Source organism: Somniosus microcephalus, unplaced genomic scaffold (genome assembly GCF_052327205.1).
Source record: "Somniosus microcephalus isolate GS21.2 unplaced genomic scaffold, FLI_Smic_1.0 unresolved_chr1, whole genome shotgun sequence".
Taxonomy (NCBI): Eukaryota; Metazoa; Chordata; class Chondrichthyes; order Squaliformes; family Somniosidae; genus Somniosus; species Somniosus microcephalus.
The window spans coordinates 31,969,387-32,112,636 of NW_028225179.1; the positions used below are offsets into that span (position 1 = coordinate 31,969,387).

The 143,250-nt window shown below is 51.5% G+C and overlaps 3 protein-coding genes and 1 long non-coding RNA gene across 5 annotated transcripts in view; 2 read left to right on the top strand and 2 right to left on the bottom strand.

Moving 5' to 3' along the window:
- LOC147094568 (uncharacterized) overlaps window positions 1–2,756 on the top strand; it is an 8,234-nt gene extending 5,478 nt beyond the window's left edge. The window contains exon 2 of the mRNA XM_085974397.1: window positions 296–2,756. Coding sequence (XP_085830523.1) covers window positions 719–2,242 — 1,524 coding nt within the window. The 5' untranslated portion in view covers window positions 296–718 and the 3' untranslated portion in view covers window positions 2,243–2,756. The remainder of the gene's footprint in view (window positions 1–295) is intronic.
- Window positions 2,757–35,258: 32,502 nt separating this feature from the next.
- On the bottom strand, window positions 35,259–61,548 carry LOC147094569 (sulfotransferase 1C2-like). Of its 2 annotated transcripts, none has more exons than XM_085974398.1 (8): window positions 61,471–61,548; window positions 60,581–60,765; window positions 56,421–56,546; window positions 55,401–55,498; window positions 53,607–53,733; window positions 43,688–43,782; window positions 43,089–43,269; window positions 35,259–35,434 (listed from the first exon to the last, which is right to left on the bottom strand). In XM_085974398.1, exons 2-8 carry the CDS (start codon window positions 60,747–60,749, stop codon window positions 35,322–35,324), a joined length of 909 nt encoding a protein of 302 aa, XP_085830524.1. In that variant the 5' UTR covers window positions 60,750–60,765; window positions 61,471–61,548; the 3' UTR covers window positions 35,259–35,321. The 2 variants fall into 2 exon arrangements, with proteins under 2 accessions (XP_085830524.1, XP_085830525.1); XM_085974399.1 differs by having other exon boundaries at window positions 61,483–61,501.
- LOC147094570 (uncharacterized) lies at window positions 50,064–116,797 on the top strand. Its single transcript, XR_015074748.1, has 2 exons — window positions 50,064–50,163; window positions 116,002–116,797. It is a non-coding gene; the product is annotated as an uncharacterized LOC147094570 (long non-coding RNA).
- On the bottom strand, window positions 91,820–93,267 carry LOC147094571 (interferon-inducible GTPase 5-like). Its single transcript, XM_085974396.1, has one exon. It carries the CDS (start codon window positions 93,265–93,267, stop codon window positions 92,095–92,097), a length of 1,173 nt encoding a protein of 390 aa, XP_085830522.1. The 3' UTR covers window positions 91,820–92,094.
- Window positions 116,798–143,250: the final 26,453 nt, after the last annotated feature.

Consider the following 143,250-nt stretch of genomic DNA (forward strand, 5'->3'; position numbering starts at 1 on the left):
GGTATCTCCCTGAGAGAGGGGGGACTGAGAGACACCAGTCAGTGTACAGGTATCTCCGTGAGAGAGGGGGGACTGAGAGACACCAGTCAGTGTACAGGTATCTCCCTGAGAGAGGGGGGACTGAGAGACACCAGTCAGTGTACAGGTATCTCCCTGAGAGAGAGGGACTGAGAGACACCAGTCAGTGTAGAGGTATCTCCGTGAGAGAGGGGGGACTGAGACAGCAGTCAGTGTCGAGGTATCTCTGATGATGTGGTGTTGAGCCTGATCTTGTGTCTGTGTCTCATCTCCACAGCCTCAGGATGATTACTCTGTGTTGTTTGAGGACACGTCCTACGCCGATGGCTACTCACCCCCGCTCAACGTGGCGCAGCGTTACGTGGTCGCCTGCAAGGAAACCAAGAAGAAATGAGAGGTGGCGGTGCATCGGAAGGTGGGCGGGGAGGGTGGAGGGCGCCTTGACCTGCCCAACCTCCCTCTGGTGCCTTGCCCTGCCAGTGATCTGCTCCCTCCCTGCCCCCACCCCCTTCCAACGGCCTGCTGTCTCATCCCTTCCCAACACGGTTCCTTCCCCCGTCGAGGCGGGCTTCCCATTGTTCCTCTGCCGCCAGCTGCCTCCCACAGTCGATCGACCGCCAGCGGGAGAGGGCACCAGCCCGCCTTGAAAGAGGCTTTGGGACCTCCTGAGGTGGTGAAAGGGGCTTTGGGACGTCCTGAGATGGTGAAAGTGGCTTTGGGACATCCTGAGGTGGTGAAAGGGGCTTTGGGACGTCCTGAGATGGTGAAAGGGGCTTTGGGACGTCCTGAGATGGTGAAAGGGGCTTTGGGACCTCCTGAGATGGTGAAAGGGGCTTTGGGACATCCTGAGGTGGTGAAAGGAGCTTTGCGACATCCTGAGGTGGTGAAAGGGGCTTTGGGACGTCCTGAGGTGGTGAAAGGGGCTTTGGGACATCCTGAGATGGTGAAAGGGGCTTTGGGACATCCTGAGGTGGTGAAAGGGGCTTTGGGACATCCTGAGGTGGTGAAAGGGGCTTTGGGACGTCCTGAGGTGGTGAAAGGGGCTTTGGGACGTCCTGAGATGGTGAAAGGGGCTTTGGGACGTCCTGAGATGGTGAAAGGGGCTTTGGGACGTCCTGAGGTGGTGAAAGGGGCTTTGGGACGTCCTGAGATGGTGAAAGGGGCTTTGGGACGTCCTGAGATGGTGAGAGGGGCTTTGGGACGTCCTGAGATGGTGAAAGGGGCTTTGGGACGTCCTGAGATGGTGAAAGGGGCTTTGGGATCTCCTGAGATGGTGAAAGGGGCTTTGGGACGTCCTGAGATGGTGAAAGGGGCTTTGGGACATCCTGAGGTGGTGAAAGGGTCTTTGGGACATCCTGAGATGGTGAAAGGGGCTTTGGGACGTCCTGAGGTGGTGAGAGGGGCTTTGGGACATCCTGAGGTGGTGAAAGGGGCTTTGGGACGTCCTGAGGTGGTGAAAGGGGCTTTGGGACGTCCTGAGATGGTGAAAGGGGCTTTGGGACGTCCTGAGATGGTGAAAGGGGCTTTGGGACGTCCTGAGATGGTGAAAGGGGCTTTGGGACGTCCTGAGATGGTGAGAGGGGCTTTGGGACGTCCTGAGATGGTGAAAGGGGCTTTGGGACGTCCTGAGATGGTGAAAGGGGCTTTGGGATCTCCTGAGATGGTGAAAGGGGCTTTGGGACGTCCTGAGATGGTGAAAGGGGCTTTGGGACATCCTGAGGTGGTGAAAGGGTCTTTGGGACATCCTGAGATGGTGAAAGGGGCTTTGGGACGTCCTGAGGTGGTGAGAGGGGCTTTGGGACATCCTGAGGTGGTGAAAGGGGCTTTGGGACGTCCTGAGGTGGTGAAAGGGGCTTTGGGACGTCCTGAGATGGTGAAAGGGGCTTTGGGACGTCCTGAGATGGTGAAAGGGGCTTTGGGACGTCCTGAGATGGTGAAAGGGGCTTTGGGACATCCTGAGGTGGTGAAAGGGGCTTTGGGATCTCCTGAGATGGTGAGGACAGCTGCCAGCTCCACGGTACACGACACGGTTTGTTGGAGAACCCAATCCCCTTTAACCAGCAAAGTTGATTTGTTTTATTTGGGCTCGTCCGATAATGATATTCCCCCTCCCCCTCTTCTCCCTCCACTCTGCTCCCCAATGATCTGTTTTGAGATACACAAGACTCACGTTGTAGAGCCTCTCACACCCTCGGGACACCCCAGACACCTTCACAGCCAGTAAATCACCTGTGAAGCCAGACGCTCTTGTTCCGCTGGCAAACCCAGCCAGCCATGTTGCGCACAGCAAGAACCCACAGCCAGCCGTGCGGTGAGCGATCCAGTTATCCTGTTGGCCAAGGGATGAAGGTCTGGCCCCAGGACACCGGGGAGAATATCCCCTGTTGCTCTTCCAATAGTGGTCGTGGGATCTTTTACGTCCATTGAGAGGGCAGACGTGGGCCCTCGGTTTAATGTCTCATCCCGAAAGACAGTGTAGACGTACTGATCCCCCTGGTGCTGTACTGAGGGAGCGCCACACTGTCGGAGAGCCAGTACTGAGGGAGGGCCGCACTGTCGGAGGGGCAGTACTGAGGGAGTGCTGCACTGTCGGAGAGACAGTACTGAGGGAGCGCCGCACTGTCGGAGGGGCAGTACTGAGGGAGGGCCGCACTGTCGGAGGGGCAGTACTGAGGGAGTGCTGCACTGTCGGAGAGACAGTACTGAGGGAGCGCCGCACTGTCGGAGGGGCAGTACTGAGGGAGCGCCACACTGTCGGAGGGGCAGTATTGAGGGAGCGCCGCACTGTCGGAGGGGCAGTACTGAGGGAGCGCCGCACTGTCGGAGGGGCAGTATTGAGGGAGCGCCGCACTGTCGGAGAGACAATACTGAGGGAGCGCCGCACTGTCGGAGGGGCAGTACTGAGGGAGCGCCGCACTGTCGGAGGGGCAGTACTGAGGGAGCGCCGCACTGTCGGAGGGGCAGTACTGAGGGAGCGCTGCACTGTCGGAGGGGCAGTACTGAGGGAGTGTCGGAGGGGCGGTACTGAGGGAGCGCCGCACTGTCGGAGGGGCAGTACTGAGGGAGCGCCGCACTGTCGGAGGGTCAGTACTGAGGGAGCGTCGCACTGTCGGAGGGGCAGTACTGAGGGAGCGCCGCCCTGCCGGAGAGCCAGTACTGAGGGAGCACCGCCCTGTCGGAGGGACAGTACTGAGGGAGTGCCGCACTGTCGGAGGGGCAGTACTGAGGGGATCGCCGCCCTGCCGGAGAGCCAGTACTGAGGGAGGGCCGCACTGTCGGAGAGACAGTACTGAGGGAGCGCCGCACTGTCGGAGGGGCAGTACTGAGGGGATCGCCGCCCTGCCGGAGAGCCAGTACTGAGGGAGGGCCGCACTGTCGGAGAGACAGTACTGAGGGAGCGCCGCACTGTCGGAGGGGCAGTACTGAGGGAGCGGCGCACTGTCGGAGGGGCAGTACTGAGGGAGCGCCGCACTGTCGGAGGGGCAGTACTGAGGGAGTGCCGCACTGTCGGAGGGACAGTACTGAGGGAGCGCTGCACTGTCGGAGGGGCAGTACTGAGGGGATCGCCGCCCTGCCGGAGAGCCAGTACTGAGGGAGGGCCGCACTGTCGGAGAGACAGTACTGAGGGAGCGCCGCACTGTCGGAGGGGCAGTACTGAGGGAGCGACGCACTGTCGGAGGGGCAGTACTGAGGGAGCGCCGCACTGTCGGAGGGGCAGTACTGAGGGAGCGCCGCACTGTCGGAGGGGCAGTACTGAGGGAGCGACGCACTGTCGGAGGGGCAGTACTGAGGGAGCGCCGCACTGTCGGAGGGGCAGTACTGAGGGAGTGCCGCACTGTCGGAGGGGCAGTACTGAGGGAGTGCCGCACTGTCGGAGGGACAGTACTGAGAAAGCGCTGCAATGTCGGAGGGGCAGCCTTTCGGATGAGACGTTAAACCGAGGCCCTCATCTGCCCTCTCAGCTGGATCCCACGGCCACTATTGGAAGAACAGCGGGGGGGGGGGGGGGGAGTTCTCCCCGGTGCCATGGAGCCAATATTTATCCCTGAACCCACATCACAAAAAAAAACCCGATCTGGTCATTTATCTCATTGCTGTTTGTGGGAGCTTGCTGTGCGCAAATTGGCTGCCGTGTTTCCTACATTACAACAGTGTCCACACTTCAAGAAGTGCTTGATTTGCTGTGAAGGCTTTGGGACGTCCTGAGTATGTGAAAGGTGCAGTCGAAATGCATGTCCTTTTACACTGATCTCGTTGAAGGAAGCGAGTGCAGGGAGTGGTGTGAATCCCCACGGATGGGTTCAGCTGGTCTCGGTGGGCAGTGGGCCCAGCGGTCAGAGAGAGCACAGACTTGACAGCAATGAGCGATTGAAATGAGGCAGAACCAGAAAGGCCACCAAAAGCTGACCGGGATTCTAACAATTGTTTTTTTTTATATATCAAATCTTTTAAAATGTACTATCCTGTCTGTTTAATATTGAATAAACCAAAAAGATTAAAGAACGAACAGTGTCTTCTCTTTGTCCCAGTGCGAGGGAGCTGGACTAAAATCACGACAGATACAGTCATGGGACGGTGCAGAGAGAGCTTTACTCTGTATCTAACCCGTGCTGTACCTGCCCTGGGAGTGTTTGATGGGAGAGTGTAGAGTGAGCTTTACTCTGTATCTAACCCGTGCTGTACCTGCCCTGGGAGTGTTTGATGGGACAGTGTAGAGGGAGCTTTACTCTGTATCTAACCCGTGGTGTACCTGCCCTGGGAGTGTTTGATGGGAGAGTGTAGAGGGAGCTTTACTCTGTATCTAACCCGTGCTGTACCTGCCCTGGGAGTGTTTGATGGGACAGTGTCGAGGGAGCTTTACTCTGTATCTAACCCATGCTGTACCTGCCCTGGGAGTGTTTGATGGGACAGTGTCGAGGGAGCTTTACTCTGTATCTAACCCGTGGTGTACCTGCCCTGGGAGTGTTTGATGGGAGAGTGTAGAGTGAGCTTTACTCTGTATCTAACCCGTGCTGTACCTGCCCTGGGAGTGTTTGATGGGACAGTGTCGAGGGAGCTTTACTCTGTATCTAACCCCATGCTGTACCTGCCCTGGGAGTGTTTGATGGGACAGTGTAGAGAGAGCTTTACTCTGTATCTGACCCGTGCTGTACCTGCCCTGGGAGTGTTTGATGGGACAGTGTAGAGGGAGCTTTACTCTGTATCTAACCCGTGCTGTACCTGCCCTGGGAGTGTTTGATGGGACTGTGTAGAGGGAGCTTTACTCTGTATCTAACCCGTGCTGTACCTGCCCTGGGATTGTTTGATGGGGACAGTGTAGAGGGAACTTTACTCTGTATCTAACCCGTGCTGTACCTGCCCTGGGAGTGTTTGATGGGACAGTGTAGAGGGAGCTTTACTCTGTATCTAACCCCATGCTGTACCTGCCCTGGGAGTGTTTGATGGGACAGTGTAGAGGGAGCTTTACTCTGTATCTGACCCGTGCTGTACCTGCCCTGGGAGTGTTTGATGGGACAGTGTAGAGGGAGCTTTACTCTGTATCTAACCCGTGCTGTACCTGCCCTGGGAGTGTTTGATGAGGACAGTGTAGAGGGAGCTTTACTCTGTATCTAACCCTGTGCTGTACCTGCCCTGGGAGTGTTTGATGGGACTGTGTAGAGGGAGCTTTACTCTGTATCTAACCCGTGCTGTACCTGCCCTGGGAGTGTTTGATTGGACAGTGTAGAGGGAGCTTTACTCTGTATCTAACCCGTGCTGTACCTGCCCTGGGAGTGTTTGATGGGACAGTGCAGAGGGAGCTTTACAATGTATCTAACCCATGCTGTACCTGCCCTGGGAGTGTTTGATGGGACAGTGTAGAGGGAGCTTTACTCTGTATCTAACCCCGTGCTGTGTGTGCCCTGGGAGTGGTTGATGGGACAGTGTAGAGGGAGCTTTACTCTGTATCTAACCCATGCTGTACCAGCCCTGGGAGTGTTTGATGGGACAGTGCAGAGGGAGATTTACTCTGTATCTAACCCTGTGCTGTACCTGCCCTGGGAGTGTTTGATGAGGACAGTGTAGAGGGAGCTTTACTCTGTATCTAACCCGTGCTGTACCTGCCCTGGGAGTGTTTGATGGGACAGTGTAGAGGGAGCTTTACTCTGTATCTAACCCATGCTGTACCAGCCCTGGGAGTGTTTGATGGGACAGTGTAGAGGGAGCTTTACTCTGTATCTAACGCGTGCTGTACCTGCCCTGGGAGTGTTTGATGGGGACAGTGTAGAGGGAGCTTTACTCTGTATCTAACCCCGTGCTGTACCTGCCCTGGGAGTGTTTGATGGGACAGTGTAGAGGGAGCTTTACTCTGTATCTAACCCGTGCTGTACCTGCCCTGGGAGTGTTTGATGGGACAGTGTAGAGGGAGCTTTACCCTGTATCTAACCCGTGCTGTACCTGCCCTGGGAGTGTTTGATGGGACAGTGTAGAGGGAGCTTCACTCTATCTAACTCCAATTTGCACACAAGAATCTTGTGTGCGAATTGGCTGCCGTGTTTACCTACAAAACGACGGTGACTGCACGTCAAAAATAACTCTTGAAGTTGTGAAGTGCTTTGTGACACCGAAGTCTGAAAAGGTGCTATATAAGTGTGAGTTTTTTTTTGTATCCCAGCCTGAGACTGTTGGGAAGCTGCTGTTAGTCTTGGGTAGTGGGGATTGGACTGTACCTCCCCAAAAAGCTTGAGCGAGAGGGAGAGAAGGTTCAGGCTCTGACGCGCTGGCCTTTAATGCACAGTCACTCCTCAAATACCTCATCCCTGACACTTTTATTTTTATAGTTCATTGTGAACAAGAACAACCAGTTTGTGAATGGGTGTTTCCACTCACTGAGAACAGTCTTTGATGTGCTAATGTTAGCACCAGCTTGACGGGAGCTCTGGGCAATGTTCCCTCAAATTTTTTAGTTTTAATGTCTTTTGGACGAGACCTTAAACCGAGGCCCCGTCTGCCCACTCAGGGCAGGGGGGGGTCACCCCGGTGTCCTGGCCAATATTTATCCCTCAACCAACATTACTAAAAATCAGATTATCTGATCATTTATCTCTTGCTGTTCGTGGGGCGCTGCAAAAGTACCTCTAACAGGAAGGCAGATTATTATCTGAACGGCAATAGACTGGGAGAAGGGGAAGTGCAACAAGACCTGGGTGTCCTTGTGCACCAGTCGCTGAAGGTAAGCATGCAGGTGCAGCAGGCGGTTAAGAAGGCAAATGGTATGTTGGCCTTGATAGCGAGAGGGATTGAGTACAGGAACAAGGATGTCTTGCTGCAGTTGTACAGGGCCTTGGTGAGACCACACCTTGAGTATTGTGTGCAGTTTTGGTCACCTTATCTGAGGAAGGATGTTCTTGCCATGGAGGGAGTGCAGCGAAGATTCACCAGGCTGATACCTGGGATGGCAGGAATGATGTATGAAGAGAGATTGGGTCGATTGGGCTTGTACTCGCTGGAGTTTAGAAGAATGAGCGGGGATCTCATTGAAACTTATAAAATTCTGTCAGGACTGGACAGACTAGATGCAGGAAGGATGTTCCCGATGGTCGGGGAGTCCAGAACCAGGGGTCACAGTCTAAGGGTAAGATGTAAGCCATTTAGGACAGAGATGAGGAGGAATTTCTTCACCCAGAGAGTGGTGAACCTGTGGAATTCTCTACCACAGAAGGCAGTTGAGGCCAATTCATTAAATATATTCAAGAAGGAGTTGGATATATTTCTTAAGGCTAATGGGATCAAGGGATATGGGGAGAAGGCAGGGACAGGGTACTGAATTTGGATGATCAGCCATGATCTCATTGAATGGCGGAGCAGGCTCGAGGGGGCGAATGGCCTACTCCTGCTCCTATCTTCTATGTCTATGTTTCTAGGACCTGCGGGAAGGAGGGAGGAGGACGGAACAGTATGTTTGTGTGTGTGTGCTAGGCCGATGTAGCAGAGCCTGGTCTCCAATGGTCTTGGATCCCCTTGCCATTGGACCAAGACCTTGCTCTGTCAAGCCCGTGTGGTAGCTGGTGTGCAACGACCACCCCACGTTAAAAGAATTCACGCACAGGCATCTTCCACCCTTTAAAATGAAGTTCGGGACCTGGAACATCAGGACCCTCATGGACAACCCCACCCACCCGCCCCTTCAACCACCGTCTGCCCCACCTGTTGCCGAGACTGCAGGTCCCGCACTGGACTCATCAGTCACCTGAGAACTCATTTTTAGTGGGGAAGCAAGTCATCCTCGGTTCCGAAGGACTGCCTGAGAAGAAGTATCTAACCCCTGCTGTACCTGCCCTGGGAGTGTTTGATGGGACAGTGTAGAGGGAGTTTTACTCTGTATCTAACCCGTGCTGTACCTGCCCTGGGAGTGTTTGATGGGACAGTGTAGAGGGAGCTTTACTCTGTATCTAACCCGTGCTGTACCTGCCCTGGGAGTGTTTGATGGGACAGTGTAGAGGGAGCTTTACTCTGTATCTAACCCGTGCTGTGCCTGCCCTGGGAGTGTTTGATGGGACAGTGTAGAGGGAGCTTTACTCTGTATCTAACCCGTGCTGTACCTGCCCTGGGAGTGTTTGATGGGACAGTGTAGAGGGAGATTTACTCTGTATCTAACCCGTGCTGTACCTGCCCTGGGAGTGTTTGATGGGACAGTGTAGAGGGAGCTTTACTCTGTATCTAACCCGTGCTGTTCCTGCCCTGGGAGTGGTTGATGGGACAGTGTAGAGGGAGCTTTACTCTGTATCTAACCCGTGTTGTACCTGCCCTGGGAGTGTTTGATGGGACAGTGTAGAGGGAGCTTTACTCTGCATCTAACCCGTGCTGTTCCTGCCCTGGGAGTGTTTGATGGGACAGTGTAGAGGGAGCTTTACTCTGTATCTAACCCGTGCTGTTCCTGCCCTGGGAGTGGTTGATGGGACAGTGTAGAGGGAGCTTTACTCTGTATCTAACCCGTGCTGTTCCTGCCCTGGGAGTGGTTGATGGGACAGTGTAGAGGGAGCTTTACTCTGTATCTAACCCGTGCTGTACCTGCCCTGGGAGTGTTTGATGGGACAGTGTAGAGGGAGCTTTACTCTGTATCTAATCCGTGCTGTACCTGCCCTGGGAGTGTTGGGGCATTGTTGAGGGAGCTTTACTCTGTATCTAACCCGTGCTGTACCTGCCCTGGGAGTGTTTGATGGGACAGTGTAGAGGGAGCTTTACTCTGTATCTAACCCGTGCTGTACCTGCCCTGGGAGTGTTTGATGGGGACAGTGTAGAGGGAGCTTTACTCTGTATCTAACCCGTGCTGTACCTGCCCTGGGAATGTTTGATGGGACAGTGTAGAGGGAGCTTTACTCTGTATCTAACCCGTGCTGTTCCTGCCCTGGGAGTGGTTGATGGGACAGTGTAGAGGGAGCTTTACTCTGTATCTAACCCGTGCTGTGCCTGCCCTGGGAGTGTTTGATGGGACAGTGTAGAGGGAGCTTTACTCTGTATCTAACCCGTGCTGTACCTGCCCTGGGAGTGTTTGATGGGACAGTGTAGAGGGAGATTTACTCTGTATCTAACCCGTGCTGTACCTGCCCTGGGAGTGTTTGATGGGACAGTGTAGAGGGAGCTTTACTCTGTATCTAACCCGTGCTGTTCCTGCCCTGGGAGTGGTTGATGGGACAGTGTAGAGGGAGCTTTACTCTGTATCTAACCCGTGTTGTACCTGCCCTGGGAGTGTTTGATGGGACAGTGTAGAGGGAGCTTTACTCTGTATCTAACCCGTGCTGTTCCTGCCCTGGGAGTGTTTGATGGGACAGTGTAGAGGGAGCTTTACTCTGTATCTAACCCGTGCTGTTCCTGCCCTGGGAGTGGTTGATGGGACAGTGTAGAGGGAGCTTTACTCTGTATCTAACCCGTGCTGTTCCTGCCCTGGGAGTGGTTGATGGGACAGTGTAGAGGGAGCTTTACTCTGTATCTAACCCGTGCTGTACCTGCCCTGGGAGTGTTTGATGGGACAGTGTAGAGGGAGCTTTACTCTGTATCTAATCCGTGCTGTACCTGCCCTGGGAGTGTTGGGGCATTGTTGAGGGAGCTTTACTCTGTATCTAACCCGTGCTGTACCTGCCCTGGGAGTGTTTGATGGGACAGTGTAGAGGGAGCTTTACTCTGTATCTAACCCGTGCTGTACCTGCCCTGGGAGTGTTTGATGGGGACAGTGTAGAGGGAGCTTTACTCTGTATCTAACCCCGTGCTATACCTGCCCTGGGAGTGTTTGATGGGACAGTGCAGAGGGAGCTTTACTCTGTATCTAACCCGTGCTGTACCTGCCCTGGGAGTGTTTGATGGGACAGTGTAGAGGGAGCTTTGCTCTGTATCTAACCCGTGCTGTACCTGCCCTGGGAGTGTTTGATGGGACAGTGTAGAGGGAGCTTTACTCTGTATGTAACCTGTGCTGTACCTGCCCTGGGAGTGTTTAATGGGACAGTGTAGAGGGAGCTTTACTCTGTATCTAACCCGTACTGTACCTGCCCCGGGAGTGTCTGATGGGACAGTGTAGAGGGAGCTTTATTCTGCATCTAACCCGTGCTGTACCTGCCCTGGGAGTGTTTGATGGGACAGTGTAGAGGGAGCTTTACTCTCTATCTAACCCGTGCTGTACCTGCCCTGAGAGTGCTTGATGGGACAGTGTAATGGGAGTTTTACTCTGTATCTAACCCGTGCTGTATCTGCCCTGGAAGCGTTTGATGGGACAGTGTAGAGGGAGCTTTACTCTGTATCTAACCCGTGCTGTACATGCCCTGGGAGTGTTTGTTGGGACAGTGTAGAGGGGGATTTACTCTGTATCTAACCCGTGCTGTACCTGCCCTGGGAGTGTTTGATGGGACAGTGTAGAGGGAGCTTTACTCTGTATCTAACCCGTGCTGTACCTGCCCTGGGAGTGTTTGATGGGACAGTGTAGTGGGAGCTTTACTCTGTATCTAACTCGTGCTGTATCTGCCCTGGAAGTGTTTGATGGGCCAGTGTAGAGGGAGCTTTACTCTGTATCTAACTCGTGCTGTACCTGCCCTGGGAGTGTTTGATGGGACAGTGTAGAGGGAGCTTTACTCTGTATCTAACTCGTGCTGTACCTGCCATGGGAGTGTTTGATGGGACAGTGTAGAGGGAGCTTTACTCTGTATCTAACCCATGCTGTACCTGCCCTGGGAGTGTTTGATGGGATGGTGTAGAGGGAGCTTTACTCTGTATCTAACCCCATGCTGTATCTGCCCCGGGAATGTTTGATGGGACAGTGTAGAGGGAGCATTACTCTGTATCTAACCCGTGCTGTACCTGCCCTGGGAGTGTTTGATGGGACAGTGTAGAGGGAGCTTTACTCTGTATCTAACCGGTGCTGTACCTGCCCTGGGAGTGTTTGATGGGACAGTGTAGAGGGAGTTTTACTCTGTATCTAACCCGTGCTGTACCTGCCCTGGGAGTGTTTGATGGGTCAGTGTAGAGGGAGCTTTACTCTGTATCTAACCCATGCTGTACCTGCCCTGGGAGTGTTTGATGGGACAGTGTAGAGGGAGCTTTACTCTGTATCTAACCTGTGCTGTACCTGCCCTGGGAGTGTTTGATGGGACAGTGTAGAGGGAGCTTTACTCTGTATCTAACCTGTGCTGTACCTGCCCTGGGAGTGTTTGATGGGACAGTGTAGAGGGAGCTTTACTCTGTATCTAACCTGTGCTGTACCTGCCCTGGGAGTGTTTGATGGGACAGTGTAGAGGGAGCTTTACTCTGTAACTAACCCGTGCTGTACCTGCCCTGGGAATGATTGATGGGACAGTGTAGAGGGAGCTTTACTCTGTATCTAACCCGTGCTGTACCTGCCCTGGGAATGATTGATGGGACAGTGTAGAGGGAGCTTTACTCTGTAACTAACCCGTGGTGTACCTGCCCTGGGAATGATTGATGGGACAGTGTAGAGGGAGCTTTACTCTTAACTAACCCGTGCTGTACCTGCCCTGGGAATGATTGATGGGACAGTGTAGAGGGAGCTTTACTCTGTAACTAACCCGTGCTGTACCTGCCCTGGGAATGATTGATGGGACAGTGTAGAGGGAGCTTTACTCTGTATCTAACCCATGCTGTACCTGCCCTGGGAATGATTGATGGGACAGTGTAGAGGGAGCTTTACTCTGTAACTAACCCGTGCTGTACCTGCCCTGGGAATGATTGATGGGACAGTGTAGAGGGAGCTTTACTCTGTAACTAACCCGTGGTGTACCTGCCCTGGGAATGATTGATGGGACACTGTAGAGGCAGCTTTACCACGCCTCTGATGTCCTTCATCCCTGGAATCATTCTCGTAAATCTTTTCTGCCCCCTCTGTAAGGCCTTCACATCCTTCCTAAAGTGCGGGGCCCAGAATTGGATACAAAACTCCAGTTGAGGCCGAACCAGTGTTTTATAACAGTTCATCATAATTTCCTTGCTTTTGTACTCCCTGCCTCTATTGATGAAGTCCAGGATCCCGTATGCTTTTTTAACCACTTTCTCAACCTGCCCTGCCACCTTCAACGATTTGTGCACATAGACCCCCAGGTCTCTCTGTTCATGCACCCCCTTTAGGATTGTACCCTTTAGTTTATATTGTCTCTCCTCATTCTTCCTACCAAAATATATCACTTCGCAATTTTCTGCCTTAAACTTCATCTGCCGCATGCCCGCCCATTCCACCAGCCTGTCTGTGACCTCCAGCTCACAACAGCAGAGAGCGTGAGACTCCGTAGCGAAGTGTATGGAACAGTCTTTATTGACGCACAGTACGCAGAGCAGGGGGAGTGTCTCCCCGGTGTCCTGGGGCCAATATTTATCCCTCAATCAACATCACTAAAACAGATGATCCGGTCATTATCACATTGCTGTTTGTGGGAGCTTGCTGTGCGCAAATTGGCTGCCGCGTTTCCTACATTACAACAGTGACCACACTTCACAAAGTACTTCATTGGCTGTAAAGAGCTTTGGGACATCCTGAGGTGGTGAAAGGCGCTATAGAAATGCGAATCTTTTCTCTTGAGATATGGGCCTCCACCTTGCCTTGGTAATCGCTCCAGGTGTTGATGGCGGAGGACTCGGTGATGAGGGGGGCAATGGAAGTCCAGAGGGAGATGGCGGGAGAGTGGTAATCATCGGTTTCACGTACCCCACCCACCCCCCCCTCCCCCGCCAGTCCCACGTAGACAGGGGGGGCCCAGAATGGTCAGCTGGCCCTCAGACTGCAAAGGTCGGTCGTGGGTTGAGAGGTCAGTTCCGACGGTCATCTTGGAGCGGGCATAGCCAAGATCCAGCTAGTTCCTCATGAAGTCTCGGTTCAATGCCACCGGGATGAAGCGGGGCATCTTATAGTTGCCCTAGTGCCCATGAGGGTACTAGAGGGATAGCCGCACTGTCGGAGGGGGCAGTACTGAGGGAGCGCCGCACTGTCGGAGGGGCAGTACTGAGGGAGCGCCGCACTGTGGGAGGGGCAGTACTGAGGGAGCGCCGCACTGTCGGAGGGGCAGTACTGAGGGAGCGCCGCACTGTCGGAGGGGGCAGTACTGAGGGAGCGCCGCACTGTCGGAGGGACAGTACTGAGGGAGCGCCGCACTGTCGGAGGGACAGTACTGAGGGAGCGCCGCACTGTCGGAGGGGCAGTACTGAGGGAGTGCTGCACTGTCGGAGGGGCAGTACTGAGGGAGCGCCGCACTGTGGGAGGGGCAGTACTGAGGGAGCGCCGCACTGTGGGAGGGGCAGTACTGAGGGAGCGCCGCACTGTCGGAGGGGCAGTACTGAGGGAGCGCCGCACTGTCGGAGGGGCAGTACTGAGGGAGAGCCGCACTGTCGGAGGGGCAGTACTGAGGGAGAGCCGCACTGTCGGAGGGACAGTACTGAGGGAGAGCCGCACTGTCGGAGGGGCAGTACTGAGGGAGAGCCGCACTGTCGGAGGGTCAGTACTGAGGGAGAGCCGCACTGTCGGAGGGACAGTACTGAGGGAGAGCCGCACTGTCGGAGGGTCAGTACTGAGGGATAGCCGCACTGTCGGAGGGGCAGTACTGAGGGATAGCCGCACTGTCGGAGGGGCAGTACTGAGGGAGAGCCGCACTGTCGGAGGGTCAGTACTGAGGGAGCGCCGCACTGTCGGAGGGGCAGTACTGAGGGAGCGCCGCACTGTCGGAGGGGCAGTACTGAGGGAGAGCCGCACTGTCGGAGGGTCAGTACTGAGGGAGCGCCGCACTGTCGGAGGGGCAGTACTGAGGGAGCGCCGCACTGTCGGAGGGGCAGTACTGAGGGGGCGCCGCACTGTCGGAGGGGCAGTACTGAGGGAGCGCCGCACTGTCGGAGGGTCAGTACTGAGGGAGCGCCGCACTGTCGGAGGGGCAGTACTGAGGGAGCGCCGCACTGTCGGAGGGACAGTACTGAGGGAGCGCCGCACTGTCGGAGGGGCAGTACTGAGGGAGCGCTGCACTGTCGGAGGGTCAGTACTGAGGGAGCGCCGCACTGTCGGAGGGGCAGTACTGAGGGAGCGCCTCACTGTCGGAGGGGCAGTACTGAGGGAGCGCTGCACTGTCGGAGGGGCAGTACTGAGGGAGCGCCGCACTGTCGGAGGGGCAGTACTGAGGGAGCGCTGCACTGTCGGAGGGGCAGTACTGAGGGAGCGCCGCACTGTCGGAGGGGCAGTACTGAGGGAGCGCCGCACTGTCGGAGGGGCAGTACTGAGGGAGCGCCGCACTGTCGGAGGGGCAGTACTGAGGGAGCGCCGCACTGTCGGAGCGGCAGTACTGAGGGAGCGCCGCACTGTCGGAGGGTCAGTACTGAGGGAGCGCCGCACTGTCGGAGGGTCAGTACTGAGGGAGAGCCGCACTGTCGGAGGGGCAGTACTGAGGGAGCGCCGCACTGTCGGAGGGTCAGTACTGAGGGAGCGCCGCACTGTCGGAGGGTCAGTACTGAGGGAGCGCCGCACTGTCGGAGGGTCAGTACTGAGGGAGCGCCGCACTGTCGGAGGGGCAGTACTGAGGGAGCGCCGCACTGTCGGAGGGGCAGTACTGAGGGAGCGCCACACTGTCGGAGGGTCAGTACTGAGGGAGCGCCGCACTGTCGGAGGGGCAGTACTGAGGGAGAGCCGCACTGTCGGAGGGTCAGTACTGAGGGAGCGCCGCACTGTCGGAGGGGCAGTACTGAGGGAGTGCCGCACTGTCGGAGGGGCAGTACTGAGGGAGAGCCGCACTGTCGGAGGGTCAGTACTGAGGGAGCGCCGCACTGTCGGAGGGACAGTACTGAGGGAGTGGCGCACTGTCCGATGTGCAGTACTGAGGGAGCGCCGCTCTGTCGGTGGGGCAGTAGTGAGGGAGTGCCGCACTGTCGGAGGGGCAGTACTGATGGAGCGCTGCAGTGTCAGAGGGGCAGTACTGATGGCGCGCCGCACTGTTGGAGGGGCAGTACTGAGGGAGCGCCGCACTGTCGGAGGGGCAGTATTGAGGGAGCGCCGCACTGTCGGAGGGTCAGTACTGAGGGAGCGCCGCACTGTCAGAGGGGCAGTACTGAGGGAGCGCTGCATTGTCGGAAAGGCAGAACTGAGGGAGCGCTGCATTGTCGGAGGGGCAGTACTGAGGGAGTTCCGCACTATCGAAGGGGCAGTACTGAGGGAATGCCGCACTGTCGGAGGGGCAGTACTGAGGGAGCGCCGCGCTGTCGGAGGGGCAGTACTGAGGGAGCGCTGCATTGTCGGAAAGGCAGAACTGAGGGAGCGCTGCATTGTCGGAGGGGCAGTACTGAGGGAGTTCCGCACTATCGAAGGGGCAGTACTGAGGGAATGCCGCACTGTCGGAGGGGCAGTACTGAGGGAGCGCCGCGCTGTCGGAGGGGCAGTACTGAGGGAGCGCCGCACTGTCGGAGGGGCAGTACTGAGGGAGTGCTGCAATGTCGGAGAGGCAGTGCTGACAGAATGCCGCACTGTCGGAGGGGCAGTACTGATGGAGTGCTTCACTGTCGGAGGGGTAGTACTGAGGGGGTGCTTCACTGTCGGAGGGGTAGTACTGAGGAGGTACTGCACTGTCGGAGGGGCAGTACTGTGGGAGTGGCGCACTGTCCGATGTGCAGTACTGAGGGAGCGCCGCTCTGTCGGTGGGGCAGTAGTGAGGGAGTGCCGCACTGTCGGAGGGGCAGTACTGATGGAGCGCTGCAGTGTCAGAGGGGACGTACTGATGGCGCGCCGCACTGTTGGAGGGGCAGTACTGAGGGTGCGCCGCACTGTCGGGGGTGCAGTACTGAGAGAGTGCCGCACTGTCGGAGGGGCAGTACTGAGGGAGCGCCGCACTGTCGGAGGGGCAGTACTGAGGGAGTTCCGCACTATCGAAGGGGCAGTACTGAGGGAGCGCCGCACTGTCGGAGGGTCAGTACTGAGGGAGCGCCGCACTGTCGGAGGGGCAGTACTGAGGGAGCGCCGCACTGTCGGAGGGGCAGTACTGAGGGAGTGCCGCACTGTCGGAGGGGCAGTACTGAGGGAGCGCCGCGCTGTCGGAGGGGCAGTACTGAGGGAGCGCCGCACTGAGGGAGCACCGCACTGTCGGAGCGGCAGTACTGAGGGAGCGCCGCACTGTCGGAGGGGCAGTACTGAGGGAGCGCCGCACTGTCGGAGGGGCAGTACTGAGGGTGCGACGCACTGTCGGAGGGGCAGTACTGAGGGAGCGCCGCACTTCGGAGGGGCAGTACTGAGGGAATGCCGCACTGTCGGAGGGGCAGTACTGAGGGAGCGCCGCGCTGTCGGAGGGGCAGTACTGAGGGAGCGCCGCACTGTCGGAGGGGCAGTACTGAGGGAGTGCCGCACTGTCGGAGGGGCAGTACTGAGGGAGCGCCGCACTGTCGGAGGGGCAGTACTGAGGGAGCACAGTACTGAGGGAGCGCTGCACTGTCGGAGGGGCAGTACTGAGGGAACACAGTACTGAGGCAGCGTCGCACGGTCAGAGGGACAGAACTGAGGGAGCGCTGCACTGTCGGGAGGGGCAGTACTCAGGGAGCGCTGCACTGTCGGAGGGGCAGTACTGAGGGAACGCTGCACTGTCGGAGGGAGAGTACAGAGGGAGCGCCGCACTGTCGGGAGCGGCAGTACTCAGGGAGCGCTGCACTGTCGGAGGGGCAGTACTGAGGGAGCGCTGCACTGTCGGGAGGGGCAGTACTCAGGGAGCGCTGCACTGTCGGAGGGGCAGTACTGAGGGAACGCTGCACTGTCGGAGGGAGAGTACAGAGGGAGCGCCGCACTGTCGGGAGCGGCAGTACTCAGGGAGCGCTGCACTGTCGGAGGGGCAGTACTGAGGGAACGCTGCACTGTCGGAGGGGCAGTACTGAGGGAGCGCTGCACTGTCGGAGGGGCAGTACTGAGGGAGCGCCGCACTGTCGGATCTGATGATCCTCCCTGTGCTGAGACGATCTTCCTGAAGGCGAGGCTGGCGGGCTGGAGGATGTCGAGCTGAGTCTTGTCGGAATCGTCTTTGGCATTCTCCAGCACCGCTCTCGCCATCAGCATCGACACTTGGCCGGTCACCACCGTGTTGCCCCTGGGGAGACAGCGACTGCCGGTATAACTCCTGTCCCCAGCGCGGCAACGTTCAGTCTCGTGGGTCAGGTTGCCTCGCCCGCCGGTGGCATCTCTTTAAATATGCAAATCAGTGACCTAAGGGGTGCAGGAAGTCCCGGACCAGAACGGAAGGTCAACAGGATGTGAGGCCCCAAGACAGGAAGTGAATCCACCAGACAGGAAGTGGAGCTCCATGACCAGAAGTGAGCCTCCTAGGCAGGAAGTAAGGCCCGCAGACAGCAAGTGGGGCCCCCAGCCAGGAAGTGACAGCCAAAAACAGGAAGTGACGGCCCCAGACAGGAAGTGATGCATGGCCTTCTCCTGTTCCTGTGTAACATACTCGAGGGGCTGAATGGCCTCCTCCTGTTCCTGTGTAACAGGCTTGAGGGGCTGAATGGCCTCCTCCTGTTCCTGTGTAACAGGCTCAAGTGGCTGAATGGCCTCCTCCTGTTCCTGTGAAACAGGCTCGAGGGGCTGAATGGACTCCTCCTGTTCCTGTGTAACAGGCTCGAAGGGCTCAATGGGCCTCCTCCTGTTCCTCTGTAACAGGCTCGAGAGGCTGAACGGCCTCCTCCTGTTCCTGTGGAAGAGGCTCGAGGGGCTGGATGGCCTCCTGCTGTGTAACAGACTCGAGGGGCTGAATGGCCTCCTCTTGTTCCTGTGTAACAGGCTCGAGGGGCTGAATGGACTCCTTCTGTTCCTGTGTAACAAGTTTGAGGGGCTAAATGGCCTCCTGCTGTGTAACAGGCTCGAGGGGCTGAATGGGCCTCCTCCTGTTCCTGTGTAACAGGCTCGAGGGGCTGAATGGGCTCCTCCTGTTCCAGTGTAACAGGCTCGAGGGGCTGATTGGGCCTCCTCCTGTTCCTGTGTAACAGGCTCGAGGGGCTGAACGGTCTCCTCCTGTTCCTGTGTAACAGGCACGAGGGGCTGAATGGCCTCCTCCTGTTCCTGTGTAACAGGCTCGAGAGGCTGAATGGCCTCCTCCTGTTCCTGTGTAACAGGCTTGAGGGGCTGGATGGCCTCCTGCTGTGTAACAGAGTCGAGGGGCTGAACGGCCTCCTCCTGTTCCTGTGGAAGAGGCTCGAGGGGCTGGATGGGCTCCTCCTGTTCCTGTGTAACAGGCTCGAGGGGCTGATTGGGCCTCCTCCTGTTCCTCTGTAACAGGCTCGAGGGGCTGAACGGCCTCCTCCTGTTCCTGTGTAACAGGCTCGAGGGGCTGAATGGCCACCTCCTGTTCCTGTGTAACAGGCTCGAGGGGCTGAACGGCCTCCTCCTGTTCCGGTGTAACAGGCTCGAGGGGCTGAATGGCCTCCTCCTGTTCCTGTGGAAGACGCTCGAGGGGCTGGATGGCCTGCTGTGTAACAGACTCGAGGGGCTGAATGGCCTCCTCCTGTTCCTGTGTAACAGGCTCGAGGGGCTGAATGGCCTCCTCCTGTTCCTGTGTAACAGGCTCGAGGGGCTGAATGGCCTCCTCCTGTTCCTGTGTAACAGGCTCGAGGGGCTGAATGGCCTGCTCCTCTTCCTGTGTACCAGGCTCGAGAGGCTGAATGGCCTCCTCCTGTTCCTGTGTAACAGGCTTGAGGGGTTGCATGGCCTCCTGCTGTGTAACAGACTCGAGGGGCTGAATGGCCTCCTCCTGTTCCTGTGGAAGAGGCTCGAGGGGCTGGATGGCCTCCTGCTGTGTAACAGACTCGAGGGGCTGAATGGCCTCCTGTTCCTGTGTAACAGGCTTGAGGGGCTGAATGGCCTCCTCCTGTTCCTGTGTAACAGACTCGAGGGGCTGAATGGCCTCCTCCTGTTCCTGTGTAACAGGCTTGAGGGGCTGAATGGCCTCCTCCTGTTCCTGTGTAACAGGCTCAAGTGGCTGATTGGGCCTTCTCCTGTTCCTGTGTAACAGGCTCGAGATGCTGAATGGCCTCCTCCTGTTCCTGTGTAACAGGCTTGAGGGGCTGGATGGCCTCCTGCTGTGTAACAGACTCGAGGGGCTGAATGGCCTCCTCCTGTTCCTGTGTAACAGGCTTGAGGGGCTGAATGGTCTCCTCCTGTTCCTGTGTAACAGGATCGAGGGGCTGAATGGACTCCTCCTGTTCCTGTGTAACAGGTCTGAGGCGCTCGATGGCCTCCTGCTGTGTAACAGACTCGAGGGGCTGAATGGCCTCCTCCTGTTCCTGTGTAACAGGCTCGAGGGGCTGATTGGCCTCCTCCTGTTCCTGTGGAAGAGGCTCGAGGGGCTGGATGGCCTCCTCCTTTTCCTGTGTAACAGGCTTGAGGGGCTGAATGGTCTCCTCCTGTTCCTGTGTAACAGGCTCGAGGGGCTGAATGGTCTCCTCCTGTTCCTGTGTAACAGGCTCGAGGGGCTGAATGGACTCCTCCTGTTCCTGTGTAACAGGTCTGAGGGTCTGTGTGGCCTCCTGCTGTGTAACAGACTCGAGGGGCTGAATGGCCTCCTCCTGTTCCTGTGTAACAGGCTCGAGGGGCTGAATGGGCTCCTCCTGTTCCTGTGTAACAGGCTCGAGGGGCTGATTGGGCCTCCTCCTGTTCCTGTGTAACAGGCTCGAGGGGCTGAACGGCCTCCTCCTGTTCCTGTGTAACAGGCTCGAGGGGCTGAATGGCCACCTCCTGTTCCTGTGTAACAGGCTCGAGGGGCTGAACGGCCTCCTCCTGTTCCGGTGTAACAGGCTTGAGGGGCTGAATGAGCTCCTCCTGTTCCTGTGTAACAGGCTCGAGGGGCTGAATGGGCTCCTCCTGTTCCTGTGTAACAGGCTCGAGGGGCTGATTGGGTGTCCTCCTGCTCCTGTGTAACAGGCTCGAGGAGCTGAACGGCCTCCTCCTGTTCCTGTGTAACAGGCTCGAGAGGCTGAATGGCCTCCTCCTGTTCCTGTGTAACAGGCTTGAGGGGTTGCATGGCCTCCTGCTGTGTAACAGAGTCGAGGGGCTGAACGACCTCCTCCTGTTCCTGTGGAAGAGGCTCGAGGGGCTGGATGGCCTCCTGCTGTGTAACAGACTCGAGGGGCTGAATGGCCTCCTCCTGTTCCTGTGTAACAGGCTTGAGGGGCTGAATGGTCTCCTCCTGTTCCTGTGTAACAGGCTCGAGGGGCTGAATGGCTTCCTGCTTGGTAACAGACTCGAGGGGCTGAATGGGCTGCTCCTGTTCCTGTGTAACAGGCTCGAGATGCTGAATGGCCTCCTCCTGTTCCTGTGTAACAGGCTTGAGGGGCTGGATGGCCTCCTGCTGTGTAACAGACTCGAGGGGCTGAATGGCCTCCTCCTGTTCCTGTGTAACAGGCTTGAGGGGCTGAATGGTCTCCTCCTGTTCCTGTGTAACAGGGTCGAGGGGCTGAATGGCCTCCTCCTGTTCCTGTGTAACAGGCTCGAGGGGCTGAATGGCCTCCTCCTGTTCCTGTGTAACAGACTCGAGGGGCTGAATGTCCTCCCCCTGTTCCTGTGTAACAGGCTCGAGGGGCTGAATGGGCCTCCTCCTGTTCCTGTGTAACAGGCTCGAGGGGCTGAATGGGCCTCCTCCTGTTCCTGTGTAACAGGCCCGAGGGACTGAATGGACTCCTCCTGTTCCCGTGTAATAGGCTCGAGGGGCTGAATGGGCTGCTCCTGTTCCTGTGTAACTGGCTCGAGTGGGCTGAATGGCCTCCCCCTGTTCCTGTGTAACAGCCTCGAGGGGCTGAATGGCCTCCTCCTGTTCTTGTGTAACAGGCTCGAGGGATTGAATGGGCTCCTCCTCTTCTGGTGTAACAGGCTCGAGGAGCTGAATGGGCCTCCTCCTGATCCTGTGTAACAGGCTCGAGGGGCTGAATGGGCCTCCTCCTGTTCCTGTGTAACAGGCTCGAGGGGCTGAATGGCCTCCTCCTGTTCCTGTGTAACAGGCTCGAGGGGCTGAATGGGCCTCCTCCTGATCCTGTGTAACAGGCTCGAGGGGCTGAATGGGCCTCCTCCTGTTCCTGTGTAACAGGCTCGAGGGGCTGAATGGCCTCCTCCTGTTCCTGTGTAACAGGCTCGAGGGGCTAAATGGCCTCCTCCTGTTCCTGTGACAAAATTTGAGTTCCAGCCAGCCACAACTGTCCAGGGTAAGCTTGACTGAATCCAAGAGTGACCAAAGTGACCAAGCTTTGAGGGCTAGAGACCGCTAGGCTGAAAACATTTGCAAAACAAGTGACGTGTCAGTACTTTTCATTCAACCGCTAAGATCGTGAACATTCTCTGAGAACCACAAGTCAACAACCCTGAGGATGTGAAAAACAGCGACTCTCTCCAAAATAACAACAGATCATGATGGGAAAAACTCAGCAGGCCAGGCAACAGCCGTGGAGAGAGAAACAGAGTTAACGTTTCAGGTCGAAACCCTTCGTCAGGACTGAGAGTAAAGGCAGGAAATGAAACAGATTAAAAGGCCAGTTTGGGGGTTGGGAAATGGGGGATTAAAAGAACAAAAGAGAAGTGAAGAGACATGAAGAGATAATCAGGACGAGACGAGATGGTGATCGGACTAGTAAAGAGACAAAAGATGGCTCGAGATGAGGTGTGAAATGCGCTGGCAGAACGAGGGACAGCTGCCATGTGGGAGAGAGAAAAAGGGGGAAGGACACAAAACAAAGGTGTGGATAAAAAATATATAAAAATGTAATAGGGGCCGAGGTTATGATCTGAAATTGTTGAATCGATATTGAGTCCTGAAGACTGTAAAGTGCCTAATCGGAAGATGAGGTGCTGTTCCGCGCGCTTACGCTGGGTTTCCGACGACTCTCTCCAACCCTTGGATGTCTGGCCCTGGTTCACTAAGCCTCAAAACATATAGGAAGAGAGAATATAAGAACATAAGAAATAGGAGCAGGAGTCGGCCATTCGGCCCCTCGAGCCTGCTCCGCCATTCAATGAGATCGTGGCTGATCTGCTCTTGGCCTCAACTCCACTTCCCTGCCCGCTCCCCATAACCCTTGACTCCCCTGTCTGTCTCCGCCTTGAATATATTCACTGACTCCGCCTCCACAGCTCTCTGGGATAGAGAATTCCGAAGATTCACGATCCTCCGAGAGAAGAAATTCCTCCTCATCTCCGTCTTAAATGGGCGGCCCCTTATCCTGAAACCATGCCCCCTAGTTCTAGATTCCCCCACGAGGGGAAATATCCTCTCCGCATCCCCCCTGTCGAGCCCCCTCAGAATCTTATATCTTTCAATAAGATCCCCTCTCATTCTTCTAAACGCCAATGAGTATAGGCTCAGCCTGCTCAACCATTCTTCATAAGACAACCCCTTCTTAGAGAGTGAGAGAGGGGGAAACATGAATACTGTGGGCCGGTTGCCAACTTTTGGGGTATAAGGGAGCACGGTGGCATAGTGGTTAGCACTGTTGCCTCACAGCGCCAGGGACCCGGGTTCGAATCCGGCCTCGGGTGACTGTCTGTGTGGAGTTTGCACATTCTCCCCGTGTTTGCGTGGGTTTCCTCCGGGTGCTCCGGTTTCCTCCCACAGTCCAAAGATGTGTGGGTTAGGTTGATTGGCTATGATAAATTGACCCTTAGTGTTAGGGGGATTAAATACGTGGGGTTACGGGGATAGGGTGGGATATGTGTTGGTGTAGGGGTTACGGGGATCGGGTGGGATATGTGTCGGTGCAGGCTCGATGGGCCGAAATGGCCTTTATCTGCACTGTGGGGTTTCTGTGATTCTGTGAAGTGTGATTGGACACTGACATTCGGGGTGAGGGTCGATGGTGACCTGGTCAGTTGAAAGTTCAAGTCAGTCATACAGCTCGTCATCATTGAGTTGACCTCTCATGTGGTGATAGTACGTGTGTGGTGTTGCTTACAATCACCACAGCTTAAAGTGAATCATTATAGGTGCTTGCTTGTAATAAGTAAAGAGTTTCTATTCTGGTAATACTTGTAACCTCTTGTTTATTTTTAAGTAAAAGGAGTTTCAGACATTCATTGGGTTTTGTGTTGGCTGTTCCTCGGGGTCTGAACTCTATAAACTGTCAGACAATCAGAATGTCTTGCAGACCCACGGTGCAGGATATCAGGGGAAGGGCCGAGGCTCGAGGGGCTGAATGGCCTCCTCCCTTTCCTGTGTAACAGACTCGAGGGGCTGAATGGCCTCCTGATGTGTAACATGCTCGATGGGGCTTAATGGGCTCCTCCTGTTCCTGTGCAACAGGCTCGTGGAGCTGAATGGGCCTCCTCCTGTTCCTGTGTAACAGGCTCGAGGGGCTGAATGGCCTCCTCCTGTTCCTATCTTCTATGATTCTATGTTTCATGTTCCTGTGTAACAGGCTCGTGGGGCTGAATGTCCTCCTGCTGTTCCTGTGTAACAGGCTCGAGGGGCTGAATGGGCCTCCTGCTGTTCCTGTGTAACAGGCTCGAGGGGCTGAATGGCCTCCTCCTGTTCCTGTGTAACAGGCTCGAGAGGCTGAATCGCCTCCTCCTGTTCCTGTGTAACAGGCTCGATGGGCTGAATGGGCCTCCTCCTGTTCCTGTGTAACAGGCTCAAGGGGCTGAATGTCCTTCTCCTGTTCCTGTGTAACAGGCTCGAGGGGCTGAATCGCCTCCTCCTGTTCCTGTGTAACAGGCTCAAGGGGCTGAATGGGCCTCCTCCTGTTCCTGTGTAACAGGCTTCGAGGGGCTGAAAGGCCTCCTCCTGTTCCTGTGTAACAGGCTCGAGGGGCTGAATGGCCTCCTCCTGTTCCTGTGTAACAGGTTCGAGGGGCTGAACGGCCTCCTCCTGTTCCTGTGACAAAGTTCGAGTTCCAGCCACCCACAACTGTCCAGGTTGACTGAATCTAAGAGTGACCAAGCTTTGAGGGCTAGAGACCGCAAGGCTGAAAACATTTGCAAAATAAGTGATGTGTCGGTACTTTTCCTTCAACCGATAAGATCGTGAAAATACTGTGAGAACCACGAGTCAACAACCCTGTGGATGTGAAAAACAGCGACTCTCTCCAAAATAACAACAGATAAAGCTGGAAAAACTCAGCAGGCCAGGCAACATCCGTGGAGAGAGAAATAGAGTCAACGTTTCAGGTCAAAGTACAGGAGTGCAGGAACAAGGATGTCTTGCTGCAGTTGTACGGGGCCTTGGTGAGACCACACCTTGAGTATTGTGTGGTTTTGGTCATCTTATCTGAGGAAGGACGTTCATGCCATGGAGGGAGTGCAGCGAAGATTCACCAGGCTGATACCTGGGATGGCAAGAATGACGTATGAGGAGAGATTGGGTCGATTAGGCTTGTACTCGCTGGAGTTTAGAAGAATGAGAGGGGATCTCATTGAAACTTATAAAATTCTAACAGGACTAGACAGACTAGATGCAGGAAGGATGTTCCCGATGGTCGGGGAGTCCAGAACCAGGGGTCACAGTCTAAGGATAAGGGGTAAGCCATTTAGGACAGAGATGAGGAGGAATTTCTTCACCCAAAGAGTGAACCTGTGGAATTCTCTATCACACAAGGCAGTGGAGGCCAATTTATTAAATATATTCAAGAAGGAGTTAGAAAAATGTGGTAAACCACTGTTTGTATTCCACTGTGTACATGCCTGGACATGCCTCGGCTGACTCCTCCCACAAGTCCTAGTATAAAGGTGACTGCTCCCCAGCCCCTTTGTATTTCTGGACCGGTTGACCACTCGAGGCAGACCTTCATTCTTTTGTTAATAAAAGCCTTTAGTTACTCTCTTAACTCTCAGTCTTTTATGAGTAATTGATAGTGCATCAATATATTTCCTGAGGTTAAAGGGATCAAGGGATATGAATATGGATGATCAGCCATGATCTCATTGAATGGCGGAGCGGGCTCGAGGGGCCGAATGGCCTACTCCTGCTCCTATCTTCTGTGTTTCTATGAAACCCTTCGTCAGGACTGAGAGTAAAGGCAGGAAATGAAACAGATTAAAAGGCCAGTTTGGGGGCTGGGAAATGGGGGATTAAAAGAACAAAAGAGAAGTGAAGAGACATGAAGAGATAATCAGGACGAGACGAGATGGTGATCGGACTAGTAAAGAGACAAAAAGACGGCTCGAGATGAGGTGTGAAATGCGCTGGCAGAACGAGGGACAGCTGCCATGTGGGAGAGAGAAAAAGGGGGAAGGACACAAAACAAAGGTGTGGATAAAAAATATATAAAAATATAATAGGGGCCGAGGTTATGATCTGAAATTGTTGAATTCGATATTGAGTCCTGAAGACTGTAAAGTGCTTAATCGGAAGATGAGGTGCTGTTCCTCGAGTTTACGCTGGGTTTCCGACGACTCTCTCCAATCCTTCGATGTCTGGCCCTGGTTCACTAATCCTCAAAACATATAGGAAGAGAGAATATAAGAACATAAGAAATAGGAGCAGGAGTCGGCCATTCGGCCCCTCGAGCCTGCTCCGCCATTCAATGAGATCATGGCTGATCTGCTCTTGGCCTCAACTCCACTTCCCTGCCCGCTCCCCGTAACCCTCGACTCCCCTGTCTGTCTCCGCCTTGAATATATTCACTGACTCCGCCTCCACAGCTCTCTCGGGTAGAGAATTCCAAAGATTCACGACCCTCTGAGAGAAGAAATTCCTCCTCATCTCCGTCTTAAATGGGCGACCTCTTATCCTGAAACCATGCCCCCTAGTTCTAGATTCCCCCACGAGGGGAAACATCCTCTCAGCTTCTACCCTGTCGAGCCCCCTCAGTATCTTATATGTTTCAATAAGATCCCCTCTCATTCTTCTAAACTCCAATGAGTATAGGCCCAACCTGGCATGTCAGATGCAATATAACGTGGATAAATGCGAGGTTATCCACTTTGGTGTCAAAAACAGGAAGGCAGATTATTATCTGAATGGCAATAGATTGGGAGAAGGGGAAGTGCAACGAGACCTGGGTGTCCTTGTGCACCAGTCGCTGAAGGTGAGCATGCAGGTGCAGCAGGCGGTTAAGAAGGCAAATGGTATGTTGGCCTTCATAGTGAGAGGATTCGAGTACAGGAACAAGGATGTCTTGCTGCAGTTGTACAGGGCCTTGGTGAGACCACATCTTGAGTATTGTGTGCAGTTTTGGTCGCCTTATCTGAGGAAGGATGTTCTTGCCATGGAGGGAGTGCAGCGAAGATTCACCAGGCTGATACCTGGGATGGCAGGAATGATATATGAGGAGAGATTGGGCCGATTGGGCTTATACTCGCTGGAGTTTAGAAGAATGAGATGGGATCTCATTGAAACTTATAGAATTCTGACAGGACTGGACAGACTAGATGCAGGAAGGATGTTCCCGATGGTCGGGGAGTCCAGAACCAGGTGTCACAGTCTAAGGATAAGGGGTAAGCCATTTAGGACAGAGATGAGGAGGAATTTCTTCACCCAGAGAGTGGTGAACCTGTGGAATTCTCTACCACAGAAGGCAGTGGAGGCCAATTCATTAAATATATTCAAGAGGAGTTGGATATATTTCTTAAGGCTAATGGGATCAAGGGATATGGGGAGAAAGCAGGGACAGAGTACTGAATTTGGATGATCAGCCATGATCTCATTGAATGGCGGAGCAGGCTCGAGGGGCCGAATGGCCTACTCCTGCTCCTATCTTCTGTGTTTCTATGTTTCTAACCTGCTCAACCTTTCTCCATAAGACAACCCCTTCTCAGAGATGGTGTGGAGATGCCGGTGTTGGACTGGGGTGGACAAATGTAAGAAGTCACACAAGACCAGGTTATAGTCCAACAGAGAGAGAGGGAAAAACATGAATACTGTGGGCCGGTTGCCAAGTTTTGGGGTATAAGTGTGATTGGACACTGACATTCGGGGCGAGGGTCGATGGTGACCTGGTCAGTTGAAAGTTCAAGTCAGTCATACATCTCGTCATCGTTGAGTTAACCTCTCGTGATGATAGTACGTGTGTGGTGTTGCTTATAATCACCACAGCTGAAAGTGAATCATTATAGATGCTTGCTTCTAATAAGTAAAGAGTTTCTATTCTGGTAACACTTGTAAACTCTTGTTTATTTTTAAGTAAAAGGAGTTTCAGAGATTCGTTGGGTTTTGTGTTGTCTGTTCCATTGGGTCTGAACTCTATAAACTGTCAGACATTCAGAAGGTCTTACACACCCACAGTGCAGGACATCAGGGGAAGGGCCGAGGCCCCACACTGACTGGTGTCTCAGACCCTCTCTCTCAGGGAGATATCTGTACACTGACTGGTGTCTCAGACCCTCTCTCTCAGGGAGATATCTGTACACTGACTGGTGTCTCTCAGTCCCTCTCTCTCAGGGAGATATCTGTACACTGACTGGTGTCTCTCAGTCCCTCTCTCTCGGAGATATCTGTACACTCACTGGTGTCTCTCAGTCCCTCTCTCTCGGAGATATCTGTACACTCACTGGTGTCTCTCAGACCCTCTCTCTCAGGGAGATATCTGTACACTGACTGGTGTCTCAGACCCTCTCTCTCAGGGAGATATCTGTACACTGACTGGTGTCTCTCAGTCCCTCTGTCTCAGGGAGATATCTGTACACTGACTGGTGTCTCTCAATCCCTCTCTCAGGGAGATATCTGTACACTGACTGGTGTCTCTCAGTCCCTCTCTCTCGGAGATATCTGTACACTGACTGGTGTCTCTCAGTCCATCTCTCTCAGGGAGATATCTGTACACTGACTGGTGTCTCTCAGTCCCTCTCTCTCAGGGAGATATCTGTACACTCACTGGTGTCTCTCAGTCCCTCTCTCTCAGGGAGATATCTGTACACTGACTGGTGTCTCTCAGTCCCTCTCTCTCAGGGAGATATCTGTACACTGACTGTCTCTCAGTCCCTCTCTCTCAGGGAGATATCTGTACACTCACTGGTGTCTCTCAGTCCCTCTCTCTCAGGGAGATATCTGTTCACTGACTGGTGTCTCTCAGTCCCTCTCTCTCAGGGAGATATCTGTACACTGACTGGTGTCTCTCAGTCCCTCTCAGGGAGATATCTGTACACTGACTGGTGTCTCTCAGTCCCCCTCTCTCAGGGAGATATCTGTACACTGACTGGTGTCTCTCAGTCCCTCTCTCTCAGGGAGATATCTGTACACTCACTGGTGTCTCTCAGTCCCTCTCTCTCAGGGAGATATCTGTACACTGACTGGTGTCTCTCAGTCCCTCTCTCTCAGGGAGATATCTGTACACTGACTGGTGTCTCTCAGTCCCTCTCTCAGGGAGATATCTGTACACTGACTGGTGTCTCTCAGTCCCTCTCTCTCAGGGAGATATCTGTACACTGACTGGTGTCCCTCAGTCCCTCTCTCAGGGAGATATCTGTACACTGACTGGTGTCTCTCAGTCCCTCTCTCTCAGGGAGATATCTGTACACTGACTGGTGTCTCTCAGTCCCCCTCTCAGGGAGATATCTGTACACTGACTGGTGTCTCTCAGTCCCTCTCTCTCAGGGAGATATCTGTACACTGATTGGTGTCTCTCAGTCCCTCTCTCTCAGGGAGATATCTGTACACTGACTGGTGTCTCTCAGTCCCTCTCTCTCAGGGAGATATCTGTACACTGACTGGTGTCTCTCAGTCCCCTCTCTCTCAGGGAGATATCTGTACACTGACTGGTGTCTCTCAGTCCCTCTCTCTCAGGGAGATATCTGTACACTGACTGGTGTCTCTCAGTCCCTCTCTCAGGGAGATATCTGTACACTGACTGGTGTCTCTCAGTCCCTCTCTCTCAGGGAGATATCTGTACAGTGACTGGTGTCTCTCAGTCCCTCTCTCTCAGGGAGATATCTGTACACTGACTGGTGTCTCTCAGTCCCTCTCTCTCAGGGAGATATCTGTACAGTGACTGGTGTCTCTCAGTCCCTCTCTCTCAGGGAGATATCTGTACACTGACTGGTGTCTCTCAGTCCCTCTCTGTCAGGGAGATATCTGTACACTGACTGGTGTCTCTCAGTCCCTCTCTCTCAGGGAGATATCTGTACACTGACTGGTGTCTCTCAGTCCCACTCTCTCAGGGAGATATCTGTACACTGACTGGTGTCTCAGTCCCTCTCTCTCAGGGAGATATCTGTACACTGACTGGTGTCTCTCAGTCCCTCTCTCTCAGGGCGATATCTGTACACTGACTGGTATCTCTCAGTCCCTCTCTCTCAGGGAGATATCTGTACACTGACTGGTCCCTGTTGTGTCGGTACCTTTCTACCTAGACACAATTTAGGACTCAGAACTCAGAGATTCAAACATGAAGTGCTTTATTGGAAGTAAAGGAAGTTCTGGCAAGTTCCGAACAAAGAGGGCTAAACTTAACCGAGAGAACACCCAACCATTTATCTCCTGTGACAGCGCCACCACAGGTGGGAGGAGAACCCACAATAGAACACACAATACATAACATTTCCTCCCCTCTTAAATGGAAGGTCCACATTATTCCTCAACAGGTAAGTTACTTTCAATGCACTCAACTAACCTAGGGTAGAGGTAGACTGCCTCAAACCCTGACTTTACCCTGGGGTTTATTCTGCCCCAGTCTTGTGGGTAAGTCACTAAGCCTACAGATCCAAGCGTCTTGGAGGCCGCCGCTCTCTGACAGGATACCGGCGGTCATCGCTGGCTTCCACAGCAGTAGGCATTGACACAGGCCTGGATGGAGAAGGTGCCTGTGTCAGTTGAAAGTCAGGAGTTTGCACAGGTGGAACAGTCTCTTTGACTTCCTGTGTTGGAGAAGAGCACTGTGGCAAAGGATGCTGGTTTGCGGTATCATCCGGAAACAGTTCAGGCCAACCAGCCGTTGGAGCCTCTGTGGCTGTCTCTGCTCCTAGCAACAGTTGATCTGTGTGTCTTCTCCAGACGACGTCCTCAGCAGTCTCAACCGTGTAAGACACAGGGCCCGTCTGCGCGATCACCGTAGCAGGAACCCATTTCGGTCCAGTGTTGTAGTTTGGAGCTAGGACGTGCTCTCCCGGATGAAACCGTCTCTCCTTGGCTCTTTTCTCTCTCATTTCAACTTGAGCTTGTTGTTGACGATGGACAACCTGTTCTGCCCTTGGAGGTTTGAGTAAGTCAAAACTTGTCCGCAACTGCCTCTTCATCATGAGCGAAGCGGGGGAAGTTTTGGTTGTGGCATGCGGCTCGTTCCTGTAGGACAACAGGAAGCTGTTCAGACGTTGGTGGATTGAGCCCTGACCTTGCGATGCCTTCAAGGCGTGCTTCAAAGTTTGCACAAACCTTTCTGCCTGGCCGTTAGTAGAGGGATGATAGGGCGCAGACCTGATGTGTTGGACACCATTCACATGCAGGAAGGTTGCAAACTCCTGTGATACAAATTGTGGACCGTTGTCACTTACGAGTTGTTCCGGTGAGCCATAACGGCTGAACATCTCACCAAGTTTCTCAATTGTTTTCTCTGCCGTGGTAGACCTCATCACAGCGACCTCCGGCCACTTGCTACGAGCGTCCACAACCACCATAAACATCTTCCCTTCGAAAGGACCGGCGAAGTCCACATGTACTCGCTGCCACACTTCTGCAGGCCAATCCCAGGGGTGTAGGGTTGCCAGCTGTGGAACATTCCGGACCCTTTGACATGGGGAACATGTTTTGGCTTTCTCCTCAATATTCTCATCGAGACCTGGCCACCAGAAGTAGCTTCTTGCCATTTCCTTCATCCGAACCATCCCACTGTGGCCTGTATGAAGTTGTTGCAGTATAGGTTCCCTCAGAGGTGGCGGAATGATGACACGGCGTCCCCAAAGAAGACAACCTGCCTGGACGGAGAGCTCATTTCTTTTTGAAACGTAAGGTTTCAAACTAGGAGAATCTCCTATCGCTCTCCCTCGAATGGCATCGTCCATTACCTCAGACAGGACTGGATCGTTGCGGGTGTACCTTCGCACCTGAACTGCAGTGACAGGTGCTCCCTCCACTTGTCTAAAGTAGAAGATGTCTATCTGACGAGGCTCTGGGGGAGTAACAGGCAAGGGTAGCCTCGAGAGACCGTCTGCGTTGCCGTGCAAGTCTGATTTGCGATATTTGATGTCGTATGTGTGTCCTGGCAACAGTAAAGCCCACCTTTGCATCCTGCTTGCAGCGAGAGACGGAATTCCGGTGTGGGGCCCGAAGATTGACGTCAATAGACGGTGGTCTGTCAGGAGTGTGAACCTTCTCCCAAACAGGTACTGATGAAATTTTCGAATTCCAAAAACGATTCCCAAGGCCTCGCGCTCGATCTGCGCATAGTTACTCCCGGCCTTGTTCAAGGTGCGTGATGCGAAGGCGATAGGTTTCTCTTCACCCGAAGGCATGATGTGGGATATGACTGCTCCCACACCATATGGTGATGCATCACATGCTAGCTGCACGGGTAGCTTTGGGTCGAAGTGTGTCAGGACCTCCGATTTCAGCAATGCTTTCTTTGCTTGGGCGAAAGCTTCGTTGCACAGTTCAGTCCATTTCCATGTTTTGCCTTGACATAGTAACTGATGTAACGGCTTCAGCAATGTTGCTAAGTCTGGAATAAACTTCCCATAGTAGTTAAGTAGCCCCAGAAATGAACGTAACTGGCTCACATTCTGGGGTGCTGGGGCCTCCACGATCGCCTTGACCTTTGGCGGCGCCTTATGCAGGCCAGTAGCGTCAATCACATGCCCCAGGTACTCAACTGAAGACTGAAAGAATTCACATTTGTCTTTACGAACTCTGAGTCCGTACTCTTTCAGTCGTTGTAGTGTCGCATCCAAGTTCAGAAGATGATCCTCCTCATTTGTCCCAGTGACAAGGATGTCGTCCAGGTAGCACTGGACTCCTGGCAGTCCACTCAAAATCTGATCCATTGCCCTTTGGAATAGAGCAGGGGCCGACGTAATTCCAAACGGAAGGCGGCAGTACCTGTATAGCCCCTTGTGTGTCACAATTGTCAGCAGCTCCTTTGATTTGTCATCGACATGCATTTGTAGATAAGCCTGGCATAAGTCTATTTTGCTGAACTTTTGCCCTCCGGCCAGGCCCGTAAAAAGATCATCAATGAGGGGAAGAGGGTACTGTTCCACAGACAGCACCGGGTTAATAGTCACTTTAAAATCCCCGCAGATTCGAACAGATCCATCCGTTTTCAGGACAGGAACAATGGGTGTGGCCCATTTGCTCACGCTCACAGGCTCCAGGACTCCATTCTCGACTAAGGCCTCCAAGTTAGCCTCAACTTTTGGCCTAATTGCATAGGGTACAGGTCGGGCTTTGTGAAACTTCAGCTTGCTGTCAGGTTTAATGTCCAGTCTCACGCTGATCTTTTTCATGCTCCCGAGTTCCCCATTGAAGAGTTCTGCATGTTTGTTTAACACTGCAGTCAGACCTGACTCCCCTTTTGACATCATGCGGACTGCAGGCCAGTCCAGCGTGATTTTTCTCTAGCCACGCACGTCCCAGTAGCGATGGGTAATTTCCCTTTACCACATATAGTGGCAGTTTTGCAGTCTGTCCGTTCAATTTAACTGTCACCTCAATGACGCATCTCATGGCCACAGGTTCGCCGGTATACGTCTTTAGCACGATGTTTTTTGGCTGAAGGGTAAGATGCTTTAGCATTTTGTTGTAGACAGTGTCTGAAACAAGGGACACAGCCGCGCCTGTGTTCACCTCCATCCGCACTGATTGTCCCTCCACCAGTGGTGACACCCAGTAGCCATTTAAATCACCTGCAACCGTCAGTATGTGCACCTCTTCCTCCTCAGAGGTGTCGCTCCCCTCTGTTTTGCTTGTTCCATCATACTGCACTGAATGAACACTCTTTTTCCTCTCTTGTCCAAATACAGACATTTTGCTTCCATGCTTCCCAGCTCTGTCTGTTCTTTTTTTTTACCTCTACAGGCGCGTTCAATGTGACCCTTTTTGCCACAATTTCGGCATTCCAGCTCCGTACACCAGCAGTCATTAGCGTGATGGCCCGTTTTCCCACAACGGTAACATGTGCCGTTTCGCACACCTTTAGGCTCAGACGACACCTTGTGAACTCTCCCTGTTGAACTCAACTGGTGAGCCTCCTTTTCCGCCATCTCCATGGAGACACTAACTTCAATGGCCTTTTCAAGAGTAAGGTTGTCCTCAGTAAGAAGGCGCTTCTGTGTGGCTGCATTTTGCAGACCACACACAAGTCTGTCTCTAATGGTGTCATTCAGCACCTCCTTGAACTGGCAGTGTTCCGACAACCTTTTTAAAGCAGCAATAAACATCGTCACTGATTCCCCCTCCTCTTGATTCCGTTTGTGAAATCTAAATCTCTCAGCAATAACCAGAGGTTTTGGTGAAAAATGTGCTCCAAGAATTTCTACTAGTTGCTTATATGTTTTAGTTCCTGGCTTATCTGGCTGCACGAGGCCGTGAAGTAAATTGAAAGTCTTCGGCCCGATAACACTCAAAAAGGTAGGCACGACCTTTTCATTTGCCACTGCATTCGCCAATACAAAATAGTCAAAACGTTCCGTATGTGCGCTCCATTGCTCCACATTTTCATCAAAATCACCGATGTTTCCTAATAGAGTAGCGATCTCACGTTTCAAATTAAATTTTCTGTTTACTCACTGCACCCGTAATGTACGCAGATTCATCCGCTCCTCGTTGCCACTTGTTATAGAGTTATACAGCACAGAAAGAGGCCCTTCGGCCCATCGTGTCGGTACCTTTCTACCTAGACACAATTTAGGACTCAGAACTCAGAGATTCAAACATGAAGTGCTTTATTGGAAGGAAAGGAAGTTCTGGCAAGTTCTGAACAAAGAGAGCTAAACTTAACCGAGAGAATACCCAACCATTTATCTCCTGTGACAGCGCCACCACAGGTGGGAGGAGAACACACAATACATAACAGTGTCTCTCAGTCCCTCGCTCTCAGGGAGATATCTGTACACTGACTGGTGTCTCTCAGTCCCTCTCTCTCAGGGAGATATCTGTACATTGACTGGTGTCTCTCAGTCCCTCTCTCTCAGGGAGATATCTGTACACTGACTGGTGTCTCTCAGTCCCTCTCTCTCAGGGAGATATCTGTACACTGACTGGTGTCTCTCAGTCCCTTGCTCTCAGGGAGATATCTGTACACTGACTGGTGTCTCTCAGTCCCTCTCTCTCAGGGAGATATCTGTACACTGACTGGTGTCTCTCAGTCCCTCTCTCTCAGGGAGATATCTGTACATTGACTGGTGTCTCTCAGTCCCTCTCTCTCAGGGAGATATCTGTACACTGACTGATGTCTCTCAGTCCCTCTCTCAGGGAGATATCTGTACACTGACTGGTGTCTGTCAGTCCCTCTCTCTCAGGGAGATATCTGTACACTGAGTGGTGTCTCTCAGTCCCTCTCTCTCAGGGAGATATCTGTACACTGACTGGTGTCTCTCAGTCCCCCTCTCTCAGGGAGATATCTGTACACTGACTGGTGTCTCTCAGTCCCTCTCTCTCAGGGAGATATCTGTACACTGACTGGTGTCTCTCAGTCCCTCTCTCTCAGGGAGATATCTGTACACTGACTGGTGTCTCTCAGTCCCTCTCTCTCAGGGAGATATCTGTACACTGACTGGTGTCTCTCAGTCCCTCTCTCTCAGGGAGATATCTGTACACTGACTGGTGTCTCTCAGTCCCTCTCTCTCAGGGAGATATCTGTACACTGACTGGTGTCTCTCAGTCTCTTGTAACGGTGGAACAGAGTTGATTGTAAATAACCTGAGTCCATGGTTTTGTTTAATTATTAATGAAGTTTAATTTTGATTTTTCAATTTTTTTCGTTGCTCAGAGGCTTCACATAACATCCCGAAACTTCAGCGAGCTGTGTCCCATCTGCTTCTCGTATTCTTCATCGAAAGCTTCATTCTGTGCCACGGTTAAATGGTTCTTCCAGTCTCCTACCTCACCTGAGAAACAGAGAGTGTGAGAGTGAGGGTGAGAGAGAGAGTGAGAGAGAGAGACAGAGAGAGAGAGAGAGACAGAGAGAGAGAGAGAGAGAGACAGAGAGAGAGAGGGACAGAGAGAGAGAGGGACAGAGAGAGAGAGAGAGAGAGGGACAGAGAGAGAGAGGGACAGAGAGAGAGAGAGAGAGAGAGAGTGAGAGAGAGACAGAGAGAGAGAGAGAGAGAGACAGAGAGAGAGAGACAGAGACAGAGAGAGAGAGACAGAGAGAGAGAGACACCGTAAGTACAGATCGGGGGTAAGTGCAATGACTGTGGGGATGAGCGGATCCCTTTCCCCCTCCCCTCCCTCGGGGGATTGTTCCCCTCGAACTCTGACCCTGACCGGAATGGTCAGTCTCCCAGGGACAGTGGGGGGCGTAACAAACTCCATGGGTCGCGACACTGTCTAGCAGGCGGGCGGGCGGACGAACGGGGGGTTCCCTTGAGCAGGATCACTTTCATCCAAGAGTGTGTGAGAAGCTCATGGATTTCTGTGTCTCTAAGATTCAGTCCGTCCGTTCAGTTGCCTCTGCCACCTCCCTTCCTTCCTCTAGCTCACTGGGCCAAACTTCCTGTAAGGTTCCCCCTTGCCCTAACCCTGAACTCACATCTTTCTCCCTTCACGACCTCTCCGCGGTCATCTTGTCCATGAGACCCACTTCCTGCTCCCTCCACCCTCTTCCCATCAAACTGGCTCCCATGTTATCTGACATTGTTAATGGTTCTCCCTCTTCAGGTACTGTCCCCCTTTCCCTCAAATCTGCCGTCATAGAGCCATAGTCATAGAGTCATAGAGTTTTACAGCGCAGAAAGAGGCCCTTCGGCCCATCGTGTCTGCGCCGCCCATCCATCAATCCCTGTCCAGTCTAATCCCATTTTCCAGCATTTGGTCCATAGCCTTGTATGCAATGGCATTTCAAGTGCCCATCCAAATGCTTCTTGAATGTTGTGAGGGTTCCTGCCTCTACCACCCTTTCAGGCAGTGAGTTCCAGCTTCCAACCACCCTCTGGGTGAAAAAGTTCCTCCTCAAATCCCCTCTAAATCTCCTGCCCCTTACCCTGAATCTATGCCCCCTTGTTATTGACCCCCCTACTAAGGGGAAAAGTTCCTCTTTATCTACCCTATCTATGCCCCTCATCATTTTGTACACCTCAACCAGGTCCCCCCTCAGCCTCCTTTGCTCCAAGGAAAACAACCCCAGCCTGTTTAGTCTTTCTTCATAGCTGAGGCGCTCCATCCCAGGTAACATCCTGGTGAATCTTCTCTGCACCCTCTCCAAAGCAATCACATCCTTCCTATAGTGAGGCGACCAGAACTGCACACAGTATTCCAGCTGTGGCCTCACCAGCGTTTTGTACAGCTCCATCATAACCTCCCTGCTCTTATATTCTATGCCTCTGCTAATGAAGGCAAGTATCCCATATGCCTTTTTAACCACCTTATCTACCTGTTCCGCTGCCTTCAGGGATCTATGTACATGTACACCAAGGTCCCTCTGACCCTCTGTACTTCCTAGGGTCCTACCACTCATTGTGTATTCCCTTGCCTTATTTGTCCGTCCAAAATGCATCACCTCGCACTTTTCTGGGTTAAATTTCATTTGCCACTTTTCCGCCCATCTGACCAACCCGTTAATATCGTCCTGTAGCCTGAGGCTTTCCTCCTCGCAATTTACCACCCCACCAATTTTCGTGTCATCCGCGAACTTACTGATCATACCCTTTACATTCTCATCCAAATCATTAATGTAGATCACAAACAGCAAGGGACCCAGCACCGATCCCTGAGGTACCCCACTGGACACAGGCTTCCAGTCACAAAAGCAACCTTCGACCATCACCCTCTGCCTCCTGCCACTCAGCCAGTTTAGGATCCAACGCGCCAAGGCCCCCTGGATCCCATGGGCTCTTACCTTCTTGACCAGTCTCCTATGCGGGACTTTGTCAAAAGCTTTACTGAAGTCCATGTAAACCACATCCACAGCATTTCCCTCATCCACACACCTAGTCACCCCCTCGAAAAATTCAATCAGATTGGTCAGACATGATTTACCCTTGACAAAGCCATGTTGGCTATCCCCGATTAATCCTTGCCTCTCCAAGTGGAGACTAATTTTGTCCCTCAGAATTTTTTCCAATAATTTCCCTACCACAGATGTTAGGCTCACTGGCCTGTAATTCCCTGGTTTATCCCTGCTACCCTTCTTGAATAATGGTACTACGTTAGCTGTTCTCCAGTCCTCTGGTACATCCCCTGTGGCCAGAGAGGTTCTGAAAATTTGTGTCAGAGCCCCTGCAATCTCCTCCTTTGCCTCACACAACAGCCTGGGATACATCTCGTCCGGGCCTGGGGATTTATCCACTTTTTGGCCTGCTAAAACCGCTAGTACCTCCTCCCTCTCGATGCTAATATGTTCAAGTATGTCACAGTCCCCTTGCCCGACTTCTATGTCTACATCGTCTTTCTCCATAGTGAACACAGAGGCAAAAAATTCATTTAAAACCCCACCTACTTCATCTGGCTCTACACACAGCTTGCCACTTTGGTCCCTAATGGGCCCTACCCTTTCCCTGGTTATCCTCTTGCCCTTAATATACTTATAAAACATCTTAGGATTTTCCTTTATTTTGCTCGCCAGTGTTATTTCATGGCCCCTCCTCGCCCTCCTAATTTCCTTTTTAAGTATGCCCCTGCACCTTTTATACTCCTCTAGGGCTTCCTCCGTCTTTTGTCTTTTGTAACTGCCAAAAGCCCCCCTTTTTTTCCTAATGCATTTTTGTATATCCCTTGTCATCCAAGGTTCCCTTTGCTTGTTGGTCCCACCCTTGACCTTTACAGGAACATGTTGGCGTTGTACTCTCTCCATTTCCCTTCTGAAAGCCTCCCACTGTTTTGATGTGGATTTTCCTATAAGTAGCTGCTCCCAGTCCACTTTGGCCAGATCCTGCCTTATCTTATTAAAATCGGCCTTCCCCCAATTTAGAACCCTTATTTCCGGGCTGTCTTTGTCTTTTTCCATGACCACCTTAAATCTCACCGAATTATGGTCACTATCGCCAAAATGCTCTCCTACAGATACTTCCACCACCTGCCCGGCTACATTCCCTAGAATTAGGTCCAGTACCGCCCCCTCTCTTGTAGGACTTTCTACATGTTGGCTCAAAAAGCTCTCCTGGATGCACTTTAAGAATTCTGCACCCTCTAAGCCTTTCACACTCTGACTATCCCAATTTATATTGGGGAAGTTGAAATCACCCCTCTCCTCAAAAAAACAACCCTTGACACCTCCGTCCTTGGAAACTACCTCCCCATCTCCAACCTCCCTTTCCTCTCCAAAGTCCTTGAATGTGTTGGCGCCTCCCAAATCCGTGCCCATCTTTCCCGCAATTCCATGTTTCCGCCTCGTCACAGTACCGAAACATCTCTCATCAAAGTCACAAATGACATCCTTTGTGACTGTGACAAAGGTAAACTATCCCTCCTCGTCCTTCTTGACTTGGCTGCGGCCTTTGACACGGTTGACCACTCCATCCTCCTCCATCGCCTCTCCACCGTCGTCCAGCTGGGTGGGACTGCACGCGCCTGGTTCCATTCTTATCTATCTCATCGCAGCCAGAGAATCACCTGCAACGGCTTCTCTTCCCGCTCCCGCATCGTTACCTCTGGTGTCCCCCAAGGATCTATCCTTGGCCCCCCTCCTATTTCTCATCTACACGCTGCCTCTTGGCGACATCATCTGAAAACACAGCGTCAGTCTCCACATGTACGCTGACGACACCCAGCTCTACCTCACTACCTCTTCTCTCGACCCCTCCACGGTCTCTAAATTGTCAGACTGCTTGTCCGACATCCAGTTCTGGATGAGCAGAAATTTTCTCCAATTTAAATATTGGGAAGACCGAAGCCATTGTTTCCGGCCCCCACCACAAACTCCGTTCCCTAGCCACCGACTCCATCCCTCTCCCTAACATCTGTCTGAGGCTGAACCACACTGTTCGCAACCTTGGTGTCATATTGGACCCTGAAATGAGCTTCCGACCACATATCCGCAGCATAACAAAGACCGCCTATTTCCACCTCCGTAACATCGCCCGCCTCCGCCCTTGCCTCAGCTCATCCGCTGCTGAAACCCTCATCCATGCCTTTGTTACCTCTAGACTTGACTATTCCAACGCACTCCTGCCTGGTCTCCCACTTTCTACCCTACGTAAACTTGAGGTCATCCAAAACTCAGCTGCCCGTGTCCTAACTCGCACCAAGTCCCGTTCGCCCATCACCCCTGTGCTCGCTGACCTACATTGGCTCCCGATTAAGCAGCATTTGGATTTCAAAATTCTCATCCTTGATTTCAAATCCCTCCACGGCCCTCGCCCCCCCCTCCCTATCTCTGTAACCTCCTCCAGCCCTACAACCCCCCCCCCCCCCCCGAGATCTCTGCGCTCCTCCAATTCTGGCCTCTTGAGCATCTCCTGATTTCCGTCGCTCCACCATTGGCGGCCGTGGCTTCAGCCGCCTGGGCCCTGAGTTCTGGAATTCCCTCCCTAAACCTCTCCGCCTCTCTCTCCTCCTTTACGATACTGCTTAAAACCGACCTCTTTGACCAAGCTTTTGATCACCTGTCCCGAATATCTCCTTCTACGGCTCTGTGTCAAAAATGTTTTTATTGATGTCGCTCCTGTGAAGCATAGAAACATAGAAACTAGGAGCAGGAGTCGGCCATTCGGCCCCTCGAGCCTGCTCCGCCATTCAATGAGATCATGGCTGACCATCCAAACTCAGTACCCTGTCCCTGCCTTCTCCCCATATCCCTTGATCCCTTTAGCCTTAAGAAATATATCGAACTCCGTCTTGAATATATTTAATGAATTGGCCTCAACTGCCTTCTGTGGTAGAGAATTCCACAGGTTCACCACTCTCTGGGTGAAGAAATTCCTCCTCATCTCTGTCCTAAATGGCTTACCCCTTATCCTTAGACTGTGACCCCTGGTTCTGGACTGCCCGACCATCGGGAACATCCTTCCTGCATCTAGTCTGTCCAGTCCTGTCAGAATTTTATAAGTTTCAATGAGATCCCCTCTCATTCTTCTAAACTCCAGCGAATATAAGCCCAATCGACCCAATCTCTCTTCATACATCATTCCTGCCATCCCAGGATTCAGTCTGGTGAATCTTCGCTGCACTCCTTCCATGGCAAGAACACCCTTCCTCAGATAAGGTGACCAAAACTGCACACAATACACAAGGTGTGGTCTCACCAAGGCCCTGTACAACTGCAGCAAGACATCCTTGCTCCTGCACTCGAATCCTCTCGCTATGAAGGCCAACATACCATTTGCCTTCTTAACCGCCTGCTGCACCTGCATGCTTACCTTCAGCGACTGGTGCACAAGGACACCCGGGTCTCGTTGCACTTCCCCTTCTCCCAATCCATTGCCGTTCAGATAATAATCTGCCTTCCTGTTTTTGCCACCAAAGTGGATAACCTCACGTTTATCCACATTATACTGCATCTGCCATGCTTATGCCCAATCACCCAACCTGTCCAAATCATACTGGAGTTTCTCGGCATCCTCCTCACAGCACACACGCCCACCCAGCTTTGTGTCGCCTTGGGACATTTTACTACGATAAATGCGCTATATAAATGCAAGTTATTGTTGTTGTTGAAGGGCCCAGTGTGTTCTAGAATGATACAGCACTGAAGGAGGCCATTCGGCCCATCATGCCCGTGCCGTCTCTTTGGTCGAGCTCTCCAATTATTCCCACTTCCCTCAGCTCTTTCCCCATATCCCTGTCAATAATTCCCCTTCAAGTATTTCTCCAATTCCTCTTTTGAAAGTTACTATTGAATCTGCTTCCACCGCCCTTTCAGGCAGCGCATTCCAGATCACAACAACTCGCTGCGTAAAACACTCTCCTCATCTCCCCCTCTGGTTCTTTTGCCAATTACCTTAAATCTGTGTCCTCTGGTTACCGACCCTCCTGCCACTGGAAACAGTTTCTCCTTATTTACTCTATCGAAACCTTGCAAGATTTTGAACACCTCGATTAAATCTCCCCTTAACCTTCTCTGCTCCAAGGAGAACAACCCCAGCTTCTCCAGTCTCTCCACATCACTGAAGTCCCTCATCCCTGGTACCATTCTGGTCAATCTCTCCCTTAACCTTCTCTGCTCTAAGGAGAACAACCCCAGCTTCTCCAGTCTCTCCACATTACTGAAGTCCCTCATCCCTGGTACCATTCTGGTCAATCTCCCCTTAACCTTCTCTGCTCTAAGGAGAACAATCCCAGCTTCTCCAGTCTCTCCACATCACTGAAGTCCCTCATCCCTTGGTACCATTCTGGTCAATCTCTCCCTTAACCTTCTCTGCTCTAAGGAGAACAACCCCAGCGTCTCCAGTCTCTCCACATCACTGAAGTCCCTCATCCCCTGGTACCATTCTGGTCAATCTCCCCTTAACCTTCTCTGCTCTAAGGAGAACAACCCCAGCTTCTCCAGTCTCCACATCACTGAAGTCCCTCATCCCTTGGTACCATTCTGGTCAATCTCCTCTGCACCCTCTCCAAGGCCCTGACATCCTCCCTAAAGTGCGGTGCCCAGAATTGGACACAATACTCCAGTTGTGGCCCAACCAGAGATTTGGAAAGATTTAGCAATAACTCCCTTGCTTTTTGTAATCTATGCCGAGGATCCCATATGCTTTTTAACTGCTTTCTCAACCTGCCCTGCCACCTTCAAAGATTTGTGTACGTACAGGCCTCTCTGTTGCTGCACCCACATTAAAAATTGTACCGTTTAGTTTACATTGCCTCTCCACATTCTTCCTACCAAAATGTATCACTTCACACTTCTCTGCATTAAACTGCATCTGCCGTGTGTCTGCCCATTTCACCAGTCTGTCTGTGTGTCCTCCTGAAGCCTGTTACTGTCCTCCTCACTGTTTACAATATTTCAGAGTTTCGTATCACCTGAACTTATGCCCTGAGTTCCCAAGACCAAGTCATTAGTCTAGATCAGAAAGAGCTGGATGGTCGAAGTCCAGTTGCTCAACTCCCGCACGCTATCCGTCAGGATTCTCCAGATCGAGGCCCGGAGCAGGAACCCTGGCTGATGTGGAGCTCCTCCGCCCCCCCCCCACCCAGGGGCACTGAGGGAAAATGAGGCTCGCTGCCCCCCCCGCGGCTCACTCCGCACAGGCCGGGAATGGAGCCTGGGCCTCTCCTGCTCTGTGTGTGTGTTAGTGTGGTGGTGGGGGGGCTCAGGACTTCCCTCCAGGCCACTTGTTATGTATTTTCGCTTTTCAATTTATGAATCTATGGCCCCCAAACCGGACACGTGTGCAGTTGAGGGGTCGGGTAACACGGGCTAGTCCCGGGCTACTGGGAAACCCCTGGTACCCTGGGCCCCAGGAGAGCTCAGAGACCAGGTCCCAGAAGGGTGAAAGCTCAGTGTCTTACCCACTGCCCCACCCAGTTTGCCCCCCCCCACTCCCGCCTCACAGAGAGAGGAGCCCTTCGTCCCCTCTGTCTGGGGCTGGACTTGACCCCCAGGTCTCAGCAGGTGAAAGTTCAGCCCCTGACCCCTCCGCCCTCTCGCTGTTGACCCTTCGAACCTACCCTTCCTCATGAAGCTGGAGATGCTGTGAACGAAGATGGCCTTTGGGAGGGTGGAGTAGTTGGTCATCGGGTTGCCCTTCATTACACTGAAGGAGGAAAGTTCAACCACCTTCTCGATGATGTCCTCTTCCAGAACCTTGTCCATGAACTTCACCACCTTCAGAATCTCCCGCCTGGGGTTCTAGGGTGAGAATATCAACATTAGATTCGCCTTGGACCATCTCTCTCTCACTGTCTCTCTCTCTCTGTCTCTCTCTCTCTCTCTCTCTGTCTCTCTCTCTCTTTCTGTCTCTCTCTCTCTTTCTGTCTCTCTCTCCTGCTCTCCCTCTCCCTCTCTCTTTTTCTGTCCCTCTCTGTGTCTCTGTCTATCTCTCTCTCTCTGCCTCTCTGTCTATCTGTCCCCCTCTCTCTCTGTCTCTGTCCCTCTCTGTCTCTCTGTCTCTCTGTCTCTCTCTCTCTCTCTGTCTTTCTCTCTCTCTCTCTCTCTCGCTGTCTCTCTGTCCCTCTGTCTCTCTCTCTCTCTCTATCCTGAATTCACTCTGTGTCCTACCCCCCGACACACGTCCGCCTTAGCGTTCTGTGCCACACTCCTCCATTACCTCCTTCATGTCTTCATAGAAGAGGTAGAGAATCCGACGTTCATCCTTCGCTTCCCACCATCCCTTCACGTGATCGTACCAGGAACCCCAGGCCACTGAAACCGAGAAAGTTCATACAGAGTAAGATCCCAGCGTGCTTCTCCGTGCTTCCAGACTCCAGGATCGCTGGGACTGGATCAGACGCTAAACTGGAGCAAAGTAGAGGAAGCTTTACTCTGTATCTAACCCGTGCTGTACCTGCCCTGGGAGTGTTTGATGGGACAGTGTAGAGAGAGCATTACTTTGTATCTAACCCGTGCTGTACCTGCCCTGGGAGTGTTTGATGGGACAGTGTAGAGGGAGATTTACTCTGTATCTAACCCGTGCTGTACCTGCCCTGGGAGTGTTTGATGAGATAGTGTAGAGGGAGCTTTACTTTGTATCTAACCCGTGCTGTACCTGCCCTGGGAGTGTTTGATAGGACAGTGTAGAGGGAGCTTTACTCTGTATCTAAACCGCGCTACACCTGCCCTGGGAGTGTTTGATGGGACAGTGTAGAGGGAGCTTTACTCTGTATCTAACCCGTGCTGTACCTGCCTTGGGAGTGTTTGATGGGTCAGTGTAGAGCGAGCTTTACTCTGTATCTAACCCGTGCTGTACCTGCCCTGGGAGTGTTTGATGGGACAGCGTAGAGGGAGCTTTACTCTGTATCTAAACCGCGCTGTACCTGCCCTGGGAGTGTTTGATGGGTCAGTGTAGGGGGAGCTTTACTCTGCATCTAACCCGTGCTACACCTGCCCTGGGAGTGTTTGATGGGACAGTGTAGAGGGAGCTTTACTCTGTATCTAACCCGTGCTGTACCTGCCCTGGGAGTGTTTGATGGGACAGTGTAGAGGGAGCTTTACTCTGTATCTAACCCGTGCTGTACCTGCCCTGGGAGTGTTTGATGGGTCAGTGTAGAGGGAGCTTTACTCTGTATCTAACCCGTGCTGTACCTGCCCTGGGAGTGTTTGATGGGTCAGTGTAGAGGGAGCTTTACTCTGTGTAAGAGCCATAAAAGCTTAAGAAAATACTTTAAAATAGTGGCTAAATGGCATAATACAGTTAATTTACCTGAACGACTTATTGTATTAAGAAACCCCCTATTTTCTTGCTCCAGTAGTATAGTCCGACACCCCCTTCATTCTTGCCACAATGGAACAGTCCCTAAGCCACACATGGGTGCAGCCATTTTACAGTTTTAAACGGCACGTGGTGAAAGAGGCAGAAGCTGTGAGGTTTGGAGCAGTACAGTTTTTGACCGTGTTCGTTTATACGTGTTTGCTTTGTAATTCTGTTTGTTAAGTGTTATAGTAAACCGTTTAAAAGACAAAGCTACGTTTGGGAACGTTTTATTTCGACACGCGTCTACTCATTGTTAAAGGCCCCACAGCCCAGTGGCCTGCCTGTTTGGAAACTAAGAAGCGCCACTACATTAGTCAAAAACTAGCTCCCTAAGAAGGAAGGGACGGAATCGTCGGCGAACGTATACATGAATGGTCACGGAGCCAGACGACAATTTAAGAAAGCGAAGGTACAGTGACTGTTACTTGCTTTGTTCATTCTGTTGAGAAGCTAAATAAGAGCTGAGGGTAAAATGGCCGAGGCCTTACGGAGCCAGGAGCTTCCCCCAGCCAGAAGGATTGCTGGCCAAAAGAGGGAAATAAAGCTCACCCCAAAGGCAAGGGAAGAGAAGTTCCATAGAAGCATAGGTGCAAGGAAGGCTAAATTAGTTCAGATAACTGGAAAAATGAAGATAATTGATCGTCTCATGGAAGATAATGCTAATATTAAGAAAGCTGAAGACATGATGTATTACGATTTCTCCAAGCTGCATGAAGAATTTAATATACTCAATGAAGATGTATTAGCACTTCTGCCTGAAGAAGAGGGAAACGCTGATCAGCACAACTGGTTTGATCTTAAATCAACCAGCATTAAGGACTATATCAAGGCCACGGAGCAGTGGATGTTAAAAATTCGTCAAGATGCTGATACAGCAGAGAAAGATAAGGTTGACGATGAAGTCGGACCAGACGATAGCATTTCAGAGACTTCCGCCAGACCGAGCAAAAATCGAAAAGAAGGTAGCTCTGTTTCTGGACGCAGGTCAGTCGCTTCTACCACAAGCTCGGCGCGACGCATGAGAGCGGAGGCTGAACGGGCGGCGCTGATGGCGCGCGCAGCATCTTTAGATGAGAAGCAAGCTCTTGAACGGGAAGAGGCCCAACTGCGGGTCCAAGAGGCCCAACTGCGGGTCCAAGAGGCCCAACTGCGGGCCCAAGAACAGGCCCAAGTGCAGGCCCAGCGGGCCCAGGTGCAGGCAAAGAAAGAACGGCTGGAGATGAAAACAGCTATCGAGGTCTCAGACGCCAGGTTGAGTGCGTACGAAGATTATGAAGGCTCACGGGACGGCGGGAGGCACTGCCAGTCAACGTTGCCACATAGAGTTGGATCCAGGGCACCTTCAAGAGTTACAACAGAGCCCGAAAGCAATTCCCCGGCATTACAGCGTGGAAGAGTGGCCTCTCCACTAACAGGAGCACGTGATGCTACCCCAGATGTCAGACGGTCTAGACTAGACCCTGCTGATGACCACCAGAGGCCTGAAGACACAGGGAGAAGCCTATACCGAGTGATGCAGCGTCAGAACGAAATTACAGAGATGCTTGTAAAACAACAGAATCTGTTTCGACTCCCTCAAAGAGACATACCAGTGTTCCAAGGCGACCCACTCAAGTATAAGCCCTTCATCAGATCCTTTGAACAAGCCATTGACTCCAAGACAGAGAGCAGCAGTGATAAGTTGCACTACCTGGGACAGTACACCAGTGGTAAACCACAAGACCTGGTCAGAAGCTGTGAACACATGAGACCGGACCGGGGATACATAGAAGCCAGGAAGTTGCTGCAGGAGCACTATGGTAACGAGCTGAAGATAGCCACTGCATATATCGAAAAGGCTACCAAGTGGCCACAGATCAGATCGGAAGACGGAGAGGCATTGAACGCATATGTTCTCTTCCTCATAGGATGTCGCAACACCATGGAGGATGTTGAATTCATGGAAGAGATGGACAATCCTACGACTATGAGAATCGTCATCTCTAAGCTTCCTTACAGGATGAGAGAACAATGGAGAAGAACAGCCTTTGAGATAATGGAGAGACGGAAAAGTAGAGCCAGGTTTGCAGACTTAGTGAATTTCATAGACAAACAGGCTAAAATTGCTAGGGACCCATTGTTTGGAAACATCCAGGATGTCAGCCCGACCACCGATGGAAGAGTGAAAGCCAAGCCTGCTGAATCAAAGACTCTCAGGAAAGGTGGTTCCAGGGGAAGCAGCTTTGCAACTATCGTCACTCAGGCCGAGGAAGAAAGGCCCCAGAACTCATCTCCCAAAAAGAGCAGCACAGTGACGCCTGCTAATGCCTTTCAGAAGCCATGCTTATTCTGCCAGAAGAATCATACATTGGATTTCTGCAGCGACATCAAAGCACAGCCACATAAGGACAGAATCGAATTCCTGAAGTACAACGGCCTATGTTTTGGATGTCTCTCTCAGGGGCACCTGAGTAGAAACTGTAAGCAAAGAACAACATGCAGAGAGTGCACTCGGAAACATCCCAGTCTGCTGCATATCCATAAAGAAGAACAAGTCTCTAAGAAGAGTGAAGAAAACAATACCGACGAGAAGGTTGTTTCAAGTGCTCTGGTGTCGCTAGAACCAGAGACTTGTGGACTCACTGGGGCCGGTGACAGTGACTGTATTCTTGCCATCGTACCAGTAAGGATCAAGTCTAAGAGGAGTGAGAAGGTTGTGGAGACTTACGCCTTCATGGATCCAGGTAGCTCAGCAACGTTCTGCACAGAATCACTCATGCGACAGCTGAACGTTAGAGGCAGAAGAACAGAAATCCTATTACGCACCATGGGTCATGAGAAGTCAATGCAAAGTTATATCCTGTCAGACCTAGAAGTGTGTGGACTTGAAGAGAAGGACTTCATAGACCTGCCTAATGTTTTCACACACAGGGAGATTCCTGTTAGAATGGGGAACCTAGCCCTGCAGAAGGATGTGGATAGATGGCCTTACCTAGAAAAGGTGCGTCTCCCATACATTGAAGTAGAAATTGGCCTATTAATTGGAACCAATGCCTACAAAACTATGGAGCCATGGCAGGTGATAAACAGCAAGGATGACGGACCCTACGCCGTCAGGACAGCCCTTGGATGGGTAATCAATGGACCGGTAAGGAGAGATGATGGCCACAAGTCAAACAAGGAGGAACGACAAAACGTCACAGTTAATCGCATCTCTATCGCAAGCATTGAAGAACTGTTGATACAGCAGTTCAACGCAGACTTCTCAGAACGCAGCTGTGAGGAAAAGACAGAGATGTCACAAGAAGACCATCAGTTCATGGGTTTGATGACAAGGTCTACACAGTTCATTGATGGCCACTATCACATTGGTTTGCCACTGAGAAGACAGACCGCGAAGATGCCGAACAATCGCTGCATAGCAGAGCAACGCGCCATCAGTCTAAAGAGAAAGCTGAACAAGAACCCCGACTTTCACGAAGACTACAAAGGCTTCATGAGAAACATCATAGCGAAAGGCTATGCTGTAAAAGTGCCCGAAGAACAGTTGAACAGAGACGATGGAAGGGTCTGGTACATTCCTCATCACGGGGTGTATCACCCAAAGAAGAAAAAGATCCGTGTAGTGTTTGACTGCGCTGCCTCATTCAGAGGAACTTCATTGAATGACCAGCTGCTTCAAGGTCCTGATCTTACTAATACCCTCATTGGCGTCTTGACTAGGTTTAGACAAGAGCTCGTTGCCATGATGGCAGACATAGAATCAATGTTCTACCAAGTCAGAATCCCTGAGGAAGATGCTGATCTTCTGCGTTTCCTTTGGTGGCCAGATGGCGACGTTAGTCAAGCGATGGTGGAATGTAGAATGGCCGTACACCTGTTTGGAGCCACATCATCTCCCAGCTGTGCAAGCTACGCTCTCAGAAAAACTGCAGAAGATGGCAAGGGCAAAGCACCATCCGAGGCTGTGGAGACAATCTTCAGAAACTTTTATGTCGATGACTGTCTGAAGTCCGTGTCAACAGAAGACGATGCCATCGCACTGTCAAGAGACCTTAGAACTCTGTGTTCGAATGGAGGATTCCATCTGACTAAGTGGATAAGCAACAGCAGAGCAGTTCTAGCTTCTATCCCAGAAAAGGAAAGAGCCACTGAAGTCAAAGATCTGGACCTGAGCCACGATGTCCTTCCTATCGAGAGAGCTCTTGGTGTACAATGGTGCATCGAGTCAGACACGTTCAACTTCAGGATAATGGTGAACGAAAGACCATCCACAAGACGAGGGATCCTCTCCGTGGTCAGTTCCATCTACGACCCTCTCGGATTCCTGGCACCACTCATTCTGCCGGTGAAGCTGATGCTACGAGAGCTGTGTAGAGACAAGAGAGGATGGGATGAAGATATCCCAGAAGGTCAAGCTCAGAGATGGCACAGATGGCTGACAGATTTGCAACAACTTTCTAGTTTCAACGTCAGTAGATGCATCAAGCCCGCGAGTTTTGGAGTTACAAAGACGGCTCAACTACATCATTTCTCGGACGCCAGTGAGGACGGCTATGGCACGGCTACCTACCTCTTGCTGACAAATCAACAGGGCCAGAAACATTGTGCCTTCCTCATGGGAAAATCCAGGGTGGCTCCGCTGAAGCAGGTCGCCATCCCGAGACTGGAATTGACGGCAGCGGTTGTTGCAGTTAAAGTTGACCAGGTGATGCGTAAAGAGTTAGACCTCTTCTGGACCAGATGGACAAGAGAATACTTACCTCTGCTACAGGAGCGTCAAAAATGGTCCAAAATAAAGAGGAACTTCATCGTCGGAGACATTGTCTTAATTGTGGATGATTCAGCCCCTAGAAATTCTTGGTTGATGGGAAAAATAACTAAGACCATGCCAGACTCCAGAGGCGTCGTTCGTCGCGTCTGTTTGCAAACCAAGACCAGTACCCTGGAGAGACCGATCACAAAGCTCTGCCTGCTACAAGAAGCAGCGTGAAAAGCTCCTGAACGAAAGAAAAAAGTGGACACTTGTATTGTAAATATGTTGAACTCATTAGTTTATGACTCTTAATGTTTGAGTAATTGATATGCTTCATGTGCCTAGTCAATTAGGGGCCGGAATGTAAGAGCCATAAAAGCTTAAGAAAATACTTTAAAATAGTGGCTAAATGGCATAATACAGTTAATTTACCTGACCGACTTATTGTATTAAGAAACCCCCTATTTTCTTGCTCCAGTAGTATAGTCCGAGACACCCCCTTCATTCTTGCCACAATGGAACAGTCCCTAAGCCACACATTGGGTGCAGCCATTTTACAGTTTAAACTGCACGTGGTGAAAGAGGCAGAAGCTGTGAGGTTTGGAGCAGTACAGTTTTTGACCGTGTTCGTTTATACGTGTTTGCTTTGTAATTCTGTTTGTTAAGTGTTATAGTAAACCGTTTAAAAGACAAAGCTACGTTTGGGAACGTTTTATTTCGACACGCGTCTACTCGTTGTTAAAAGCCCCACAGCCCAGTGGCCTGCCTGTTTGGAAACTAAGAAGCGCCACTACACTCTGTATCTAACCCCATGCTGTACCTGCCCTGGGAGTGTTTGATGGGACAGTGTAGAGGGAGCTTTACTCTGTGTCTAACCCGTGCTGTACCTGTACCTGCCCTGGGAGTGTTTGATGGGACAGCGTAGAGGGAGCTTTACTCTGTGTCTAACCCGTGCTGTACCTGCCCTGGGAGTATTTGATGGGACAGCGTAGAGGGAGCTTTACTCTGTATCTAACCCATGCTGTACCTGCCCTGGGAGTGTTTGATGGGACAGTGTAGAGGGATCTTTACTCTGTATCTAACCCGTGCTGTACCTGCCCTGGGAGTGTTTGACGGGACAGTGTAGAGGGAGCTTTACTCTGTATCTAACCCATGCTGTACCTGCCCTGGGAGTGTTTGATGGGACAGTGTAGAGGGATCTTTACTCTGTATCTAACCCGTGCTGTACCTGCCCTGGGAGTGTTTGATGGGGACAGTGTAGAGGGAGCTTTACTCTGTATCTAACCCGTGCTGTACCTGCCCTGGGAGTGTTTGCTGGGACAGTGTAGAGGGAGCTTTACTCTGTATCTAAATGGTGCTGTACCTGCTCTGGGAGTGTTTGCTGGGACAGTGTAGAGGGAGCTTTACTTTGTATCTAACCTGTGATGTACCTGCCCTGGGAGTGTTTGATGAGACAGTGCAGAGGGAGCTTTACTCTGTATCTAACCCGTGCTGTACCTGCCCTGGGAGTGTTTGATGGGACAGTGTAGAGGGATCTTTACTCTGTATCTAACCCGTGCTGTACCTGCCCTGGGAGTGTTTGATGGGACATTGTAGAGGGAGCTTTACTCTGTATCTAACCCGTGCTGTACCTGCCCTGGGAGTGTTTGATGGGACAGTGTAGAGGGATCTTTACTCTGTATCTAACCCGTGCTGTACCTGCCCTGGGAGTGTTTGATGGGACAGTGCAGAGGGAGCTTTACTCTGTATCTAACCCGTGCTGTACCTGTACCTGCCCTGGGAGTGCTGATGGGACAGCGTAGAGGGAGCTTTACTCTGTGTCTAACACGTGCTGTACCTGCCCTGGGAGTATTTGATGGGACAGCGTAGAGGGAGCTTTACTCTGTATCTAACCCATGCTGTACCTGCCCTGGGAGTGTTTGATGGGACAGTGTAGAGGGATCTTTACTCTGTATCTAACCCGTGCTGTACCTGCCCTGGGAGTGTTTGACGGGACAGTGTAGAGGGAGCTTTACTCTGTATCTAACCCATGCTGTACCTGCCCTGGGAGTGTTTGATGGGACAGTGTAGAGGGATCTTTACTCTGTATCTAACCCGTGCTGTACCTGCCCTGGGAGTGTTTGATGGGACAGTGTAGAGGGAGCTTTACTCTGTGTCTAACCCGTGCTGTACCTGCCCTGGGAGTATTTGATGGGACAGCGTAGAGGGAGCTTTACTCTGTATCTAACCCATGCTGTACCTGCCCTGGGAGTGTTTGATGGGACAGTGTAGAGGGATCTTTACTCTGTATCTAACCCGTGCTGTACCTGCCCTGGGAGTGTTTGACGGGACAGTGTAGAGGGAGCTTTACTCTGTATCTAACCCATGCTGTACCTGCCCTGGGAGTGTTTGATGGGACAGTGTAGAGGGATCTTTACTCTGTATCTAACCCGTGCTGTACCTGCCCTGGGATTGTTTGATGGGGACAGTGTAGAGGGAGCTTTACTCTGTATCTAACCCGTGCTGTACCTGCCCTGGGAGTGTTTGCTGGGACAGTGTAGAGGGAGCTTTACTCTGTATCTAAATGGTGCTGTACCTGCTCTGGGAGTGTTTGCTGGGACAGTGTAGAGGGAGCTTTACTTTGTATCTAACCTGTGATGTACCTGCCCTGGGAGTGTTTGATGAGACAGTGCAGAGGGAGCTTTAGTCTGTATCTAACCCGTGCTGTACCTGCCCTGGGAGTGTTTGATGGGACAGTGTAGAGGGATCTTTACTCTGTATCTAACCCGTGCTGTACCTGCCCTGGGAGTGTTTGATGGGACAGTGCAGAGGGAGCTTTACTCTGTATCTAACCCGTGCTGTACCTGTACCTGCCCTGGGAGTGCTGATGGGACAGCGTAGAGGGAGCTTTACTCTGTGTCTAACACGTGCTGTACCTGCCCTGGGAGTATTTGATGGGACAGCGTAGAGGGAGCTTTACTCTGTATCTAACCCATGCTGTACCTGCCCTGGGAGTGTTTGATGGGACAGTGTAGAGGGATCTTTACTCTGTATCTAACCCGTGCTGTACCTGCCCTGGGAGTGTTTGACGGGACAGTGTAGAGGGAGCTTTACTCTGTATCTAACCCATGCTGTACCTGCCCTGGGAGTGTTTGATGGGACAGTGTAGAGGGATCTTTACTCTGTATCTAACCCGTGCTGTACCTGCCCTGGGAGTGTTTGATGGGGACAGTGTAGAGGGAGCTTTACTCTGTATCTAACCCGTGCTGTACCTGCCCTGGGAGTGTTTGCTGGGACAGTGTAGAGGGAGCTTTACTCTGTATCTAAATGGTGCTGTACCTGCTCTGGGAGTGTTTGCTGGGACAGTGTAGAGGGAGCTTTACTTTGTATCTAACCTGTGATGTACCTGCCCTGGGAGTGTTTGATGAGACAGTGCAGAGGGAGCTTTAGTCTGTATCTAACCCGTGCTGTACCTGCCCTGGGAGTGTTTGATGGGACAGTGTAGAGGGAGCTTTACTCTGTATCTAACCCGTGCTGTACCCGCCCTGGGAGTGTTTGATGGGACAGTGCAGAGGGAGCTTTACTCTGTATCTAACCCGTGCTGTACCTGCCCTGGGAGTGTTTGATGGGACAGTGTAGAGGGAGCTTTACTCTGTATCTAACCCGTGCTGTACCCGCCCTGGGAGTGTTTGATGGGACAGTGCAGAGGGAGCTTTACTCTGTATCTAACCCGTGCTGTACCTGCCCTGGGAGTGTTTGATGGGACAGTGTAGAGGGAGATTTACTCTGTATCTAACCCCGTGCTGTACCTGCCCTGGGAGTGTTTGATGGGACAGTGTAGAGGGAGCTTTACTCTGTATCTAACCCCGTGCTGTACCTGCCCTGGGAGTGTTTGATGGGACAGTGTCGAGGGAGCTTTACTCTGTATCTAACCCCGTGCTGTACCTGCCCTTGGAGTGTTTGATGGGACAGTGCAGAGGGAGCTTTACTCTGTATCTAACCCGTGCTGTACCCGCCCTGGGAGTGTTTGGTGAGCGGTTCTGATTGGAGGTTGTATCTCACCTTGTCCATTCATGAAGTTTAGTAGAAATCCCTGCCAGGTTCCAGGCTCGGGCATAGTTTGGCACATGCGATGGAAGTGAAAGTAGGAGACCAGATTATCCTTGGCATTGCGAGCCACCACTATCACCTGGAAACAGGATAGAAATGTCCATTAAACAATCATCAGTCTCACACAGTTTGGAGACTGAGGGAGGGGAGGAGTCCCACAGTTTGGAGATTGAGGGAGGGGAGGAGTCCCACAGTTTGGAGACTGAGGGAGGGGAGGAGTCCCACAGTTTGGAGATTGAGGGAGGGGAGGAGTCCCACAGTTTGGAGATTGAGGGAGGGGAGGAGTCCCACAGTTTGGAGATTGAGGGAGGGGAGGAGTCCCACAGTTTGGAGATTGAGGGAGGGGAGGAGTCCCATAGTTTGGAGACTGAGGGAGGGGAGGAGTCCCACAGTTTGGAGACTGAGGGAGGGGAGGAGTCCCACAGTTTGGAGACTGAGGGAGGGGAGGGAGTCCCACAGTTTGGAGACTGAGGGAGGGGAGGAGTCCCACAGTTTGGAGATTGAGGGAGGGGAGGAGTCCCACAATTTGGAGACTGATGGAGGGGAGGAGTCCCACAGTTTGGAGACTGAGGGAGGGGAGGAGTCCCACAGTTTGGAGACTGAGGGAGGGGAGCGAGTCCCACAGTTTGGAGATTGAGGGAGGGGAGGAGACCCATAGTTTGGAGATTGAGGGAGGGGAGGAGACCCACAGCTTGGAGACTGAGGGAGGGGAGCGAGTCCCACAGTTTGGAGATTGAGGGAGGGGAGGAGTCCCACAGTTTGGAGACTGAGGGAGGGGAGGGAGTCCCACAGTTTGGAGACTGAGGGAGGGGAGGAGTCCCACAGTTTGGAGATTGAGGGAGGGGAGGAGACCCATAGTTTGGAGACTGAGGGAGGGGAGGAGTCCCACAGTTTGGAGACTGAGGGAGGGGAGGAGTCCCACAGTTTGGAGACTGAGGGAGGGGAGGAGTCCCACAGTTTGGAGACTGAGGGAGGGGAGGAGTCCCACAGTTTGGAGATTGAGGGAGGGGAGGAGTCCCACAGTTTGGAGATTGAGGGAGGGGAGGAGTCCCACAGTTTGGAGACTGAGGGAGGGGAGGAGTCCCACAGTTTGGAGATTGAGGGAGGGGAGGAGTCCCATAGTTTGGAGACTGAGGGAGGGGAGGAGACCCACAGTTTGGAGATTGAGGGAGGGGAGGAGTCCCATAGTTTGGAGACTGAGGGAGGGGAGGAGTCCCACAGTTTGGAGACTGAGGGAGGGGAGGAGTCCCACAGTTTGGAGACTGAGGGAGGGGAGGAGTCCCACAGTTTGGAGACTGAGGGAGGGGAGGAGTCCCACAGTTTGGAGACTGAGGGAGGGGAGGAGACCCACACTTTGGAGATTGAGGGAGGGGAGGAGTCCCACAGTTTGGAGATTGAGGGAGGGGAGGAGACCCACAGTTTGGAGATTGAGGGAGGGGAGGAGACCCACAGTTTGGAGATTGAGGGAGGGGAGGAGACCCACAGTTTGGAGATTGAGGGAGGGGAGGAGTCCCACAGTTTGGAGACTGAGGGAGGGGAGGAGACCCACAGTTTGGAGACTGAGGGAGGGGAGGAGTCCCACAGTTTGGAGATTGAGGGAGGGGAGGAGACCCACAGTTTGGAGGATCTGGGGAAGAATGGGTTTGAGTTGGAGATGGTGCGATGAGTCTGAAGTTGAAAATGGTGAGGATGAAGAGTGTACAGGGCGGGGGGACTGGTAGAATCCGAGTCTCTCGGGTACCGTACCTTGCAATCCTGCTCCCAGAATGATCTGGGGATGAGCTGGATCGGGAGGTGGGTTTTAATGACCCTGGGAGACGGCATTTTCTCAATCAGTTCAAGACCTGAAATCACATGGAGGCCTTATCAGTTCCCAGCATTCTCGGCTTCTTTCAACCCCGCTCCACATTGTACATCTGATAGCCCCTCCAACTCTCCCCGGGGTACAGGTCCCCACGGGCACCGACTCTCCCCGGGGTATGGGTCCCCATGGGCACCATACTCCCCGGGGTACGTGTCCCCACGGGCACCAGCTCTCCCGGGAGTACAGGTCCCCACGGGCTCCGACTTTCTCCGGGGTACAGGTCCCCATGGGCTCCGACTTTCCCCAGGGTACGGGTCCCCACGGGCACTGACTCTCCCCGGGGTACGGGTCCCCACGGGCTCCAACTCTCCCCGGGGTAGGGGTCCTCATGGGCTGTGACTCTCCCCGCGGTACGGGTCCCCACGGGCACTGACTCTCCCCGGGGTACGGGTCCCCTCGGGCGCCGACTCTCCCCGGGGAATGGGTCCCCATTGGCACCGACTCTCCCCGGGGTACGGGTCCCCATGGGCACCGACTCTCCCCGGGGTACGGGTATTCACGGGCACCGACTGTCCCCGGGGAACGGGTCCCCGCGGGCACCGACTCTCCCCAGGGTACGGGTCCCCGTGGGCACCGACTCTCCCCGGGGTACGGGTCCCCGCGGGCACCGACTCTCCCCAGGGTACGGGTCCCCGGGGTACGGGTCCCCACGGGATCCTACTCTCCCCGGGGTACGGGTCCCTGCGGGCACCGACTCTCCCCAGGTTACGGGTCCCCACGGGCACTGACTCTCCCCGGGGTACAGGTCCCCGCGGGCACCAACTCTCCCCGGGGTACGGGCCCCACGGGCACCGACTCTCCCCGGGGTACTGGTCCCCGCTGGCACCGACTCTCCCCGGGTATGGGTCCCCACGAGCAGTATATCTGCTGACTTTTCAGTTTAACTTGATGGCGTCTCTCACCAGATGGCCTCTCATCTGAAAATAATTCGAGGAAGGGGATCCTCTCATCGATGGAGGCTCGTTTACACACCTCCGCATCACCGCGGCAATTGATGAGATCCACAATCTCCTGCATCCAAGTAGTCCCTGTGGAGAGAAAGAGAGAAATCACAAGAGAGAGAGACACAACGGGGAAGAGAGGGAGAGAGAGAGGGACAGAGAGAGAGAGACAGAGAGAGAGACGCTAAGCAAAAGGAAAAATATCTGTCATATTGGGCAGAAACAACAAAAACTCAAAGCAAACTCAATTGCTACTTGGCCCTAAACAGACAATACAACATGGCTGATTACCTGACCAGGGTAAAGGATAGCAAAATGAGAAAAACCTTGACAATGTACAGACTTAGTGAACATAGCCTGGCGATCGAAAAAGGCAGACACAGACAGACCCAGCTACCAAGAGAGGACAGGATATGCTCTCACTGCAGTCAGGGAGTGGTGGAGACAGAGATGCACTTCCTCATAGCTTGTGGAAAATATCAGAGCATAAGGGAGAATTTCTACCCAAAATTCACAAAAATATGCCCGGAATTCAGAAATTTGAATGCCGACCAAAAACTCCCATACCTACTAGGGGAAAAGAGAAATTGTGTAACCTTAGCGGCACACTATGTTACAGCTTGCCATAAACAGAGGGACAACCACTAAATCTAAGAAAAGAGTATATACAAATTATATGAATGTATATTTATACACTCAGGGATATATCTGTTTATACACTGTATGGATAGATCTGTATTTTTGTGTTCAACCATGAATGTTTTTCAATGCTTTGGCAACATAAGATGTACCTTGTCATGCCAATAAAGCGATTTGAATTGAATTGAATTGAATTGAATTGACAGAGAGAGAGAGAAAGAGAGAGAGAGAAAGAGGGAGAGATTCAGAGAGAGGGGGAGAGACAGAGAGAGAGAGAGAGAAAATTGGGCTCTAACAGTAAATCTAAAGAAAACCAACATCATGATTTTTCAGAAAAGACCCAGATGTCAGGAAAACAAATACCAGTTTACCCTCAGTGATACCACTATAGGACACACTATGAGCTACACCTACCTTGGTCTAACTATTACAGCATCAGGGAGCTTCAGCATAGCAGTGAATGCACTAAAAGAAAAAGCCCGAAGAGCCCTATATGCAATAAAAAGAAAATTCTACAACATCCAAATCCCAATCAAAATCTGGCTCAAAATTTTTGACAGCATAATCCTGCCCATTGCACTGTACGGTAGTGAAGTATGGGGCCCGCTAAATCACCAAAGCTACACTAAATGGGAAAAACACACAATAGAAGCCCTACATGCAGAATTCTGCCGAAGCATCCTTCGCACCCAAAGAAAAACGCCAACAAATGCATGCAGAGCCGAACTAGGCAGATACCCACTGATAATAAACATCCAAAAACGAGCACTAAACTTCCTAAATCACCTCAAATCTAGCTCCCCAGACACCCTTCATTTCAAAGCCTTTCAGACCCAAGAGCTAAACCCAGAAAAGAGTCCCCTGAGTCAGCTGCTACTGAAACTAAGTACTCAGCCGGACCCTGACCAGCCCCAGACCAACACAGCCGTCCAAACACCAATCCGAGTGAACCAAATCATTAAAAAATGCAAAGAAACCTACCTGGAACATTGGAACAAAATAACCGAAAGCCAAAGCAGATTAGAATGTTACCGGGCCCTAAAAAGAGAATATAAACTGGCAGACTACCTCACGACCATCAGAGACACAAAACAGAGACAGACCCTCACCAGGTACAGACTAAGCGACCACCAACTGGAAATTGAAAAAGGCAGATACAAGAAATCCTGGCAGCCTAGAGAGAATAGAATATGCGATCAATGTCTGGCTGGCGAGGTTGAAACAGAAATGCATTTCCTCCTAAAATGCGAAAAATTCAACACATCAAGAAACATATTATTCAACAAGCTAAGCCAAACAACCCCAGATTTCAAGGAATTGGATGATCTGTCAAAATTGAGATTAGTCCTAGGAGAAGGAGACAGACCATACCTTGGGGCCAAATATGTAACAACATGTCACAACCTGAGGACTGTTTAAAAGTAAGACTGTTTAAAATTAATATTGAACGTACCAAATGAAGTAGAAAGACTGTTTAAAATTAATATTGTTTAAAAGTAATATTGTATGTACCCAACAAATGTCAAATCGATTGACACCTACAGAATGGTGGAAAACTGTACCTTTTTGATATGTAAGCTTTGGCAATATGGTTCTCTGTAAACTTTCATGCCAATAAAGCATTTGAACTGAACTGAACTGAGAGAGACGGAGAGAGAGAGACAGAGAGAGAGAGAGAGAGACAGAGAGAGAGGAGAGAGAGAGAGACAGAGAGAGAGAGAGAGAACGCAGTTACCCAGTAAATATCACCATGTGTCGCAGAGATTACTCTGGTTTGGGGAGGGGCTGATGGTCCGTCTCGAGCAGAATAGAAAAACCTGCAACAAGAAGTCACCAAATTCACACTGATTCTCCCTCCGCTCCTCACAGGCCCTTCCCCTGGTGTCCTTGCACCGTGGGGCCTCGGCCCTTCCCCCTGGTGTCCTGCACCGTGGGGCCTCGGCCCTTCCCCCTGGTGTCCTGCACCGTGGGGCTTCGGCCCTTCCCCTGGTGTCCCTGCACCGTGGGGCCTCGGCCCTTCCCCTGGTATCCTGCACTGTGGGGCCTCGGCCCTTCCCCTGGTGTTCTGCACCGTGGGGCTTCGGCCCTTCCCCTGGTGTCCCTGCACCGTGGGGCCTCCCCCGCCCCATGGGGCCTCGTCCCTCTCCCCTGCACAGTGGGGCCCCTGCCTTTCCCCTGCACCATGGGACCTCAGTCCTTTCCCCTGCACCGTGAGGCCTCGGCCCTCTCCCCTGCACTTTGGGGCCTCGACCATCTCACCTGCACCGTGGGGCCTCGGCCCTCTCCCCTGCACCTTGATGGCCTCGGCCCTCTCCCCTGCACTGTGGGGCCTTGGCCCTCTCCCCTGCACCGTGGGGCCTCGGCCCTTCCCCTGCACTGTGGGGCCTCGGCTCTCTCCCCTGCACCGTGGGGCCTCGGCCCTGCACCGTGGGACCTCTCCCCTGTACCATGGGGCCTCGGCCCTTCCCCTGCATCGTGGGGCCTCAGCCCATCCCCTGCACTGTGGGGCCTCGGCCCTTCCCCTGCACCGTGGGGCCTCGGCCCATCCCCTGCACCGTGGGGCCTCGTCCTTCTCTCCTGCACCGTGGGGCCTCGGCCCTCTCCCCTTCACCGTGGGGCCTCAGCCCTTCCCCTGCATCGTGGGGCCTCAGCCCATCCCCTGCACTGTGGGGCCTCGGCCCTTCCCCTGCACCGTGGGGCCTCGGCCCATCCCCTGCACCGTGGGGCCTCGTCCTTCTCTCCTGCACCGTGGGGCCTCGGCCCTCTCCCCTTCACCGTGGGGCCTCAGCCCTTCCCCTGCACCGTGGGGCCTCGGCCCTTCCCCTGCACTTTGGGGCCTCGACCATCTCACCTGCACCGTGGGGCCTCGGCCCTCTCCCCTGCACCTTGATGGCCTCGGCCCTCTCCCCTGCACCCTGGGGCCTCGGCCCTCTCCCCTGCACCGTGGGGCCTCGGCCCTTCCCCTGCACCGTGGGGCCTCAGCCCTTCCCCTGCACCGTGGGGCCTCAGCCCTCCCCCTGCACCGTGGGGCCTCGGCCCTCTCCCCTGCACCGTGGGGCCTCGGCCCTCTCCCCTGCACCGTGGGGCCTCGGCCCTCTCCCCTGCACCGTGGGGCCTCGGCCCTCTCCCCTGCACCGTGGGGCCTCGGCCCTCTCCCCTGCACCGTGGGGCCTCGGCCCTCTCTCCCCTGCACCGTGGGGCCTCGGCCCTCTCCCCTGCACCGTGGGGCCTCGGCCCTCTCCCCTGCACCGTGGGGCCTCGGCCCTCTCCCCTGCACCGTGGGGCCTCGGCCCTCTCCCCTGCACCGTGGGGCCTCGGCCCTCTCTCCCCTGCACCGTGGGGCCTCGGCCCTCTACCCTGCACCGTGGGGCCTCAGCCCTTCCCCTGGTGTCCTGCACCGTGGGACCTCTCCCCTGCGCTGTGGGGCCTCGGCCCTCTCCCCTGCGCTGTGGGGCCTCGGCCCTCTCCCCTGGGCCACTCACCTGCTTTGGGATAAGTCGCGATGAGTAGGTCGTCAGGTTTCGCCTGGAAGAGATCCACCTTCTCCCAGTTGTCTGCAGACCAGTCACACAAGGGCACACCTTGGACCGCTTTAACCTGCGGCCGAGTAATTTTGACCTCCAGGGGCTCAGGGTGACAATTCAGCGACATCTTCAGTCTCCTCAACCTGTGTATCCAGATGTTAAAGAACATCAAAGCTCAAGTGTCCAGAGACACATCTGTTCCTCCCTTTGTCCACTGACCCTTATCCACAGGGACCGAGAGACTCCCGTCTCCCTCAGTACCCACTGACCCTCACCCACTGACCCTCACCCACAGGGACCGAGAGGCTCCTGTCTCCCTCAGTACCCACTGACCCTCGCCCACAGGGACCGAGAGGCCCCTGTCTCCCTCAGTGCCCACTGACCCTCGTCCACAGGGACCGAGAGGCTCCCGTCTCCCTCAGTACCCACTGACCCTCACCCACAGGGACCGAGAGGCCCCTGTCTCCCTCATTACCCACTGACCCTCGTCCACAGGGACCGAGAGGCCCCTGTCTCGCTCAGTGCCCACTGACACTCGCTCACAGGGACCGAGAGGCTCCTGTCTCCCTCAGCCCCCCATCCACCACCTTAAATATTCACTCCCTCCACCACTGGTGCACCATGGCTGCAGTGTGTACCATCTACAAGATGCACTGCAGCAACTCGCCAAGGCTTCTTCGGCAGAACCTCCCAAACTCGCGACCTCTTCCACCTAGAAGGACAAGGGCAGCAGGCGCATGGGAACACCACCACCTCCAAGTTCCCCTCCAAGTCACACACCATCCTGACTTGGAAGTATATCAGCCGTTTCTTCATTGTCGCAGGGTCAGAATACTGGAACTCCCTACCATAAACCGTACCGACTACAGCAGCTCAAGAAGGCGGTTCACCACAACCTTCTCGAGGGCAATTAAGGATTGGCAATAAATGATGAAATAGCCAGTGACGTCCACAAGTGGGGAGTGAGTAAATCAGAACCAGATTAAACATTAACCAGTCCTCTGTAAATGGGCAATCCCTTGCCCAGTTAACCCTGAGAGGGATAGCTTGGGAGATATCTGTACACTGACTGCTGTCTCTCAGTCCCTCTCTCTCAGGGAGATATCTGTACACTGACTGGTGTCTCTCAGTCCCTCTCTCTCAGGGAGATATCTGTACACTGACTGGTGTCTCTCAGTCCCTCTCAGGGAGATATCTGTACACTGACTGCTGTCTCTCAGTCCCTCTCTCTCAGGGAGATATCTGTACACTGACTGGTGTCTCTCAGTCCCCTCTCTCTCAGGGAGATATCTGTACACTGATTGGTGTCTCTCAGTCTCTCTCTCTCAGGGAGATATCTGTACACTGACTGGTGTCCCTCAGTACCTCTCTCTCAGGGAGATATCTGTACACTGACTGGTGTCTCTCAGTCCCTCTCAGGGAGATATCTGCACACTGACTGGTATCTCTCAGTCCCCTCTCTCTCAGCGAGATATCTGTACACTAACTGGTGTCTCAGTCCCTCTCTCTCAGGGAGATATCTGTACACTGACTGGTGTCTCTCAGTCCCTCTCAGGGAGATATCTGCACACTGACTGGTATCTCTCAGTCCCCTCTCTCTCAGCGAGATATCTGTACACTAACTGGTGTCTCAGTCCCTCTCTCTCAGGGAGATATCTGTACACTGACTGGTGTCTCTCAGTCCCTCTCTCTCAGGGAGATATCTGTACACTGACTGGTGTCTCTCAGCCCCCCTCTCTCAGGTAGATATCTGTACACTGATTGGTGTCTCTCAGTCCCTCTCTCTCAGGGAGATATCTGTACACTGGCTGGTGTCTCTCAGTCCCTCTCTCTCAGGGAGATATCTGTACACTGACTGGTGTCTCTCAGTCCCTCTCCCTCAGGGAGATATCTGTACACTGACTGGTGTCTCTCAGTCCCTCTCTCTCAGGAAGATATCTGTACACTGACTGGTGTCTCTCAGTCCCTCTCCCTCAGGGAGATATCTGTACACTGACTGGTGTCTCTCAGTCCCTCTCTCTCAGGGAGATATCTGAATACTGACTGGTGTCTCTCAGTTCCTCTCTCTCAGGGAGATATCTGTACACTGACTGGTGTCTCTCAGTCCCTCTCTCTCAGGGAGATATCTGTACACTGACTGGTGTCTCTCAGTCCCCTCTCTCTCAGGGAGATATCTGTACACTGACTGGTGTCTCTCAGTTCCTCTCTCTCAGGGAGATATCTGTACACTGACAGGTGTCTCTCAGTCCCTCTCTCTCAGGGAGATATCTGTACACTGACAGGTGTCTCTCAGTCCCTCTCTCTCGGAGATATCTGTACACTGACTGGTGTCTCTCAGTCCCACTCTCCCAGGGAGATATCTGTACACTGACTGGTGTCTCTCAGTCCCTCTCTCTCAGGGAGATATCTGCACACTGACTGGTGTCTCTCAGTCCCTCTCTCTCAGGGAGATATCTGTACACTGACTGGTGTCTCTCAGTCCCACTCTCTCTCAGGGAGATATCTGTACACTGACTGGTGTCTCTCAGTCCCTCTCTCTCAGGGAGATATCTGTACACTGACTGGTGTCTCAGTCTCTCTCTCTCAGGGAGATATCTGTACACTGACTGGTGTCTCTCAGTCCCTCTCTCTCAGGGAGATATCTGTACACTGACAGGTGTCTCTCAGTCCCTCTCTCTCGGGGAGATATCTGCCCACTGACTGGTGTCTCTCAGTCCTCTCTCTCAGGGAGATATCTGTACACTGACTGGTGTCTCTCAGTCCCTCTCTCTCAGGGAGATATCTGTACACTGACTGGTGTCTCTCAGTCCCCCTCTCTCAGGGAGATATCTGTGCACTGACTGGTGTCTCTCAGTCCCTCTCTCTCGGGGAGATATCTGTACACTGACTGGTGTCCCTCAGTCCCCCTCTCTCAGGGAGATATCTGTACACTGACTGGTGTCTCTCAGTCCCTCTCTCTCGGGGAGATATCTGTACATTGACTGGTGTCTCTCAGTCCCTCTCTCAGGGAGATATCTGTACACTGACTGGTGTCTCTCAGTCCCTCTCTCTCAGGGAAATATTTGAACACTGATTGGTGTCTCTCAGTCCCACTCTCTCTCAGGGAGATATCTGTACACTGACTGGTGTCTCTCAGTCCCTCTCTCTCAGGGAGATATCTGTCCACTGACTGGTGTCTCTCAGTCCCCTCTCTCTCAGGGAGATATCTGTACACTGACTGGTGTCTCTCAGTCCCTCTCTCTCAGGGAGATATCTGTACACTGACTGGTGTCTCTCAGTCCCTCTCTCAGGGAGATATCTGTACACTGACTGGTGTCTCTCAGTCCCTCTCTCTCAGGGAGATATCTGTACACTGACTGGTGTCTCTCAGTCCCTCTCTCTCAGGGAGATATCTGTACATTGACTGGTGTCTCTCAGTCCCTCTCCCTCAGGGAGATATCTGTACATTGACTGGTGTCTCTCAGTCCCTCTCTCAGGGAGATATCTGTACATTGACTGGTGTCTCTCAGTCCCTCTCCCTCAGGGAGATATCTGTACACTGACTGGTGTCTCTCAGTCCCTCTCTCTCAGGGAGATATCTGTACATTGACTGGTGTCTCTCAGTCCCTCTCTCTCGGGGAGATATCTGTACATTGACTGGTGTCTCTCAGTCCCTCTCTCTCAGGGAGATATCTGTACACTGACTGGTGTCTCTCAGTCCCGCTCTCAGGGAGATATCTGTACACTGACTGGTGTCTCTCAGTCCCTCTCTCTCAGGGAGATATCTGTACACTGACTGGTGTCTCTCAGTCCCTCTCTCTCAGGGAGATATCTGTACACTGACTGGTGTCTCTCAGTCCCTCTCTCTCAGGGAGATATCTGTCCACTGACTGGTGTCTCTCAGTCCCCTCTCTCTCAGGGAGATATCTGTACACTGACTGGTGTCTCTCAGTCCCTCTCTCTCAGGGAGATATCTGTACACTGACTGGTGTCTCTCAGTCCCACTCTCTCTCAGGGAGATATCTGTACACTGACTGGTGTCTCTCAGTCCCTCTCTCTCAGGGAGATATCTGTACACTGACTGGTGTCTCAGTCTCTCTCTCTCAGGGAGATATCTGTACACTGACTGGTGTCCCTCAGTACCTCTCTCTCAGGGAGATATCTGTACACTGACTGGTGTCTCTCAGTCCCTCTCAGGGAGATGTCTGCACACTGACTGGTATCTCTCAGTCCCCTCTCTCTCAGCGAGATATCGGTACACTAACTGGTGTCTCAGTCCCTCTCTCTCAGGGAGATATCTGTACACTGACTGGTGTCTCTCAGTCCCTCTCTCTCAGGGAGATATCTGTACACTGACTGGTGTCTCTCAGCCCCCCTCTCTCAGGTAGATATCTGTACACTGATTGGTGTCTCTCAGTCCCTCTCTCTCAGGGAGATATCTGTACACTGGCTGGTGTCTCTCAGTCCCTCTCTCTCAGGGAGATATCTGTACACTGACTGGTGTCTCTCAGTCCCTCTCCCTCAGGGAGATATCTGTACACTGACTGGTGTCTCTCAGTCCCTCTCTCTCAGGAAGATATCTGTACACTGACTGGTGTCTCTCAGTCCCTCTCCCTCAGGGAGATATCTGTACACTGACTGGTGTCTCTCAGTCCCTCTCTCTCAGGGAGATATCTGTATACTGACTGGTGTCTCTCAGTTCCTCTCTCTCGGAGATATCTGTACACTGACTGGTGTCTCTCAGTCCCTCTCTCTCAGGGAGATATCTGTACACTGACTGGTGTCTCATTCTCTCTCTCTCAGGGAGATATCTGTACACTGACTGGTGTCTCTCAGTCCCTCTCCCTCAGGGAGATATCTGTACACTGACTGGTGTCTCTCAGTCCCTCTCTCTCAGGAAGATATCTGTACACTGACTGGTGTCTCTCAGTCCCTCTCCCTCAGGGAGATATCTGTACACTGACTGGTGTCTCTCAGTCCCTCTCTCTCAGGGAGATATCTGTATACTGACTGGTGTCTCTCAGTTCCTCTCTCTCGGAGATATCTGTACACTGACTGGTGTCTCTCAGTCCCTCTCTCTCAGGGAGATATCTGTACACTGACTGGTGTCTCCGTCTCTCTCTCTCAGGGAGATATCTGTACACTGACTGGTGTCTCTCAGTCCCTCTCTCTCAGGGAGATATCTGTACACTGACAGGTGTCTCTCAGTCCCTCTCTCTCGGGGAGATATCTGCCCACTGACTGGTGTCTCTCAGTCCTCTCTCTCAGGGAGATATCTGTACACTGACTGGTGTCTCTCAGTCCCTCTCTCTCAGGGAGATATCTGTACACTGACTGGTGTCTCTCAGTCCCCCTCTCTCAGGGAGATATCTGTACACTGACTGGTGTCTCTCAGTCCCTCTCTCAGGGAAATATTTGAACACTGATTGGTGTCTCTCAGTCCCACTCCCTCTCAGGGAGATATCTGTACACTGACTGGTGTCTCTCAGTCCCTCTCTCTCAGGGAGATATCTGTACACTGACTGGTGTCTCTCAGTCCCACTCTCTCTCAGGGAGATATCTGTACACTGACTGGTGTCTCTCAGTCCCTCTCTCTCAGGGAGATATCTGTACACTGACTGGTGTCTCAGTCTCTCTCTCTCAGGGAGATATCTGTACACTGACTGGTGTCTCTCAGTCCCTCTCTCTCAGGGAGATATCTGTACACTGACTGGTGTCTCTCAGTCCCTCTCTCTCAGGGAAATATTTGAACACTGATTGGTGTCTCTCAGTCCCACTCTCTCTCAGGGAGATATCTGTACACTGACTGGTGTCTCTCAGTCCCTCTCTCTCAGGGAGATATCTGTCCACTGACTGGTGTCTCTCAGTCCCCTCTCTCTCAGGGAGATATCTGTACACTGACTGGTGTCTCTCAGTCCCTCTCTCTCAGGGAGATATCTGTACACTGACTGGTGTCTCTCAGTCCCACTCTCTCTCAGGGAGATATCTGTACACTGACTGGTGTCTCTCAGTCCCTCTCTCTCAGGGAGGTATCTGTACACTGACTGGTGTCTCAGTCTCTCTCTCTCAGGAAGATATCTGTACACTGACTGGTGTCTCTCAGTCCCTCTCTCTCAGGGAGATATCTGTACAATGACTGGTGTCTCTCAGTCCCCTCTCTCTCGGGGAGATATCTGCCCACTGACTGGTGTCTCTCAGTCCTCTCTCTCAGGGAGATATCTGTACACTGACTGTCTCTCAGTCCCTCTCTCAGGGAGATATCTGTACACTGACTGGTGTCTCTCAGTCCCTCTCTCTCAGGGAGATATCTGTACACTGACTGGTGTCTCTCAGTCCCTCTCTCTCAGGGAGATATCTGTACACTGACTGGTGTCTCTCAGTCCCTCTCTCTGGGAGATATCTGTACATTGACTGGTGTCTCTCAGTCCCTCTCTCTCAGGGAGATATCTGTACACTGACTGGTGTCTCTCAGTCCCTCTCCCTCAGGGAGATATCTGTACACTGACTGGTGTCTCTCAGTCCCTCTCTCTCAGGGAGATATCTGTGCACTGACTGGTGCCTCTCAGTCCCTCTCTCTCGGGGAGATATCTGTACACTGACTGGTGTCTCTCAGTCCCTCTCCCTCAGGGAGATATCTGTACACTGACTGGTGTCTCTCAGTCCCTCTCTCTCAGGGAGATATCTGTACACTGACTGGTGTCTCTCAGTCCCTCTCTCTCAGGGAGATATCTGTCCACTGACTGGTGTCTCTCAGTCCCCTCTCTCTCAGGGAGATATCTATACACTGACTGGTGTCTCTCAGTCCCTCTCCCTCAGGGAGATATCTATACACTGACTGGTTTCTCTCAGTCCCTCTCACTCAGGGTGATATCTGTACACTGACTGGTGTCTCTCAGTCCCTCTCTCTCAGGGAGATATCTGTACACTGACTGGTGTCTCTCAGTCCCTCTCACTCAGGGAGATATCTGTACGCTGACCGGTGTCTCTCAGTCCCTCTCACTCAGGGAGATATCTGTACACTGACTGGTGTCTCTCAGTCCCTCTCCCTCAGGGAGATATCTGTACACTGACTGGTGTCTCTCAGTCCCTCTCTCTCAGGGAGATATCTGTACACTGACTGGTGTCTCTCAGTCCCTCTCTCTCAGGGAGATATCTGTCCACTGACTGGTGTCTCTCAGTCCCCTCTCTCTCAGGGAGATATCTATACACTGACTGGTGTCTCTCAGTCCCTCTCCCTCAGGGAGATATCTATACACTGACTGGTTTCTCTCAGTCCCTCTCACTCAGGGTGATATCTGTACACTGACTGGTGTCTCTGTGTCCCTCTCTCCCTTCAAGACAGAACACAAGTCAACAACCTTTGCACAATGCATATTGTGTTGCTGATCTCTGCAAACTTTGCAACCTTCTGAGACATTGTTTAAGAGGCCTCGCGTTTGATAAGGAGATTAAAATGTTAATATTTGACTATAGCCAGTGGACTCAGGACACAACGGAAGAATGGCAACTCAACCAACTCCTCCCATATACCGGAGAAAGAAGGGAATGGCCTTTTGCAGCAAGCGGACTGATTTACTCAGAAGAATAAAAGACAATGATTCTATAGACTCTGGAACAGTACCCATGGATTGGAGGGTAGCTAATGTTACCTCACTATTCAAAAAAGGTGGTAGAGAGAAAACGGGGAATCATAGACCAGTAAGCCTGACATCGGTAGTAGGCAAAATGCTAGAGTCCATTATAAAAGATGTAATAGCCGAGCACTTGGAAAACAGTGACAGGATCGGACAAAGTCAACATGGATTTACAAAAGGTAAATCATGCTTGACTAATCTACTGGAATTTTTTGAGGATGTAACTGGTAGAATAGATAAGGGAGAACCAGTGGATGTGGTGTATTTGGATTTTCAGAAGGCTTTCGATAAGGTCCCGCATAAGAGATTAGCGTGTAAAGTTGAAGCACATGGGATTGGGGGCAAGGTACTGACTTGGGTAGAGAACTGGTTGGCAGACAGGAAGCAAAGAGTTGGAATAAACGGGTCTTTTTCCGAGTGGCAGGCAGTGACTAGTGGGGTACCGCAGGGATCGGTGCTAGGACCCCAGCTGTTCGCAATATATATAAATGATCTAGACGAGGGAACTAGATGTAATATCTCCAAGTTAGTAGATGACACAAAGCTGGGTGGGCGTGTGTGTTGTGAGGAGGATGCCGCGAAACTCCAGTATGATTTGGACAGGTTGGGTGATTATACTGCATTTGCCATGCATCTGCCCAATGTGGATAAATGCGAGGTTATCCACTTTGGTGGCAAAAACAGGAAGGCAGATTATTATCTGAACTGCAATAGATTGGGAGAAGGGGAAGTGCAACAAGACCTGGGTGTCCTTGTGCACCAGTCGCTGAAGGTAAGCATGCAGGTGAAGCAGGCGGTTAGAGTTTAGAAGAATGAGAGGAGATCTCATTGAAACTTATAAAATTCTAACAGGACTAGACAGACTAGATGCAGGAAGGATGTTCCCGATGGTCGGGGAGTCCAGAACCAGGGGTCACAGTCTAAGGATAAGGGGTAAGCCATTTAGGACAGAGATGAGGAGGAATTTCTTTACCCAGAGAGTGGTGAACCTGTGGAATTCTCTACCACACAAGGCATTTGAGGCCAATTCATTAAATATATTCAAGAAGGAGTTAGATATATTTCTTAAGGCTAAAGGGATCAAGGGATATGGGGAGAAAGCAGGGACACGGTACTGAATCTGGATGATCAGCCATGATCTCATTGAATAGCGGAACAGGGTCGAGGGGCCGAATGGCCTACTCCTGCTCCTATCTTCTGTGTTTCTATGTTACAAGGATAGGTCTGCAGTGGGAAGAGGGGCGTGACTTGGTCGGTCTGCCCAAAGAACCGACAATCAACACGAACTGACCATCCGTGGGTGATCGTATGTATGTCCTATCCACAACCTATGTTGGTGGTGGCGGGCATTGTAGTGCAGTTTTGACATTGGATTGTAACCTTTGATCTCTGACCTCTCAATAAAGTTGAGGTAAGTCAGAATCCGCGTTTGTGTCAATTACTGACTCATAATTCTCGGGTCAGAATCCTGAACCTGTGATGTCCCGAAAGGCAACCTCTTAAACCCTCCTCCTTTCAGACGCTCCTTAAAACCTACCTCTTTGACCACGCTTTTAGTCACCTGTTCCTAATATCTCCTCATGTTGCTCGCTGTCAAATTCTGTTTGATTGATTCTTGGGATGTTTTACTACATTAAAGGTATTGGATAAATACCAGTTGCTGTTGTTCAAAGATATGTACGTCAATATGGGAGAGTTTTCAATTAAGCACACACAGTGTGTAAGTTAATGTTTTATATGTGTTCTTCAAATCGGCATTTATATCATTTAAAACATAAAGGAAATGGCCTAACTATAAGTCACCACATTAGAATTATAAATCCAAGCAATATGTCTATAATTGAAGGCAGCTTGTGTACAATGTTTGTTCTGGACCGATGGACATTGTGAGACATTCTGGACATTTTTACATGCAATAGCACCCTCTGGTGGCAGTTATTGTGGTAACAGTTTGTATGCTGGAAAGGTCATCTGTAAGAAGTCACACAACACCAGGTTATAGTCCAACAGCTTTATTTGAAATCACAAGCTTTCGGAGCGCTGCTCCTTCTTCAGGTGAAGTGGAGAAATGCATAAAGACACAGCTTATATAGTCAGAGAATCATGTCAGATGTTTACAGGTAACCTTTCCAACTGCCATTTATCGCACCTCGGCAGAGAGATAATCACAGCAGTCAAAAGGTGTGAATGGTGTCCAAACAGGCCAGTCAGGGAAACATTACATCAAAGAACAATGAGGAGGGGTCACAAGGGGTCAAATATTGCAGATGCTGGGGTCTGTATGAAAAACAAAAAAACAGACAAAAAACATTTTTTTTGGCTGGAAATCACAGCAAAGGTCATCTGATCTTTCTTCCTGTGTGAGGTCATTTGACCTTTGTTCCTTTCTTCCTGTGAGAGGTCATTTGACCTTCCTACCTTTCTTCCTGTGAGAGGTCATTTGACCTTCCTACCTTTCTTCCTGTTGACCCCAGGAAGCAGTTTTGCCAGGAAGAACCTGACTTGAGTAATGGAGAATCTGCCGTGAGAGGTTCCATTTACAATCTAATGTAATCTGATTTCATATGTTAGGCCAAGCGCCATATCTGTGAGTATCTCTGGTTCTTAGCATAATAGCAATGTTGTCAGAGTAATATTTTGATAATACTATGTTCATAAAAGGTTAATATTTAATAGTTACAGAAGTTAGTTCAAATGTTAGTTAGTTATACAATTAGTCCATTCTACTGTTGTAAATATGTTTATATCTTATGTAATATCGAATGTATAGTACTCAGTTTATGTACAAAACATACTTTGTCTTTGTTTACAGTTTCACAAATTTGTTCAAGTAAAGCTTCAAAACAGCAACCGCTTCAGAAGAATTATTTTTGAATGAGTGTTTAACTTGCTGGATAGCTAGATAGGAGCACATCTAGCGCGACCAGTACAATGTTCATTGGAGGTGCTGCAACCAAGTTTCACTAGATCGATCCCTGGGAGGAGAGGGTTGTCCTGTAATGAGAGGTTGTGTAGATTGGGTCGACACTCTCTGGTGTTTAGGGGAATGAGAGGGGATCTCATTGACACATGTAAGATTCTGAGGGGGATTGACAGGGTCGATGCTGAGAGGTTGTTTCCCCCTGGCTGGAGAGTCTAGAACCAGGGGGCACAGTCTCAGGATAAGGGGTCGGCCATTTAGGACCGAGATGAGGAGGAATTTCTTCACTCAGAGGGTGGTGAATCTTTGGAATTCTCTGCCCCAGAGGGCTATGGAAGAGAGTTTAGAGGGAGCATTATTCTGTATCTAATCCCGTGCTGTACCTGTCCTGGGAGTGTTTGATGAGACAGTGTTGAGGGAGCATTATTCTGTATCTAACTCGTGCTGTACCTGTCCTGGGAGTGTTTGATGGGACAGTGTAGAGGGAGCTTTACTCTGTATCTAATCCCGTGCTGTACCTGTCCTGGGAGTGTTTGATGGGACAGTGTAGAGGGAGCTTTACTCTGTATCTAATCCCGTGCTGTACCTGCCCTGGGAGTGTTTGATGGGACAGTGTAGAGGGAGCTTTACTCTGTATCTAACCCATGCTGTACCTGCCCTGGGAGTGTTTGATGGGACAGTGTAGAGGGAGCTTTACTCTGTATCTAACCCGTGCTGTACCTGCCCCGGGAGTGTTTGATGGGACAGTGTAGAGGGAGCTTTACTCTGTATCTAATCCCGTGCTGTACCTGTCCTGGGAGTGTTTGATGGGACAGTGTAGAGTGAGCTTTACTCTGTATCTAACCCGTGCTGTACCTGCCCTGGGAGTGTTTGATGGGACAGTGTAGAGTGAGCTTTACTCTGTATCTAACCCGTGCTGTACCTGTCCTGGGAGTGTTTGATGGGACAGTGTAGAGTGAGCTTTACTCTGTATCTAACCCGTGCTGTACCTGCCCCGGGTGTGTTTGATGGGACAGTGTAGAGGGAGCTTTACTCTGTATCTAATCCCGTGCTGTACCTGTCCTGGGAGTGTTTGATGGGACAGTGTAGAGTGAGCTTTACTCTGTATCTAATCCCGTGCTGTACCTGTCCTGGGAGTGTTTGATGGGACAGTGTAGAGTGAGCTTTACTCTGTATCTAATCCCGTGCTGTACCTGTCCTGGGAGTGTTTGATGGGACAGTGTAGAGGAAGCATTACTCTGTATCTAACCCGTGCTGTACCTGTTCGGGGAGTGTCTGATGGGACAGTGTAGAGGGAGCTTTACTCTGTATCTAACCCGTGCTGTACCTGCCCTGGGAGTGTTTGATGGGACACTGTAGAGGGAGCTTTACTCTGTATCTAATCCCGTGCTGTACCTGCCCTGGGAGTGTTTGATGGGACAGTGTAGAGTGAGCTTTACTCTGTATCTAACCCGTGCTGTACCTGCCCTGGGAGTGTTTGATGGGACAGTGTAGAGGGAGCTTTACTCTGTATCTAACCCGTGCTGTACTTGCCCTGGGAGTATTAGATGGGACAGTGTAGAGGGAGCTTTACTCTGTATTTAATCCCGTGCTGTACCTGCCCTGGGAGTGTTTGATGGGACAGTGTAGAGTGAGCTTTACTCTGTATCTAACCCGTGCTGTACCTGCCCTGGGAGTGTTTGATGGGACAGTGTAGAGGGAGCTTTACTCTGTAATAACCCGTGCTGTACCTGCCCTGGGAGTGTTTGATGGGGCAGTGTCGAGGGAGCTTTACTCTGTATCTAACCCCGTGCTGTACCTGCCCTGGGAGTGTTTGATGGGACAGTGTAGAGGGAGCTTTACTCTGTATCTAACCCGTGCTGTACCTGCCCTGGGAGTATTAGATGGGACAGTGTAGAGGGAGCTTTACCCTGTATCTAACCCGTGCTGTACCTGCCCTGGGAGTGTTTGATGGGACAGTGTAGAGGGAGCTTTACTCTGTATCTAACCCCGTGCTGTACCTGTCATGGGAGTGTCTGATGGGACAGTGTAGAGCGAGCTTTACTCTGTATCTAACCCGTGCTGTACCTGCCCTGGGAGTGTTTGATGGGACAGGGTGGAGGGAGCTTTACTCTGTATCTAACCCGTGCTGTACCTGCCGTGGGAGTGTTTGATGGGACAGTGTAGAGGGAGCTTTACTCTGTATCTAACCCGTGCTGTACCTGCCCTGGGAGTGTTTGATGGGACAGGGTGGAGGGAGCTTTACTCTGTATCTAACCCGTGCTGTACCTGCCCTGGGAGTGTTTGATGGGACAGTGTAGAGGGAGCTTTGCTCTGTATCTAACCCGTGCTGTACCTGCCCTGGGAGTGTTTGATGGGACAGTGTAGAGGGAGCTTTACTCTGTATCTAACCTGTGCCGTACCTGCCCTGGGATTGTTTGATGGGACAGTGTAGAGGGAGCTTTACTCTGTATCTAACCCATGCTGTACCTGCCCTGGGAGTGTTTGATGGGACAGTGTACAGGGAGCTTTACTCTGTATCTAACCCATGCTGTACCTGCCCTGGGAGTGTTTGATGGGACAGTGTAGAGGTAGCTTTACTCTGTATCTAAGCCGTGCTGTACCTGCCCTGGGAGTGTTTGATGGGACAGTGTAGAGGGAGCTTTACTCTGTATCTAACCCGTGCTGTACCTGCCCTGGGAGTGTTTGATGGGACAGTGTAGAGGGAGCTTTACTCTGTATCTAACCCATGCTGTACCTGCCCTGGGAGTGTTTGATGGGACAGTGTAGAGGGAGCTTTACTCTGTATCTAAGAACATAAGAAGTAGGAGCAGGAGTCGGCCATACGGCCCCTCGGGCCTGCTCCGCCATTCAATAGGACCATGGCTGATCCGAACCTAGACTCACGTCCACTTCCCTGCCCGCTCCCCGTAACCCCTAATTCCCTTATCAGCTAGGAACCTGCCACCTCCGTTTTAAATGTATTTAATGTCGCAGCTTCCACAGCTCACTGAGGTAGCAAATTCCATAGATTTACTACCCTCTGAGTGAAGAAGTTTCTCCTCATCTCAGTTTTGAAAGGGCAGCCCCTTATTCTAAGATTATGCCCCCTAATTCTAGTCTCACCCATCAGTGGAAACATCCTCCCCGCATCCACCCGATCAAGCCCCCTCACAATCTTATATGTTTCGATAAGATCGCCTCTCATTCTTCTGAACTCCAATGAGTAGAGTCCCAACCTACTCAACCTTTCCTCATACGTCAACCCCCTCATCTCTGGAATCAACCGAGTGAACCTTCTCTGAACCGCCTCGAGAGCAAGTATATCTTTTCTTAAATATGGAAACCAAAACTGCACGCAGTATTCCAGGTGTGGCCTCACCAATACCCTGTATAACTGCAGCAAGACGTCCCTGTTTTTATACTCCATCCCCTTGCAATAAAAGCCAAGATTCCATCGGCCTTCCTGATCACCTGCTGTTCCTGTACACTAACCTTTTGTGTTTCATGCACCAGGACCCCCAGATCCCTTTGTACTGTAGCACTTTGCAGTTTCTCTCCATTTAGATAACTTGCTCTTTGATTTTTTCTGCCAAAGTGCATAACCTCACACTTTCCAACATTATATTCCATCTGCCAAATCTCTGCCCACTCACTCAGCCTGTCATTGTCCTTTTGCAGGTTTTTTATGTCCTCCTCACTCACTGCTTTCCCTCCCATCTTTGTATCGTTAACAAACTTGGATATGTTGCACTCGGTCCCTTCCTCCAAATCGTTAATATAGATTGTAAAGAGTTGGGGTCCCAGCACTGACCCCTGCGGAACACCACTAGTTACTGATTGCCAACCCGAGAATGAACCATTTATCCTAACTCTGTTTTCTGTTAGATAGCCAATCTTCCACCCATGCCAGTATATTACCCCCAATCCCGTGATTTTTTATCTTGTGCAGTAATCTTGTGTGGAACCTTGTCAAATGTCTTTTGGAAGTCCAAATACACCACATCCACTGGTTCCCCTTTATCCACCCTGTTTGTTACATCCTCAAAGAATTCGAGCAAATTTGTCAAACATGACTTCCCCTTCATAAAACCATGCTGACTCTGTCCGATTAAATTACGCTTATCCAAATGTCCTGTTACTGCTTCCTTAATAATGGACTCCAACATTTTACCAACCACAGATGTTAGGCTAACTGGTCTATAGTTTCCAGCCTTTTGTCTACCTCCCTTTTTAAATAAGGGCGTTACATTAGCAGTTTTCCAATCTGCTGGGACCTTTCCTGAATCCAGGGAGTTTTGGAAAATTACCACCAATGCATCCGCAATCCCCACCGCTACTTCTCTCAAGACCCTAGGATGTAAGCCATCAGGTCCAGGGGATTTATCCGCCTTTAGTCCCATTATCTTACCGAGTACCACCTCCTTAGTGATTTTAATCGTGTTTAGCTCCTCCCCCCATAGCCCCGTTTGTCCAGTGTTGGGATATTTTTAGTGTCCTCTACTGTAAAGACTGATACAAAATATTTGTTCAGCGTATTTGCCACCTCCATGTTCCCCACTTCTAATTTCCCGGTCTCGTCCTCTAAGGGACCAACATTGACTTTAGCCACCCTTTTTCTTTTTGTATAATTGTAGAAACTCTTGCTATCTGTTTTTATATTTTTTGCTAGTTTACTTTCATAATCTATCTTCCCTTTCTTAATTAATCTTTCAGTTATTGTTTGCTGGCTTTTAAATGCTTCCCAATCTTCTATCCTCCCACTAGATTTGGCTACTTTATATGCCCTTGTTTTCAGTCGGATACCATCCTTTATTACTTTACTTAGCCACGGATGGCTGTCTTTTCTTTTACGCCCCTTTTTCCTCAGTGGTTTCTTGGAAGTTGTGAAATATCTCCTTGAATGTACACCACTGCTCCTGTACCGTCTGACACCTTAATCTATTTTCCCAGTCCACTTTAGTCAACTCTGCTCTCATACCTTCATAGTCTCCTTTATTTAAGCTTAGTACGCTGGTTTGAGATCCAACTCTCTCACCCTCCAACTGAATTTGGAATTCAACCATGTTATGGTCACTCATTCCAAGGGGATCTTTTACTGGGACATTTTGTATTAATCCTGTCTCATTACAGAGGACCAGATCTAAGATTGCCTGCCCCCTGGTTGGTTCAGTTACATACTGCTCAAGCAACCCGTCCCTAATGCACTCCATGAACTCTTCCTCAAGGCTGCCCTGCCCAATTTGATTTGTCCAGTCAATATGAAAGTTAAAATCCCCCATGATTATAGCTGTTCCCTTATTACAAGCCCCAACTATTTCCTGATTTATACTCCGACCAACAGAGTTGCAACCACACACAGACGGAACACAGACACACACGACACACAGACCGAACACACATAGACAGACAGCACACACAGACCGAACACCCAGACAGACACACACACCACACACAGACCGAACACCCAGACAGACACACACACCACATGCAGACCGAAAACCCAGACAGACACACACACCACATGCAGACCGAACACCCAGACAGACACACACCACACACAGACCGAAAACCCAGACAGACACACAGACCGAACACCCAGACACACACACCACACACAGACCGAACACCCAGACACACACACCACACACAGACCGAACACCCAGACAGACACACACCACACACAGACCGAACACCCAGACACACAGACCGAACACCCAGACACACACACCACACACAGACCGAACACCCAGACACACACACCACACACAGACCGAACACCCAGACAGACACAGACACACACACCACACACAGACCGAACACCCAGACAGACACACACCACACACAGACCGAACACCCAGACAGACACACACCACACACAGACCGAATACACCAACATACACCAGACTGAACACACACATACCACAGACTGAACACACAGACAGACACACACCGCACAGACAGACTGAACACACAGACACACTGAACACACAGACACACACCACACACAGACTGAACACCCAGACACACAGACCGAACACAGACACACAGACTGAACACCCAGACACACAGACCGAACACAGACACACAGACCGAACACACAGACACACACCACACACAGACCGAACACACACCACACACAGACCGAACACACAGACAGACAGACACAGACCGAACACACACAGACCGAACACCCAGACACACAGACCATACACAGACCGAACACCCAGACACACAGACTGAACACACAGACACACACCACACACAGACCGAACACCCAGACCACACACAGACCGAACACACAGACCGAACACCCAGACACAGACCGAACACCCAGACACACACCACACACAGACCGAACACCCAGACACACAGACCGAACACCCAGACACACAGACCGAACACCCAGACACACGGACCGAACACACAGACATACACCACACACAGACCGAACACACAGACCGAACACCCAGACACAGACCGAACACCCAGACACACACCACACACAGACCGAACACCCAGACACACACCACACACAGACCGAACACCCAGACACACAGACCGAACACCCAGACACACGGACCGAACACACAGACATACACCACACACAGACCGAACACACAGACACCACACACAGACACCACACACAGACAAACACCACACACAGACCGAACACACAGACACACACCACAAACAGACTGAACAGACAGACACCAGACACAGACTGAACACACAGACAGACAGACAGACATGGAATGAAACAGCACAGAAGGAGGCCATTCGGCCCATCGTGCCTGTTCCGGCTCTTTGGAAGCACTATCCAACCAGTCCCACTCCCCCGCTCTTTCCACATAACTCAGCAAGTGTTTTCCCTTCAAGTATTTATCCAATTCCCTTGCTGTTGGTAATGGCGGCCGGTGTAAGGGGCCAGAGAGAGGCGGGCTGTGATTGGAGGAGAGGAGAGGCAGTGGGAGAAAGGAAGGCCATGATTGGAGGAGAGGAGGAAGAGCTGGAAAGAGGGCGGCTGTGATTGGAGGTGAGGAGAGGGAGCTGGAGAGAGGGAGGCTGTGATTGGAGGAGAGGAGGGGCAGTGGGAGAAAGGAAGGATGTGATTGGAGGAGAGGAGGGGGAACTGGAGAGAGGGAGGCTGTGATTGGAGGAGAGGAGAGGGAGCTGGAGAGAGGGACTCTGTGATTGGAGGAGAGGAGAGGGAGCGGGAGAGAGGGAGGCTGTGATTGGAGGAGAGGGAGCTGGAGAGAGGGACTCTGTGATTGGAGGAGAGGAGAGGGAGCGGTAGAGAGGGAGGCTGTGATTGGAGGAGAGGAGAGGGAGCGGGAGAGAGGGAGGCTGTGATTGGAGGAGAGGGAGGAGGCGAGAGGGAGGCTGTGATTGGAGGAGACGGGAAGTAGTGGGAGAGAGAGAGGCTGTGATTGGAGGAGTGTAAAGGGAGAGAGGGAGGCTGTGATTGGAGGAGTGTAAAGGGAGAGAGGGAGGCTGTGATTGGAGGAGAGCGAGCGGGAGAGAGGGAGGCTGTGATTGGAGGAGAGGAGAGGGAGCTGGAGAGAGGGAGGCTGTGATTGGTGGAGAGGAGATGGACCGGGAGAGAGGGAGGCTGTGATTGGAGGAGAGGAGAGGGAGCGGGAGAGAGGGAGGCTGTGATTGGAGGAGAGGAGAGGGCGCGGGAGAGAGGGAGGCTGTGATTGGAGGAGAGAAGAGGGCGCATGAGAGAGGGGGGCTGTGATTGGAGGAGAGGAGAGTGCAGGGGATCAATCATCCGTCTCCCCACCTCCTCCTTTCAACCACACTCTCTGACCCCTTCCTGCATGTTGTCCCTCCTCCCCTCCTACCCCTCACCCCCTTCCCCCTCTTAATCCCTCTCCCCTATCCCCTCCTCCCCCTCTCCCTCCCTCACCCCTCCACCCACTCCATTCCCTCTCCACTCCTCCCTCCCTCTCACCTCCTCCCCATCTCCACTTCTCCCATCTCCATTCCTCGCCTCCCCTCCATCTCTCCCCTCCTCCCCCTCTCCCCTCCCCCCTTCCGCTCTCCCCTCCTCACCTCGCCCCTCCTCCCCCCCCCTCCCCTCCCACTCTCCCCTTCCGCTTTCCCCTCCTCCCCCTCTCCCCTCACTTCTCCCCTCCCCTCCCTCTCTCCCCTTCCGCTCTCCCCCTCTCCCCTCCCCCTCTCCCCTTCCGCTCTCCCCTCCTCACCCTCTCCCCTTTCCCTCCCTCACCCCTCCACCCACTCCATTCCCTCGCCACTCCTCCCTCCCTCTCCTCCCTCCCTCTCACCTCCTCCCCACCTCCACTTCTCCCATCTCCATTCCTCGCCTCTCCTCCATCTCTGCCCTCCTCCCCATCTCCATTCATCTCCCCTCCTCACCTCTCCCCTCCTCCCCCTCTCCCCTTCCGCTCCTCCCCCTCTTCCTCCCTCACCCCTCTCCCCTTCCGCGCCCCCTCCTCCCCCTCTCCCTCCCTCACCCCTCTTCCCCGCCCCCTTCCGCGCTCCCCTCCTCACCCTCTTCCCCTCCTCCCCCTTTCCCTCCCTCACCCCTACTCCCCCTCTCTGCCATTCAATCATGACAGGCCCATCAACCAAACTCATTGCCCCACACTCACTGACAAACCGCCCTTTCTCTTGCAGGCCAAGCTGGCTCATAACAGGAGGGAGCAAGAACAAACAGCGGGAGGGTGCCAATTACGGCTGCACAACCCAATCCCCAAGGAGGAAGCTGTGCTGGAGATCAGTGGAGGGGCCGTCACCGAGGCCGTGGTACAAGGCGAGGCTGAAACCATTGATGATGACGACCGTGTTCTCATACCTAATGCTGCTCCTCACGTCCCATTTCCCCCCTCACCCCACAATCTCTTCTCATCTACAACCTGCTGACAGTGTAAGCATGGACATCTTGCTTTCCCACCACTCCCCTGCTCATAACCGCATCATTGTGCCACTCTCCTTTCAGACACCCAAGAACTGTCAGCCGCCCAGCCCAGAGCACAAAGTGGAGGAGCAGAGTGTTGGAGAAGAGGCACCATCACTCGATCTGACACACCCAGGCACCAGCTCAGAAAATGGCAGTGCGCGGACTTTAGAGGGGAGTACCGGGGGGGCGCGGGATCTGCATGTGGCGAGTCACCGGGCACGGGCGGGGCTGCAGCCAGGCCGGGAGAAAGGGTGGCCCGGGTGCCAGCTCCGCCGGAGGGCGAGGTCGCACACGAGTTCTGCTGCACAGTTCGCACGTGAGTCTGAGATGCGGACTTGGACGGGGGGCGGCCTTCAGGAGAAGGTGTGATGGGCGTGCACACGGACACGCGGGCCTGCCACAGAGCCTCTTGTCACTGCCAAGGCGCGTGGAGCCATCCAGCTCCAACTTTGCACGAGGCTTTGCGCGGAGCTGGGCGTCCCATGGTTTCCAGGGTGGGAGTGATGGGCAGCTCCGTGAGAGAACATTTTTGGGGGGCGACCGCTTTGCGGAACACCTCCGTTCAGTCCGTAAGGGGGACCCCGAGCTCCTGGTTGCCTGTCACTTTAATTCTCCACTCCACTCCCACTCGGAGCTCACCGCCCACGGCCTCTTGCATTGTTCCACGGAAGCTCAACGTAAGCTCGAGGAACAGCACCTCATCTTTCGATTAGGCACTTTACCGCCTTCCGGACTCAACATCGAGTTCTACAATTTCAGATCATAACCTCGGCCCGCATCATAATATATATATATATTTTTTATCCACACTTTTTGTCTGTCTTTTTCTTCTCTCCCACGTGGCAGCTGTCTTTCATTCTGCCAGCACACTTTACACTTAGAAACAGAGAAACATAGAAGATAGGAGCAGGAGTAGGCCATTCGGCCCCTCGAGCCCGCTCCGCCATTCGATGAGATCATGGCTGATCATCCAAACTCAGTACCCGGTCCCTGCCTTCTCCCCATATCCCTTGATACCTTTAGCCTTAAGAAATATATCCAACTCCTTCTTGAATATATTTAATGAATTGGCCTCAACCGCCTTCTGTGGTAGAGAATTCCACAGGTTCACCACTCTCTGGGTGAAGAAATTCCTCCTCATCTCTGTCCTAAATGGCTTACCCCTTATCCTTAGACTGTGACCCCTGGTTCTGGACTGCCCGACCATCGGGAACATTCTACCTGCATCTAGTTTGTCCAGACCTGTCAGAATTTTATAACTTTCGATGAGATCCCCTCTCATTCTTCTAAACTCCAGCGAGTATAAGCCCAATCAACCCAATCTCTCCTCATACATCATTCCTGCCATCCCAGGGATCAGCCTTGTGAATCTTCGCTGAACTCCTTCCATGGCAAGAACATCCTTCCTCAGATAAGGTGACCAAAACTGCACACAGTGCTCAAGGTGTGGTCTCACCAAGGCCCTGTACAACTGCAGCAGAACATCCTTGCTCCTGTACTCAAACCCTTTTGCTATGAAGGCCAACATACCATTTGCCTTCTTCACCGCCTGCTGCACCTGCATGCTTACCTTCAGCGACTGGTGCACAAGGACACCCAGGTCTCGTTGCACTTCCCCTTCTCCCAATCTATTGCCATTCAGATAATAGTCTGCCTTCCTGTTTTTGACACCAAAGTGGATAACCTCGCATTTATCCACATTATATTGCATCTGCCACGCTTCTGCCCAATCACCCAACCTGTCCAAATCATCCTGGAGTTTCTCGGTATCCTCCTTGCAGCACACACGCCCACCCAGCTTTGTGTCATCTGCAAACTTGGAGATATTACATCTAGTTCCCTTATCTAGATCATTAATGTGTATTGTGAATAGCTGGGGTCCAAGGACCGATCCCTGCGGTACCTCACTAGTCACTGCCTGCCACTCGGAAAAAGACCCGTTTATTCCAACTCTCTGCTTTCTGTCTGCCAACCAGTTCTCTATCCAAGTCAATACCTTGTCCCCAATCCCATGTGCCTTAACTTTACACACTAATCTCTTATGCGGGACCTTATCGAAAGCCTTTTGAAAGTCCAAATACACCACATCTACTGGTTCTCCCTTATCTATTTTCCCAGTTACATCTAGGTCCATCCTTTGTTTCTTAACCTGTTCCTTTGATTTTACCTATAAAATTCTAACAGGACGAGACAGACTAGATGCAGGGAGGATGTTCCCGATGGTCGGGGGAGTCCAGAACCAGGGGTCACAGTCTAAGGATAAGGGGTAAGCCATTTAGGACTGAGATGAGGAGGAATTTCTTCACCCAGAGAGTGGTGAACCTGTGGAGTTCTCTGCCACAGAAGGCAGTGGAGGCAAATTCATTAAATATATTCAAGAAGGAGTTAGATATATTTCTTAAGGCTAAAGGGATCAAGGGATATGGAGAGAAGGCAGGGACCGGGTACTGAATTTGGATGATCAGCCATGATCTCATTGATAAATCACCTGGACCTGATGGCTTACATCCTAGGGTCTTGAGGGAAGTGGCGGTAGGGATTGTGGATGCATTGGTAGTAATTTTCCAAAACCCCCTGGACTCACCAAAGGTCCCGGCAGACTGGAAAACTGCTAATGTAACACCCTTATTTAAAAAGGGCAGTAGACAGAAGGCTGGAAACTATAGACCGGTTAGCCTAACATCTGTGGTAGGTAAAATTTTGGAGTCCATTATTAAGGAGACAGTAACAGGACATTTGGATAATCATAATTTAATAGGACAAAGTCAGCATGGTTTTATGAAGGGGAAGTCATGTTTGACAAATTTGCTGGAGTTCTTTGCGGAAGTAACATATAGGGTGGATAAAGGGGAACCAGTGGACTTAGTGTATTTAGACTTCCAAAAGGCATTTGACAAGGTGCCACACAAAAGATTATTGCTTAAGATAAAAAATCACGGGATTGGGGGTAATATTCTGGCATGGATAGAGGATTGGCTATCTAACAGAAGGCAGAGAGTTGGGATAAATGGTTCATTCTCAGACTGGCAATCAGTAACTAGTGGTGTTCCGCAGGGGTCAGTGCTGGGTCCCCAACTCTTTACAATCTATATTAACGATTTGGAGGAGGGGACCGAGTGTAACATATCAAAGTTTGCAGATGATACTAAGATGGGAGGGAAAGTAGTGAGTGAGGAGGACATAAAAAACCTGCAAGGGGACATAGACAGGCTAAGTAAGTGGGCAGCGATTTGGCAGATGGAATACAATACTGGAAAGTGTGAGGTTATGCACTTTGGCAGGAAAAATCGTAGAGCAAGTTATTATCTTAATTGCAAGAAACTGGAAAGTACTGAAGTACAAAGGGATCTGGGGGTCCTGGTGCACGAAACTCAAAAGGTTAGTATGCAGGTGCAGCAAGTGATTAAGAAGGCCAATGGAATGTTGGCTTTCATTGCTAGGGGGATAGAATATAAAAATAGGGAGGTATTGCTTCAGTTGTACAAGGTATTGGTGAGACCACACCTGGAATACTGCGTACAGTTTTGGTGTCCATACTTAAGAAAGGACATGCTTGCTCTCGAGTCAGTACAAAGAAGGTTCACTCGGTTAATCCTGGGGATGAGGGGATGGACATATGAGGAGAGGTTGAGTAGATTGGGACTCTACTCATTGGAGTTCAGAAGAATGAGAGGTGATCTTATTGAAACATATAAGATTGTGAAGGGGTTGGATCGGGTGGATGCGGGGAAGATGTTCCCGATGATGGGTGAAACTAGAACTAGGGGGCATAGTCTTAGAATAAGGGGCTGCTCTTTCAAAACTGAGATGAGGAGGAACTACTTCACTCAGAGGGTGGTAGGTCCATGGAATATGCTGCCCCAAAAAGCTGTAGAAGCTACATCATTACATAAATTTAAAACAGAAATAGACAGTTTCCTAGAAGTAAAGGGAATTAAGGGTTACAGGGAGCGGGCAGGAATGTGGACATGAGTCTAGGTTCGGATCGGTCATGGCCCTGTGGGTAGCGGAGCGGGCCCAGGGGCCGTGTAGCCTGATCTTGCTCCTATTTCGTGTGTCTAATTCTGTTAGATTCAGGAGATGGTTCTGTGATAGTAGATTGGCGGTTAGGATCAGATCAGCCATGATCTCATTGAATGGCGGAGCGGGCTCGAGGGGCCGATTGGCCTACTCCTGCTCCTATCTTCTATGTTTTCTATGAATATCTCTTAATGTCTCCTGCCTTCCATCCTATCACAGACCTTCCCATTTTGTTCTTTCATCCCCTCCCCCCTTTCCCAGCCCCAACGCGTGCTTAAAAAATCTGTCCCATTTCCTGCTTTTTTTCCAGCTCTGACGAAAGGTCATCGACCTGAAACGTTAACTCTGTTTCTCTCTCTACAGATGCTGCCCGACCTGCTGAGTTTGTCCAGCGTTTTCTGTTTTTACTCCATGAGAGGACTTGTGGACTGGACCATGATGCTGTAAGAATTCGCAATAATTTACAGTTCTGAAGACTAATTTTTTTGATTAAAGAATACCTGGGCATTGTGCTTTTAAATTTCCAGGGGTAAAAATGGCTGTCACACCACATGGCCGAAGACTTGGAAAGCAGTTTTCTGTGTCTGGAAGTAAGGTTCAATGGAGCGGCCAACCAAAGGGGTGTCCCCACCCCCCCCTGCAGAAGGACAATCGATGCCTGTTTACAAGACGTTACCACAGGACAATGCTTTGTTTACAAAGCAATCGAATGCTATTAGCATTTGTTTGTATATCGAGTGGATACATCTAAACTGCAGAAGAGACTTTTGGATCTTGAATGGGAAACGTTTAAGAATTGAATGGGTTTAAATCACCTAGCATTCTGGACAATAGAGCAGTTGTATCTCCCTTTTGTTTCAGCCCAGGGAGCTCCGGAAGACACATTAACCCAGTCCAACCACTCTGACTTAGCCAATCACAGCTTTCTCTTGTGTATTGGACCCTTTGGGTGGGGATTTTGCACACAGCCCTTGCAGGGCAGAACGGCAGGACCTGACCAGGTATAAAAGATAGCTGCTGAGAAGCTATCTCTCTCTTTACTTCCTGGGACCATGGGTGAGTCTCCCTCTCTCTCTCTCACTTCGCTGGACCACGTGTGAGCAGAGTTTCTGACTCCTCAACAAGGCAACCTAGCAGGAGTTAAGGGGTGGTGATTTAAGGGTATTGCTAAGATTGTTTAAATAACATTGTAGCCATTGTATCCCTCATTTTCACCGTCTGCAACCCCCTGTTATATAGTTTTACTGTAATTACTGTGTTCGTGTGGTATAGTTTATTCTTTTGATTGCAGTTTATTTAGGTAATAAAACTTGATTTTTCTCTCATCCAAACCACTTGTTCCGTTTTAGTATCATTAATTATAAGTTCCTCCACTCAGAACTAAAGGAGGGGTAGCGATTCGGTACCGCTGTTTTAAAATTGGTTTTATTGGAATTGGTCTGAGTACAGCCAAAGGCTGCAAGACCAGGAAAATTACTTTAAACCAGTTTAAAGAAGCCCCCAACCCTTACAATGCTGGGTGTGAGGGACGACGTCACAGCTTCCGCTGCAGCAGAAGGGGCAGCGACCCAACGACTGAGTGCTGCCGGGCAATCTCAGACTGCATTCATCCAATGTCATTCATTCGTGGGACATGGGCACCGCCAGCAAGACCGGCGTTAATTGCCCATCCCTAGGTTCCCTTCAGGAGGTGGTGGTGGGCGTTCTTCATGGACCGCTGCAGTCCGTGTGGTAGAGGTTAGATTGCCTCTGGTCTTTCGAATAATCAGGATCGACTGCAACCAATATGGTGGGTATATCGCGTTTAATCGAAGTTTAAGGCGGAATACAACGCACTAGCTATACAGCAAAAACCAACGACCGTGACAAGTGGTGGGCATCGGGCCCGATCGGACAGATGGCTGGCGTGCATGAACAGCTCTCCTCTCTCTCTCGAACTAACCAAGAGTGTTAGACTGAAGTCAGCATAGATCCACCCTCGGGAGTGCTCCGCTCCGCTCCGCTCCACTCCACCATCCGCGCTGGAGGTTATTCAGCTCTTCCTTTGTTCGGGGTGGATCTGGAGTAGAATATGCTGAGGACTGGTTCCTCCTTTCCTCATCCAGCCCTCTCCGCCCAAGTCAGATGTACCATTCTTGGCCTTCAGTTGCTCGTAGCTGCTTGTTATTGGTTATTTATGTCCAAAGCTGTTCATGCAGCTTATTAACTATTTCATTCCATTATCAGACTATTGTAAAATAGAATGAATCATTAAATTCCCAAAGATACCCTCTATTCTATTCTCACACATTGGTTAACTTACACATGTTAGCAAGCAGTTTTGTTAAACAAAGTTAAAATCCTAACTTAGCATTACAATATGGTTATTAGCTGTAATGGAAGAAACATAGGCATTGGGCCTTGGTTGGCAAAATGAAAGATACAGTCAGCAACCTTCCCAGCTCACAAACAGCTAGCCTGGGAAGCAAGGTCATATGTGACTGCCACGGTGTAGAATGTTACATCTGCAGGGAATTTAAAACACAGGCAAATTTTAAGCATCTAGACCCAGTATTATCCGCGTCACAATTTAATTCACGTAACCATATCCATTTTAGGTACCCCTAATTTCTAACAGTGTGGTGAAGGTGCTTTCACAGTGTTATTAGCGAGGGAGATCCAGGACTTTTGACCCAGCGAAGATGAAGGACCGGCAATGTAATTTGAGGGGAACATGCGGTGGTGGTGTTCCCATGCACCTGCTGCCCTTGTCCTTCTAGGTGGAAGAGGTCGCGGGTTTGGGAGGTGCTGCCGAAGGAGCCTTGGCGAGTTGCGGCAGTGCATCTTGTAGATGGTACACACTGCAGCCACGGTACGCCGGTGGTGGAGGGAGTGAATGTTTAAGGTGGTGGATGGGGTGCCAATCAAGTGGGCTGCTTTGTCCTGGATGGTGTTCAGCTTCTTGAGTGTTGTTGGAGCTGCACTCATCCAGGCAAGTGGAGAGTATTCCATCACACTCCTGACTTGTGCCTTGTAGATGGTGGAAAGGTTTTGGGGAGTCAGGAGGTGAGGCACTCGCCACAGAATACCCAGTCTCTGACCCCGCTCTTATAGCCGCAGTATTGATGTGGCTGGTCCAGTTAAGATTCTGGTCAATTCCTCCCCCTTGCGGCCATCTACAATATCACTCTGTGCTCGAGAGATTTGTGTCCTCATTCTTGTCTTATCACGGACATTCTACGTGGAGGTAGGATGATCCCACCCACCAGGGCAGGGGATGCTTACAGTCGCAAGGCCTTCCCGTGATGTTTAACTTACTGAGCAGACCTTGGTGCAGATAATAGACTAAACCTCCCTTTTCCCCTTTAAGTTGGTGTCGTTGCAGCTTTCCAGCTGATGTGCTGGAAGTTTTAAATCATCAACAGCCCCACAGACCTTGGCCACCCAACTTGACCCATTTTCCCAAAGCATGCTGGGTAAAGGTACTGGGGTCCGGTCTCACAACTTCCATGCTTCACCATCAGTGGATGAGAAGTAAAGCTTCAAAACATTCCTCAACAACCAGACACAAGGACTGTCCGTTAGATAATCTGAGGTCGAGTTAAGGACTAACCTTCACCTTGGAGTCATATTTATATCAGTTACCTGCCCTTCTCTTCCCACTCCCCAATCATGGACACTTTTTCACCCACCTGCAATCAATTGAAATATCTAGAGAATACGCACACGCGCACGCGCACACTGAACATTCACTGTTCCGCTCTCTTGTGGAGCCCAGATTGTGGGTTATCGATTCTGGGGAAAACCATTCAAACCTCCCCCAGGCAGGACCAGTGGGGATCAGCATCAGACCAATCATTGGGGTCCCTTTCCCTCTCTCCCTCAGTGTCTCTTTCTGTCTCTCCCTGTGTCCCTTTCTGTCTCTCCCTCAGTGTCTCTTTCCCTCTCTCCCTCAGTGTCTCTTTCTCTCTCTTCTTCAGTATCCCTTTCTCTCCCTCAGTGTCTCTGTCTCTCTCTCTCCCCCAGTGTCTCTTTCTCTCTCCCTCAGTGTCCCTTTCTCTCCCTCAGTGTCTCTGTCTCTCTCTCTCCCCCCCGTGTCTCTTTCTCTCTCCCCCCCGTGTCTCTTTCTCTCTCCCTCAGTGTCCCTTTCTTTCTCCCTCAGTGTCCCTTTCTCTCTCCCTCAGTGTCTCTTTCCCTCTCTCCCTCGGTGTCTCTTTCCCTCTCTCCCTCAGTGTCTCTTTCCCTCTCTCCCTCAGTGTCTCTTTCCCTCTCTCCCTCAGTGAACCCTTTCCCTCTCTCCCTCAGTGTCTCTTTCCCTCTCTCCCCCAGTGTCTCTTTCACTCTCTGACCTCTTGTGCATCCTGATTTTAATTGCCCTACCATTGGTGGTCAGGCTTTCAGCTTCCAAGGCCCTAAGCTCTGGAATTCCCTCCCTAAACCTCTCCGCCTCTCTCTCCTCCTTTAACACCCTCCTTAAAACCTACCTCTCACCTGTCCTAAATCTCCTTATGGGGCTGCATGTAAAATTTTGTTTGGTAACGCAAGTATGAAGTGCCTTGGGATCTTTTATTATGTTACAGGCGCTATATAAAAAAAAGCTGTTGTTTTGTGTGTGTGAGTATGGGTATGAATATATGTGAGCTTGAGTGTGTGTATCTGTCTGTATGTTTTTAGATCTCGTATTTTGTAATAAGACGGGGTTAATTAGTAATCTCATAGGAAAGGATCCTCTGGGGAAGAGTGATCATAATATGATAACATTTCACTTTGAGTTTGAGAGTGACATACTTAAATCCGAAACTAGAGTCTTAAACTTAAAGTAATAAATATCAGTAGAGAAAAAATAATTGAGAAACTTAAGGGACAGATCCCCTGGACCTGACGGCCTACATCCTAGGGTTCTAAAAGAGGTGGCTGCAGAGATAGTGGATGCATTGGTTGTGATCTTCCAAAATTCCCTATATTCTACAATGGCCTCAGCGGATTGGAAGGTAGCAAATGTAACAATGCTATTCAAGAAAGGAGGGAGAGAAAAAACAGGGATCTACAGGCCAATTTGGCCGGACATCAGTTGTTGGGAAAATGCTGGAATCCATTATTAAGGAAGAGGTAACAGGGTGCTTCGAAAATCACAATATGGTTAGGCAGAGTCAACATCGTTTGATGAAAGGGAAATCATGTTTGACAAATTTATTCGTTTTTTGAGGATGCAACTAGCAGTGTAGATAAAGGGGAACCAGTGGATGGAGTATATTTGGATTTCCAAAAGGCATTCAATAAGGTGCCACATAAAAGTTTATTACACAGGATTAGGGCTCATGGGGTTGGGGGTAATATAGTAGCATGGATAGAGGATAGGTTAACAGACAGAATACAGAGAGTAGGGATAACTGGGTCATTTTCAGGTTGGCAGGCTGTAACTAGTGGGGTGCCGCAAGGATCCGTGCTTGGGCCTCAGCTATTTACAATCTATATCAATGACTTGGATGAAGGGACCAATTGTAATGTATCCAAGTTTGCTGATGATACAAAGCTCGGTGGGACAGTAAGCTGTGAGGAGAACACAAAGACTCTGCAAAGGGATATAGATAGACTGAGTGAGTGGGCAGTAAGGTGGCAGATGGAGTGTAATGTGGGGAAATGTGTGGTTATATCCTTTGGTAAGAAGAATAGAAAAACAGAATATTTTTTAAATGATGAGAAACTATCAAATGTTGGTGTTCAGAGAGATTTAGGTGTCCTCGTACAGGAAACGGAGAGCGTTAGCATGGAAGCAATTAGGAAGGCAAATGGCATGTTAGCATTTATTGCAAGGGATTTGGTGTACAAGGGTAAGGAAGCCTTGCTCCAATTGTACAGGGCTTTTGGTGAGACCACACCTGGAGTACTGTGCACAATGTTCGTCTCCTTATCTGAGGAAGGATGTCCTTACCTTAAAGGCAGTGCAAAATGGTTCACTAGATTGATTCCTGGGATGAGAGGGTTGTCTATGAGGAGAGATTGTGTAGAATGGGCCTGTACTCTCTGGAGTTCAGAATGAGAGGTCGTCGTCGTACGTGTCTTCACACTGTTCCCTTTGGGGAACTGTATGAAGTGGTGGAAGGATTTCTGGCCGCAATTAACGCTCCTTCCGTGACCGTAACCATCTTCGTACCAGCCATTAGAGTGGTTAGTCCTATGGCAGGAGGGTTTTACAGGCTCCCACAACCCATACGAGGAGGGGGGGCGGCCACCCACACCCACGGACGCAAGTATCCCGCTGGATGTCAACCCAGAATTTAGAGCCGGAGCTCCGACTCCACTTGCCGGGACTGTCTGGAGCGGGGTTCGAAAACCCTACGCCTTCTGGCCCAGCGGCGGGGTTGCTGCCGCTACGCCAAAGGCCCACTCCAGAATGAGAGGTGATCTCATTGAAACATATAAGATTCTGCTGGGGGGTTGACAGGGTAGATGCGGAGAGATTCTCTCTCCTGGCTGGAGTGTCTAGAACTAGGAGACATAGACGGAAAAATTCAGTTGGTTGCGCCTCCCGTTAGCACCTGAAGAGGGCGCTAACAGGACGCAAACCAACTAGCTCCCGGGCGCGGCCCTGCCCACTCCTCCCGCAAAATTCAGCGGGAGGTTAGCGCTGGCACTAACCGGTACTGGCGATGACGTCATCGGTGTGCGCAGCGCCCCGCTCACACCCCGGCCACGATCTTCGGGAGCGCCCCCTGACTCACCGCCGGACGCTATGTCTGACAGGGTCAAGGGGGCGTACCTGCGGCCAGGGAGGCGCAATTTAAAGGCGAGGTGTGGGGCGGCCATTTTTGTTGCAGGTCGCCTGCCAGCACCTGCCTGCGCTCCCGTCCCAGACCTCCTGAAACGCCCACCCCCCGCGGAGTGCTAGCTGCACTCCAAGAGCCCGGCACTTCTCTTAGGTGCTGGGCTCTTTTGCCTGCACTCCCGATCCTCGGGGGCCCAGCTGGGCCCCAGATCGCGCTGCACAAGGCCCCTCCCCTTTAAGAAGGGGAGGAAGGCCTGCAATTCCACAGCGCGACGTGCCGCAGCGTGTGGCGCTGCGACACATAACGCCGCAATATTGACTCACAGCGCTACAAGAGGGATGCAGGGCGCAACCACTCAATTTCCGGCGCGGGGACACTAATTTTTCCAGGGTGCTGCTCAATTTTTAGCCCATAGTCTCAGGATAAGGGGTCGGCCATTTAGGACTGAGATGAGGAGGAATTTCTTCACTCAGAGCGTTGTGATCCTTTGAAATTCTCTGCTCCAAGGGGCTGTGCATGCTGAGTCTTTGAGTATATTCAAGGCTGAGATCGATAGATTTTTGGACTCTCGGGGAATCGAGGGATATGGAGATCGGGCGGGAAAGTGGAGTTGAGGTCAATGATCAGCCATGATCTTATTGAATAGCGGAGCAGGCTCGAGGGGCCGTATGGCCCACTCCTGCTCCTAATTCTTATATTTTTATATGTGTGCGTTTGTGGGTGTGAGTGGGTGTATTGTTTGAGTCAGAGTGTGTGAGTGATTTTGTGAATGTATCTGTGTGTGTAAGAATGGCGTATGAGTGTGCGTCTGTGTGTGAGTGAGTGTGAGTGTGTGTTGTGTGGGTGTGTTGATTGAGTGAGTGTGTGAATCTGTGTGTGTGTGTGTGTGAGTGAGTGTGGGTGTGTGTTGTGTGGGTATGTTGATTGAGTGAGTGAGTGTGTGAGAATGTGTGTGAGTGTGAGTCTGCGTGGTAGTGAGTGTGGGTGTGTGAATGTGTGTGAGCGTCTGTATGTCTGAGTGTGTGAGTGAGTTTGGGTGTGAGTGTGTGTTGTGTGGGTGTGTTAATTGAGTGAGTGAGTGAGAATGTGTATGAGTGAGTCTGCATGGTAGTGTGGGTGTGTGAGTGAGTGTGTGAGAAAGTGTGTGAATGAGTGTGGGTTTGTGAGTGTGTGTGTGTGTGAGCGTCTGTGTGTGTGTATGTCTGTGAGTGTGAGTATTCCAGTGTTCTGGACAGTGAGGAGCTGGGAAGTGATCAGCTCCTTTTCCTCTAGTCCATCACCTGGAAGGCCTTCACCAGCACCCTCTTGCTGTCCTCCGCCATCTCCTCCACGGCCATCGCCAGCAGGTTGCAGGTGTTGATATAGTTGATTCCGCCAGTCATGAGATTTGGAATCAATGGCAGCGATTGATCAAATATACCCAGCACTTGATTCGTCTTTTCAATCTTTGTTAGCTCCTTCAGGACAGTGTTGTATGACACCTCCTTTCCAAATGTGGACTTTACTTCTGATCTGAGCTCCTCCATCATCTTCCCCTCTCTCTTCGCCAGTCTCCAGAGGGATTTGTCATCCAGACCGAAGATGGTGTGGTAGGAGGTGAGCCTCTTGACCAACAGGAGAACGTCACAAGCAATGGCGAGTCCTCGGATTGGCACCGCAGCAGCAGTAGCCGACAGGAGGGCAAACTTCCAAGTGTCACGCATTAGGATCTCTTTCTTCTTCTCTACGATCAATGAGGTGATATTGGGGAGAGAAAACAAAAAGGCCCGTCTCTTCAGAGCAGGAAGATCCTTTTCCAGAACATCCTGCAGTTTCTCAAGGTAAAACATATCCAGGTTCCGACTAGCAACCAGGAAGACTTTTGGAGATTTTATCCCATCCCTCTTCAAACGCTCAACGGAGTCATTCCAGAATTTCTCCAGGGTTTTCTCCTCATTGTACTGGGACTTCTCACGATGTTTGGCTGAATCCAGGTCCAGGTCTAGTTTGCTTCGGACAAAATAAAATTTCTTCTTCCTCTGCTGAATTTCTGTGGCCAGATATACATCATTCTCTGTAAAGCGAGAGGCACTGAGGATAATGAAGAAATCGTATCGCTCAAAGTTGACGCGATCCAAATATTCACTGGCTTTAAAGTTTGGGGTTCCAATCCCAGGGAGGTCCCAGATATTGACGGTAGCATTGTTCGGGTATTGATAAGCTGTCGGTTCCATTGTCGTTTCGGTTTCCCCTGTTGGGGCTGCCCCTTCTTCACCATCGTCAATACCCCGTAAAGCATTGATGAAGGATGACTTACCAGTGCCTGAAACCCCCGTCACTGCAATCTGAAGTGTAATACTCTCGGATTTCTCCAAATCCAAATGTATTTGCTGAACGACCGCATCCAGCCCACCGCTGTTGAACAGATTCTTGTACGTAGTTTCTTCAGCAACACCGGCCATTGTGGATCTGTAAGTGGAGATAGAGTTCAGAGAGGCACAAATCGAATGTCTTGAATTTTTAAATTTGTATTTTTGCATTGATATATTCAGCATGCAAATCCATAACTCCCAAATCCCAAGTACCTGAGTTGGACGGTTTGTCTATCATGGGGGTGAATTCCTTTGTGGTGTCTCCAATGTGATAGATACACCGTCCTTTCCCCCTCTGGGACCGGGTGTCACAGTGCGTTAGATAAACCGTCCTTTCCCCCTCTGGGACCGGGTGTCACAGTGTGTTAGATACACCGTCCTTTCCCCCTCTGGGACCGGGTGTCACAGTGCGTTAGATACACCGTCCTTTCCCCCTCTGGGACCGGGTGTCACAGTGCGTTAGATACACTGTCCTTTCCCCCTCTGGGACCGGGTGTCACAGTGTGTTAGATACACCGTCCTTTCCCCCTCTGGGACCGGGTGTCACAGTGTGTTAGATACACCGTCCTTTCCCCCTCTGGGACCGGGTGTCACAGTGCGTTAGATAAACCGTCCTTTCCCCCTCTGGGACCGGGTGTCACAGTGCGTTAGATACACTGTCCTTTCCCCCTCTGGGACCGGGTGTCACAGTGCGTTAGATACACCGTCCTTTCCCCCTCTGGGACCGGGTGTCACAGTGCGTTAGATACACCGTCCTTTCCCCCTCTGGGACCGGGTGTCACAGTGCGTTAGATACACCGTCCTTTCCCCCTCTGGGACCGGGTGTCACAGTGCGTTAGATAAACCGTCCTTTCCCCCTCTGGGACCGGGTGTCACAGTGCGTTAGATACACTGTCCTTTCCCCCTCTGGGACCGGGTGTCACAGTGCGTTAGATACACCGTCCTTTCCCCCTCTGGGACCGAGTGTCACAGTGCGTTAGATACACCGTCCTTTCCCCCTCTGGGACCGAGTGTCACAGTGCGTTAGATACACCGTCCTTTCCCCCTCTGGGACCGGGTGTCACGGTGCGTTAGATACACTGTCCTTTCCCCCTCTGGGACCGGGTGTCACAGTGCGTTAGATACACTGTCCTTTCCCCCTCTGGGACCGGGTGTCACGGTGCGTTAGATACACTGTCCTTTCCCCCTCTGGGACCGGGTGTCACGGTGCGTTAGATACACTGTCCTTTCCCCCTCTGGGACCGAGTGTCATAGTGCGTTAGATACACCGTCCTTTCCCCCTCTGGGACCGGGTGTCACAGTGCGTTAGATACACGGTCCTTTCCCCCTCTGGGACCGGGTGTCACAGTGCGTTAGATACACTGTCCTTTCCCCCTCTGGGACCGGGTGTCACAGTGCGTTAGATACACTGTCCTTTCCCCCTCTGGGACCGGGTGTCACAGTGCGTTAGATACACCGTCCTTTCCCCCTCTGGGACCGAGTGTCATAGTGCGTTAGATACACTGTCCTTTCCCCCTCTGGGACCGGGTGTCACAGTGCGTTAGATACACCGTCCTTTCCCCCTCTGGGACCGGGTGTCACGGTGCGTTAGATACACTGTCCTTTCCCCCTCTGGGACCGGGTGTCACAGTGCGTTAGATACACTGTCCTTTCCCCCTCTGGGACCGGGTGTCACGGTGCGTTAGATACACTGTCCTTTCCCCCTCTGGGACCGGGTGTCACGGTGCGTTAGATACACTGTCCTTTCCCCCTCTGGGACCGAGTGTCATAGTGCGTTAGATACACCGTCCTTTCCCCCTCTGGGACCGGGTGTCACAGTGCGTTAGATACACTGTCCTTTCCCCCTCTGGGACCGGGTGTCACAGTGCGTTAGATACACTGTCCTTTCCCCCTCTGGGACCGGGTGTCACAGTGCGTTAGATACACCGTCCTTTCCCCCTCTGGGACCGGGTGTCACAGTGTGTTAGATACACTGTCCTTTCCCCCTCTGGGACCGGGTGTCACAGTGCGTTAGATACACTGTCCTTTCCCCCTCTGGGACCGGGTGTCACAGTGCGTTAGATACACTGTCCTTTCCCCCTCTGGGACCGGGTGTCTCCAATGTGATAGATACACTGTCCTTTCCCCCTCTGAGAGTGGGTGTCACAGTGTGTAAGATACACTGTCCTTTCACCCTCTGGGACCGGGTGTCACAGAGCGTTAGATACACTGTCCTTTCCCCCTCTGGGACCGGGTGTCACAGTGTGTTAGATACACTGTCCTTTCCCCCTCTGGGACCGGGTGTCACGGTGCGTTAGATACACTGTCCTTTCCCCCTCTGAGAGTGGGTGTCACAGTGTGTTAGATACACTGTCCTTTCCCCCTCTGGGACCGGGTGTCACAGTGCGTTAGATACACTGTCCCTTCCCACTCTGGGAGTGGGTGTCACAGTGTGTTAGATACACTGTCCTTTCCCCCTCTGGGACCGGGTGTCACGGTGCGTTAGATACACTGTCCTTTCCCCCTCTGAGAGTGGGTGTCACAGTGTGTTAGATACACTGTCCTTTCCCCCTCTGGGACCGGGTGTCACAGTGCATGAGAGACACTGTCCTTTCCCACTCTGGGAGTCGGTGTCACAGTGGGTTAGATACACTGTCCTTTCCCCCTCTGGGACCGGGTGTGTCAGTGCATTAGATACACTGTCCTTTCCCACTCTGGGACCGGGTGTCACAGTGCGTTAGATACACTGTCCTTTCCCACTCTGGGAGAGGGTGTCACAGTGCATTAGATACACTGTCCTTTCCCCCTCTGGCACCAGGTGTCACAGTGCGTTAGATGCACTGTCCTTTCCCCATCTGGGACCGGGTGTCACAGTGCATTAGATACACTGTCTTTTCCCCCTCTGGGACCGGGAGTAACAATGCGTTAGATACACAGTCCTTTCCCCCTCTGGGACCGGGTGTCACGGAGCGTTAGATACACTGTCCTTTCCCCCTCTGGGACCGGGTGTCACAGTGCATTAGATACACTGTCTTTTCCCCCTCTGGGACCGGGTGTCACGGTGCGTTAGATACACAGTCCTTTCCCCCTCTGGGACCGGGTGTCACGGAGCGTTAGATACACTGTCCTTTCCCCCTCTGGGACCGGGTGTCACAGTGCGTTAGATACACTGTCTTTTCACCCTCTGGGACCGGGTGTCACAGTGGGTTAGATACACTGTCTTTTCGCCCTCTGGGAGCGGGTGTCACAGTGCGTTAGATACACTGTCCTTTCTCCCTCTGGGAGTGGGCGTCACGGTGGGTTAGATACACACTGTCGTTTCCCCATCTGGGACCGGGTGTCAAAGTGTGTTAGATATACTGTCCTTTCCCCCTCTGGGACTGGGTGTCACAGTGCATTAGATGCACTGTCCTTTCCCCCTCTGGGACCGGGTGTCACAGTGCGTTAGATACACTGTAGTTCCCCCTCTGGGACCGAGTGTCATAGTGCGTTAGATACACTGTCCTTTCCCCCTCTGGGACCTGGTGTAATGGTGCGTTAGAGACACTGTCCTTTCCCACTCTGTGACCGGGTATCACGGTGTGTTAGATACACTGTCCTTTCCCCCTCTGGGACCGGGTGTCACAGTGCGTTAGATACACTGTCTTTTCCCACTCTGGGACCGGGTGTCACAGTGCATTAGATACACTGTCATTTCCCCCTCTGGCACCGGGTGTCATAGTGCGTTAGAGACACTGTCCTTTTCCACTCTGGGAGTGGGTGTCACAGTGGGTTAGATACACTGTCGTTTCCCCCTCTGGGACCGGGTGTCACAGAGCATTAGAGACACTGTTCTTTCCCACTCTGGGAGTGGGTGTCACAGTGCGTTAGATACGCTGTCCTTTCCCCCTCTGGGACCGGGTGTCACAGAGCATTAGATACACTGTCCTTTCCCCATCTGGGACCGGGTGTCACAGTGCGTTAGATACACTGTCCTTTCCCACTCTGGGACCGGGTGTCACGCTGTGTTAGATACACTGTCCTTTGCCCCTCTGAGATCGGGTGTCACAGTGCGTTATATACACTGTCCTTTCCCCCTCTGGGACTGGGTGTCTCAGTGCGTTAGATACACTGTCCTTTCCCCCTCTGGGACCGGGTGTCACAGTGCGTTAGATACACTGTCCTTTCCCCCTCTGGGACCGGGTGTCATAGTGTGTTAGATACACCGTCCTTTCCCCCTCTGGGACCGGGTGTCACAGTGCATTAGATACACTGTCCTTTCCCACTCTGGCACCGTGTGTCACAGTGCGTTTGATACACTGTCCTTTCCCCCTCTGGGACCGGCTGTCACAGTGCATTAGATACACTGTCCTTTCTCCCTCTGGGACCGGGTGTCACAGTGCATTAGATACACTGTCCTTTCTCCCTCTGGGACCGGGTGTCACAGTGCGTTAGATACACTGTCCTTTCCCCCTCTGGGACCGGGTGTCACAGTGCATTAGATACACTGTCCTTTCTCCCTCTGGGACCGGGTGTCACAGTGCGTTAGAGACACTGTCCTTTCCCACTGTGGGAGTGGGTGTCACAGTTCATTAGATACACTGTCCTTTCCCCCTCTGGGACCGGGTGTCACAGTGCATTAGAGACACTGTCCTTTCCCACTCTGGGAGTGGGTGTCACAGTTCATTAGATACACTGTCCTTTCCCCCTCTGGCACCGGGTGTCACAGTTCATTAGATACACTGTCCTTTCCCACTGTGGGACTGGCTGTCACCGTGTGTTAGATACACTGTCCTTTCCCCCTCTGGGACCGGGTGTCACAGTGTGTTAGATACACTGTCCTTTCCCCCTCTGGGACCGGGTATACACAGTGCGTTAGATACACTGTCCTTTCTTCCTTTGGGACAGGGTGTCACGGTGCTTTAGAAACACTGTCCTTTCCCCCTCTGGGACCGTGTGTCACAGTTTGTGAGATGCACTGTCCTTTCCCCCTCTGGGACCGTTAAACACTCATGCGGAAGGAACAGCACAGTTTAGATACAGAGTAAAGTTCTGTCTACACCGTCCCATCAAACACTTCCAGTGGAGGGTCAGCACAGGTTAGATAGAGAGTAAAGCTCCCTCCACACTGCCCCATCAAACATTCCCAGGGCAGGTACAGCACGGGTTAGATACAGAGTAAAGCACCCTATACACTGTCCCGTGAATTAATCCCAGAGCAGGTATAGCATGGGGGTAGATACAGGATAAAGCTCCCTCTGCACTGACCCATCAAACGCTCACAGGGCAGGTACAGCACGGGTTAGATACAGAGTAAAGCTCCCTCTACACTGTCCCATCAAACACGCCCAGGGCAGGTACAGCACTGGGTTAGATACACAGTAAAGCTTCCTCTACACTGCCCATCGAACACTACCGGGGCAGGTACATCACGGGTTAGATACAGAGTAAAACTCTCTCTACACTGCCCCATCAAACACTTCCAGGGCTGGTAAAGCATGGGTTAGCGACAGAGTAAAGCTCCCTCTACACTGCCCCATCATACACTCCCAGGGCAGGTACAGCACAGGTTAGATACAGAGTAAAGCTCCTTCTACACTGCCCCATCAAACATTCCCAGGGCAGGTACAGCACGCGTTAGATACAGAGTAAATCTCCCTCTACACTGTCGCATCAAACACACCCAGGGCAGGTACAGCACAGGTTAGATACAGAGTAAAGCCCCCTCTACACTGTCCCCATCAAACACTCCCAGGGCAGGTACAGCACAGGTTAGATACAGAGTAAAGCTCCCTCTACACTGTCCCATCAAACACTCCCAGGGCAGATACAGCATGGGTTAGATACAGAGTAAATCTCCCTCTACACTGTCGCATCAAACACACCCAGGGCAATTACAGCACAGGTTAGATACAGAGTAAAGCTCCCTCTACACTGTCCCATCAAACACTCCCAGGGCAGGTACAGCACGGGTTAGATACAGAGTAAAGCTCCGTCTACACTGTCCCATCAAACACTCCCAGGGCAGATACAGCATGGGTTAGATACAGAGTAAAGCTCCCTCTACACTGTTGCATCAAACACACCCAGGGCAGTTACAGCACAGGTTAGATACAGAGTAAAGCTCCCTCTACACTGTCCCATCAAACACTCCCAGGGCAAGTACAGCACGGGTTAGATACAGAGTAAAGCTCCGTCTACACTGTTCCATCAAACACTCCCAGGGAAGGTACATCACGGGTTAGATACAGAGTAAAACTCTCTCTACACTGTCCCATCAAACACTCCCAGGGCAGGTACAGCACAGGTTAGATACAGAGTAAAGCTCCCTCTACACAGACCCATCAAACACTCCCAGGGCAGGTACAGCACGGGTTAGATACAGAGTAAAGCTCCCACTACACAGACCCATCAAACATTCCCAGGGCAGGTACAGCACGGGGTTAGATACAGAGTAAAGCTCCCTCTACACTGTCCCATCAAACACTCCCAGGGCAGGTACAGCACGGGTTAGATACAGAGTAAAGCTCCCTCTACACTGTCCCATCAATCACTCCCAGGGCAGGTACAGCACGGGGTTAGATACAGAGTAAAGCTCCCTCTACACTGTCCCATCAAACACTCCCAGGGCAGGTACAGCATGGGTTAGATACAGAGTAAAGCTCCCTCTACACTGTCCCATCAAACACTCCCAGGGCAGGTACAGCACGGGGTTAGATACAGAGTAAAGCTCCCTCTACACTTTCCCATCAAACACTCCCTGGGCAGGTACAGCACGGGTTAGATACAGAGTAAAGCTCCCTCTACACTGTCCCCATCAAACACTCCCAGGGCAGGTACAGCACAGGGTTAGATACAGAGTAAAGCTCCCTCTACACTTTCCCATCAAACACTCCCTGGGCAGGTACAGCACGGGGTTAGATACAGAGTAAATCTCCCTCTACACTGTCCCATCAATCACTCCCAGGGCAGGTACAGCACGGGGTTAGATACAGAGTAAAGCTCCCTCTACATTGTCCCATCAAACACTCCCAGGGCAGGTACAGCACGGGTTAGATACAGAGTAAAGCTCCCTCTACACTGTCCCATCAAACACTCCCAGGGCAGGTACAGCACGGGTTAGATACAGAGTAAAGCTCCCTCTACACTGTCCCATCAAACACTCCCAGGGCAGGTACAGCACGGGGTTAGATACAGAGTAAAGCTCCCTCTACACTTTCCCATCAAACACTCCCTGGGCAGGTACAGCACGGGTTAGATACAGAGTAAAGCTCCCTCTACACTGTCCCCATCAAACACTCCCAGGGCAGGTACAGCACAGGGTTAGATACAGAGTAAAGCTCCCTCTACACTTTCCCATCAAACACTCCCTGGGCAGGTACAGCACGTGGTTAGATACAGAGTAAATCTCCCTCTGCACTGTCCCATCAATCACTCCCAGGGCAGGTACAGCACGGGGTTAGATACAGAGTAAAGCTCCCTCTACACTGTCCCATCAAACACTCCCAGGGCAGGTACAGCATGGGTTAGATACAGAGTAAAGCTCCCTCTACATTGTCCCATCAAACACTCCCAGGGCAGGTACAGCACGGTGTTAGAAACAGAGTGAAGCTCCTTCTGCGCCCGGCTGATATTAGCAGCCCAAAATGGGCGATATCCAATCTTTCCCCCATAGCCTTTTACTAAGTAATAGTGAGACGCCGCTCGCTGCAGTAAGAAATCCAGACTACACATTCAGAGTAGAGGTTCTTACCCTTTAAAGAGGTCTGGGACTTCACTCTATCAGAGAATAGCTGAGGCGTTCCCTGTAGGTGGAACAATCTGGGACAAATGGACCTTCTGTGTGAGGTGAGGTTCTCTCTCTCTCTGCCTCTCAAGCTCTGAGCACCCGAACTTGGCGCAACTACATTTGAGCAGCATTTAGTTTCAGTTCCCCACCAACAACAGCGTCATTTTGTTGGACAGGAGCCAGTTTGTGTTGGGTGGAGCCAGGAGCAGGTTTCTGAGGGAGGTCCCTCTTCCCAGTCACTTGCATCCATCCGCCTACTCCGGCCTCACTCTGCGTCTAATGGCAACTTTGAAATGACTTTCATTTGTGTTGGAACAAGCTCGATGGTCCCATTGAGGAAAATGGGCCTTTTCAGCATCTCTTTCGGTCACTCTCAGGTTGTGGGCATCGCTGGCCAGGCCGGCATTTATTGCCCATCCGTCGGTGCCACTTGAGAAAGTGGGGGTGGGCCTTCTTCTTGGACCGTTGCTGATAGTGGGTTTGATACATCACTAGCGCACTCCAGAGGCAGTAAAGAGTTAACTAGGCTGGTGTGGGACTGGAGTCAGGTATATAGGCCAAATCCGGGCTGGTTTGCTCCTCGACAGAGACATTGGTGAGCCAGTTGGTTCTTCACTCCATTGGTCACTTTTACTGATTTTGTCGAACTGAATTCCAATTCTCAAACTGCCCATGTGTGGGATTTGACCTCACGTTCTCTGGGATACTCGCCCAGTAACATAACCACGACACTAACGTATCCCCCCTCATTTGCAGTCTGTTGGAAGAGTTGGGGGGTGAATTTTTGGAACAGCTGTCACTGCCTGTTGTGTTCATTCCTTGCACTGGCCTCCCAGCTTCCTCCGCTCAATCTCTTGCTCGAGCACATAGCCCGGTGCGCAAGATGGCCGCCGCGCCTGCCACACCCCAACAGCGACTGCTCGCCTAAAAACAATGTACCTCAGTGGCTGCAAAGCACGTTGGGACATCCTGAGGTTGTACACTGGGAGAATTAGTGGGGACATAATTAAAGCAATGTATAAAAGTTGCTGGGGAAAGGATCTGGGAAAGTAGACTCAACAGTGACTCGATTAGCCCGCGACCGTTCAATGTGATGCCGGCAGCCCACCGAGTTCGCCATGCTCGTTACCATGACTGCAGGCGTGCAGCCCGTGCTAACTGCGCTGCTGAGTGGATGCACGCCTCAGCGGGGGGAGGCCAATATCGTGAGAGGCCAGCACGAGTTGAAGCTAGCTTGCTCTACTTAAATTCAGCCTGCACCTCTTAAATGGGAGGGGCATTGTGGCTGGAGCAGGCGCTGGAAGAGATTCTGACCGAGGGAAAGAGTGAGGGATGGCACAACAGGGGAGAGAGCGGGTTCCAAGGTTCTCTGACGCTGCACCAGAGGCCTTGGTAGAAGAGATGAAAAGGAAGAGAGATAACAACAACAACTTGCATTTATATCGCACCTTGAATATGGTAAAACACTCATCCACTGGGGACCAGGAGGCCCTCCAGACAAATGCTAAGAAGGCAGTGGGACCAGATAGCCATGGCGGTCAATGCCAGCAGTCCAGCCCCGAGGACCTGGATACAGTGCCGCAAAAAGTTCAATGAACTCACACGAGTGGTCAAGGTCAGTGAAAGTATCTTCAAATGCCATCACCCACCAACAGCTCCACTAGCCTCAGACACTGCTCAATCCACCACAGCCCCCACCACTCACCGACCAACCATTTCTATCAATCAGTATTCATGCCTCACATTCGCAGCTGCAACTCACCCTCACACGCTTGGCACTGCTGTACGCCTCACAACCCACATCTCAGAGCTTGCACACGCTGCCAGCTATTCAACTGCGACAGGCACATCACCCGAGTGGACTTGCATGACAAACACTGGCACCCTTCGCTCTCTCTTGCAGGAGTGATACTTAGCAAAAATTATCTGCAAGACGGATACGTGTCAAGGAGAATCTTTTAAATACGGCAAACTGTGGCTTACTGTACAATGTATTCTGATTTTCTTTGTGTGTATCATAGAGTAATTAATTAATGAACTGGTCTAATCTGGTTCTGTAACTGCCAGAGAGCTCACTCATTTAAATCTCAGCAGTATGAATAAGGGAGGCTAGAGTGCAGCTTGGAACAGAGTGTAAAGCTGCGAGTTGGGTGAGTGAGTGAGTGTAGGTAGGTAGGTAGGTGTTCCTTTCTTTTTCTATCTTTGTCAACTTCCAGGAGAGCAACAGCTAAAAAGCTGCACAAGAGGGGACAGAGAACCAGCGGGAGTTCGGCTTTGCAACAACCCCCAGCCGCATCTGGAGGAAAATAAAAATGGAAGGTAGTGCAGGAGTCCCCTGGGTCCATCTCCCTCTCTGACAGGTTTTCCATTTTGGATACTGCTGGGGGGAGATGGTTTCTCAGGGGAATGCAGCAAGAGCCAAGTCCGTGGCACTACGAGCGGCTCAGCTGTACAGGAGGGGAGGACAAAGAGTGGGAGAGCAATAGTGATAGGGGATTCTATCGTAAGGGGAACAGATCGACGTTTCTGTGGCCGCAGACGTGACTCCAGGATGGTATGTTGCCTCCCTGGTGCCAGGGTCATGGATGTCACTGAACAGCTGCAGGGCATTCTGAAGGGGGAGAGGTCGTGGTTCACATTGGGACCAACGACATAGGTAGGAAGAGGGATGAGGTCCTGCAACAAGAATTTAGGGAGCTAGGTAGCAGATTAAAAAGCAGGATCTCAAAGGTTGTAATCTCTGGATTACTCCCGGTGCCACGTGCTAGTGAGTATAGGAATAGGAGGATAGAGCAGTTGAATGCATGGGTAAAGAGTTGGTGTAGGAGGGAGGGCTTTAGCTTCCTGGATCACAGGGTCTGCTTCTGGGGAAGGTGGGACCTGTACAAGTCAGACGGGTTGCACCTCAACCGGAGCAGGACCAACATCCTTGCGGGGAGGTTTGCTTGTACTGTTGGGGTGGGGTTTAAACTAACTTGGCAGGGGGATGGGATATAGAGTGGAGCTATAGTAGGGAGTGATGCACAGCCAAATATAGAGGAAAAAACAAGTCAGCCTGGAAGGCAGAGCAAATATGTAATGGCACAAGGGAGTATGGCAAGGCTGGATGGCATTTATTTTAATGCAAGGAGTCTTGTGAGTAAGGCAGATGAATTGAAGGTTTTGATGAACACATGGGAGTATGATATTGTTGCTATCACAGAGACATGGTTGAGGGAGGGGCAGGACTGGCAGCTCAATATTCCGGGGTATAGAATCTTCAGGCAAGACAGAGAGGGGTGTAAAAGAGGTGGGGGTGTCACAATATTAATCAAGGAGTCAATTACTGCTGCAAGGATGGATGATATCTTAGCAGGTTCCTCTAATGAGGCCATATGGGTAGAACTTAAAAACAAAAAGGGGGCAAGCACTTAGCTGGGAGTGTACTATAGGCCCCCAAAGAGTCAGGGGGAGAAAGAGGAACAGATATATAGGCAAATTTCAGAAGTGTAGATATAAGGTAATAATAGTAGGGGATTTCAACTTCCCCAATATTAACTGGGATAGTCAGAGTGTGAAAGGCTTAGAGAGTGCAGAATTCTTAAAGTGCATCCAGGAGAGCTTTTTGAGCCAGCATGTAGAAAGTCCTACAAGAGAGGGGGCGGTACTGGACCTAATTCTAGGGAATGTGGCCGGCCAAGTGGTAGAAGTGTCAGTAGGAGAGCATTTTGGTGACAGTGACCATAAATCGGTGAGATTTAAGGTAGTCATGGAAAAGGACAAAGATGGACTGGAAATAAAGGTTCTAAATTGGGGGAAGGCCGATTTTAATATGATAAGGCTGGATCTGGCCAAAGGGGACTGGGATCAGCTACTTGTAGGAAAATCCACATCGGAGCAATGGGAGTCTTTCAGAAAGGAAATTGAGAGAGTACAACGCCAACATGTTCCTGTAAAGGTCAAGGGTGGGACCAACAAGCCCAGGAAACCCCGGATGTCAAGGGATATACAAGAATGGATTAGGAAAAAAAGGGCAGCTTTTGGCAGATACAAAGGACTAAAAACAGTGGAAGCCCTAGAGGAGTATAGAAAGTGTTGGGGGGTACTTAAAAAAGAAATTAGGAGAGCGAAGAGGGGGCATGAAAAAACACTGGCGGGCAAAATAAAGGAAAATCCCAAGGTGTTTATAAGTATATTCAGGGAAAGAGGATAACCAGGGAAAGAGTAGGGTTCATTAGGGACCAAAGTGGCAATCTGTGTGTAGAGCTGAAAGATGTAGGTGAGGTTTTAAATGAATATTTTCATCTGTGTTCACTGTGGAGAAGGACGATGTAGGCATCGAAATCAGGCAGGGGGATTGTGATATACTTGAACAAATTAGAATTGAGGGGGAGGAGGTACTAGCAGTTTTAGCGGGCTTAAAAGTGGATAAATCCCCAGGCCCAGAGGAGATGTATCCCAGGCTGCTGTGTGAGGAAAGGGAGGAGATTGCAGGGGCTCTGACACAAATTTTCAGAACCTCTCTGGCCACAGGGGAGCTGCCTGAGGACTGGAGAACAGCTAACGTAGTACCATTGTTCAAGAAGGGCAGTAGGGATAAACCAGGGAATTACAGGCCAGTGAGCCTAACGTCAGTGGTAGGGAAATTATTGGAAAAAATTCTGAGAGACAGAATTAGTCTCCACTTGGAGAGTCAAGGATAGTCAGAATGGCTTTGTCAGGGGGAGATCATGTCTGGCCAATTTGATTGAATTTTTCGAGGGGGTGACTAGGTGTGTGGACGAGGGTAGTGCAGTTGATGTAGTCTACATGGACTTCAGTAAGGGTTTTGACAAAGTCCCGCATGGGAGACTGGTCAAGAAGGTAAGAGCCCATGGGATCCAGGGCAATTTGGCACATTGGATCCAAAATTGGCTTAGTGGCAGGAGGCAGAGGGTGATGGTTGAAGGTTGTTTTTGTGACTGGAAGCCTGTGTCCAGTGGTGTACCGCAGGGATCGGTGCTGGGTCCTTTGCTGTTTGTAGTGTACATTAATGATTTAGATATGAATGTAGGAGGTATGATCAGTAAGTTCACAGATGACACGAAAATTGGTGGAATGGTAAATAGCGAGGAGGGAAGCCTCAGGCTACAGGATGATGTGGATGGGTTGGTTAGATGGGCAGAACAGTGGCAAACGGGATTAAACCCTGAAACGTGTGAGGTGATGCATTTTGGAAGGACTGACAAGGCAAGGGAATACCCAATGAATGGTAGGACCCTAGGAAGGACAGAGGATCAGAGGGACCTTGGTGTGCATGTACATAGATCCCTGAAGGCAGCAGGACAGGTAGATAAGGTGGTTAAAAAGGCATATGGGATACTTGACTTCATTAGCCGAGGCATAGAATATAAGAGCAGGGAGGTGATGATGGAGCTGTACACAACGCTGGTTAGGCCACAGCTGGAACACTGTGTGCAGTTCTGGCCGCCACACTATAGGAAGGATGTGATTGCATTGGAGAGGGTGCAGAGAAGATTCACCAGGTTGTTACCTGGGCTGGAGCGCTTCAGCTAAAATTATGAGAGGCATAGATAGGGTAGATAGAAAGGAACTTTTCCCCTTAGTAGAGGGGTCAATAACCAGGGGGCATAGTTTCAAGGTAAGGGGCAGGAGGTTTAGAGGGGATTTGAGGAAATACTTTTTCACCCAGAGGGTGGTTGGAATCTGGAACTCACTGCCTGAAAGGGTGGTAGAGGCAGGAATCCTCACAACATTCAAGAAGCATTTAGATGAGCACTTGAAACGCCATAGCATACAAGGCTACGGACCAAGTGCTGGAAAATGGGATTAGAATAGACAGGGCTTGATGGCCGGCGCGGGCACGATGAGCCGAAGGGCCTCTTTCTGTGCTGTATGACTATGACTCTATTAAGAAGACTTGCTCATTGGGATAACAACTTAGAATTGGTGGGCCTCCTGCAGAAGGAAAAGAAATAAGTTTGAGTGAAGGGTCGGAGGTCGCTCCTCCCCCTCAAGATGGGGACTGTAAGAATATAGGCTGCAGAGGGCCTTTAGAGAGATGAGGCTTGAAGGGGATAAATGACCAAAGTTTGGCCGGATTCACTTTTCTGCAGAGATGAACTGTTTTTAGGTCTTCAAATCAACTGGTGGCAGGTGGAGGTTATCTGATTTGTACAAGAATGTTGTTATTTCAGGCTAAGGGAGGAAGGACCAGTTTGAGAGATGAAGCCGTCTGCACCATTATGATAACTCTTATCACTCCCAGGTGCAGTCAGGCGTACTGACTGACTATCAGATACAATTCCCTCTTGACTATTTTTCAGTATTAACGCTCTGCTAGACCATAGATTAATATTAAGATTGCCAGTTTATAGTTTTGTTAAGTTCGTATAGTTTTATTAATTTGGTCTTATTTCTCCTCTGTTAGAATTAGGGGAAAGCCTGTTAAAAACCAGATTCTGACTGGAACCCGTTGTCAGCGAGGTCACCATCCTCCACCTGCTTCACGACGACGTGATCCTGACCAATGGATCCAAAACAGACCCATGGTCTACAGGGCAGCAGTGATACCCACCCTGGTGTATGCCCCAGAGACATGGACAACATCCCCAGCATCGAAGCTTTGACCACGTTCGATCAGCTCCGATGGACGGGTCACATTGTCCGCATGCCCGATACGAGACTCCCAAAACAAGCGCTCTACTCGGAGCTCCGGCACGGCAAGAGAGCCCCAGGTGGGCAGAGGAAACGCTTCAAGGACACCCTCAAAGCTTCCTTGAAAAAGTGTAACATCCCCCACCGACACCTGGGAATCCCTGGCCCAAGACCGCACAAAGTGGAGGAGAAGCATCCGGGAAGGCACCGAACACCTCGAGTCTCTTCACCGGGAGCAGGCGGAAGCCAAGCGCAAGGAGCGCCTGTCAACCCAAGCACCCCACCCACCCGCCCCTTCAACTACTGTCTGTCCCACCTGTGACAGAGACTGTAGGTCCCACATTGGACTCATCAGTCACCTGCGAACTCATTCTTAGTGTGGAAGCAAGTCATCCTCGGTTCCGAGGGACTGCCTAAGAAGAAGGGTTGCGTCATCACCTTGGAAACAGAACAAGGTTGTAGGGTCAAGGAGGCCTTGGTTGTGTGCAAACCAGCTACAAGCTGAAGGTAGGAGGCAAGGGGGGCCGTACCTTGCAGGTTCCATAGCAAAACATGGACCCAAGTGAGAAGCGACCTCCATGAGGTAGCAGAGCACCTCAAAAAGATTGGGTTTGGACACCCGGTCCCAGCTCTATCATTTAGTCTTGAATCAGTGATAAACCGAGGTAGAGCCTCTCAAAAGCATTATTATGTACATATACAACAGAACAATCAGGAAATTGAGGGGAAGACACAGGAATTGGGGAAAAAACAAATGATGGGAAGTCATTTATAATGCAGGAGAAACCCCCGGGGTCTGTCTATTGTCAAATGCTTTCATTTTACAGGCAACCAGATGGAGAGTCAGAGAGTGAGAGTGAGAGAGAGTGAGGTAGCGCGAGAGAGAGAGAGATAGAGAGAGCGACAGAGAGAGCGAGAGAGCGACAGAGAGAGCGCGAGAGAGCGAGAGAGTGCCAGAGATTGCCAGAGAGAGCGAGACAGTGCCAGAGAGAGCGAGAGAGCACCAGAGAGAGCGAGAGAGCGAGAACCACCGGGGTTGTTGAAGGAGTAGGTGGTGGGGGTACCGTTGGCTGGTGTTCTTCCGGGGGTGATGAAAGAATAGTGGGTGGAGTGGGCGGGTAATAGTTGTTGTGGTTGTTGTCGTTGTTGTAGTCGTTGTCGTTGTTGCTGTTGTTACCGGCTGGGGCGAGGTCTTTTATGGACACAGTGTCCTCCCGTCCATCGGCGTGCCGGACATACGCATATTGTGGGTTGGCGTGGAGCAGGTGCACTGGCTCCACGAGAGGGTCCGTCTTGTGGCCCCTCACATGCTTCCACAAAAGTACCGGACCTGGGGTGGAGAGCCATGACGGTATGGATACGCCTGAGGTGGATTTCCGGGGAAACACAAACATTAGCTCATGAGGCGTGGCATTAGTGGCGGTACACAATAGTGACCGTATTGAGTGGAGCACATCTGGGAGGACTTCCTGCCAGCGGGAGATAGGGAGGCCCTTGGTCCTTAGAGTTAGGGTGACTGCCCTCCATACTGTCCCGTTCTCTCGCTCCACCTGACCGTTACCCCGGAGGTTGTAGCTGGTGGTACGGCTCGTGGCAATCCCCTTGGACAGCATGTACTGGCGTAGCTCTTCACTCATGAAGGACGCCCCCCTATCCGTGTGGATATAGCTTGGAATACCGAACAGGCAGAACAGGCTGTTGAGGCATTTAATGACCATGGCGCTGGTCATGTCTGGGCAGGGGAAGGCGAATGGGAAACGGGAGTATTCGTCCACAATGTTCAGGAAGTAAACATTGCGGTCGACGGACGGGAGGGGGCCCTTGAAATCTAAGCTAAGCCGCTCGAAGGGCCGTGTAGCTTTGATTAGGTGGGCTCTATCAGGGCGGTAGAACCGAGGCTTGCACTCAGCGCAAGTGCGGCAGTTCCTGGTCAGGGACCGAACTTCCTCAATCGAGTAGGGTAAGTTGCGGAACTTTATGAAGTGGAACAGCCGTGTGACCCCTGGGTGGCAGAGGTCGTTGTGGAGGGTCTGTAGCCGATCCCCGGTGGCGTTGGCACACATCCCTCATGAGAGGGCGTCGGGGGATTCGTTAAGGGCCCCCGGCCGGTATATGATGTCGTACTCGAAGGTGGAGAGCTCGATCCGCCACCTAAGAATCTTATCATTTTTAATCTTCCCCCTCTGTTTATTATTGAACATAAACGTTAGCGACCGCTGGTCGGTAAGCAGGGTGAAGCGTTTGCCGGCTAGGTAGTGCCGCCAGTGGCGCACTGCCTCCACGATGGCTTGGGCCTCCTTTTCCACGGAGGAGTGTCTGATCTCGGGCCCCTGGAGGGTCCTCGAGAAGAAAGCTACGGGCCGCCCCGCCTGGTTGAGGGTGGCCGCTAAGGCAAAGTCAGACGCATCACTTTCCACTTGAAAGGGAGTGTTCTCGTCCACTGCCTGTAGCGTGGCCCGCTCAATATCCTGCTTAATGCTTTTGAAGGCAACATGGGCCTCAGCAGAGAGCGGGAAAGAGGATGCTTTCAAGAGGGGGTGGGCTTTATCGGAGTAGTTGGGGACCCATTGGGCATAATACGAGAATAACCCCAGGCACCTTTTCAGGGCTTTGGGAGTGTTGGGCAGGGGCAGCTCCCGTAGGGGGCGCAATCGGTCGGGGTCTGGTCCGATTTCCCCATTCTCCACCACGCTGCCTAGTATGCAGAGGCGCGTGGTGTTGAAAACGCACTTGTCCTCGTTGTAGGTGAGGTTGAGTTTTTGTGCGGTTTTCAGAAACCTCGCGAGGTTTGAGTCATGGTCCTGTTGGTTGTGGCCGCAGATGCTGACGTTGTCGAGATAGGGGAAGGTTGCCTGCAAGTGGTGGTCATCGACCATGCGGTCCATCTCCCTCTGAAAAACCGAGACCCCATTCGTCACCCCAAAGGGGACTCTGAGGAACTGGTAGAGGCGTCCGTTTGCCTCGAAGGCGGTGTACGAACGGTCCTCTGGTCTGATAGGGAGCTGGTGGTATGCTGACTTGAGGTCAATGGTGGAGAACACCCGGTATTGGGCGATTTGGTTCACCATCTCGGATATGCGGGGTAGCGGGTAGGCGTCTAGTTGGGTATAGATGTTGACTGTTTGACTATAGTCAATCACCATCCACTTCTTCTCACTACCCCTCACCACCACCACTTGGGCGCGCCACGGGCTGTTGCTGCGTTCAATAATGCGCTCCCTCAGGAGCCTGTCTACCTCGGTCGTGATAAACCACCTATCCTCCCAGCTGTACCTCCTGCTTTTGGTCGCTATTGGCCGGCAGTTAGGGGTAAGGTTCGCGAATAGCGAAGGCGGCTTTACCTTCAGGGTAGCCAGACCGCACACTGTGAGGGGCGGCTGGGTCCCACCGAAATTGAGCGTGATGCTTTGGTGGTGGCACTGAAAATCCAGGCCCAAGATCACGCTCACACATAAATCCTTCATAATTAACTGTTTAAAATTATTATATACAGTGCCTTTAACGGACAATCGTACCGCGCAGTAACCCGCAATAGTCGATATCTGGGTTTTGTTGGCCATAGAGATCGTGCCCTGAGTAGGGACTGTAGTTAGAGAGAGTCGTTGTACCAGATCAGGGTGAATGAAACTCTCCGTGCTCCCGCTGTCAATTAAACATTTAACCTTGCACCCGTTTACCTCGATGTCCACCATCGAATTGGATAGTGGGTGCGGTCTGGACTGGTCCACTGTGATCGACGCCACTGTAGGGCCCTGATCGGGACAAGATGGTGGGCCACACGAGGCCGGGTGAGATGGCGTCCACGATGTCTGCTCGCGAGATGGCGGACCCCACGAGGTCGGACAAGATGGCGTCCAAGATGGCCGCTCCCACGGCGCGCACGCGGCCGTGGCGGTTTTGCCTGCGGGGTTCCCTCTGCACACCTTCCCAAAGTGCCCCTTCTTACCGCACTTAAAGCAGGTGGTGCCTTTCGCCGGGCACAGGTTCCTGGTGTGCTTCGGCTGCCTGCTGAAGTAGCATTTGGGGCCTCGATGCATCGCGGCGGTCGTAGGGCTTCTGGGGGGAGAGCAGGGCCCCGACGGTGTTGGGCTACCGGGCGGGGAAGCAGAGGCGGCGTGGGCCGCGCAGCCTGACGAGTAGGAGTCAGAGTTCTTCTGAGCCACATCCAGCGATCGCGCTGTGTCCACAGCCTGTATCAGATCTAGGCCCGTTTTCTCTAGCAGTCTCTGCCGGATGCAATTAGAGCTAAGGCCTGCGATAAACGCATCCCGAATAAGCTCGTCTGTGTATACCGTGGCTTTCACGTCTTTGCATTTGCAGTCTTTGCCAAGCACTTTTAGGGTGACTAGAAAGTCCTCTAGCGACTCTCCGGGTTGCTGTGTGCAGGTAGCAAGCAGGTGCCTGGCGTACACCTCATAGGTAGGCCGCTGATGGCGGGCCTTTAGAATGTTGCAGGCATCCAGGTAGGTGGCGGCGTCTTGGATGAGTGGAAAAACCCGGTGGCTTACCCGATTCCGCAGGATCCCGAGTTTCACATCTCCGGTGGCTTTAGAGGCTGTGACGGCTTCGGAGTTGGCCATAAAGAATTCCAAGCACTGGAACCAGTGTCCAAACCGTGCCGATGCATCCGAAGCATGCGGGTCCAAATCCAAGCGTTCTGGTTTCAAAAGTTGATCCATCGTTAAAGTTTGCTAATAAAATTGATGCGCCTCAATGACTTCAAGACTCAAAGTTAACTGAATAAAACAAGGCTTTTATTAGCAAAGAAAAGATGCCTGTGGCTTCACCTAGCATGCTGCTGCTCTGCTGCAAGACAAGCCTGGGCTTGTCTTAAGTAGGGCCAGGTATGGGCGGAGCCGACACACAAAGGGGGCGGTCCACTATACACAATACAAGGTAAAGCACCGGAGCAGGCAATACAATATATGTAGTTAACTACAGAGTCTGATGAATGACATATTTCATCACAAACCGAAGGTTGAGATCTCGTCTGGACTTGCTCAGACCAAATGTGCGAAGAAATGTTGAGGACAAACAATTCCAGCACATCAATGAGAAGCCGACAAGGAGCTTCAATGTAGGACAACCAGTCTTGGCCCGTGATGATCGAACAGAGAAATGGCAACCCGGAATGATATGCACAAGGCAGGGGTCATTAATGTACACAGTGGATGTCGGGGAGAACATTGTGAGACGCCACGTCGATCAGATCTTAGCGTCACAGGAACGTGTCAACCCCATGTCTCGAGTACCTGGGGATGAACCTGACATACCGGTAGCATCTACCTCAGAACCAGTAGCAGTGGAACCCGATGAACTACCCGATGAGGTTCCTAGAGAGCAAATAATAAAAATGACAACAGAGAAGGTCATAGACTTAGGTAGCAGTGGGGAAATTAAAAACCAGAGCGTGTCAGGAAGGGGCAGAAAGTATGGAGTAAAAGGTAAAGTAATAAAAAGGGCAAAAGCAGGAACTAAGTGTCACAAAACATATTTGAAAGTTCTCTATCTGAATGCACGTAGCATTCGTAACAAAATAGATGAGTTAATGGCACAAATAACTACATATGGGTATGATCTTGTGGCCATTACAGAAACATGGCTGCAGGGTGACAATTCCTGGGAATTAAACATACCAGGTTATTTAACGATCAGGAAGGACAGGCAGGAAGGAAGGGGCGGTGGGGTGGCTATGTTAACAAAGGAAGGAATCACTGTAATACAGAGAAATGATATTGGGTCAAAAGATCAGGATAATGAAACAGTTTGGGTGGAGGTAAGGAATAATAAGGGGAAAAAAACACTAGTGGGCATAATCTATAGGCCTCCGAACAGTTGCAACTCTGTTGGACGGAGTATCAATCAGGAAATAGTTGAGGCTTGTAATAAGGGAGCATCTATAATTATGGGGAATTTTAACTATCATATTAATTGAACAAATCAAATTGGGCCGGGCTGCCTTGAGGATGAGTTCATTGAGTGTATTAGGGATGGGTTTCTTGAGCAGTATGTAACTGAACCGACCAGGGGGCAAGCAACCTTAGATCTGGTCCAGTGTAACGAGACAGGATTAATTAAAAATGTCCTAGTAAAGGATCCCCTTGGAATGAGTGACCATAACATGGTTGAATTCCATATTCAATTAGAGGGTGAGAAGGTTGGATCTCAAATAAGCGTGCAAAGCTTGAATAAAGGAGACTATGAAGGTATGAGAGCGGAATTGAGTAGAGTGGATTGGGAAATTAGATTAAAGGGTAAGACGATACATGATCAATGGTGTACATTTAAGGAGTTATTTTACAACTTCTAAAAAATATATATTCCACTGAGAAGAAAAGGGTGTAAAAGAAAAGACAGCCATCCGTGGCTAAGTAAAGAAATTAAGGATAGTATTCGACTAAAAGCAAGGGCATATAAGGTAGCCAAATCTAGTGGGAGGATAGAGGATTGGGAAAACTTTAAAAGACAGCAAAAAATAACAAAAAGATTGATTAAGAAAGGGAAGATAGATTATGAAAGTAAATTAGCAAAAAATATAAAAACAGATAATAAGAGTTTTTATAGTTATATAAAAAGTAAAAGGGTGGCTAAAGTAAATGTTGGTCCCTTAGAGGATGAGACTGGGAAATTAATGGTGGGAAATATGGAGATGGCAAAAACACTGAATGAATATTTTGTATCAGTCTTTACAGTAGAAGACACTAAGAATATCCCAACACTGGACAAACAGGGGGCTATAGGGGGGGAGGAGCTAAACACGATCAAAATCACTAAGGAAGTGGTACTCGGTAAAATAATGGGACTCCAGGCAGATAAATCACCTGGACCTGATGGTTTACATCCTAGGGTCTTGAGGGAAGTGACGGTAGGGATTGTGGATGCATTGGTAATAATTTTCCAAAACTCCCTGGACTCAGCTAAGGTCCCGGCAGATTGGAAAACTGCTAATGTAACGCCCTTATTTAAAAAGGGCAGTAGACAGAAGGCTGCAAACTATAGACCGGTTAGCCTAACATCTGTGGTAGGTAAAATATTGGAGTCCATTATTAAGGAGACAGTAACAGGACATTTGGATAATCATAATTTAATAGGACAAAGTCAGCATGGTTTTATGAAGGGGAAGTCATGTTTGACAAATTTGCTGGAGTTCTTTGAGGAAGTAACATATAGGGTGGATAAAGGGGAACCAGTGGTCGTAGTGTATTTAGACTTCCAAAAGGCATTTGACAAGGTGCCACACAAAAGATTATTGCTTAAGATAAAAAATCACGGGATTGGGGGTAATATTCTGGCATGGATAGAGGATTGGCTATCTAACAGAAGGCAGAGAGTTGGGATAAATGGTTCATTCTCAGACTGGCAATCAGTAAATAGTGGTGTTCCGCAGGGGTCAGTGCTGGGTCCCCAACTCTTTACAATCTATATTAACGGTTTGGAGGAGGGGACCGAGTGTAACATATCAAAGTTTGCAGATGATACTAAGATGGGAGGGAAAGTAGTGAGTGAGGAGGACATAAAAAACCTGCAAGGGGACATCGACAGGCTAAGTATGTGGGCAGAGATTTGGCAGATGGAATACAATACTGGAAAGTGTGAGGTTATGCACTTTGGCAGGAAAAATCGTAGAGCAATTTATTATCTTAATGGCAAGAAACTGGAAAGTCCTGAAGTACAAAGGGATCTGGGGGTCCTGGTGCACGAAACTCAAAAGGTTAGTATGCAGGTGCAGCAAGTGATTAAGAAGGCCAATGGAATGTTGGCTTTCATTGCTAGGGGGATAGAATATAAAAATAGGGAGGTATTGCTTCAGTTGTACAAGGTATTGGTGAGACCGCACCTGGAATACTGCATACAGTTTTGGTGTCCATACTTAAGAAAAGACATACTTGCTCTCGAGTCAGTACAAAGAAGGTTCACTCGGTTAATCCCGGGGATGAGGGGATGGACATATGAGGAGAGGTTGAGTAGATTGGGACTCTACTCATTGGAGTTCAGAAGAATGAGAGGCGATCTTATTGAAACATATAAGATTGTGAAGGGGTTGGATCGGGTGGATGCGGGGAGGATGTTTCCGATGGTGTACCTGCCCTAGGAGTGTTCTGTAGGGGCCTTCCTTTACTGTGTAGAGGGCGCTTTACTCTGTATCTAACCCGAGATGTACCTGCCCTGGGAGTGTTTGATGGGACAGTGTAGAGGGAGCATTACTCTGTATCTAACGACGTGCTGTACCTGCCCTGGGAGTGTTTGATGGGACAGTGTAGAGGGAGCTTTACTCTGTCTCTAACCCGTGCTGTACCTGCCCTGGGAGTGTTTGATGGGACAGTGTAGAGGGAGCTTTACTCTGTATCTTACCCGTGCTGTACCTGCCCTGGGAGTGTTTATGGGACTGTGTAGAGGGATCTTTACTCTGTATCTAACCCCATTCTGTATTTGGCATTCAGAAGCAAAGTACGGATGGAACTTTCAGCAGCCTGACGACCCGTCCAGATAACATGAGGAAACAGTTGGAGGTGAAAGCCAAGGAGCTGATAGAGGATTTTAAAAAGGAGCTGAGAGGTAGCACGGAGCAGATCAAGATGGTGACCAAGGAACTGCGTAACAAATTGAAGAGGGAGACCGACATATTTTGCGATTCTTACAAAAATAAGTTCTGGAAAAACGTTGGAAAGTGCACCCTTATTGGTGTTCTGGGTGTTGTGGGGTCAGCAGGTGCTGTGGCGGTGGGGGCAGCTGCTTTGGCAGGGGGTACAGGTGTTGCGGCGGGGGCGGCAGGTGCTGCGGCAGGTGGTACAGGTGCTGCGGCAGTGGGGGTAGGTGCTGCGGCGGGGGGGACAAGTGTTGTGACGATGGGGGCAGGGGCTGCGACGGTGGTGACACGTGTTGTGACAGTTGGTGTTATTGCGACGGCGGGTGCTGTTGTGCTGAAGTCCGCCATTTCCAGTAACTCGATGAAGTCCAAAAAAACAGAATAACTGAGTCGAGATTCAGGAGGCCGTGTGCACCGCGGATAGGAGAGCTGACCCTCCACTCTCTCGATCGCTAGCGCGTTCGCTCCCTGTGCCTTTATACCACCTGGCCTTTGTTATTTGGAATATAAAATAATAACAGCCTCTTGCAGCGAGTGGTTGTTGGTGGAGAATCGAGGTGGGAACTTTGGGCATGTTAGAACTTTCCTTCCCCGGCGCTTCTTCTGTCAATTGCAGAATCTATCAAAATAAATTCCATTGTAAAATTAAAGCCTGTTTTCTCCGCCCGTGTCGTTCGTTTCATGTGCTCAAGTGTTAGCATTGCCTCACTCTCACCCCTTGCTGGAGACTTGAATCCCATCTTCACAGCCAATGGCCTCCCGCCAGAAGTACCGGACCAGAACGGAAGGTCAACAGGAAGTGAGGTCCTAGAGATAGGAAGAGAGGTAGTCAGAAACAGGAAGTGAGGGCCCACAGACTGGAAGTGAGGTACCCAGAGACAGGAAGTGAGGTCCCCCAGACTGGAAGTTAGGCCCAAGACAGGAAGTGAGGTCCCCCAGACTGGAAGTGAGGTACCCAGAGACAGGAAGTGAGGTCCCCCAGACTGGAAGTTAGGCCCAAGACAGGAAGTGAGGTCCCCTAGACTGGAAGTGAGGTACCCAGAGACAGGAAGTGAGGACACCCAGACTGGAAGTGAGGTACCCAGAGAGAGGAAGTGAGGCTCTCCAGGCAGGAAGTGAGACCCACTGACAGGAAGTGAGGCCCTCAGCCTGAGAACCTTACTTTCCGTCCGTTGAAGAAAAATCTGTCACTTTTGTGCCTCAAAATTAATTGATTTAACGCCAGCCAATCACAGCAGGGTCTGGCTTGACCCTTGACCAGTCAGGTCCAGAACAAGCGGGCGAGGAGAAAGCCGACACACTCTGACCCAGTGAAGGTGAAGAAGACACTCAGATGGTCCACACACCCACCGTCTGCTCCGCAATCCTTCTCCAACCGGAGATGGAGCAACGGAAGCAAGTTCCCGTTCCCCAAAAGATCACCTAAGCAAGAAGTGGTTGAGGCTGCCGCACCAGTGGCAGATTCTCAGCCCAGGGCCCCCAGTTATGAGGATTTCATTAGATATGTAGCTAAGCAGATGAAGGAGCTTGAACCATCTCAAGGAAATTTCAAAGAGGATCTCAGGCAGACCTCAGCATGACGGGGCCGCGCCCAGCCCGAGTACTTGTGTCCACTCAGGTACGATGATTGGGGAAGACCGTGTGTAGACATTGTGATTGAGGACGAGAGAAGGTACTATTTGGCAGATACTGGAGTGTCAAGCAGGGTAGTCCACTCTCCCTCCCCGATGTCGTCTCCCTGGTCAAGAGGAGCCCTCTATGTTTTAGAAGGTTTCAGGGGTAACTCAGTGGCTGGGCTGGTGTCGAATCCTTTCATCTTCATGGTTGGACCCCTCCAAACAAAGTGGATTCGTATACCAATGAAATGGGATCCGCCAGGAATGGGAGTGCTGGGCTCTGACTGGATGTTGGCTCACAATATGACAGTGGATAATAACTGTTTGTGGGGCGGAGTGGACTGGGGTGAGGAAGTAATCGTTAAACTGCCTTCGGGTCATCAGATTCCTAAGACCCTATGACATAGAAACACTAACGGCCAGTGTTCCCGAGAGGTAGCAAACCATCGTACAGAATGTCAAGGGAGCTTGTGCTACCCACAGACAGGATTGTGGAAGGGTGACAGGAGTAGAGGAGCGTGTGGGGGGGTGAGCCAATGTCCCAGACCCAGGAACAGTGGACGTTCCCCAAGGAAGCAGAGACAGACGTAGAAAAAGCTGTTGCGTCCTTAGTAGAACAAGGGGTCCTGAGGCCGATTGCGACACATGTTAACTCTCCTGTTTGGCCAGTAAAGAAGTCAGACAATTCCTGGTGGCTGACTGTAGATTAGAGTCCGCAATAAAAATATTCCTGCTTGTGCTCCCACGGTAGCAACTGTGATTGATTTAATTGGGAACATATGAACATACGAATTAGGAGCTGGAGTCGGCCCCTCGAGCCTGCTCCGCCATTCCATAAGATCATGGCTGATCTGATTACTCCACATTCCCGCCTACCCCCAATAACCTTTCACCCCCCCGCTTACCAAGAATCGATCTACCTCTGCCTTAGAAATATTCAAAGACTCTGCTTCCACTGCCCTCTGAGGAAGAGAGTTCCAAAGACTCACCACCCTCTGAGAAAAAATTTCTCCTCATCGCTGTCTTAAATGGGCGACCCCTTATTTTTGAACAGTGACCCCCCTAGTTCTAGATTCTCCCACAAGAGGAAACATCCTCTCCACATCCACCCTGTCCAGACCCCCTCAGGATCTTATATGTTTCAATCAAGGCACCTCTTACTCTTCTAAACTCCAGCGGATACAAGCCTAGCCTGTCCAACCTTTCCTCATAGGACAAGCCGCCCATTCCAGGTATTAGTCTAGTAAACCTTCTCTGAACTGCTTCCAACTCATTTACAACCTTCCTTAAATAAGGAGACCAATACTGTACACAGTACTCCAGATGTGGTCTCCCCAATGCCCAGTATAACTGAAGCATAACCTCCCTACTTTTGTATTCAATTCCCCTCGCAATAAACAATAACATTCTATTAGCTTTCCTAATTACATCCCCAGCTTTGCCCCTGTGTCCCCAGTACTGGATATATCTCATGGATTCTGGTCGATTCCTTCACACTCGGAGGACCAGTATAAGTTTGCTTTTACCTTTAAAGGTCAGCAATACGCGTGGACTTGTTTGCCACTGGGATTCCACAATAGCCCGTCTATTTTCCACCAGTGTATGGCTAACAGAATTCAGTCACCCAGGCCAGCTTGTGCAGGATGTAAATGATTTACTGCTGTTCTCAGATAGCGAAGAGGAACATGAGGAACTACAGCAGGAATTGTTAGAGTTGTTTGCAGCCGTAGGTTTTAAGGTAAACCACAAGAAGGCGCAGGTAGGGCAAAGGGAGGTTCAGTTTCTTGGATTGACTATTCGATTAGGGGAGCACACGATAGATGAAGCAAAGCAACGAACTGTCCAGGTTCAAGAGCTGCTTTCAGGTCATTCCTGGGTCTGACTGTAGAGAATTTATTGTGAATTAGGCAGCGACGGCAGCTCCTTTGTTGAGATTACTCAGAAAGGGAGTGGAATGGGATTGGGATGAGCGCTGTGAGGGAGCTTTTTTAAAGTTGACAAAGGACCTACAAACAGCTCCAGCATTGGGGGCCGTGGACCCGAAGAAGGAATTCTTTTTGGAAGTAACGGCAACAGACGTCAGTCTGAGTGATGTTTTAATGCAGGAAGTTGAATTTGAGGATTCGCGTACAGGAGCAAAGATGTCTTACTACAGTTGTACAGGGCCTTGGTGAGACCACACCTGGAGTACTGTGTGCAGTTTTGGTCTCCTCACTTAAGGGAGGATATACTTGCCATAGAGGGAGTGCAGCGAAGGTTCGCCAGACTGATTCCTGGGATGGCAGGACTGTTGTACGAGGAGAGACTGGGTCGACTAGGCCTGTATTCACTAGAGTTTAGAAGAATGAGGGGATCTCATTGAAACGTATAAAATTCTAACAGGGCTCGACAGACTGGATGCAGGGAGGATGTTTCCCCTGGCTAGGAGGTCTAGAACGAGGGGTCACAGTCTCAGGATACGGGGTGGGACAGTTAGGACTGAGATGAGGAGAAATTTCTTCACTCAGAGGGTCGCGAACCTTTGGAATTCTCTGCCACAGAAGGCAGTTGAGGCCAATTCACTGAATATATTTAAGAAGCAGATTGTTGGATTTCTAGACACAAAAGGTATCAAGGGGTATGGGGAGAGAGCGGGAAGATGGTATTGAGATAGAGGATCAGCCAAGATCATATTGAATGGCGGAGCAGGCTCGAAGGGCCGAATGGCCCACTCCTGCTCCTATTTTTCTATGTTTCTAAGTGAGTGGGCATCTGAGACCAGTTGCTTATGCCTCCGAAGTGCTAGCTGAGCTGGAGAAGGGATATACTTGCTGGCCAGATTCCGGGCGGTGAAGCATTTTGCCATATTCCCGGCGACCACACCCATCACTCTCCTGACCCACCACACGCCAACCCACCTCCTGTTGGAAGGCCGAATTAAGGAGGGAATAGTGTCTATCACTCGGGTGGCTACATGGACCCTACAGTTAGAATGGATGAACCTGAAAGTGAAACCGATAAACCGATCCAAAACTAGCACCCTACTTTATATGTAAGGGGGAACCACACACTTGTACAGTCGAGGGGGTGTGGGAAACAGAAGGCGGATTTAGATCTGGTATCCACCCTGAGGGGAGAGACATATATGTGGATGGGTCTAGTTTTGTGGAAAAGGGGGAATGTAAAACACGATGTGGAATCTACGACCCACAGAAAGGGATGGAAGTGGCGATGAAGTTACCCACCACTCTTAGTGCTTGGCAGGCAGAGTTAGCTGCCGTAACTTATGCGGTAACACATTCCACCGAAATTCCCCCACCCTATACGATCTGCTCTGACTCTCTGTTTACACGTAGTTCTTGCACAGAATATTTGGAGATTTGGGCTTGAAGAGGTTTTAAACCAGCAGATGCGCCAATGCTGGTAACCACAGTGGGAGTCATAAGCAGGGGAGGTGAGGAATACAATAGCCATAAGGTCAAAGCCCACTCTAAAGCAGAACCCAGAAGGGAGGGAAAGAGGAAAGCGGTCAAGCTTGCTAAGGTGGGAGTGGAGCGAGAGGTCCCGTGGGACCCGTATCAATTGGGAGTGGCAGCAGCCGTCACTCGGGCTGTTACTATTCCGCTTCCCCCGGATAACAAAACGATACAGCTGACAGATGTAGTGCTAAAAGCAGTTCTTAAGGAAAGAGAAGCAGGTCAGATTGTAGAAGGGCCTTATGGGGCTAGAGACGTAAACATCAGGGATGGTATGTTGTTCAAAGGAGATAAGTGGATTGTGCCCGAGGGATACAGGGAGGAATTCATGCAGCTAGCTCATGGGGGGACCCTGGACCCGAAACAACCCGGAAACGGGTCGAGGAGGTAGGGTGGTGGCCTCATCTGAGGAGGACGTAGAAGATTAGTGTAAAAGCTGTTTAGTGTGTGCTGCAAACAGTCCTGACCCACATCAAAGAAAGGCTCCCTTCGGACACCCCATTGACCACAGGGACCATGGCAGTGTGTCCAGGTAGATTTTATTGGACCATTGGCCACCACTAAGAAAGACAATAAATACTGTTTAGTTTTGGTGGATAATTTCACAAAGTGGGTCGAAGCTTTCCCGTGCAGGTCGGCCACAGCATTGTGGACAGCCAAGACCCTAGTCAAAGAGCTATTCTCCAGATGGGAGCTTCCCCAAGTGGTAGAATCAGATCAAGGAAGTCATCTTACAGGTCAAGTGATGGAGGCCACCCTGAAATTGTTTGGAATTGAAGGGAAATGTCACATAACCCACAACCCGCATTCATCACGGATTGTGGAAAGAATGAAGTGCTCATTGAAGTTGGCTCTATCAAACAGCACACTCAGTGGGATGAAGTACTTCCCCTAATGGGGATAATGTAGTAACAAATCCAAAGGAACGGGTCTCTCCCCTCATGGATTGGTAACAGGGAGACCCATGCGAACCCCTCACACCCCACTCTGACTGATAAGCAAATGAAAGAAGTCACTCGGGACAAATTCCTGAGCGGCCTGTGGGGAACTTTGAAGGAACTGATCTTGAGGGCTGCCCACAACACTGGGAAGACTCAGCGACTACACCCGGCTCCGAGTAAACCCCAGGAATGGGAGGTGGGTAGCCAGGTAATGGTACGAAACTATGCGAGGGTGGGAGTTTTCGAACCCCTGTACAATGGACCATTTACCATTGATGATAAAGCCAGTCCTGTGGTATACACGGTTCAGTTACCTAACAACATCAAATGGTTTCACATTAACCGGATGAGGCTTTTCCGCCCACAAGCAGGTCAAGAAGACAGCAAGCCACGATCATGAGCATGGTGAGATTGACTCAGCCGCTCCAATGGGACGTTGGAGAACGGCCTGCCTCATGTGCCGGCCCCACCTGAGGCACCTCCACGTGACGAGGTGCCTCCCCGGGTACAGTATGGTTCCGATCTGAGGCATTGACCTCGGAATAGGCCAAGGCGGTCCAGTGATTAGTCAGCGCGGAGCCTAAAAGGACAATGGTGGGAAGAAGGGCGGCAGGACTGGGAGTAACACTCCGTTTTCACAGAATCACAGAAACCCCACAGTGCAGATAGAGGCCATTTCGGCCCATCGAGCCTGCACCGACACATATCCCACCTGATCCCCGTAACCCCACGTATTTAATCCCCCTAACACTAAGGGTCAATTTATCATAGCCAATCAACCTAACCTGCACATCTTTGGACTGTGGGAGGAAACCGGAGCACCCGGAGGAAACCCACGCAAACACGGGGAGAATGTGCAAACTCCACACAGACAGTCACCCGAGGCCAGATTTGAACCCGGGTCCCTGGCGCTGTGAGGCAACAGTGCTAACCACTATGCCACCGTGCTTGTCCCCCCTGGACACAGAGCTCGCCCCCTGGACACTGGTCACGCCCCCTGGACACAGGGACCGCCCCCTGGACACAGAGCCAGCCCCCTGGACACAGGGCACGCCTACTGGACACAGGCCACGCCCCCTGGACACAGGTACCGCCCCCTGGACACTGACCCCGCCCCCTGGACACTGGCATCGCCCCCTGGACACAGGTACCGCCCCCTGGACACAGGTACCGCCCCCTGGGCACAGGCCCCGCCCCATGGAAACAGACCCCGCCCGCTGGACACAGGCACCGCCCCCTGGACACAGGTACCGCCCCCTGGACACTGACCCCGCCCCCTGGACACTGGCATCGCCCCCTGGACACAGGTACCGCCCCCTGGGCACAGGCCCCGCCCCATGGAAACAGACCCCGCCCGCTGGACACAGGCACCGCCCCCTGGACACAGGGAACGCCCCCTGGACACAGAGCCCGCTCCCTGGACACAGGCCACGCCTCCTGGACACAGGCCACGCCCCCTGGACACAGGTACCGCCCCTGGGAACTGACCCCGCCCCCTGGACACAGGTACCGCCCCCTGGGCACAGGTACCGCCCCCTGGACACAGGCCCCGCCCGCTGTACAGAGGCACCGCCCCCTGGACACAGGTACCGCCCCCTGGACACTGGCCCCCGCCCCTGGACACAGGCCCCGCCCTCGAAAACAGGAACCGACCCCAGGGCACTGGCCCCACCCCTGGACACAGGAACCGCCCTGAACACAGGCCCCGCCCCCTAGGCAGAGGTACCGCCCCCTGGACACTGGCCTTGCCCACTGGACACTGACCACTCCCCCTGGACACTGGCCCCGACCCCTGGGCTCTGGCCCCGCCCCCTGGACACTGACACCGCCCCCTGGACGCTGGTCCCGCCCCCTGGACACAGGTACCGCCCCTGAACACTGATTGTGCCCCCTGGACACTGGTCCCGCCCCCTGGACTTTGCTACCGCCCCTGACCACTGACCCTGCCCCCTGGACAGAGCTACCGCCCTCTGAAAACTGACTCCGCCCCCTGGACACTGGTACCGCCCCCGGAACACTCACTCCACCCCCTGGACACAGGTACCGCCCCCTGAACACTGACCCCACGCCCTTGACACATTACCGCCCCCTGGACACAGGTACCGCCCCCTGGACACAGGTACCGCCCCCTGAACACTGACCCCGCCCCCTGGACACAGGTACCGCACCCTGGACACAGGTACCGCCCCCTGGAAACAGGTACCGCACCCTGGGCACAGGCCCCGCCCCCTGGAGACAGGTACCGCACCCTGGACACAGGTACCGTCCCCTGGACACAGGTAGACATTTTAATGCATGTTACTGTGGTTCCGATTGTGGATTTATTAGTGTCTATTTCACTCCAGCTTTCCATCTCTCTCTCTCGCCAGCTTTCTGTCTCTCTCCAGCTTTCTCTGTCTCTCTCGCCAGCTTTCTGTCTCTCTCCAGCTTTCTGTCTCTCTCGCCAGCTTTCTGTCTCTCTCTCGCCAGCTTTCTCTGTCTCTCTCTCGCCAGCTTTCTCTGTCTCTCTCTCGCCAGCTTTCTCTGTCTCTCTCTTGCCAGCTTTCTCTGTTTCTCTTGCCAGCTTTCTGTCTCTCTCTCGCCAGCTTTCTCTGTCTCTCTCTCGCCAGCTTTCTCTGTCTCTCTCTTGCCAGCTTTCTCTGTCTCTCTCTAGCTTTCTGTCTCTCTCTCGCCAGCTTTCTGTCACTCTCTCCAACTTTCTGTCTCTCTCGCCAGCTTTCTGTCTCTCTCTCCAGCTTTCTGTCTCTCTCCAGCTTTCTCTCTCTCTCTCTCCAGCTTTCTGTCTCTCTCGCCAGCTTTCTCTGTCTCTCTCGCCAGCTTTCTCTGTCTCTCTCTCTCTCTCCAGCTTTCTCTGTCTCTCTCCAGCTTTCTCTGTCTCTCTCCAGCTTTCTCTGTCTCTCTCGCCAGCTTTCTCTGTCCCTCTCTCTCCAGCTTTCTCTGTCTCTCTCTCTCCAGCTTTCTCTGTCTCTCTCTCTCCAGCTTTCTCTCTCTCGCCAGCTTTCTCTGTCTCTCTCCAACTTTCTCTGTCTCTCTCTCTCCAGCTTTCTCTGTCTCTCTCTCTAGCTTTCTCTCTCTCTCCAGCTTTCTGTCTCTCTCCAGCTTTCTCTATCTGTCTCTCCCCACCTTTCTCTGTCTCTCGCCAGCTTTCTCTGTCTCTCTCTCCCCAGCTTTCTCTCTCTCGCCAGTGATGTGCCTCAATAATTCCGAGACTCGATGTTAGCGAAAGAAAACAAGGCTTTTATTAACTTAGAAGGTAACACGTAGTGGAGAGAGGTATCTTCCATCCGGAGGGCTGCAGTACTGGATATGTGGCCAGACTGAGCTTGCTTACATAGGGGCCAGGTATGGGCGGAGCCCTACACACAACACATTCCAATATACAATACAATGGTGAGGAAACGGAACTGGGGGAAGGGAAATGAAACTGTTACCGACCACAGTCACAGGCAGTGATGAATGGAATATTTCATCACATTCACCCCTTCTATAGATTTAGTCTGTTCGGGTGTTTGATAGTCCTCTGCGACCGACGTGGCAGTTGCGGTGCCGCGGGTGTCGGCTGGGTGTCCCCGGTAGCCTCCTGGGTCTCTGCCGGGGGTGCCGCCAGGGTTGTTGAAGGGGTAGTTGGTGGGGGTGCCATTGGTCGATGTTCTTCCGGGGGAGATGAAAGAGTAGTGGGTGGGTAAGAGTTGCTGCGATCGTTGTCGCTGCTATCACCGTGGTTGTTGTCATTACCGGCTGGGGCGACGTCTTTTATGGACACGGTGTCCTCCCTTCCGTCGGCGTGCCGGACATATGCGTATTGGGGGTTGGCGTGGAGTAGGTACACTGGCTCCACGAGAGGGTCCGTCTTGTGGCCCCTCACATGCCTTCGCACGAATACCGGACCTGGGGTGGAGAGCCATGACAGCATGGATACGCCTGAGGTGGATTTCCGGGGAAAGACAAACATTCGTTCATGAGGCGTGGCATTAGCGGCAGTACACAATAGCGACCGTATCAATTCCCAAACTAATCCCACTGCCCCGATCTCTCCGCATAGCCCTGTATCAATCCCAAACTATTCCCAATGCTTCGCTCGCTCCCCATAGTCCTGCATCAATCCCAAACTAATCCCACTGCCCCGCTCTCTCCCCATAGCCCTGCATCAATCGCAAACTAATACCACTGCCCCGCTCTTTCCCCATAGCCCTGTATCAATCCCCAAACTAATCCCACTGCCCCAATCTCTGCGCATAGCCCTGTATCAATCCCAAACTAATCCCAAAGCCCCACTCTCTCCCCATAGCCCTGTATCAATCCCAAACTAATCACACTGCCCCAATCTCTCCCGATAGCCCTGTATCAATCCCAAACTATTCCCAATGCCTCGCTCGCTCCCGATAACCCTGTATCAATCCGAAACTAATCAGACTGCCCTCCACTCACCCCATAGCCCTGTATCAATCCCCAAACTAATCCCACTGCCCCGCGCTCTCCCCATAGCCCTGTATCAATCCCCAAACTAATCCCACTGCCCCGCTCTCTCCCGATTGCCCTGCATCAATCCCAAACTAATCACACTGCCCCGCTCTCTCCCCATAGGCCTGTATCAATCCCAAACTAATCGTACTGCCCCACTCTCCCCCCATAGCCCTACATCAATCCTAAACTAATCCCACTGCCGCGCTCTCTTCCCATAGTCCTGCATCAATCCCAAACTAATCACACTGCCCCGCTCTCTCCCCATAGCCCTGTATCAATCCCCAAAACTAATCCCACTACCCCGCTCTCTCCCCATAGCCCTTTATCAATCCCAAACTAATCCAATTGCCCCGCTCTCTCCCCATAGCCCTGTATCAATCCCAAACTAATCCCACTGCCCCGCTCTCTCCTCTAGTCCTGTATCAATCACAAACTAATCCCACTGCCCCGCTCACTCCCCATAGCCCTGTATCAATCCGCAAACTAATCACACTGCCCCGCTCACTCCCCATAGCCCTGTATCAATCCCAAACTAATCCCAGTGCCCCGATCCTTCCCGATAGCCCTGTATCAATCCCAAACTATTCCCAATGCCTCGCTCGCTCCCGATAACCCTGTATCAATCCCAAACTAATCAGACTGCCCTGCTCTCACCCCATAGCCCTGTATCAATCCCCAAACTAATCCCACTGCCCCGCGATCTTCCCATAGCCCTGTATCAATCCCCAAACTAATCCCACTGCCCCGCTCTCTCCCGATTGCCCTGTATCAATCCCAAACTAATCACACTGCCCCGCTCTCTCCCCATAGCCCTGTATCAATCCCCAAACTAATCCCACTGCCCCGCTCTCTCCCCATAGCTCTGTATCAATCCCAAATTAATCCCACTGCCCCGCACTCTCCCCATAGCCTTGTATCAATCCCAAAGAAATCACACTGCCCCGCTCTCACCCCATAGCCCTGTATCAATTACCAAACTAATCCCACTGCCCCGCTCTCTCCCCATAGCCCTGTATCAATCCCAAACTAATCCCACTGCCCCGCTCTCTCCCCATAGCCCTGTATCAATCTCAAACTAATCCCTCTGCCCCGATCTCTCCCGATAGCCCTGTATCAATCCCAAACTAATCCCACTGCCCCGCTCTCTCCCCATAGCCCTGTATCAATCTCAAACTAATCCCACTGCCCCGATCTCTCCCGATAGCCCTGTATCAATCCCAAACTAATCCCACTGCCCCGCTCTCTCCATAGCCCTGTATCAATCCCCAAATTAATCAAACTGCCCCGCTCTCTCCCCATAGCCCTGTATCAATCCCCAAACTAATCCCACTGCCCCGCTCTCTCCCCATAGCCCTGTATCAATCCGCAAACTAATCCCACTGCCCCGCTCACTCCCCATAGCCCTGTATCAATCCCAAACTAATCCCAGTGCCCCATCTAACCCATGCAGCACCTGCCTTGGGAATGTTTGATGGGACAGTGTAGAGGGAGCCTTTTGTCTGTATCTAACCCGTGCGGTACCTGCCTTGGGAGTGTTTGATGGGACAGTGTAGAGGGAGCATTACTCTAAATCTAACCCGTGCTGTACCTGCCTTGGGAGTGTTTGATGGGACAGCGTAGAGGGAGCTTTACGCTGTATCTAACCCGTGCAGTACCTGCCTTGGGAGTGTTTGATGGGACAGTGTAGAGGGAGCTTCACTCTGTATCTAACCCGTGTTGTTCCTGCCCTGGGAGTTTTTGATGGGCTGGTTTAAAGAGAGCTTTACTCTATCGATTCTGTAGCAAACCTTGATAGATTGCAAGTCCGGGGATTCAGCGCATACAGAAACACGGAACTTGCGGGGCCTCTACCAAGGCCTAAGTCGTTGGTACGGAGACCATGATTTCAGGGCCATTATCTTTGTTTGATGTAATCCTTCACTCCTGTGTATAAGACAGTGAGTCTCACGGCCTAAAATTCATTCAAATCTCAGTAAGAATACCCAGAACAGACTTTAATTGTCTTTTATTTGCTTCATTTTTCTAAGGTGTACCCAGATATCTGCAGACCAACATTCATCCGCATGTGAATCCCTCCTCTGCATTTAAATCAAATCACGGTAACACTTTTCTTTAATCTACCGAGGTTGAGTATTGAAATATACCAGGAGATCCAGGCACGTTTTGATAAAGCAGATTAACAATGAGTTCAGTGGGGAAATTTAGCAAACAACAGGCCGATTTTAATATGATAAGGCAGGATCTGTCCAAAGTGGACTGGGAACAGCTACTTGACAACCCTCTGTCTCAGTCCCAAACTAATCCCACTGCCCTGCTCTCTCCTGTTAGCCCTTTATCAATCGCCAACCTAATCCCACTGCCTCGCTCTCTCCCCATAGCCCTGTATCAATCTCCAAACTAATCCCACTGCCGCGCTCTCTCCCGATAGCCCTGTATCAATCACCACACTACTCCCACTGCCCTGCTTTCTCCCCATAGCCCTGTATCAATCACAAACTATTTCCACTGCCCCGCTCTCTCCCCATAGCCCTGCATCTGTCCCCAACCTCATCCCACTGCCGCGCTCTCTCCCCATAGCACTGTATCAATCTCCAAACTACTCCCACTGCCCTGCTTTCTCCCCATAGCCCTGTATCAATCACAAACTATTTCCACTGCCCTGCTCTCTCCCCATAGCCCTGTATCAATCCCCAATGTAAGCACACTGCCCGCTTTCTCCCCATAGTCCTGTGTTATATCCAAACAAATCCCACTGCCCGCTTTCTCCCCATAGCCCTGTGTTATATCCAAACAAATCCCACTGCCCGCTTTCTCCCCATAGCCCTGTGTTATATCCAAACTAATCCCACTGCCCCGCTTTCTCCCCATAGCCCTGTATCAATCCCCAAATTAATCCCACTGCCCCGCTTTCTCCCCATAGCCCTGTATCAATCCCAAACAAATCCCACTGCCCCGCTCTCTCCCCATAGCCCTGTATCAATCCCCAACGTAAGTCCACTGCCCTGCTTTCTCCCCATAGCCCTGTGTTATATCCAAACAAATCCCACTGCCCCGCTCTCTCCCCATAGCCCTGTTTCAATCCCCAACGTAAGCCCACTGCCCCGCTTTCTCCCCATAGCCCTGTGTTATATCCAAACTAATCCCACTGCACCGCTCTCTCCCCATAGCCCTGTATCAATCCCAAACTAATCCCACTGCCCAGCTCTCTCCTCTAGCCCTGTATCAATCACAAACTAATCCCACTGCCACACTCACTCCCCATAGCCCCGGATCAATCCCACGCATATCCCGCTCCTGATCACTGTCCAGTGATCCCTGGGTTAGAGAGAGGGGAAATCAGCCAGGGTTCCTGCTCCTGATCACAGTCCAGTGACCCCTGGGTTAGAGAGAGAGGGGAAATCAGCCAGGGTTCATGCTCCTGATCACTATCCAGTGACCCCTGGGTTAGAGAGAGGGGAAATCAGCCAGGGTTCCTGCTCCTGATCACTGCCCAGTGACCCCTGGGTTAGTGAGAGGGGAAATCAGCCAGGGTTCCTGCTCCTGATCACTGCCCAGTGACCCCTGGGTTAGAGAGAGGGGAAATCAGCCAGGGTTCCTGCTCCTGATCACTGCCCAGTGACCCCTGGGTTAGAGGGAGGGGAAATCAGCCAGGGTTCCTGCTCCTGATCACTGCCCAGTGACCCCTGGGTTAGACAGAGAAGGAAATCAGCCAGGGTTCCTGCTCCTGATCACTGCCCAGTGACCCCTGGTTAGAGAGAGAGGGAAATCAGCGAGGGTTCATGCTCCTGATCACAGTCCAGTGACCCCGGGTTAGAGAGACAGGTGAAATCAGCCAGGGTTCCTGCTCCTGATCACAGTCCAGTGACCTCTGGGTTAGAGAGAGAGGAGGAAATCAGCCAGGGTTCCTGCTCCTGATCGCTATCCAGTGACCCCTGGGTTAGAGAGAAGGGAGATCAGCCTGGGTTCATGCTCCTGATCACTATCCAGTGACCCCTGAGTTAGAGAGAGGGGGAACCAGCCAGGGTTCCTGCTCCTGATCACTATCCAGTGACCCCTGAGTTAGAGAGAGGAGGAAATCAGCCAGGGTTCCTGCTCCTGATCGCTATCCAGTGACCCCTGGGTTAGAGAGAAGGGAGATCAGCCTGGGTTCCTGCTCCTGATCACTGCCCAGTGACCCCTGGGTTAGAGAGAGAGGGAAATCAGCCAGGGTTCATGCTCCTGATCACTATCCAGTGAACCCTGGGTTAGAGAGAGGGGAAATCAGCCAGGGTTCCTGCTCCTTATCACTATCCAGTGACCCCTGGGTTAGAGAGAGGGGAAATCAGTCAGGGTTCCTGCTCCTGATCACTGTCCAGTGACCCCTGGGTTAGAGAGAGAGGTGAAATCAGCCAGGGTTCCTGCTCCTGATCACAGCCCAGTGACCCCTGGGTTAGAGAGAGAGGGGAAATCAGCCAGGGTTCGTGCTCCTGATCACTGTCAAGTGAACCCTGGGTTAGAGAGAGAGGTGAAATCAGCCAGGGTTCCTGCTCCTGATCACAGTCCAGTGACCCCTGAGTTAGAGAGAGGGGAAATCAGCCAGGGTTCCTGCTCCTGATCACTATCCAGTGACCCCTGGGTTAGAGAGAGGGGAAATCAGCCTGGGTTCCTGCTCCTGACCACCGCCCAGTGAACCCTGGGTTAGAGAGAGAGGGAAATCAGCCAGGGTTCATGCTCCTGATCACTATCCAGTGACCCCTGGGTTAGAGAGAGGGGAAATCAGCCAGGGTTCCTGCTCCTGATCACTGCCCAGTGATCCCTGGGTTAGAGAGAGAGGGAAATCAGCCAGGGTTCCTGCTCCTGATCACAGTCCAGTGACGCCTGGGTTAGAGAGACAGGTGAAATCAGCCAGGGTTCCTGCTCCTGATCACTGCCCAGTGACCCCTGGGTTAGAGAGACAGGTGAAATCAGCCAGGGTTCCTGCTCCTGATCACAGTCCAGTGACCCCTGGGTTAGAGAGAGAGGGGAAATCAGCCAGGGTTCATGCTCCTGATCACTATCCAGTGACCCCTGGGTTAGAGAAAGGGGAAATCAGCCAGGGTTCCTGCTCCTGATCACTGCCCAATGACCCCTGGGTTAGAGAGAGGGGAAATCAGCCAGGGTTCATGCTCCTGATCACTATCCAGTGACCCCTGGGTTAGAGAAAGGGGAAATCAGCCAGGGTTCCTGCTCCTGATCAATGCCCAGTGACCCCTGGGTTGGAGAGAGGGGAAAATCAGCCAGGGTTCCTGCTCCTGATCATTGTCCAGTGACCCCTGGGTTAGAGAGAGAGGGAAATCAGCCAGGGTCATTTAAATCATGTTGCGAGAAAGGGAAATAGTTTGTGCCCCCGTTTGTACCTCAGAGTCTTAGAGACGGAGGGAACGGCAACAGAAAAAGAGGAAACAACATCTCCAAAAACTGATCCCAACTCATCGCCTAGGCTGGGGATAGATAACCTCGCCGCCTTCTTAGGAAGTTTAACCACTTTATTCACTTTCTGATTGGAGCTCCGTTTGGAATTAGACTTTATTTTGTCGGATGTTTAACGACAGCATTGAAGGGGGGAAGGAGAAACTTGGAGCAACTTCTTCTGTCAAAGCTGCAGTGAGACTTGAAAGAATTTAAAGATTTTTAATGAACTTTTCACCAAAAATGAGTGTAAAAAACACTTTTTCCCCCTAAGTTTCGAACATGATTTTGGAAGAGACTGAAGCAAAAGCCAATTTTCCCCTCACCTAAACAAGTTTCAACCAGGTCTTGAAGTCCAAACGCTTTTAAAGAGCTCTGAAATGGTTAAAATGTTTTCAAATTGAAATATCTCAAGATTTGATTTTGAGTGATTGACTGAAGTGAGTAGCTTTACACAAACATGCAACCATGGTGTTGAGGAGGGGGAAGGTAGGGGAGGATTTGTAGGAGTTACATATTACTTTTTAATTACTTTTTTAAAATGTACCATTAAGACATTTAGGAAGAGAACCAAGAAAGGGGAAAAACACAAACCATTTTATAATGTCTGTCGTTCGATAGTCCTAACAAGTCGCAGGAATAACGTAAATATAGATTTCCTCTTAAACATTTAGTGGAGTGTTAATTGAAGCAAGAGTTATGTAATGATGTATAAAAATTGCAGGAAGCTACTTTAGAAGAAACCACTCTTTGTTTATTGAGAGAGACACAGAAAATACTTTGATTAAAGTGATAACTTACAATTCGATTTGGTTTGAATGTTTGAAATAGGAGATTAAAATTTGTGAGTATAATGAAGTTTGTTTCCTGCTTTTTTATTGCGAAGTACCTAAAATAATTCAACACTCCTTGTGACAAGAGCAGGGATTAATATTGTGGAGAATGTTTGAGAGAAAAACATTAGAAGCGAAATTGGTAAATTATAAATCTTTACGTCAACATATCAGTAAACATTTGCAAGTCAGTCTGACTGGTTTTGCTGTCCAGGAAGAAAAACAAGTGTTTATTTCTGTTAAGTCATAGCTTTGCCTGCTTTTTTTGTTTATAATTCAGTGACACAAATTGTGTGTATATTTGTAAATTGTAAAATAACAGCAATAAATCACATTTCTGTGACATTCTTTCTGTCTTAAACGATTCAATTTGTGCCTCGGAATCTAGAAGCTTCTTTACCTGAAAGGTTTGAATGGTTAAAGCTGATCTCAGCTATCAAAAGCTGTTTGCGACATTCCTGCATTGTGGAACAGTGTGATGTCTTTGCACAGACAGGAATTCGCATTGTTGAATGGAGGTTTTTCTGATCTGTTGCATCCTGTGTAGATCAGAAACAGGTAAAGATGTTCATAGTAAACAGCCAGTAAACAGCCCAAGACAATGAAATGCTAAAACAATGTCTGGCCAAGGTCAGAGACTTCAAGCACAGGACATGTGGAATATACAAAACCCCATAGCCCTGTATCAATCCCAAACTAATCCCACTGCCCCGCTCTCTCCCCATACCCTGTATCAATCCCCAAACTAATCCCACTGCCCCGCTCTCTCCCCATACCCTGTATCAATCCCCAAACTAATCCCACTGCCCCGCTGACTCCCCATAGCCCTGTATCAATCCCCAATCTAATCCCACTGCCCCGCTCTCTCCCCATAGCCCTGTATCAATCCCCAAACTAATCACACTGCCCCGCTCTCTCCCCATACCCTGTATCAATCCCCAAACTAATCACACTGCCCCGCTCTCTCCCCATACCCTGTATCAATCCCCAAACTAATCACACTGCCCTGCTGACTCCCCATAGCCCTGTATCAATCCCCAATCTAATCCCACTGCCCCGCTCTCTCCCCATAGCCCTGTATCAATCCCAAACTAATCCCACTGCCCCGCTCTCTCCCCATAGCCCTGTATCAATCCCCAAACTAATCCCACTGCCCCGCTCTCTCCCCATAGCCCTGTATCAATCCCCAATCTAATCCCACTGCCCCGCTCTCTCCCCATAGCCCTGTATCAATCCCAAACTAATCACACTGCCCCGCTCTCTCCACATACCCTGTATCAATCCCCAAACTAATCCCACTGCCCCGCTCTCTCCCCATACCCTGTATCAATCCCCAAACTAATCCCACTGCCCTGCTGACTCCCCATAGCCCTGTATCAATCCCCAATCTAATCCCACTGCCCCGCTCTCTCCCCATAGCCCTGTATCAATCCCAAACTAATCCCACTGCCTCGCTTTCCCCCCATAGCTGTCTTGATCCCAAACTAATCCCACTGCCCTGCTCTCCCCCCATAGCCCTGTATCAATCCCAAACTAATCCCACTGCCCCACTCTCTCCCCATACCCTGTATCAATCCCCAAACTAATCCCACTGCCCCGCTCTCTCCCCATACCCTGTATCAATCCCCAAACTAATCCCACTGCCCCGCTCTCTCCCCATAGCCCTGTATCAATCCCCAATCTAATCCCACTGCCCTGCTCTCTCCCCATAGCCCTGTATCAATCCCAAACTAATCCCACTGCCTCGCTTTCCCCCCATAGCTGTCTTGATCCCAAACTAATCCCACTGCCCTGCTCTCCCCCCATAGCCCTGAATCAATCCCAAACTAATACCACTGCCCCGCTCTTTCCCCATAGCCCTGTATCAATCCCCAAACTAATCCCACTGCCCCAATCTCTGCGCATAGCCCTGTATCAATCCCAAACTAATCCCAAAGCCCCACTCTGTCCCCATAGCCCTGTATCAATCCCAAACTAATCACACTGCCCCGATCTCTCCCGATAGCCCTGTATCAATCCCAAACTATTCCCAATGCCTCGCTCGCTCCCGATAACCCTGTATCAATCCCAAACTAATCAGACTGCCCTGCACTCACCCCATAGCCCTGTATCAATCCCCAAACTAATCCCACTGCCCCGCGCTCTCCCGATAGCCCTGTCTCAATCCCCAAACTAATCCCACTGCCCCGCTCTCTCCCGATTGCCCTGTATCAATCCCAAACTAATCACACTGCCCCGCTCTCTCCCCATAGCCCTGTGTCAATCCCCAAACTAATCCCACTGCCCCACTCTCTCCCCATAGCCCTGTATCAATCCCCAAACTAATCCCACTGCCTCACTCTCCCCCCATAGCCCTACATCAATCCTAAACTAATCCCACTGCCGCGCTCTCTTCCCATAGTCCTGCATCAATCCCAAACTAATCACACAGCCCCGCTCTCTCCCCATAGCCCTGTATCAATCCCCAAAACTAATCCCACTGCCTCGCTCTCTCCCCATAGCCCTTTATCAATCCCAAACTAATCCAACTGCCCCGCTCTCTCCCCATAGCCCTGTATCAATCCCAAACTAATCCCACTGCCCCGCTCACTCCCCATAGCCCTGCATCAATCCACAAACTAATCCCACTGCCCCGCTCACTCCCCATAGCCCTGCATCAATCCACAAACTAATCCCACTGCCACGCTCTCTCCCCATAGCCCTGCATCAATCCCAAACTTTTCCCAATAGCCCTGCATCAATTCCAAACTAATCCCTCCTCTGCCCCACTCTCTGCCCATAGCCCTGCATCATTCCCAAACTAACCCCACTGCCACGCTCTCTCCCCATAGCCCTGGGAGTGTTTGATGGGACAGTGTAGAGGGAGCATTACTATATATATCTAACCCGTGCAGCACCTGCCTTGGGAATGTTTGATGGGACAGCGTAGAGGGAGCTTTACTCTGTATCTAACCCGTGCTGTACCTGCCTTGGGAGTGTTTGATGGGACAGTGTAGAGGTAGCATTACTCTATATCTAACCCGTGCAGTACCTGCCTTGGGAGTGTTTGATGGGACAGTGTAGAGGGAGCTTCACTCTGTATCTAACCCGTGTTGTTCCTGCCCTGGGAGTTTTTGATGGGCTGGTTTAAAGAGAGCTTTACTCTATCGATTCTGTAGCAAACCTTGATAGATTGCAAGTCCGGGGATTCAGCGCATACACAGCGCAGACAGAAACACGGAACTTGCGGGGCCTCTACCAAGGCTTAAGTCGTTGCTCCGGAGACCATGATTTCAGGGCCATTATCTTTGTTTGATGTAATCCTTCACTCCTGTGTATAAGACAGTGAGTCTCACGGCCTAAAATTCATTCAAATCTCAGTAAGAATACCCAGAACAGACTTTAATTGTCTTTTATTTGCTTCATTTTTCTAAGGTGTACCCAGATATCTGCAGACCAACATTCATCCGCATGTGAATCCCTCCTCTGCATTTAAATCAAATCACGGTAACACTTTTATTTAATCTACCGAGGTTCAGTATTGAAATATACCAGGAGATCCAGGCACGTTTTGATAAAGCAAATTAACAATGAGTTCAGTGGGGAAATTTAGCAAACAACAGGCCGATTTTAATATGACAAGGCAGGATCTGTCCAAAGTGGACTGGGAACAGCTACTTGACAACCCTCTGTCTCAGTCCCAAACTAATCCCACTGCCCTGCTCTCTCCTGTTAGCCCTTTATCAATCGCCAACCTAATCCCACTGCCTCGCTCTCTCCCATTAGCCCTGTATCAGTCCCCAACCTAATCCGACTGCCGCGCTCTCTCCCGATAGGCCTGTATCAATCTCCAAAGTATTTCCACTGCCCTGCTCTCTCCCCATAGCCCTGTATCAATCCCCAACGTAAGCCCACTGCCCGCTTTCTCCCCATAGCCCTGTGTTATATCCAAACAAATCCCACTGCCCGCTTTCTCCCCATAGCCCTGTGTTATATCCAAACTAATCCCACTGCCCCGCTTTCTCCCCATAGCCATGTATCAATCCCCAAATTAATCCCACTGCCCCGCTTTCTCCCCATAGCCCTGTATCAATCCCAAACAAATCCCACTGCCCCGCTCTCTCCCCATAGCCCTGTATCAATCCCAAACTAATCACATTGCCCCGATCTCTCCCGATAGCCCTGTATGAATCCCAAACTATTCCCAATGCTTTGCTCGCTCCCCATATTCCTGCATCAATCCCAAACTAATCCCACTGCCCCGCTCTCTCCCCATAGCCCTGCATCAATCGCAAACTAATACCACTGCCCCGCTCTTTCCCCATAGCCCTGTATCAATCCCCAAACTAATCCCACTGCCCCGATCTCTCCGCATAGCCCTGTATCAATCCCAAACTAATCCCAACGCCCCACTCTCTCCCCATAGCCCTGTATCAATCCCAAACTATTCCCAATGCCTCGCTCGCTCCCGATAACCCTGTATCAATCCGAAACTAATCAGACTGCCCTGCACTCACCCCATAGCCCTGTATCAATCCCCAAACTAATCCCACTGCCCCGCTCTCTCCCGATTGCCCTGTATCAATCCCAAACTAATCACACTGCCCCGCTCTCTCCCCATAGCCCTGTGTCAATCCCCAAACTAATCCCACTGCCCCACTCTCTCCCCATAGCCCTGTATCAATCCCCAAACTAATCCCACTGCCTCACTCTCCCCCCATAGCCCTACATCAATCCTAAACTAATCCCACTGCCGCGCTCTCTTCCCATAGTCCTGCATCAATCCAAAACTAATCACACTGCCCCGCTCTCTCCCCATACCCTGTATCAATCCCCAAACTAATCCCACTGCCCCGCTCTCCCCATACCCTGTATCAATCCCCAAACTAATCCCACTGCCCTGCTGACTCCCCATAGCCCTGTATCAATCCCCAATCTAATCCCACTGCCCCGCTCTCTCCCCATAGCCCTGTATCAATCCCAAACTAATCCCACTGCCCAGCTCTCTCCTCTAGCCCTGTATCAATCACAAACTAATCCCACTGCCACGCTCACTCCCCATAGCCCCGGATCAATCCCACGCATATCCCGCTCCTGAGCACTGTCCAGTGATCCCTGGGTTAGAGAGAGGGGAAATCAGCCAGGGTTCCTGCTCCTGATCACAGTCCAGTGACCCCTGGGTTAGAGAGAGAGGGGAAATCAGCCAGGGTTCATGCTCCTGATCACTATCCAGTGACCCCTGGGTTAGAGAGAGGGGAAATCAGCCAGGGTTCCTGCTCCTGATCACTGCCCAGTGACCCCTGGGTTAGTGAGAGGGGAAATCAGCCAGGGTTCCTGCTCCTGATCACTGCCCAGTGACCCCTGGGTTAGAGAGAGGGGAAATCAGCCAGGGTTCCTGCTCCTGATCACTGCCCAGTGACCCCTGGGTTAGAGGGAGGGGAAATCAGCCAGGGTTCCTGCTCCTGATCACTGCCCAGTGACCCCTGGGTTAGACAGAGAAGGAAATCAGCCAGGGTTCCTGCTCCTGATCACTGCCCAGTGACCCCTGGTTAGAGAGAGAGGGAAATCAGCGAGGGTTCATGCTCCTGATCACAGTCCAGTGACCCCGGGTTAGAGAGACAGGTGAAATCAGCCAGGGTTCCTGCTCCTGATCACAGTCCAGTGACCTCTGGGTTAGAGAGAGAGGAGGAAATCAGCCAGGGTTCCTGCTCCTGATCGCTATCCAGTGACCCCTGGGTTAGAGAGAAGGGAGATCAGCCTGGGTTCATGCTCCTGATCACTATCCAGTGACCCCTGAGTTAGAGAGAGGGGGAACCAGCCAGGGTTCCTGCTCCTGATCACTATCCAGTGACCCCTGAGTTAGAGAGAGGAGGAAATCAGCCAGGGTTCCTGCTCCTGATCGCTATCCAGTGACCCCTGGGTTAGAGAGAAGGGAGATCAGCCTGGGTTCCTGCTCCTGATCACTGCCCAGTGACCCCTGGGTTAGAGAGAGAGGGAAATCAGCCAGGGTTCATGCTCCTGATCACTATCCAGTGAACCCTGGGTTAGAGAGAGGGGAAATCAGCCAGGGTTCCTGCTCCTTATCACTATCCAGTGACCCCTGGGTTAGAGAGAGGGGAAATCAGTCAGGGTTCCTGCTCCTGATCACTGTCCAGTGACCCCTGGGTTAGAGAGAGAGGTGAAATCAGCCAGGGTTCCTGCTCCTGATCACAGCCCAGTGACCCCTGGGTTAGAGAGAGAGGGGAAATCAGCCAGGGTTCGTGCTCCTGATCACTGTCAAGTGAACCCTGGGTTAGAGAGAGAGGTGAAATCAGCCAGGGTTCCTGCTCCTGATCACAGTCCAGTGACCCCTGAGTTAGAGAGAGGGGAAATCAGCCAGGGTTCCTGCTCCTGATCACTATCCAGTGACCCCTGGGTTAGAGAGAGGGGAAATCAGCCTGGGTTCCTGCTCCTGACCACCGCCCAGTGAACCCTGGGTTAGAGAGAGAGGGAAATCAGCCAGGGTTCATGCTCCTGATCACTATCCAGTGACCCCTGGGTTAGAGAGAGGGGAAATCAGCCAGGGTTCCTGCTCCTGATCACTGCCCAGTGATCCCTGGGTTAGAGAGAGAGGGAAATCAGCCAGGGTTCCTGCTCCTGATCACAGTCCAGTGACGCCTGGGTTAGAGAGACAGGTGAAATCAGCCAGGGTTCCTGCTCCTGATCACTGCCCAGTGACCCCTGGGTTAGAGAGACAGGTGAAATCAGCCAGGGTTCCTGCTCCTGATCACAGTCCAGTGACCCCTGGGTTAGAGAGAGAGGGGAAATCAGCCAGGGTTCATGCTCCTGATCACTATCCAGTGACCCCTGGGTTAGAGAAAGGGGAAATCAGCCAGGGTTCCTGCTCCTGATCACTGCCCAATGACCCCTGGGTTAGAGAGAGGGGAAATCAGCCAGGGTTCATGCTCCTGATCACTATCCAGTGACCCCTGGGTTAGAGAAAGGGGAAATCAGCCAGGGTTCCTGCTCCTGATCAATGCCCAGTGACCCCTGGGTTGGAGAGAGGGGAAAATCAGCCAGGGTTCCTGCTCCTGATCATTGTCCAGTGACCCCTGGGTTAGAGAGAGAGGGAAATCAGCCAGGGTCATTTAAATCATGTTGCGAGAAAGGGAAATAGTTTGTGCCCCCGTTTGTACCTCAGAGTCTTAGAGACGGAGGGAACGGCAACAGAAAAAGAGGAAACAACATCTCCAAAAACTGATCCCAACTCATCGCCTAGGCTGGGGATAGATAACCTCGCCGCCTTCTTAGGAAGTTTAACCACTTTATTCACTTTCTGATTGGAGCTCCGTTTGGAATTAGACTTTATTTTGTCGGATGTTTAACGACAGCATTGAAGGGGGGAAGGAGAAACTTGGAGCAACTTCTTCTGTCAAAGCTGCAGTGAGACTTGAAAGAATTTAAAGATTTTTAATGAACTTTTCACCAAAAATGAGTGTAAAAAACACTTTTTCCCCCTAAGTTTCGAACATGATTTTGGAAGAGACTGAAGCAAAAGCCAATTTTCCCCTCACCTAAACAAGTTTCAACCAGGTCTTGAAGTCCAAACGCTTTTAAAGAGCTCTGAAATGGTTAAAATGTTTTCAAATTGAAATATCTCAAGATTTGATTTTGAGTGATTGACTGAAGTGAGTAGCTTTACACAAACATGCAACCATGGTGTTGAGGAGGGGGAAGGTAGGGGAGGATTTGTAGGAGTTACATATTACTTTTTAATTACTTTTTTAAAATGTACCATTAAGACATTTAGGAAGAGAACCAAGAAAGGGGAAAAACACAAACCATTTTATAATGTCTGTCGTTCGATAGTCCTAACAAGTCGCAGGAATAACGTAAATATAGATTTCCTCTTAAACATTTAGTGGAGTGTTAATTGAAGCAAGAGTTATGTAATGATGTATAAAAATTGCAGGAAGCTACTTTAGAAGAAACCACTCTTTGTTTATTGAGAGAGACACAGAAAATACTTTGATTAAAGTGATAACTTACAATTCGATTTGGTTTGAATGTTTGAAATAGGAGATTAAAATTTGTGAGTATAATGAAGTTTGTTTCCTGCTTTTTTATTGCGAAGTACCTAAAATAATTCAACACTCCTTGTGACAAGAGCAGGGATTAATATTGTGGAGAATGTTTGAGAGAAAAACATTAGAAGCGAAATTGGTAAATTATAAATCTTTACGTCAACATATCAGTAAACATTTGCAAGTCAGTCTGACTGGTTTTGCTGTCCAGGAAGAAAAACAAGTGTTTATTTCTGTTAAGTCATAGCTTTGCCTGCTTTTTTTGTTTATAATTCAGTGACACAAATTGTGTGTATATTTGTAAATTGTAAAATAACAGCAATAAATCACATTTCTGTGACATTCTTTCTGTCTTAAACGATTCAATTTGTGCCTCGGAATCTAGAAGCTTCTTTACCTGAAAGGTTTGAATGGTTAAAGCTGATCTCAGCTATCAAAAGCTGTTTGCGACATTCCTGCATTGTGGAACAGTGTGATGTCTTTGCAGAGACAGGAATTCGCATTGTTGAATGGAGGTTTTTCTGATCTGTTGCATCCTGTGTAGATCAGAAACAGGTAAAGATGTTCATAGTAAACAGCCAGTAAACAGCCCAAGACAATGAAATGCTAAAACAATGTCTGGCCAAGGTCAGAGACTTCAAGCACAGGACATGTGGAATATACAAAACCCCATAGCCCTGTATCAATCCCAAACTAATCCCACTGCCCCGCTCTCTCCCCATACCCTGTATCAATCCCCAAACTAATCCCACTGCCCCGCTCTCTCCCCATACCCTGTATCAATCCCCAAACTAATCCCACTGCCCCGCTGACTCCCCATAGCCCTGTATCAATCCCCAATCTAATCCCACTGCCCCGCTCTCTCCCCATAGCCCTGTATCAATCCCCAAACTAATCACACTGCCCCGCTCTCTCCCCATACCCTGTATCAATCCCCAAACTAATCACACTGCCCCGCTCTCTCCCCATACCCTGTATCAATCCCCAAACTAATCACACTGCCCTGCTGACTCCCCATAGCCCTGTATCAATCCCCAATCTAATCCCACTGCCCCACTCTCTCCCCATAGCCCTGTATCAATCCCAAACTAATCCCACTGCCCCGCTCTCTCCCCATAGCCCTGTATCAATCCCCAAACTAATCCCACTGCCCCGCTCTCTCCCCATAGCCCTGTATCAATCCCCAATCTAATCCCACTGCCCCGCTCTCTCCCCATAGCCCTGTATCAATCCCAAACTAATCACACTGCCCCGCTCTCTCCACATACCCTGTATCAATCCCCAAACTAATCCCACTGCCCCGCTCTCTCCCCATACCCTGTATCAATCCCCAAACTAATCCCACTGCCCTGCTGACTCCCCATAGCCCTGTATCAATCCCCAATCTAATCCCACTGCCCCGCTCTCTCCCCATAGCCCTGTATCAATCCCAAACTAATCCCACTGCCTCGCTTTCCCCCCATAGCTGTCTTGATCCCAAACTAATCCCACTGCCCTGCTCTCCCCCCATAGCCCTGTATCAATCCCAAACTAATCCCACTGCCCCACTCTCTCCCCATACCCTGTATCAATCCCCAAACTAATCCCACTGCCCCGCTCTCTCCCCATACCCTGTATCAATCCCCAAACTAATCCCACTGCCCCGCTCTCTCCCCATAGCCCTGTATCAATCCCCAATCTAATCCCACTGCCCTGCTCTCTCCCCATAGCCCTGTATCAATCCCAAACTAATCCCACTGCCTCGCTTTCCCCCCATAGCTGTCTTGATCCCAAACTAATCCCACTGCCCTGCTCTCCCCCCATAGCCCTGAATCAATCCCAAACTAATACCACTGCCCCGCTCTTTCCCCATAGCCCTGTATCAATCCCCAAACTAATCCCACTGCCCCAATCTCTGCGCATAGCCCTGTATCAATCCCAAACTAATCCCAAAGCCCCACTCTGTCCCCATAGCCCTGTATCAATCCCAAACTAATCACACTGCCCCGATCTCTCCCGATAGCCCTGTATCAATCCCAAACTATTCCCAATGCCTCGCTCGCTCCCGATAACCCTGTATCAATCCCAAACTAATCAGACTGCCCTGCACTCACCCCATAGCCCTGTATCAATCCCCAAACTAATCCCACTGCCCCGCGCTCTCCCGATAGCCCTGTCTCAATCCCCAAACTAATCCCACTGCCCCGCTCTCTCCCGATTGCCCTGTATCAATCCCAAACTAATCACACTGCCCCGCTCTCTCCCCATAGCCCTGTGTCAATCCCCAAACTAATCCCACTGCCCCACTCTCTCCCCATAGCCCTGTATCAATCCCCAAACTAATCC

Coding starts and splice junctions, on each gene's coding strand:
- LOC147094569 (XM_085974398.1), bottom strand. CDS start 60,749: ATGTCGCTGAATTGTCACCCTGAGCCCCTGGAGGTCAAAATTACTCGG. Junction 55,499..56,420: donor TTCAGATGAGAGGCCATCTG/GTGAGAGACGCC, acceptor ATGTGATTTCAG/GTCTTGAACTGATTGAGAAA. Junction 43,783..53,606: donor AAACTTCATGAATGGACAAG/GTGAGATACAAC, acceptor TCTCGGTTTCAG/TGGCCTGGGGTTCCTGGTAC.
- LOC147094571 (XM_085974396.1), bottom strand. CDS start 93,267: ATGGCCGGTGTTGCTGAAGAAACTACGTACAAGAATCTGTTCAACAGC.